This window comes from Schistocerca piceifrons, chromosome X (assembly GCF_021461385.2).
Source record: "Schistocerca piceifrons isolate TAMUIC-IGC-003096 chromosome X, iqSchPice1.1, whole genome shotgun sequence".
NCBI lineage: Eukaryota > Metazoa > Arthropoda > Insecta > Orthoptera > Acrididae > Schistocerca > Schistocerca piceifrons.
The window spans coordinates 624,436,556-624,580,734 of record NC_060149.1 but is presented as its reverse complement, the minus strand read 5'-3'; positions in this window follow the sequence as shown (position 1 = coordinate 624,580,734).

Sequence of the window (144,179 nt, the reverse complement as noted above, 5' to 3'; positions counted from 1 at the left end):
ATTCATGCAAAATAACAAGTAAAAACACTGCATAATATAGTAGAACTTTAGAACCAGAAAATCTATTGAACTGATAGTTTCACGTTCTGTACTGATAAGGAAAAACCATGAATACATAACACCACATTATAATGTATACTACAAAACTTTATACTGTCTATTGATCTGATTAAAATCGGGCATAGGTTACCCTAGAAATAGCACTTTCGAGCCACACACAAAATGTCAATTTCAATAGAGATAAAACACTGATAAATTTTGGCTTTTATATTGACTTTAACTTTTGCTGGTCAAACCAATTTAGAACACTTCAGAATCCCAATGAAAAAAAAGGGGGGGGGGACTCTGAAACTGTTACGATCACTATACTAAAAAAATTGATTACTGAAATTATCATGCGTTCAAGATTTCCAGTATGAGTTACTACTCTTTTTATCTTATTTACTACTCGTTAAAATACCTTTATACATGTCTCGAAATAATTAAGCTTCATTACTATATCAATATTAAAGTTATCTTTCAACTTCATTAGACCTTCGTTATTCACTTACTGGTTCATTGACAGAACAGTTCTTTAAACACCATTATAACATAGTTAGGTCTGCAAGTAATTATTATTAACACAAAATTTAATTTTTCATTTCGGGACACTCGCATTGCACAACATTTGGAAAGGACCCTGTCTAGGTTAGTTGTGAGGATAATTAACTGAGGGGAAAGTTCTAGTAAAATTTAGGTTATCATTGAACAGTTCACTCTATGGTCCATACGAATACAGTACTAAAAGTTTCAACCTGCTTGTATCGATGTGGCGGTTGGCAGGCGGCGAGATGGCGAGGCACAGAGCACACATACAACCACAGCTATGGCTCTTGACGCATCGTCACTTTAATTTTTCTCAGCGTCGCAATACTTTTCCATTTAGTGCCTATGGAATATTGCCATGCTGTGTGGCCGTTGGAACAGCATACCCGAGGCTCAGTGAAACTACGTCTTCCAGGAGAGCCTCCTCGCTCCAGAAGGTGTTGCTCAGACCAATGCCAAACTCCAACTACTACTGCTGAGCCCGTTGTGCCGTGCAGTGCCCGCGTGCATTTTCCCGCGCTCGCCTGCCATCCACCTTTTACCGCTCCCTTACAGACAGGGTATTCACCCGAGGTTTTGCATTCTACATATCCTAACACATTGCTACGTATGGACCAGACGCACAGTTACAATTTCAAACATCTTACAACAGTTTCAACGTTTCTTACATTTCAATTCTGTTACAATATTGCTTGACATTTGACATAAACATTAATATTCACATTGAAACTCGTTTACAGTTTTCCTAACACAGTGACATGAAACAAAAAAGAAATGAAATCAGAACATCAATTACACTAGTTTACCGAAAAATCAGATGGAAAAAAAAAAAATTACTTATATGTACAATAGTACAGCGTCGTTGTTGTTACACATGACCCTGTTTCCAGTAAATTTCACTAAGTGCAAATTTGATGGGAACACTAAACTTTATATTTATACAGGGGTTCTGAATCTTTGCGTGAATGTGCCATCATAAAAGTTTACATCACAAAACTTCCTTTCACTCACTTCATATAGGTCTATACTTTTTAATATATCGAGAACATTTACCTATCATTTACTTAAGTGCCTTTGGCACAGTCCAACCTCCTATCACAACATGATTTAAATAGCAAATTACTTATCATTATTAAATTTCTCAGAGAAATAAAATCAAAATCTAGCACACTAACACTTAACTACAAAGCAGATACAAATACCTATATACACTATCAAACAATTTGTTGCTGCCTGCATTGTATGGCAGTCCATTTCCTTATTTACTAATAAACACACAATACTATTTAGAAAAGTTACTACACATATTTGCTGCCTATTATTCAGATTTGGGCAGTCCATTTCGCATCCTTTTATCACATCACCTGTACCACACTTACAATTCTCCTTTGACTATTTATCTGCCCTCTTTGGTGTTTGACAGTCCTTTATATTATGACTCATATACTACCCACTTTGATTTTTGGCAGTCCCATCTTTTATTTGGCTTTCAGCATTTCCTTTTTCATTTCAGCCCTTTTTTTCCCATACACCTTTACATTTATAGTACATTTGGTAATCTGAAAGTTACATAAGTACATTAGGACACTGACAATGGTATACATACATTTACAAAGATTTGTTACATTTAGAATAAAATAGTTTAAGCATAAGATACAGCACATTTACTGCAGATTGCTTTCTGATTATACTTAGGTCACTCACTCCTAGAAACATACAGTTTCAGGTCCACAACGTTTCTTACACCTAAAGATCTCTTGGATTTTGAGTAGATCAGGTAGTAAACATTATAGTGTGGTCTTACGTACTCATGGTTTTTCCATATCAGTACAGAACGTGAAACTATCAGTTCAATAGATTTTCTGGTTCTAAAGTTCTACTATATTATGCAGTGTTACTACTTGTTATTTTGCATGAATATACACCAACTTGTACAGGGAAGAAACTCAGTTAATGCCTAAGTAGGCTGGCGACCGTATTATTATCAAATTGGTAGCATCTTCAGTGTTGCTTTTGGTACCTACTGATGTGTAATTGCATTTGTAACTTACTTGACGGATCATTGTTATAACAGAGTGGGTGTAAGTCTGATTTGCCACCATTCAGGTACACGCGGTCAATATCTATACGAAAATCCTGTCCCGTAAGGTGAACCCCGCTCACTTACCATAGTACAGGCTTCAACGAGTATTGTGTGCACCACGCGCACGTTACAAACTATAGCGTTCGAAGTATTCACTGTATTTTACATGTGTGTCAGCGCCTTCCAATGCCCACTCAAGGAAGACAAGGACACACAGTCTACCTTCAATATTATAAATACGCCTCAGTTTGTGGATAAACTCAAGACTTAGGTTGATAATCATTCTGAATATTTAGCAGTGCTGTACCCACTGGTGTAAAACTCGTTTTTAACCAATGATTCCCAAAGCTACAGGATCACTACTTGTGATACCTCTTCGACAAAATACTTACGCAGTGCTATCAGACGAAAAGATCAACTTGACACAAACCGTGGGAAGTTTGATTTACAACCTTCATACCTGGATAAAAAGCTTTTCCTATTACAGATGTCTGTGAACGTTGCTGCATAAGACGATTAAGAAGAAACTAAATTCTCTCAGCTACGCCAATGTTTAAAGAAATCGTCTTAACGGCACTAAATCGTGGATTGTGAATCGTTTACCGGCCGTACTCTGCCCCATTTCACTGGTTGGAAGGCCAAAAGCTTACTGACAAATTTCACAGAAGGAAAAGTGGGACGAAATGTCACCCACCGGAATGTCATGTTGTTTCATTTGAATGATTACAAAATCAGGTAAAACGAACAGTGAGGTTGTCAGAATAAGCACATTACTATTGTCAGTCTGATGTTGCACTGCCCAGGGCCTGTAATGATAAAGGGCCCATTTAGGTCAGGCATATTGTATACAGAAGTGGTAGAGAGAGCACCACTAATTCTACAATCTGTATGCATTGCATACACACACAAATTACTGTTACACTGTATTTTTGGAGCCCAATGAGTGAACTGTGTATTTTATGGTGAGAAAGAGCACTGGCAAACAGTCTTCGCTACAGTAGGTTACTTAAACTGGTGTCACTTTGAGCTAGAATTTATGGTCAGCGACAAAGTGTAAGGACAATGAGTCGGATGCGGGTTTTGCAACTGTAAAATAGTATCCTATATTATAGAGGCGAATATTAAATTTGAACTACTATTGCGAAAATTTTGAACTTGGGTATCTTGGAATGAAAGTCTTTCTGTTTATTGCAAAGGAAAAAAATTGATTTTCTAAAACATTCTGTGTCACACACAACTTGAAACAGGTCACGTCGACCAAATCATATGGAAGAACTGACAGCGACGTATATCGGAAGGCAGTTGGCTTTTGGTTTGGCAGTATTCGACAGCCATATCTAGGCGCTAGTAAATGAAGAAAGGCAGCCTGTTTTTGTTATCAAATAACATCTTCATCAATTACTTTACTTTTAATGTAATGTATGAGTAATTGCTGATGTTTGATATTAACATGAAAAGGATTCCGTAGACAGGGAAAGAACCTGTTCTTGGGCAACTACTTCTATAACGACCAAAAGGCCTTAAATGATCTTCAAGCACATGCGTTGCAGCAGCGGTATGAAGAAAATGATAGTAATAATGACGGTAATAATCGAATTACCCGGGAACTTCACACTTCACAGTGGATTTTCTCGAACTAAGAAATTTCCTGAGTTATTGAAAATTTGAAAATGGCTTCACATCGAGGCTGTTATGCTTAGAAGAAACTTTACGTCCAGCTGTCATGAGAATAGCAGAATGTCGGTGTCAGAAGCTTGCTTCTACTTAACCATTTAATAGTCTCTCATTTTTTCCACCGTGACTAATTTTGTGAGCTAAACACATCATCCGTAACAGGACACTGGGAAATGTGGCCACAATGGTCTGGTGGAACGAATTATGACAAGTGCAATGCGTGGGTTCAGGCATTTACTATTAAGAGGCCCAAACAGATATACTTTACCTCTGGAAACTTCAAGAGAAAGACGTTATAATCCAGAATCCGCATTAAACATCACATTCCTTCATTCCCAAATGGGCAGAGCCGGTTTACGTTGGGAAATGACACAGGTGGAGGTCATGGTAAATAGAAAAACTGTCGTCAGTAAACTTACTTTCATTAGAAAATTCTATTTTATTTGATGAATCGATAGCCATTTAAAGGAACAGGGCTCTTATTTAACTTGTACTTGATTGAACTAGAGACGCTGAAAAATTTGGTGCTGGACTGTGATTCGAATTCGTATCTCCTCTTTCGAGGATATGAATCTCTCAGAACAGTATAGTTCAATCATTTCGTTCCTTTTTCCAAGACTGCAATCTTCTCTAGGTCTCCTCCAAAGGTAAGTATGTGGGTCCGAATCCTGATCCAGTACTAAAATATTCACAATTTCATTTCAAGCACTATCACGTGCACACCGGCCTTCTAGTGGAAATTAACGTGCATTTATAATGTCTGTTCATGTGTTGCCAACAATTTCTGGCCAAACACGCACACATCCTACTGTTGTTTAGTAAGCAATTGATACTTAAGCTATATGCGTGGACGATAAAGAAGAACGATAGGAGTGCGGTTGGATTGTCGCTCAGGCACAAAAATTTGTATCCTTATTTTAGATTCAAACACCTAGCTGCTGGTAAGAAAACCCGATACTTAACATTTGATTTTACTTAGTTAACAATCCGATTACAAGTTGGTTCAAAAATGGCTCTGAGCACTATGGGCTTAACATCTTAGGTCATCAGTCCCCTGGCACTTAGAACTACTTAAACCTAAATAACCTAAGGACAATGACATACATCCATGCCCGAGGCAGGATTCAAATCTGCGACCGTAGCAGTCCCGCGGTTCCGGACTGAAGCGCCTAGATACGCACGGCCACCACGGCCGACAATTACGTGTTGGGTTCGAATCTCCGTCACAGAACTTCACATACGCGCTTCATCTTTAACACAATTCGTTGCTTCTGAGTGGAGGTATATAAGACATTTTTCGTGGTTAGTTAACAGGGATGAAAGCGTCTTGATAGAGTAGCAGTTTATTACCAAAACTGTCGTCTTTTATTTTGAAGTTTAGATTTCGTTACTGACATTGGCGAAAATTTCGGTAATTCAACAGTATGGTATGATTAGATTAATACTTAGATCATGAATAGATCATGAATACGACATTTCATAATGATTTGGAACATGTCATTTTAATGAAAGATTTCGTTACATACCAGTATTCAATTACTTTACAACAATTTTCTACCCTCTCTCTCATCCTTTTTTATTTCTCTCTCTCTCTCTCTCTCTCTCTGTTTCTCCCTCTCTCTTTCTCTCTATCTCTCCCTCTTGTCTCTCTTCTCTCTCTCACACACATACATACACACAGCCTTTTTTTATTTTTACTTCTTTGGTGTGCTCGACTATCGGCGAGGCACGTAAACGTCCGAGAATGAGTTTCTTAGTTTTGAGTACAGTTACGAAAGAAATATAAAAACAACTATGAGAGTTACTGATTTATGATGCTTAGTCTACAGTCAGTTCTGAGTATTATTAGTAACTACGCCCCAGTCCCTAGACCTAGTTACAGAAATGCGAATCAGACGCATTACGTATTCCAGGCGGTAGCAGCTGCGTCGTTGAGACGCCAGTCATGGTCACTTCCCAGCCCGCCATAGGATCACATCGGTTCGTCTTCTTCCTGCTGGTACTGTAACTGAGATTTGGCAACAAGGCGAGGTATATTTGGCAACTCTGTGATCGACGATTTACTTCCTGGTGTGCACGGAATTGTGCCACAAGGTTCACTTGATTTTTCCTGTCATTTCCATTGAATAATCTGAGTTATTATCGCTTCAGGTGTAGCAAAAACATTGTAAATTCACGATTTTCAGCCCAGGAAAGCCGTTACACGTGGAAATCGCAAATTATCTCGTCCTTTAGATAGCAGTTTACGAGTTCTAGTCTCTATTGTCCTTGTAAGAGGGAGGCATAACACATATCTCTTCGCTAGCTCTGTGGGGACGTGCTGACCTGTGAAAAGCGTTGTTCTGGTTCGCGGTTCTAGTCTCGCTGAGTGTTACCTTTTTATCCCTTCTGTGAAAGAGTTACAAGCAGTCAGATGAAACGTCGATAAGGAAATCGCAAGAAAATAGTTTCAGCTCATTGTGCAATGGTGAAAATATTACAGTGCAGCACAACAGGTAACGCCTCTTTCGCTGCTGACAAGCTGATTTTGGGTTTCTAGGAATACACAACTTTATTTATGAAATGCCACATTTGCATACCACTTGAGTATGGCACAGTATACCAATTAAACACAGAGCCAGTCGAAATCTAAGTGAGTAGTACTTAACTAATTCATGCCGATGGAGGCACGCTTGTGTACAGATACTCAGTTTTATTAAAACAGAGTTTCGTCGTAAGGTTATCGTGGGTAGTTTTATTGCATTTCTTATAATACAGTGCACAATGTTCGTAAGGTTTCTTTTAGTGTTGTTAAAACAATACTAAACATGAGAGAGAAATTAATCATCAACGATATATGCGAATTCTCTGATGTTATCTATAACAGTCTGACAATGCACATGCAGTTTATTGATTACATGCATGTAGAAAACTTGTTCTGAGTTACAGCTGTCAAACAAGGTTTTAAGAAGAATAAAATGCCACTACAGTTCCGCACTGCCGCCTGATAAACAAAGTAAGAGCCTACGGAATATCAGACCGGCTGTGTGGCTGGATTGAAGAGTTTTTAGCAAACAGAACACAGCACGTTGTTATCAATGGAGAGACGTCTACAGACGTCAAAGTAACCTCTGGCGTGCCACAGGGGAGTGTTATGGGACCATTACATTTCACAATATGTATAAATGACCTAATAGATAGTGTCGTAAGTTCCATGCGGCTTTTCGCGGATGATGCTGTAGTATACAGAGAAGTTGCAGCATTAGAAAATTGTAGCGAAATGCAGGAAGAGCTGCAGCGGATAGGCACTTGGTGAAGGAAATGGCAATTGACCCTTAACATAGACAAATGTAATGTATTGCGAATACATAGAAAGAAGGATCCTTTATTGTATGATTATATGATAGCGGAACAAACACTGGTAGCATTTGCTTCTGTAAAATACCTGGGAGTATGAGTGCGGAACGATTTGAAGTGGAATGATCATATAAAAGTAATTGTTGGTAAGGCGGGTACCAGGTTGAGATTCATTGGGAGAGTCCTCAGAAAATTTAGTCCATCAACAAAGGAGGTGGCTTACAAAACACTGGTTCGACCTATACTTGAGTATTGCTCATCAGTGTGGGATCCGTACCAGATCGGGTTGACGGAGGAGATAGAGAAGATCCAAAGAAGAGTGGTGCGTTTCGTCTCAGGGTTATTTGGTAACCGTGATAGCGTTACGGAGTTGTTTAGCAAACTCAAGTGGCAGACTCTGCAAGAGAGGCGCTCTGCATCGCGGTGTAGCTTGCTCGCCAGGTTTCGAGAGGGTGCGTTTCTGGATGAGGTATCGAATATATTGCTTCCCCATACGTATACCTCCGGAGGAGATCACGAATGTAAAATTAGAGAGATTCGAGCGCGCACGGAGGCTTTCAGACAGTCGTTCTTCTCGCGAACCATACGCGACTGGAACAGGAAACGGAGGTAATGACATTGGCACGTAAAGTGCCCTCTGCCACACACCGTTGGGTGGCTTGCGGAGTATAAATGTATATGTAGATGTACCAGACGACAGCTAATGTAGAAAATACTTTTGACTATTTTGGCTCGATGCGCTCTCCCCACACATAATACTAAAGCTTCGTGATGCATCTGTTGCCTGGCCGTCTATTAAACCTGAAAAGAACAAAATGTTGCAGAACGTTAGCCCTTTATCCACATGCAACTATTTTGGGTTGAGATGTGAAAGAAATTATGTTCAAAGTTCCACTAAATTGATAACTTCAGGACACAGCAGAATTGCATCTTAAAAAATGTAGCAGCAAATGTAATAGAACTCGCGACGTCTTATCTACATTGCGCGACACTTACCATTACGCTACTAGCTGTCATGTAGCAACAACCACTACAGAAGTCAACAGCCGGCCGCGGTGGTCATGCGGTTCTAACGCTGCAGTCCGGAACCGCGGGACTGCTACGGTCGGAGGTTCGAATCCTGTCTCGGGCATGGATGTGTGTGATGTCCTTAGGTTAGTTAGGTTTAAGTAGTTCTAAGTTCTAGTGGACTGATGACCCAAGATGTTAAGTCCCACAGTGTTCAGAGCCATTTCAACCATTTTAAGTCAACAACAGTTCCTCCAGAAATTCCGCATTTCACAGTGCTGTGAGATAATGCATATGGCCGGATCTAGTCTTCTGAGAGACAGACAGCTTTTCTTTTGCACTGCACGACGTTTTCAACAAACAGATAGCGCAATAGAGTAGCTCAAATGGAAAGGAACACTTCCAATATAAATTTCTGCATCCTACACTGTTGGCAGTTCTGTATCGGTGGCAGTTACGTGATTTTATTTCGGTGATTAGAAAATAGAGTCGAATGTATGCACTGGGTAGCCGAGGCAGCTAGTTCATGGCGATTCGGTCAACCAAGTAAATGAATGTACTGAACATGCTGCAAACCACTACAGGGAGTCTGTGTGTCAGAATTCTCATCGCGTATGCCGCAGCGGTGTTATGATAGAAAACTGAGACTCAGAGAAAAGGGTTTGGTAGCCTGTTGGATTAATGAGATTCCTATGAGGATGGTGTGCGTACGATTCCAACTTCTGCCGATGATTTTTAATAGTGAGAGATAGATTCTATTATCTTCTGGCTACGCCAAATGAAGAAGGTATAATGGTATTGTGGTCTGAAATTCACATTAAACATGAGATTCCTTTCTCTTCCAAGTAGACGTTACGCTGAACTACAATAAAGTCAGGAGTGGCGAAAAGTGGGAACTCTATCACAAGTAACCTTTCTTATACAAGCTATTTATTTCTAGCGACGAAACAAACGCTACGTAGGGTCACAGGACACTTATTCCATCTTTTATTTGAGCTTCTATATGTCGACTAAATTGGTTCTGAACTGAGATTGCAACTCAGACTGCCATTAATGCGGAATTTGATACCTTCGTGACAATACAGCTCGACTACTATTTGTTGTTTGTTCAAAACTGCAGATTCCTCAACATCTCCACATATTGCACGTTAATGCGTTCGAATCCTGGACCGACACTAAAGTTTTCATTATGTATTATCAAGCTCTAGCATGAGAACACCTATCTGCTGGTGGATAATAATTTTGATTTTTAAAGCATTTTCATTCTTTGTCAACTCTAACGATATCCGACGTTTTTGACTCCCAGTGAGACACAGAACTATTAGAGGGATCACTGTAAGTTCAAGGATGTTATTCCGAGGTACTGGTAGAGAAAAATTCGGTACCTGACGTCTCTTTGTGTGTAGTCAAAAACGATAAGTGGGGAGTTCAAAATGGTTCAAATGGCTCTGAGCACTATGGGACTTAACATCTATGGTCATCAGTCCCCTAGAACTTAGCACTACTTAAACCTAACTAACCTAAGGACATCACACAACACCCAGCCATCCCGAGGCAGAGAAAATCCCTGACCCCGCCGGGAATCGAACCCGGGAACCCGGGCGTGGGAAGCGAGAACGCTACCGCACGACCACGACATGCGGGCTGTGTGGAGTTCGATTCCCAGTCAGCACTGAACTCTTCGTCATATTATTTTTAGTTCAAAAATGCTCACATGTCGCTGCTGGTGTAACATAACCATATTTAACGTTCGTTTTCTCTAGAATATAACAGCGATAGGTGCTGAGTTGGTGTCCTGGGAAGGAAAAAAGTAATGTTTTGTCTCGTCATTTCAGTTAAAACATCTAGCTACCGCCGAGAAAATCTGATATGTCACAGTTGATTGCGCTTCGATAACAATCCGACTAGGTTCTGGGTTCGAATCCCTGTCCAAAACAAAGCTTTACCTAACGGCATTTCAAGTAAGTTCCTTGTGAAGAAGCATTGTTTAACATCTCTCGCAGTTCGTTAACAGGGACAATAGATGCTGTGTAGGAATTCGTGTCCGTTAAAAATTTTTACGTTATGTAATTTAATGTTGATATTTGCTAACTGATAGTGTCTAAAATCGAGGTATATCACTCTCTGTATGCCTAGTCAGGAATGACTGTTAGTTTCCGTCAGCCAGGAAATCTTATGCTGCATGACCTGGGTTTGAATCCATATGCAGAACGAGACGGTTCGTCGTGTGATTTGAAGATCATACGTATTCTCAACTACCTGCTCGTGAATAACTTAAATTTTTAATGTCATTTTGTGTTAAATAACAAGTATGGTATGTTACTTTGAAGAGGAAATCATGAATACGCCTAACTTACTACGTGCATTACCTATCTGACGTAATAATGAGAGTGGTATCATTTCAGGTATGTCATTTTTTGCGATAAAAGTGAGCTTACAAGCCTTACGGACAATCTTATCAGTGATAAGGTGTTGCCTGAGATTTGTAGTATCGTGGTATTACTTTACATCTTGAGTTACTGCGATACAGAGCAGAGGTTTCTAGTGGTGACTTGTTGGAACCATTTTCAATTGTCAAACGACTATGCCAAGGAGCGATTGGAGGACCTGCTAGTCAGCTGCGTTATGTGGGTTGCATGCGGATCAGGCGAAATGCAAATTCAGGTCGTTCAGATACTTTTGAGCACGACTGTACATGTACAGACAAACAGATGATTCCCATTTCAGAGGAAAAGTGAATGATTTCCTCAAAAGAAAGATCTTCACAAACTGGGAAGTCAATAAAGCGAAAGTCAATAACACTGGTCATTATGCAAGTATTTATTCGGCCTTGCATTGCTTGATAAATTTGTTGGATGCTCGCCTGAGGGCCATCATACCAAATTCTGTACAACTGGCGCTGTACAAATACCGGAGCTGGTTGGAGGACCCTGGCCATAATGCTGTAAACATTCTCAATTGGGAAGATATCCGGTGACCTTGCTCGAGAAGCAGTAGTGCTGAAATGCAAGGCCAGGATGGCTTGCTGTGAAAGGAAACAGAAAGGGGCGTAGAAAATCATCGACGTACCCCTGTGCAGTAATGGTTCTGCAGATAGGAAGCGACAGGGTTCTGCTATGGAACGAAATGGCACCCTAGATCATCACTCATAGTTGTGGAGCCGTATGGCGGGCGACATTTAGGTTAGTACTCCACCGCTGCGTGTGGAGTCTCCACGAACGTCTTCCACTTGGAATCCATTGACTCGGGTAGAATTGCGTTCAGTGATGAGTCTTGCTTGAAACTGAGCCCAGATGATCAACGCCGTATCTGACCTTCGCCCGTCCGTCCATAACACGCTTCTAGAAACAAGTGTATTCCAAAGCTGTCCCCGAGCATGCATTCTAAATCACTAGCGCACTGACTGGACGAAAGCGCCTGGTAGCGGTCAAAGGTGATCATGCTTCCTTCGCAACATCTCAGTGAGAGATAGATCGAATAATATGCATTGTATATATCTCTACTGATTACAGAGCGCAAGCTAAGACCAGTTCTCGAGTTACAGACAGCTGAAGCTGAACCACCAAAAGTAAGAAGGCTTAAGAAGTGTATATGTAGAGATTTGTGCAATTTTTTTAGTGTGCACGGCTTAACGCCGCCTTACAGATAATTTCCTAAAAGGATGCCTAGTTAAACGTAAGAGGTGGGCTAAAGTGCCTAAAATTAAAGGTAAAATAATTATACTGGGTGTTCCATAAAGTGCGAAAATCAAACTGATAGCGGAGTATCCTACGGCAAATACTTGGAAATAAAGTTGTAAATGTCAGAGATGTATGTTAAGTATTTTAACCACATGAAAAACCTAAATTTCATAGTATCAAATTACGCTCGTAGCAATTTTGCAAAATGGCCAACGCTAAATTTACTGATACTCCCACAGAATGTAGCACCATCTTCTCCAATTCTACTGCCTGTACAGTAGTTTGCCGAGAACCCTAGCCAGCTCTCTGCTTTTTTAACGACCCAATATTTCGTACGTTTCCAGCCACGGCTTTAAAGTTCTTACAGTTCGATGATGACTGTTGAGAAACTCTTCTCTGTACATTCGTACGGATTTCCCGGCACTACATTAAGAGCATCTGTGAAAGTTACTCTCGGACACGATACAGCCGGCCGCTGTGGCCTAGCGGTTCTAGGTGCTTCAGTCTGGAACCTCGCTGCTTCTACGGTCGCAGATTCGAATCCTGTCTCGGGCATGGATGTGTGTGATGTCCTTAGGTTAGTTAGATTTAAGTAGTTCTAAGTCTAGGGAACTGATGACCTCAGATGTTAAGTCCCATAGTGCTTACAGCCATTTGAACCATTTGACACGATATTAACGTCAGTGCAATAGGTAGTCGCTTGCTATGGAACATAAGCCTCACACACATTTAGCGAGCGAGGCAGCAGTGAAACACTGGACTCACATTCGGCACGACGGCGCTTCGTCTCTGCCCGGTAATCCAGATTTAGGTTTCTTGTAATTTCCCTACATCACTTTAGGCAAACACCGACGTGGTTCTCTGGGTTCCTTCCCCAACACTCCTCAATCCAAGAGAGTTTTCATGTGTCCCCAGAATATTAAAATCCTATTATACTTAATTTTTCCGAAACACATTACTAATTCAAGACAACATACGGCCTACAATATTCATTTCCGAACACGATTGCTTTCATCAAGATATTGGGTGTATGATCCAGTCTGATCTGTAAAATCTTGTCACTAAAAAAGTTTCGGACAAGTTGTGTATAAGAGAATGCAGATCCTTACCTCAATATAGTTGTAGGGAATTTTTTTGTTTACTGAAGAAATCAGCATTACTCTAATACCTGTTAACATTTAACTCATGAATCAGTTTTTTGGTAGCTACTCGTGAATGACTAAATGTCCTCTTGACTGCATGGATTTACATTTCATACATCGAGCGAGGTGGGCTAACACATGGCCACGTATTCGAGAAGAGGGTGGTCCAATCCGCATCCGGCCATTCGAATTTTTCGGTTTTGCGTGACTTTTGAAAATCGCTTAAGGCAAATACCAGCGTGGTTCCTTTAAAAATACATGGCCGACTACACTCTCTGTCCTTCTCCCAAACCAATCTTTTGCTCCGGCCTAATATCCTCATTGCCGACTAGACGTTAATAATTAATTTTTCGCCGGCCGTTGTGGCCGAGCGGTTCTAGGCGCTTCAGTCCGGTAGCGCGCGACCACTACGGTCGCAGGTTCGAATCGTGCCTCGGGCAATGGATGTGTGTGATGTCCTTGGGTTAGTTACGTTTAAGTAGTTCTAAGATCTAGGGCACTGATGACCTCAGATGTTAAGTCCCATAGTGCTCAGAGCCATCTGTTTTTTGAATTTAATGTTTCTTCCAGAGTACCTATGTTTTGAACTAGCTGTTTTTAAGCGATTTAATTCATATGAAGTGCAGATTCTCTTCTCCCGCTAAAACGTTGTTATTAATATCCTTTATAAATTATTCTATGCCCTGTTTAATACTTACACCGTCCTTTCATTCTGAGAATATACTTATGACACGTAGGCGACGACCGTGTCCCGGTTGTACTGAAAACTCTCCAGCGGGTGTTCGCTTCATGAGGAAGACTTCCGTCCGCGGCAGTTTCACGACGTTGCCTCGTCACGAGGAAAATAGTTGGTCTCTTTACAGCCAGCTGTAACTCCTTTTATGTCACAAGCCCTCCTTCTTTACGAGTCGGGTCGGATTTAAGGAGTGGCCCAGCTTTTTCGTTTGTTTGTTTTAATTAATCTCTCGGTGGCCAGATAGGCCGGCGGTGGCGTACTAATTTTACATGGCGGCTCAGAAAGCCATTGCTAATAATCCACGGAGCCGGTGCGACGGTAATGAAGGAAAGGCAACGGCATCGCCGACGCCGATGCCAGTGCCGGACAAGTCGTAAAGCGCTACGGCCGGAGTAATCAGCAGAGGCATCACGCACTTCCCGTCAAACGCTGAACGTTGCGCCGCGCCGCGCCGCGCCCGGAGTTTGTATTCCCTCGCCGCTGGCGCCGCACGTCCCTTCCTCCATGAATGTTTAATCCAGGTTTACTCAACCTCTGCCGTAACGAAAGCTACCGCCGCGTCTCGCTAAAGGAGCTGCGCCAAAAGCCTTCGCGGTGCACTGTTTTATACCGGCGTTATGTTGCTCAGCTCGACGACGCCGACTTTAGACGCCAGCTGTGACCCAAGAACTTATTATGGTTATTGGTAACCGAACAGTCGCTACTTAGCACGTATATTTCTGAAGCTATTGCGTCTACAGTGGCCGTTTCGTTTCTGTTTAGCAGGGTCCCCTCCATCAGATCGACATTGAGCAGAACGCTACCATTAGTGTACAAACTTTCGTTTTTCTTATCCGTCTGAAACAAGATCCAATATTTTTAACACTTTTATACTTCTTTCCCAGTTGCTCCTACAATCCTGATTATCGTTTAGAACAGAACAACTATTACCAGTAACTGAATTTTCACTATTGCCTTTAACCAAACCTGATTTATCTAATTGCTCTAGGCACAATCAGCGGCCTACAAAGACATAAAGTAAATTATTGTTTGCTGTAACACAAATAAATTCTTTTGAGTTACAGAGTGTTCCTCAGCAATGCGATGTTAATATCAAAGTTTCACTGAAAGTTCTTCTATGAAAAGTTTCTTATATCAAAAGAAGAATTTTGCTTCATACGTCTCTGTAGACCACTGAGGATGCTTAACACAATTACGTGAAACATGTTCGGTTAAAAATAGGAGCAACATTTCCGTTCCAAGAGACGAGTAATATTTTATATTATCAATAAGGTAACATTATAGTCCTCTTGATTAATTTTTTGTGTATTGTACCGTACCTTTTATAAATTTCATTAATCATCATCATCTTCATCATCATAACCGTCAGCATCATAATCTTTAAAGTTTACCGTGCGAGCCTGTTCTTGCTTCAAATGAAATTGTCCTCTTATCCACTTACAGTCTTTCTACATTCCGCTGTCGTATTGGCTTGTACATGTACAAAATTATTGCAGTTCTGTTATTTTGGATTCGATCAAGACGTTCTTTCCATTTGAGTTTCAGAGGGCTACTCGGCAAGTAAGGCCCCATCGGTCCCGAAATGCATGCCACTGTGAAAATCAAAAATGTCTTATTCGCAACAGTTAGTTACATCTTTCAGCTACTTCCACCTATAATCGCCGCTACGACTTATACATTTGGCTTAGCATTATACCAATTTTCCAATATCCTCGTTATAGAAGGAGGCCGCCTGTGCTCTCCACCAATTCTCTACACGGGTCTACAGCTAGTTGTCTGTGACAAAATGTGGTCTTCACAGCCAGCGGTTCATGTGAGCAGAAATGAATCTCAGGGGCAGCCAATTTCACGCTCTACTGTGGGCGATCAAACAGTTGCCATCGAAAACGCTGCAGGAGCATCTCATTGCCCTTGCAGACTGCAGCCGAGAATTGTCATGAAGGAAATGTGTGAAAGTTATGTTCTGTGGGCTGCGTGACATCAGGCGAAATCTCTCACCAGGCCTTCATACTTGGCGGGAGACATTATTTATCCTGGCGTCTTTACGTGCTCACTGTGCGCTCAGATTGATAAAAGCGTCGTGATGCTATCGACGGCCATACTAGAGACACTGCCCAACACTTTTGTGCTAACCTTTATCGGATTTTCAATACTCCTTCCATTTCGCGCCGATCTCATCATAAGTTCCCGGTAGCCCTCGTATTTTCTTAGATTCTATCATTTATACTGAAAATTTCCAATTCCTTCCGTATATTATTACTTCTTTTTCTATCGGGGAAAAAAATGGCTCAAATGGCTCTGAGCACAATGGGACTCAACTGCTGTGGTCATCAGTCCCCTAGAACTTAGAACTACTTATACCTAACTAACCTAAGGACATCACACACATCCATGCCCGAGGCAGGATTAGAACCTGCGACCGTAGCAGCAGCGCGGCTCCGGACTGGAGCGCCTAGAACCGCACGGTCACCGCGGCCGGCTTCTATCGGGGAATATATAGCCTGCCAGAAATGTTAAAAATGTCACCTAGGTAGCTTCTAATTTCCTCGTGTGTCAGCTGTTGACTGTCCAGTTCTTGCTGCCGTGTGAGGACTGCCATCACATTGCAGAACTTTACTCGTATCTATTTCCCGGTTTCCCCACTTAATTTCCTTACAATTATGATACATATTCTGTTATATTTACTTATGTTTTCCGGTAATATCTTTTCTCACAGTAAGAAGATTTCACAACAAGGAGTTGGAACTGCCAACTATAATTTCATCTTTTCTTACTATTATAGTTCTCGAAAGATGTTTCCTTTAGAAGCCCATCGCCTTAGTTTCTGTTACAGATATCGTCAGGTGAAAATCTTTGACTGTGTTTTCCAGCTTGTTCGCTGATCACTTTCTGAATAGCTCAAAGCAACCTCGTCATTTGTAAATAAAAGTGTATTTAAAATGACATTCTTCGTTTTGCAAATTATTTTCCAAGGTTCTCCGCTACTCCTGTGTGACTGAGTGTATGTATATCTATCGATAATATTAATGAAAGTGTACAGCAGTTTTTGTCTGTTTGAACGCGCTAATGTCCAAAACTACTAGATGAAATGTCATAAGGTTTTCACAGATAAACTGAGGGTATCTTGGGACAAGGTTTAGGCTTTATTTCAACAGAAAAAGAAAAATATACATGATTTAAAGTTTGATCTACAACTGTCATATCTGCCTGTTTGTCTGAACATGCTAATCTCCAAAACCACTAGTCGAATTTGCAAGGGGTTTTCACCAGTAACTTGGGGCAAAATATAGGCCTCATTTCATCAAAATCGGAACATACTAAAATGATACTGCGATGTAAAGCTTTATCTAAAATCGTCTTCTCCTGTTACCTTGGCAGTGCACCAAATAACCAATATATGGCGTTGTTACACTTTTTCAAATCAGTGACAAATGTGTTTCCAGAAGTTCCTGCCAGTCCAATCTCTTCGACTAGAAACTAACAGCGAATTTACTTGGTCAGGATATATGGATTTACAGATCTCTATACGTGCATTAAAAACTTAAAGACATGTCTTTCCTCCTTCTGATAAGTTTTATTTATAGCCATTGCTAGAAAAAAGAATTGATTGTGTTTCCTTTAAATATGATTGGCTATTCTCTATGTTTTTATTTTGTTTTGTTTACGAATAAATACCCCTAGAAAATAATCATGTCTTTCTACATACACCACAATGGCGAAAAGACTGAGAACTATGCCTTCTCAAGAATCCAGTGAAGATCTTGAGGCAAAACGTGCTACTGGTTGAGAACATCAGGCTTTAACTCGCTCTTTGGAAACTCCTTCCACAAGCGAGATGTGACATTACTGGGATCATGCACTATCTCGCAACTCAGAACCCCTCACTCACAAAGGCTTAAAGTTACGTCTCTCCAACGTAACACCATAGAAGCGGAAATTCTTGTAAGAAGTGGCGCAGGTGAGCGGGTTTCTATACCCTCAATCCAATTTATTCCTAAGAATTAACTATTTTGCTTTTAACGTGTACAATTCCCTGCGAGGTTATGTTACACAACGCCATAATCAAAGCACAAGGACTGCCCTGCGTTTCGCAGATGTGGCCTTGGCTTAGACCATGGCCTGAATGGAGCAGGGCGGGCCGTGTTGAAGGCTGTTCTCCCCACAGCGTGCAATATGTTCAACTGTTCAAATGTGTGTGAAGTCTTATGGGCCTTAACTTCTGAGATCATCAGCCCCTAAGCTTACACACTACTTAATCAAAATTATCCTAAGGACAAACACACCCACCCATGCCCGAGGGAGGACTCGAATCTCCGCCAGGACCAGCCGCACAGTCCATGACTGCAGCGCATTAGACCGCTCGGCTTATCCCGCGCGGCCAGCGCGCAATAAAAATCTGTTTAGCGCTACGGAAGTATCCTGGCGGTAATCGTTTAGGAAGGGCGTGCAGTTGCCAGTAATAGCGTGCAGCTGGGCGAGCGTGTGCAACGCAAACCAGTTTGTGTTTCACAAGGGTGCAGCGATCAGCGAACTACGTTTTTTTGAAAAAGATATCACAACGGTACAATAAATGCCAGAACTCTGGTCATTCTAAACATAAAAATAGATCAAGTGGGGTGTGGCCGAGCGGTTCTAGGCGCTTAAGTCTGGAACCGCGCGACCGCAACGGTCGCAGGTTCGAATCCTGCCTCGGGCATGGATGTGTGTGACGTCCTTAGGTTAGCTAGGTTTAAGTAGTTCAAAATGGTTCAAATGGCTCTGAGCACTATGGGACTTAACTGCTGTGGTCATCAGTCCCCTAGAACTTAGAACTACTTAAACCTAACCAACCTAAGGACATCACACACATCCATCCCCGAGGCAGGATTCGAACCTGCGACCGTAGCGGTCACGCGGTTCCAGACTGTAGCGCCTAGAACCGCACGGCCACTACGGCCAGCCTTTAAGTAGTTCTAAGTTCTAGGGGACTGATAACCTCAGATGTTAAGTCCCATATTGCTCAGAGCCATTTGAACCTTTTGAACCAGATCGAGTGGAAGGGGGGGATATCGACTGAAATAGCAATGGATCTTAATACTGACAACAAGTACATATTATTATTGTGTTATTCAGCTCAGACCAAATTAATTCAGAAACAGGTCTCGGAAATTTATTGCCACTAGTGCTGCTAGATGCAATTGTTTAAACTGTGTAATGTTGTTTTAGGTTAAAATAAAATTTTAAACAGCAAAAAATTGTTGAGATGGCTTTCACTTACATCAAGGTAACTATAAATTTTTCCTCGATATAGTTGAATGGAGATTGGTGCAGCCTACACTCGAGCATGCATTGATCATTTTCAGAACGTAATAAAATGTAAACACAGACATCCTCATACATTCATGGAATTTATCAGGATATAATCGTAAACTCTCACACAATATAGCAAAAACCCTCAACTGATGTCTCTGTCCCACTAGAATATTTGGGCCTTTCCTTACAATGAATAAAATGCATGCTCCTCTAGTGTCAAATCGGATAGCAGTGCATACCACTCTAATGATTGTCTGCGTGTATAGGACCTAAAGCACAACCTTGTTCTTGCGATTGTAAAGAAAAGATTTACTAAACCGGAAGTCGTCAATGTGTTCACAGCTTCCGAGCTACGAAAGGGTGGTCTTCGGTCACTTCTACCGTGCAGCAAAATTCTATTCTATTGTTCTATTGTGTTCTATTAGGAACACAAATTTAATGCCCGTTTACCTGTGGATAACAAGGTTACTACAACATGATACTCACGGCGTTATGAACCGCTTGACACTACTCTTTAACGTTAAAACAGCTTATAAATATATGTAATCTATGTTTAACACATTAAAGATAATTGTATGTGCTGAAGAGATTCACAACTTGAATCTGAATGGGGATGGAAAGTAAACTATAGTACACTCAAATGTTCAAATGTGTGTGAAATCTTACTGGACTTAACTGCTAAGGTCACCAGTCCCTAAGCTTACACACTATTTAACCTAAATTATCCTAAGGACAAACACACACACACCCATCCCCGAGGGAGGACTCGAACCTCCGCCCAGACCAGCCGCACAGTCCACAACTGCAGCGCCTAAGACCGCTCGGCTAATCCCGCGCGGCAATAGTACACACTTGGCTGCGAATTACACTGAAATTCCGAAGAAACTGGTATAGGCATGCGTATTAAAATACAGAGGCACAGTATCAAAACAGGCGGAAGACAACAACAAATGTCTGCCGCAGTTATTAGATCGGTTACTTCTGCTACAGTGACAGGTTATCAGGATTTAAGTGAGTTTGAACGTGGTGCTGTAGTCGGGGCACGACTGATGGGACACAAAATCTCCGAGGTATCGATGAAGTGGGGATTTTCCCGCACGACCATTCCACGAGTGTACCGCGAATATCAGGAATCCTGTAAAACATGAAATCTACGACATCACTTCTGCCTGAAAAATAGCCTGTGAGTACGGGACCAACGACAACTGAAGAGAGTCGCTCGACGTGACAGAAGTTCAACTCTTCCTCAAATAGCTGCAGATTTCAATGCTCGGCCATCAAAAAGTGTCAGCGTGCGAACCATTCAACAAAATATTATCGATATGGGTTTCGAAGCAGAAGGTCCACTCGTGTACCCTTAATGACTGCACAACAGAAAGCTTTACGCTTCGCCTGGGCCCGTCAACAACGACACTGGATTGTTGATGACAGGAAACATGTTGCCATGTCGCTTCAAATTGTATCGAGCGGATGGAGATGTACGGATATGGAGACAATGTCGTGAATCCATGGACCCTGCATGTCAGCAGGGGACTGTTCAAGCTGGTGGAGGCTCTGTAACGGCGTGGGACTGTGCAGTTGGAGCAATGTGAGACCCCTGGTAAGTATAGACATGACTCTGACAGGTGACACGTACATAAACATCCTATCTGATCGTCTGCATTCATTCATGTCCATTGTGCATTCCGACGGAGTTGACAATTCCAGCATGACAGTGCGACACCTCACACGACCTGAATTGCTACAGAGTGATTCGAGGATCACTCTTCTGAGTATAAACACTTCCACTCGCCACCAAACTCTCCAGACATGAGCCGGCCGCGGTGGCCGAGCGGTTCTAGGCGCTTCAGTCCGGAACCGCACGACTGTCGCAGGTTCGAATCCTGCCTCGGGCATGGATGTGTGTGATGTCCGTAGGTTAGTTAGGTTTAAGTAGTTCTAGGGGAATGATGGCCTCAGATGTTAAGTCCGTAGTGCGCAGAGCCATTTCTCCAGACATGAACATTTTTGAGCATATCTGAGATGCCTTGCAACGAGCTGTTCAGAAGAGATCTCCACCCTTTGCACTCTTAGGGATTTGTCGACAGCCCTGCAGGATTGATGGTGTTAATACCCTCCAACACTACGTAAGTCCATACCACGGCGTGTTCCGACACGTCTGCGCGCTCGCCGGTGCAATACACGATATTAGGCAAGTGTATTAGTTTCTTTGGCTCTTCAGAGTATTTTCATGTTTCTCAGACGAAGGTCAGGGAGAAAATCCTTTGGTAAGTTTCCATTCCAGTGTTTCATTATTAAAAGTACGGTGGGTTACAGGATTTTGTCAAATTTCAACCACTGATTTATAGATACACTTAGGAAAGAAGGATATTGGGGAAGTAATAGGAATTAGCAACAGAAGCTGAGAGGCCTTAATGTAAACACTGGGTATAAGAGGCAGATGATACCATATGCCTGTATGTTAAGGGGTCATTGTACATGATATTCGTTGAAATTTGACATTTTGTTTTCTACTCCATAATGTACTTATGACATTTCTGAACATTTTGGTATGTAATAAATTAAAATCAGACAACTGTGAGACATTCAAATAATATCTTGAATGTTGACATGTGACTCAAATTTCGCTGCTACGCATATACTGCCACAGTTGAGCAGTCACGTCTTGGGGACTACAGAGTATAAAAGGCTTTGCATTGCTTTGTTTTGTGCCTACTGCTGCGTCTCAGAAGTTGGCATTACGAATAAACCTAAAAACCAAGGTCGGTAACACGAAACTGTCTAGTGGCAGGACAATAAAATATGCTGGAAGAGTAGCGGACAAAGAAATTAATGAATTACAGGAATTTTATGGGATGGCCATTAGAGAGAACTGACAATTTAGAAAACATGAAAAGAGCTGTGTGGAGCACTTTCTTTCATCGAATATCAAACGATGAAAAGTCATGTCAAGCCTTGTGTCCACCTCCACCAAACACTTAGTGTAAATATAGGGAAGCTGAATATTCTGGCACCCTGCATGAATTTACACATAAACATTCTCTTCCTATGGCAGTAATGGAGGCAATCAAACCTGTTTACAGAGATTTGGCAAAACCTGGTGTAGTGATGCAAGGGGCACAAAATTTGTCAAAATTCCGTAAACTACGCAACTGATAGTACTTTTCAGTACAGGTATTTCGTTCATTACAAGCAAATATCAATTCGTGACGACATAGTACAGACATGAGTTGACAGTAATCTGACTCCCTTTTTAACAGACTAATAGCTTCTTTTAGGGATAAAACTTTATTGATTATGAAATATAAGTTTTTTAAGTTTATTTAGGATAGGAAATGTTTAGTTAGTAATTGCATACCATAATTTCTCTGTTAAATATGTAGGTGTTTTGATTTTTGTATGCATGTAAAAAGTGTGAATTTATGTGCGGCTTTTACTCTTAGGTGAGTCACCACTAAAAGTGCGCGTGTACAGGTCGATGACCTGAGCGGTGAATTTCACTTTGTGATTTTGAGCCAAATAGAGACAAATCCAGTTTCATTGAGACTTTACGTGAGATAGACACATCACGTTATTACAAAAAGTCGTTTAGCCCATCAGGGAAAATAGAAAAATGCGCGCTCGATATGAAACACGTTTCACGCTTGCGCATGATTGAGCTCTCCATTAAATCATGTATGATAATTGCAAACTTGCTTGGACTAATCCACGAATTCTGAAATTACTTTTCGAGACAAATACTGAGTTTTGATAAAAAGAGAACCGAAAATTTCCTCAAAATATTGAGGTTCTGTTTTAATTAGCGCACATATCACCTTATTGATAACGTTGCTTAGCAACACTGTAATACAAATAAATTCATTCATTAGAACGATTTGCGACGTAATAAGTCTCATTACACATACAAACTGTTACACGGAATTTGCTGATCGAATGAGAGTATAAGAGTTTTCTTTTCCAGAAATGTCAATAAACTAGCGGTTTCAAAAGTTAAATTACCAACTGTTCTGTAACTTCATTGATATTGCATTTCACTGGCGAACAATATTCTTATTGATAAATGAACATTAATTGCAACTAGATTTTGAGTATTCACCAACACTGCCAAGCAGCAATTCATATCACAACCAGTAATAAGTGCCAGTATAACTGAACGGCCATTACTTCATTAAAACAGAGCATTCAGGTTCAAATTCTAGGATAAACTGTACCAGGTGGAATTATTAAAATCTTGTGGAATTGTAATATGGTTTATCTGAACACTTCTATCATACATTATTATTTCACATTAACTGGACACATTAGTCGGAAAGGAATTCACCCACAACAGATTATCCCACGCCACTACTAAACTTTTATCGTGACTCTTCACAAGAGATCTCAAGAAGACGGGATCAAGAAACAAGCAAAGATGAGACATCGGTATACTGGACTACTAAGGAAGTGTTAACATGGGAAGACCCAGAATGTGAATGAGTCCTTCAATAATGTTGTGTTGTACCGTGTGCCTATAAAGCATTTGTTGGCCTTATGACACTAAAGTTAGCAGTGTCTGATGCTGTAGTAACTTTTTATGGTGGGAACTATGAAATATTTAAGGTTCTGGAGAAGTTAGGGGTAAGATTTGGACAGAACACAGCTAAAGGACTGCGGAAACTGGATGAGCTTCGTGTACGGGAAGCAGAGTTAGCTGCTCAGCAAATGACAAAAGACGCAAGAAAGAAAAGGAGGAGGCAATCACTGGGCTGTTTTGACACTGAAGAAGACACAGACTATGGGCCAGTGCAATTCTAGTTTATACAAGTCGCAGAAATGTCAGTCTGCACAAGAATTTGTAATAAAAAAAAAAGTTTTAAACCTCAATATCTCTGAACTACATTCTTTGCAATAAATGACCCGTTTTCTAAAAAGGTACTGATGGTGGTGTTGTTGTTGTGGTCTTCAGTCCTGAGACTGGTTTGATGCTGCTCTCCATGCTACTCTATCCTGTGCAAGCTTCTTCATCTCCCAGTACCTACTGCAGCCTACATCCCTCTGAATCTGCTTAGTGTATTCATCTCTTGGTCTCGCTCTACGATTTTTACCCTCCACGCTACCTTCCAATACTAAATTGGTGATCCCTCGATGTCTCAGAACATGTCCTACCAACCGATACCTTCTTCTAGTGAAGTTGTGCCACAAGCTCCTCTTCTCCCAAATTCTATTCAAAGCTCCTCATTAGTTATGTGATCTACCCATCTAATCCTCAGCATTCTTCTGTAGCACCACTTTCCGAAAGCTTCTATTCTCTTCTTGTCTAAACTATTTATTGTCCCCGTTTCACTCCCATACATGGCCACACTCCATACAAATACTTTCAGAAACGACTTCCTGACATTTAAATCTATACCCGATGTTAACAAATTTTTCTACTTCAGAAACGCTTTCCTTGCCATTGCCAGTCTACATTTTATATCCTCTCTACTTGGACCATCATCAGTTATTTTGCTCCCCAAATAGCAAAACTCCTTTACTACTTTAAGTGTCTCAATTCCTAATCTAATTCCCTCAGCATCACCCGACTTAATTCGACTACATTCCATTATCCTCGTTTTGCTTTTGTTGATGTTCATCTTATATCCTCCTTTCAAGACACTGTCCATTCCGTTCAGCTGCTCTTCCAAGTCCTTTGCTGTCTCTGACAGAATTACAATGTCGTCGGCGAATCTCAAAGTTTTTATTTCTTCTCCATGGATTTTAATACCTACTCCGAACTTCTCTTTTGTTTATTGCTTGCTCTATAAACAGATTGAATAGTATCGGAGAGAGGCTACAACACTGTCTCACTCCCTTCCCAACCAATGCTTCCCTTTCATATCCCTCGACTCGTATGACTGCCATCTGCTTTCTGTACGAATTGTAGATAGCCTTTCGTCTCCTGTATTTTACCGCTGCCACCTTCAGAATTTGAAAGAGAGTATTCCAATCAAAATTGTCAAAAGCTTTCTCTAAGTCTACAAATGGTAGAAACGTAGGTTTACCTTTCCTTAATCTTTCTTCTAAGATACGTCGTAGGGTCAATATTGCCTCACGTGTTCCAACATTCCTACGGAATCCAAACTGATCTTCCCCGAGGTCAGCTTCTATCAGTTTTTTCATTCGTCTGTGAAGAATTCGCGTTAGTATTTTGCAGCTGTAACTTATTAAACTGATAGTTCGGTAAATTTCACATCTGTCAACACCTGCTTTCTTTGGGATTGGAATAATTTTATTCTTCTTGAAGTCTGTGGGTATTTCGCCTGTCTCATTCATCTTGCTCACCAGATGGTAGAGTTTTATCAGGACTGGCTCTCCCAAGGCTGTCAGTAGTTCTGATGGAATGTTGTCTATTCCGGGGGCCTTGTTTCGACTCAGGCCTTTCAGTGCTCTGTCAAACTCTTCACGCAGTATCTACATCCTCTTCCATTTCCATAATATTGTCCTCAAGAACATCGCCCTTTTATAAACCCTCTATATGCTCCTTCCACCTTTCTGCTTTCCCATCTTTGCTTAGAACTGGGTTTCCATGAAAGCTCTTGATATTCATACAAGTGGTTCTCCTTTCTCCAAAGGTCTCTTTAATTTTCCTGTAGGCAGTATCTATCTTACCCCTAGTGAGGTAAGCCTCTACATCCTTACATTTGTCCTCTAGCGCCGGCCGGTGTGGCCGTGCGGTTAAAAGCGCTTCAGTCTGGAACCGTGTGACCGCTACGGTCGCAGGTTCGAATCCTGCCTCGGGCATGGATGTGTGTGATGTCCTTAGGTTAGTTAGGTTTAATTAGTTCTAAGTTCTAGGCGACTGATGACCTCAGAAGTTAAGTCGCATAGTGCTCAGAGCCATAGCCATTTGTCCTCTAGCCATCCTTGCTTAGCCATTTTGCACTTCCTGTCGATATCATTTTTTAGACGTTTCTATTCCTTTTTGCCTGCTTCATTTACTGCATTTTTGTGTTTTCTCCTTTCATCAATTAAATTCAATATTTCTTCTGTTACCCAACGGTTTCTACTAGCCCTCGTTCTTTTACCTATTTGATCCTCTTCTGCCTTAACAATTTCATCCCTCAAAGCTACCCATTCTTTTTCTACTGTATTTATTTCCCCCATTCCTGTCAATTGTTCCCTTATGCTCTCCCTGAAACTCTGTAGAACCTCTGGTTTAGTCAGTTTATCCAGGTCCCATCTCCTTAAATTCCCACCTTTTTGCGGTTTCTTCAGTTTTAATCTACAGTTCATAACCAATAGATTGTGATCAGAGTCCACATCTGCACCTGGAAATGTCTTACAATTTAAAACCTGGTTCCTAAATCTCTGTCTTATCATTATATAATCCGTCCGATACCTTTTAGTATCTCCAGTCTTCCTCCATGTATACAACCTTCTTTCATGATTCTTGAACCATGTTGGTAGACACACAAAATTTTCACAGCATGCCAAGTGTGTGGTTCAAACATATGGAACTGGAATAATTAAAATATACGGAGTTGGTCTTTTTATATTCATTTATTTATAAAATTCTGCCAAAAAATTGAGAGTTTGAAAAAAGAAAGATAACATGCCTCACAATACAGTTTTAGTAATAATTCTAGTGAAGTGTATCTAGAAAGGTGCATTCAATAATTATGGTAAATTGTAAGTTGGTGTCTTAACAATTTTCCAAGATAATGGGTCACAAAACTCGGTAATTTAACGTTGGTGGCATAGGACATACAAACATACAATGTCCCCTTAACGGATGAATGACGAAACATTTTAAGTTGTATATCAAGTTACATAGCGCATGAGTTAAATGAACGGTGGTAATATAATCTGTCACGTAAGACTCCTGGACACAATCATAGAGGGATATGTCGAGGGAAAAAGACCAAGAGGAAGACCACGACTGAGGTACATGGATCAAATCGTGGAAGATGTGGGATGTGACACCTATAAAGAAATGAAGAGAAAAGCTGAAAGACGCACAGAATGGAGACAAGCTGCCATTGTAGCTGTTGCAAACCAATCCTTGGATTGACCACTACTGAAGAAGAAGAGTACAGTACAGTATAAGAGAGAAGATGTCACCAAATATCAGTACTTTAACTGAAGAATGAGCAAATATTCTAGGCTATACATCATATTACATATCGTATGGATTGAGTCATCGTCGGCTGGTGTGGCCGAGCGGTTCTAGGCACTTCAGTCTGCAACAGCGCGACCGCTATGGTCGCAGGTTCGAATCCTACCTCGGGCATGGATTTGTGTGATGTCCTTAAGTTAGTTAGGTTTAAGTAGTTCTAAGTTCTTGGGGAGTGATTACCTCAGATGTTAAGTCCCATAGCGCTCAGAGCCATTTGATTGAGTCATCAATGCGAACACCTGGTGTCAAATCAGATTACACTACAATGCGGGAGGGACATATTATTACATATCTATACCTTAATAAATATATGACAGTAAAAATTACCTTGTCTGCATTTTGTAAGAGTATACAACAGTTCATAACAGAAGCCAACTGTTAAGACTGAAGAATTATTCATTAAAAAATCTTTGTCACTGAGTCAAGCTACAGTAGATATGAATTGATGCCATATTAACTGTTAGTATTGAAGTAAGGGGACACAAATTGATCCAATTTTTTGTTCAGGAACCTGTCCATGTTAACACATTATTGCTACTCCTGCCTCCACGGCATCACTGCCGTTCACCACGGAACAGCCAGCTGTGGACTTAGAGTGTTCATGGCATCTTGGGAGACTTGTCGGCTTGTAAATTCATTTCTGTTTAACTTTCAAATGGCTCCACATCGAACATAAGCATTTTTTTCTAACTACGAGACTTAAACTGTGGTAATTCAGTTTGTACTTTACATCTGTGAGTTCTAAAGGAATTTTACAAAGTGTGTGTTTGATGAAGTTAGAGAGTGTTTGATGAACTTAGTGACAAACTAACTGGCCTTCATTCACCAGAAGTACTATTGCTGTGCTTCAGGAAGTGACTCACTCGAAGTTTAGTTTCAGTCCACATCGGAGTAGACGTGCTCTTAATCTTTTATTAAAAAAACTTGTTCAGTCTTTGCTATCTGAATGCTTTTTGTTCTGCTGTCTGCAGATATGTCAGTTGACGATGAGGTTTTATATTGCCATCAGGCTCACCCGTGTCCTCCGATACAGGTAGCAGTGCTTGCACGTGTATTCTACTTGACAGTATGCTCTCTATAACAATGCTTGCAGCATGACATAACCGATGGATCCCAACGTCCTGGTTTTGAAACTAGTCCAGCAGATGCAGCGCACCCAGGAACTCCTGTTTCAGCATCTAGTGGCCATCTCCATGTCACCTCTGGAAATGTCCTGCTGCCTCTCTGAGATCGAACTGTGGGCAAACTCTGTTTCACGTATGGAGCACCATATCCTGGCATATGGCATCTTAGATGGTGGCCAGCGGCGTGCTCACTTTTTGGCTTATGCACATCTGGATATTCAGCACCTACTGCAACAAGTAAATTACGAAGTGGAGCCCAGTACCTTTTCGTATGAAAAGTTGAAGACCAGTATACGTGAAAACATATACTTTCAGGTGCAAGTGATGGCAGCTTGCCACAAGATTTTTGGTTGTCCTAAACTCCGAGGGAGGTCGTACAGAGAATGGATCACCAGCCTACAGGGTTTATCTCGCAGTGCCGTTTCCACTGCAGTAACACTGAGTGCAAGAATTCGTTTAATGCTTCCTTGGCTAGAAATATAATTTTAGCACATGTCTTAGAGGATGGTCTTACAATTGATCGCTTGAAACACAAGAAACCATTTGCAGAAACTTGTCTTCCCATCATCAGAGTATACAAACAATCTCTTCAGTCCTGAGCTATGCTACAGGACTTGTCACAAGTGTATGTCACTGGGACAACACGTCGTCCTCAAAACAAATTATGGGCACTATTATGATCAGACTTAGAAAGTTTGGGCAAAGTCATGGCTTCCTTCTTGCACTCTATTCTTTATCAGTCATCAGTGATGACAATGCTATCACCAGCATTCAAAGTGCACCACTTGTGGGAAATCCGGACATAGGAGCGAAGTGTGTCAATCAGCTTTGATGATAGCAGTGAATCCCTCAAGCCCTCACACATGGGGGTAGACAACATTGATGAATCGTACCCAGATACGACATACATTCACTCATTGTCCCCACTCTCTACAGAGAGTCTCTCATTATCTGTCAAAATCAATAACATACCGATCTCCCTGCGGGTAGGTACACGGTCTGCAATGACCATTATCGATTTCGAATCGTATTATAGTGTCGGTTCCCCTCCCCTCCAACCCTCTGATATCCCAATGCTAGGAAAAAGTAATGTTTTTGCGAAACCTAATGGGCAATTCATGGCTCAAGTATAGTATTGGTTGCACAATATAATCGGCAAGATTTGAGCTTTCGATTTTTAGGGACGGATTTTTTCGATGCACTTGCGATAGAAATTCAGGACTCCGCCTACAGAGTCCACTTTCTAGGTACAAAACTGTACCTCGAAGAGATTTATTCAAATTCAGCTCCGTATTTTAAAAACCTTCTTCGGGTATTAGATACATAAAGCCACGTGGCCCTCCGTGCATGAGACACACCAAAACCTTTTCAGGCTAGAAATGTTCTTGATATTTTCAGTGATAAGCTTCAGGAGGAATTACATTGCCTGCAGAATGAGGGACTTCTCACTCCAGTCCCTATAACGCAATAGGCCACACCAGTTGTCATTGTTGAAAAACCAAATGGTGTCTTACGCACTTGTTATGATTTCAAGACGATCATCGACGCACAATCAGTAATTCATGCGTAGCAAATACCTATAGTAGAGGACGTTGTGGCCCGTTTAGCAGTCAGAGTAGTGTTCGCAAAAACTGGCCCGTGGGATACATCCCTCCAACTGACAATGGTCGAAGAATCCCGATGTAGCCTAGCCTTCAGCACTCTGTTTGGGTTTCTCCAGTGCAACAAACTTCCGTTTGGTATAACCAGCGCCCCAGCAATATATCATTGATATCTGGAGCACGATGCTTATGATTTACTGGGGACAGCAAATTAGTTAGTACTCTAGTTGCAGGACCTACCCAACAACGTGGATGTTCTCTTCATGTTCCTCCAATATACCAGTCTAAAATGTAATAAGGACAAGTCTTGTTAGTTTATTCGAAAGCTGAATATTTCAGACACACACTGCTAAACCAAAACGTAATGAACACTGCCCACCGCGACGTTGGATGCCAACTGTTGGCGTCGCGGGCTCGTGACGAGCAACAAAAGTATATAAGCGGAGCAGACACGGACGGGCGATTACCCTAGAGAAGATATGGACAGTAAATGGGGAAATCCATTGAGATAAGTGGCTGTGGCAAAGGGAAGATTATTATTACCCAGAGTCTGTGAACGAATTTCTCGAAAAAGGCGAAGCTGGTCGAGTGTTCACGTGCTATTGTTGTGAGCATCAGCGGAAAGAGGTAGAAGGACAGTGAAACTATCACTAGATGAGAAATGGTCGGACGTCCAGAACGCGGGGTTCAGAGACTTGTCTGCTCCGTACAGTAGGACAGATGATGATCTGTGGCATCTCTACTGAAAGGGCACAATGCTGGTGCAAGTAGAATTGTTTCAGAGTACACCGTTCATTTTACATTGTTGACTATGGAGCTACACAGTGGACAAACTCCCCGCGTGTTCACATGTTGACCCAACGACATCGTCAGTTACCATTGCAGTGTGCCCGGTACCATCGGAATTCGACCGTCGATCAATGTAAATATGTCGGCTCTACAGGTAAATCACAGTTTTGCTCGACTAGGTCAATGGTCATCTCCACAAACGCCCTCATCGAGGTGAACGATGGCTCGAAACGTGCAGCGCCCTACGGACGCAGGCTGGTGGGAACAATGTTATTCTATGAGAGACATGACAGGACCTGTAGTAGTAAGCGAAGACACTCTGACGGTAGCGAACAACCTTCATCCCTTTACGTTTGGTGTCTTCCCGAACGGTGATGTTATATTTTCTGAGTATGATTGTTGGTGACTCCTAGCCAGAATCGTGCTACAATGGTTTGAGGAGTATTATAGTGAACTTACGTTGATGTCTCGGCGATCAAATTCACCTGTATTTTCATTGTTCCCGGCATTCACCCCACATCTCAGTATGTCAAGGCAGTTCATAACTTCCAGCTCCTGCCAATACCAGCCACGTGAAGTCAGTGTTGGGGCAATGAAGTTGCTGACGAAAGTTTATTCCCAATGCATCTGCTATTGCTGAACCGCTACGTCAACTGCTGCAGAAAAACGTTCGCTATCAATGGAGCCAAACGTGCGAAAAAGCTTTCAGAGTCTTTAAATGACTCTTTTCTCCACCCTTCGTACGCCACAGAATATGAGCCCGCCAAACCCTTTTCATGGCAGCAAATGTGTCAGACTATGCGATGGTTGCAATCAAGTGCCATGTAACTGATAGGGTAAAAGCCAAATCGCTCTTTTGCTCTAATTGCTAATTTAAAAAAAGTCGGTGATATGTGTATGGTAGATATTTCACGTTATTCAGTGACCATAAACTTTTGCTTCCTAATTTCATGCCTGCAGTAAATATTCCGACCAAAACTATATGCTGCCCTCAGCAGTGAACCCTCAATCTGTCGACTTATAATTATGATGTTCAGTATCGCTCTAGCACAGAACAGGCAAATGTTCGTCTCCCTTCTTGTCTACCTCTGGGTCAGGACCTGGTATGTGACAAGGATCCCAATGTGTGTTTCTACCAGGACATCGCTGCAGAAGAAGCCATGGCTAACCTCCCACTGGATTCCAGGCTCATCACACGCCATACTGCCTAGGACCTAACACTCAGCGAGTTCCTTCACGCCGTGATTGGCCATCAGACCACAAGGTGATTCAGCAGTCAGAGATCCAGGCATACTGACACCACTGGAACGAGTTCTCAACAATGACAGACATCCTTCTACTCCGAGGAGAACACGGCTGCAACATCCTTGAATGTCTCCAGCAGCAAGATTTTTCACTCCTGCACGTTGGGAAATGCAGCATGGTGGTCGCTAAACGTCTGGATCACCACCAAATCTATATTAGTGGCATGGAAATTGCTATTACTCAGATGGTATTTTCTTGCACCACGTGGCAGAGTAGGCAGGCACCCCATCGTACATTATCTTCTCTTGGACACACTCATGCAGTCCTTGGTTTAGACTTTATTCATATTTTGCAGGACTCGTCTTAGGCCACATGTGGCCAATTGCCGTAGACAGAGGCAATGAGTTCCCACATGTTTCCCACATGTCTCCCACATGATCTAGTCAATCTATTCAAACATTGCCTCACATTTTTTACTCTGAAGGACTTCCTGAAACATTGTCACAGATAGTGTTTCATAACTAGCAGCTGTGAAATTCTCCACTTCCTATGGCAATAATGGAATCGCCCTAGGTCACACAGAACCCTTCAGACCTGCCTCAGATTATCTGGTAGAACATTTCATCCACACCTTTAAAAACCAAATGTGTAAACTTAACCATCGCAATCCTCAGGACAAGGTTATTACATTTCTTGTGGCATCCTGCAGGACAACTTCTTAGGATTGATTGTCTCCTGCAGAAAAACTTCATAGCTGGTGTCATCAGTCCGCACTTTTTGTCCTTCACCCCACAGATTACAGCCCCCTACTAAGCAGTCTATGTGCCATCGTTTTGCTCTTAAAGACCCAATTGGAGCCCTTGTTAAATTCTTCGCTTTCTGTGGCAGTAATAGCATCGCCCTAGGTCACACAGCACCTTTCGACCCTGACGGAAACGAACCGGCAGAACAATTCACCCACACCTTTAAAATCACATTGATTAACTCCACCTTCACAATATTCTTCACGAGGCTCTTACACTTTTTCTGGCATCCTGCAGATTATATTCTTAGGAATGTTTGTCTCCTGCAGAAAAAACTTCATGTCTGATCTCATCAGTCTCAACTTTCTATACTTCACTAAGTGACACCAATCACCTGGCTACGACCTTATTGTGGTCCGTCTCCCAACGCCAAGGAACTATCACTTCGTTCTGTTTCAGAGACAGAGCCATTCACTGTCTCCACCCTTGACACTGCCAGGCCATCTCAGCCACTGCCGGTGACCAGCTCAATGGAGAGGCCTTCAACAGCTTTACACGTCAGATCAGGTCTGATACTAATGGATGTAGATATCACCCCCGAACGACCGATCCACCAGCACGGAACTGCACTACCTGAGGGACTTCAATTTGAGTTTCGCTGTCTCTCTCACTTCTGCGACACCTTTGCGACGGGCGAGGAACAGAGACGAATGCTGTACGATGGCTTAACGCGTGCGGTGTTACAAACCAACATCACATCAGTGCTTCATAGCTGCCTAAGATACAGGGACAAATTTTGTGGAACACATACAGCCATGCTACAACCGTTCACCAAATTTGAGCCCAAGCTCTGGGATCCCAGACTGCATGGATCGAGTCTCTTCTGCAAGACACGTGGTCGAAAATAGGCCTCAATGGAACCTTGCTCCCACTGGTATTTAGGGCAGCACTGGCACCAGACCGGACCAGTTTGTTCCCAGTGAGTTTTTCCTGTGTCAGGTGCTGATTTTGCAAGCATTATGTCAATGAGGATTGTCATTCGAGAGCAGCCTTTCAGACGGTTGAGACGATATTACCGTTCACGGCTGAATTAGCGATCCTGGGAACTGCCAACAGTGGACTTAGAGTGTTCGTGGACTCCTCGCCGAAGAAGATAGGGATCTGTCGTCGTGGTAAATTTTTGGACTTGTAAATTTCTTCCTGTTTACCATTCAATTGGCTCAACGTTGGACTTAGACAAGTTTGCTAACTACAGCACTAAGACTTTGATCTTGTAGTTTGTACCTTACCTCTGACCGTCCTACAGATCTTTTACTTTTATAAGGTTTTTGTCTGATGAACTTCGACTCAGTGACAATCTAACCGGCTTTCAGCCACCAGAAGTACTATTATTCTATTTCAGGAAACGAGTTATTTTATGTTTTGTTTCAGTCCAAGGTAGAACAGATATGCTGTTAACCTTCGATAAGTAATCTTGTTCAGTTATTACTGTCTGACTAATTTATGTCTGTATCGGCCAAATACCAGTTATTTCTTCAAAGCGAAACGCAAGTAATTTTTCTGCCACCAGAGCCGTTTCTTTTTAAACACGATATGTGTTTCGAGTGGTAGGCAATCTCCATTTTAGTGTTCACTACCTTGTGTCCATACACTTTTGATCAGATAGTGTATGCCTGTTGTAGATCACACAGCGCACTACAAGCAACTACTAGCGGAGTGCGTTCGCATATGTGCACAACCCAAGAGGCAAAGAGGTATGGGCTACCCCTAGCCATAAAATACTATGAAAGTCAGCTATATTGACCATTGAATTTACATTTAATAAACTCATAGACCAGAAAAAAATTGCCCAGGTGATGTTTCACTTAGAAAAAGATAGTGAGATGTACCTCGTATTTTTTTGTGTTATCTGCTGTCATCGACGTAAATTTTCTCAAATGAAAATGGGATTTAATTGGAATAGATATGAAGGCACCTACCTTAATATATTTTTATTTTACACTGCTTGTCTAGACCATAACTCATTCGTCGGTATATCACAATCATTTTTCAGTCTCTCATGGTCCTTGTGTGTACATGGAACTTGGCATTACAATATTAACGGAAAGGAAAGAAAACACACCATTACATAGGTTTTATTCATTCCACAACTTCACAATATATTAATTTTAAAAATAGCATCCATTCATGCTTATGGTAACTTCATGGAGCTCACTATTCAAATATTTTAATTTATTATGGCTGTACTACATGAGCTCCTTACCAACCTCGTGCCCAGCGTGAGAACTCGTTGAAGAGCCTGTATTGCCGTATGTAGCGATAACACATCCAATTAAGACGCTTGTCCTGCTTTTTTGAATGTCCAGCGGATCATTACAAATGTCGGTGGTTTCAGTGTAATTATTGTATTTGAATAAAAATCTCATTTTTGTTCGTCTCGTTGCATATTTCTACATTTTCACCAGTGATATTATGTACGATATTGTACTCGTTCTTTCTATGTGTGGTCCAAGTTTCATCGAGCTATGTCAGTGACACCACATGGGGAAGTTCCTTCCGTTCTTAAGTTTTGTTCAACGATGTTTATTGCTATACTATAACACGCCTCTCTCCAATATTCCTTGGTCTCTGGAGTTTCTTGTTGTTCTTCTTCTTACATAAAAATGGCTGCTCTGTCGTGTTTCCTGACGACGTCATAAGGATTCGCCTTCGTTTCGAGTATGCCATTTTCTCAGTGGAGATCAACGCGATCCTGAAGACACTGGAGCAGATGCGATGTATTCAGGGCAAACGGTTTCTCATCTGCTCCGATTCCCTTAGTGTCTAATAAGTAGTATAGAATATTTACCCAGCTGATAAGTTGGCCCAGCTGACATATGGCCAAGGACCAACGATTGAGCCGGCCGGTGTAGCCGTGCGGTTCTAGGCGCTTCAGCCTGGAACCGCGTGACCGCTACGGTCGCAGGTTCGAATCCTGCCTCGGGCATGGATGTGTGTGATGTCCTTAGGTTAGTTAGGTTTAAGTAGTTCTAAGTTCTAGGGTACTGATGACCATAGATGTTAAGTCCCATTGTGCTCGGAGCCATTTGAACCATTTTTGAAACCAACGACTGAAGGCGTTTGTTAATTCGTACTTCCAATGTACTGAATATAGTCACGTTTGAAGCTGCAAAATATGGATAAAATTGAAATGACCAATTAAACTTGCTCCAACGGCAGGGAAAGCATGTGCCATTCTGCTGGGTGCCAGGTCATGTAGGGATACGTGGCAGTGAAGAGTTCGAGCGGCTTGTAGAGGACAGGATGTGGCACTGTGTCCTATTCCCCTGCAGGCTGTCGGTTCTGCACTACACAGGAAGTTCATGCAGTTGTGGGACGCGAAGCGGCTGGCAGCAAGAGACAATCAGCTGCTCTTGGTGAAATCAGCTATCCAGCCGTGGCGTTCCTCCTGCCAGTTGCTCAGGCGGGATGAAGTGACCGTCACACGTCTTCGACATTGCCCTCTTACACATGGCTGTTTACTAGGGCGATAGGATGCCTTGTTTTGTGATGCTTGTGGCGTGCCAATTTCAGTACGCCATATTTTAACAGAGTGAATTGCATACCGTGATGCAAGAGTAGAAACAAATATTGTTGGGGATCAGCCTTCTATTTTAGCTATGATGAGACAAGTGTGACTAAAGTTTTAAAATTTTGTGATCAGCCTGGACTCGGGCCTAAGCCTTCAGGCCGGAAGTTTTAGTGTGTTGCAGAGTGGCTGGCTCCTCCTTTTTTATTCTTGCGGTCACCCAGCCACATCCATTTGCTATATTGTTTTAGCTCCTTATACCACATTCTTCCTGTTTAGTTATTGTTTTAATATTGCCGTGTTACGTCCTTCCGTACTTCCGTCTGGGTGCTCACATAGTTTGCCAGCCTTCCTTATTTTTATTTTACGTGCAGTTTTATACACCTGTTTAGTGTCTTTTACTGACACTCTCACAGCAGGAATAGGTTGAGAGCGCTGTCTTGTTTAGCTCAAGATTTTCATAGATATTCTTCGGATGTGAAATGGGGCATCTGACACATGTATGTACATGGTTGTACATATTGAGGTTGGATAAAAAATGGAAACAGCGCGAGAAACGCATGTCTGGACATAGATGCATAGGTAAGTCTTGCTTTCAGGTTGCTCCGTTGTACTTGACCAGGAACGGTACACGTGCAATGTCCTCAATGCTTCGCAGATGTCAGCCGTCGTCAGAACTGTGTTCTGTGTAGTTTTGCTAAGTAAATTCGAACATGAGCGACTTGTTGGTACTCGTACAGTGGGTGTTTCAGTAACAAAGGTACCTAAAATGTTTAGTATTTCAAAATATAACTGATCGAAAATTTATGCCGCATACTGGGAAACTGGATAAGCATCCACCGCTAAGCCATATGCGAACGAAAGAGTGTGTTGAGTGATAGTGACAGACGGTCATTGAAGACGACTGTGAAGAAAAATAATAGAACGACAACACCAAAAGTCACTGCAGAACAGTATGTATCTCTCGCGGACACAGTCAGCGTCAAAACAACACGAAAGGAGCTCCATAATCGGGACACTGCGGGCGAACTGGAATTCCAAGGCCACTTTCTAGTGATGCAAATGCAAGTAACAGGGAAATGTGGGGCCGAAGCCGTAAAACATGGACAACGGAGCGTAGGAAGGGAGGAATTACGTCGGAAGAGTCTTGTTTCACACTGTTTGCAACTACTGGTCGAGTTTACGTCGGGATAGTGAAAGAAGGCGGATGTTCGGTGATGCTTTAGGCCGCCATATCGTGGTCTTCCATGAACCCCATGGTCGCTCTGCAAGGTCACATTACTGCCAAGGATTATGTGTTGAGTTTGGCTGATCATGTCCATCTCACACTATAATGTTTGTTGCTTAATGAGGATGATGTACTTCAAGACGATTGGGCAACTGTTCACACAGCTCGCATTGTCCTGGACTGGTTTTGTGAGAATTAGGATTAATTTCAGCATCGCTTCTGGCCACCACAGTCACCAGTTGTGATTCCTGTTGAGCCTTTGTGGTCTACTTCGGAGAGCAGAGTAAGTGGTCGCTATCCTTCTCCATCATCGACATTTGCCCTTGTCACTATTTTTCATGAAGAATGGCGTAAAATTCCCTTGAAAATCATACGGGATTGTATATATCCATTCTAAGACGAATGGGAACTGTTTTGAAAGAAAGCGGTTCTCCTACACCATACTAGGCATGGTAAGGTGTTTTGTTTTTGGTGTTTTTATTTTTATGCACCTGCTCTACCTGCAAAAACCTTAACATAATATTCCGATACACTCTGTGCTCTCAGGGCCTGTCACGTTGCGTCCATTGCAAACATATTTTGGTGCTATAAAATTAACTAATGGCGTAGGTATAAAAAAAAGAATCGTATGTTTGTGGCTGCGTGAACGGAAGCTGGATAGGAATAGAATATCTGAATGAGAAGAACAGCAGGATTTTGCTGCGGTAAGCGGCGACGACAAAAGACTTGTTCTAAAGCGGCTTGTTGCTTAATGGAGTTTCTCGGCACACTGAGCCCGCTTCAGTATCTGCCTCCAACGAAAAACATTGAATTTACGTACTACCCGGGCGAAATACATCGCTGCGAAACGTAATCTGGATTTTTGCCACAGCTCAGCTGACTCCAGGGTCGTGCTGTCAGTGGGAGAAATTGTTGGTTGTCCCGCGGGCAAGCACTATCTGAGATTGTGCACAGCTACTGCATAATGTACGACCACGTGCGTATCTCAGTGGGGTTTGTGAATGTTTACTATAAGAAAAACTGTTCTGCTTAAAATATGAAGCAGACGAAGATAATTTTCCAGGAAATCTGTAGTGAGTATATTGACGCACAGACACCAAACTACGTTAAAAAATATATTTAGATACACATGAACGAGTCACTGAAGTCGAAACGCTACGGAAATAAGTATCACTGATCTTCATCCTACAGTGATTCGGTGGGAGGGTTATAAACCTACCGGGGAATATTGGCAGAAAATATACAATACCAACTACCAGTTACAAGATCAAAATCATAATCAAATACTTACCTTTCCCTCTGAGAGTACACGTAAGTCCACGTTGAGCTGAAGTGCCTGCCTCAGCTGCTAGTACTTCAGTTTATATGTAGAAAGGTCTAGTACATACTAACATCTTCTAAATAAGTGTGTCCCATATCATAAAATTACAAGTCATAAATGACAGTTTTTGTAGACACATTAATCGAAACTGTGACCCAGAAATTACCAACGGCGCCTGTAACCGCTGTCCCATAGCGGACGACATCTAGCGGCTGACACTGCTTCCTTTCCTTGAAAATCAGCAATGTGCTATTTAGGAGTCGACCTTCGCATCACGGATCTTGATCAAGTCAGTGGCGCTTCGTAAGGCGGCGTTGGTGGAACCGCGCGTTCTGGACGTGTTGTCACATCCTCATGGTCACAGTGACCTTCAGATGGTGTTACTATCGTTGAGGCATGGCAGTAGTTGTACAGCTTATGCTCCTTGTATCAGAATACCTTATCGTCAAACGACGTCTCAGGATTCTTACAGCTCTTCATGCGAAATACATAGACGACGTCTGTGCTTTTGTCTCCTCGGTGTTGTATGATCATCCCCTACTACGTAGTAATGTCTGATAACTGACGTAGAACTCAGTGTACTAATATTTCTGATAGCCAAACGTTTTGCACTCGTACCGAAAACCATACTAGCTCGCCAGAATTAAACCTCTTGGTGTGCAAATTCGTATGCACACAAACTGTCTTGCTTCTTCAGTTCGGGTGATGAGCTATTTGAAGTAGAGTCATCAGGTAAAACCGCAGACAGGGGATGCAGTGTTGTATCAGCCTCCCGACCGAGGATTATAGAAAACGGAGAGAAATCTGTGATGTGTCGATTTTCTGTGCCGTATGCGATGGTTACGACAGGCAGTATCGTACTAGCAGTCTCTCTGTTCGATATCAGCGAATGTAGAGAGAGTATATGTCAATGCCTAATTAAAACGTTGTGCAAGGACGTTCCTCTACAGGTCGTAGTCAGTTGCCATCCTTCAAATGTATATTTGCTACAAGAAACATGGCGAATTATGGAGCTTCGGCAATCGGCACAGTCTTGGTGACATTGTAAGGAGTGAGATAGCTAGTGCACACTACTGTCAATTTATTCCCATCTCTCGACTTGGGAAAACTCCGCAAGTGGTCAATTTTAATCTGATGAAATGGAGAAGCTGCACGAGGAATTGTTAATAAATGTTCTGGGAGTAACTGAGGCTCATACTTTCACCACTGGCGTTCCCTGCAGCGGCTTACCTAATATCAGATCGGCAGTGACCTGTAAAGTGATACCTGCTTCTAATTCCATGACTAACGTCTGCAAATTCCCGATGACCCGATGTCCGTCCTTAGTGGCAATATTTCACTATGGCTGGGTGTAAATCATCTGAGATAAGAAGCAATCATATCCGTTTCTTTGGATCGTCATTATTTTCCGTATGTTAGTTTTACTTCTTCTTTGACAGATTTGTTTCTCTAAGGTCTTCAGTAATGCTGGATCTGCTTTTTGGTCAGCTGAAATATTCGTTAGCGTAGCGATAACTGGGATATCGACAGCTCTGCGATATTCTGTCTGTGGATTTCGCGAAAGGCAACTACAATCCTTTTGCTGTCGTCCATTTTGTGTGCAGTTGTGACGTCGTATTCCCGAAATATTAGTGTCCATCTTGGCCCTGGTGAATGCTCATACTTGCAGCTAGCATAGTGAATGGTGTTCAATCATTACGTTCAATGATCCACCGCATAAGTAGGATCGAACCCCAACTGACTGTCCAAACAAATCCTAGAAACTCCTTGTCAGTCACAGAGTAATTCTTCTGAAATTTGGAGAGGATGTTGATGATGTAAGCAACACACTTTTAGCGCTATCAAATGGTTCAAATGGCTCTAAGCGCTATGGGACTTAACGTCCGAGGTCATCAGTCCCCCAGACTTCGAACTACTTAAACCTAACTAACCTAAGGCCATCACACACGTCCATGCCGGAGTCAGGATTCGAACCTGCAACCGTAGCAGCATCGCGGTTCCGGACTGAAGCTCCTAGAATCGCTTGGTCACAGCAGCCGGCTTAGCGCTATCCTGAATTTGCTCAAGAACACGACCTATTCTGTAACCACTAGTTTCAGTGTATAGTTCCGTGTCAGCATTCACATCAGGAGTATCAACACAGGAGGACAAGTCTGTGGCTACTTGCAGGAGGTGGGCAAAAATATTGGAACACCAAAAACATAACACATTACCACTCCTAACACGGTGCAGGTAAACCGTTGGCATTTAGAACGGCATCTAATAGTTTCTGAATGAGTAAATACAGGTCCTGCATGGTTTTCAAGGAGATCTTCTCCATTATTCCTAGAAAACAGTGGCAAGTGCAGATAATGGTAATGATGGGAAATAACAACCACGCAGCCATCTCTCCAAAGCAGACCACCAAAGCTCAACGATACTGTGATCGGATGACTGTGATGGCAAATAGAGATTTGATAATTCATCCTCATTTCCCACAAAACGAGTCCGGGACCTTCTGAGCTGTGTGAATAGGAGCCACGTCGTCTTGAAACATAGCATCAATTATTGGGGAACAAACATTGTACCACGATATGGATCTGATGAATTAAAAGAGTCATACGATCCTTGGCAATACTGCCACCTTGCAGGATAACAATGAGTGCCATGGAATACCGGAATATGGCTGCCCAAACCATCACTGGACCCCTCTCCCCCACATGTTTCACTCTTGGGGCGTAAACATGCCCAGAAATTAGAAACAGTGTAACATAAGTCTCATCTGACCAAAGGACATTCTCCGTTACTTCATAGCCCAGGTTTTATGGCGTCGACACCACGTTTTGACGTTACTGTCGTTGGTGCACTGATGAGTGGTTATGGAAATCCAGTATGTCCAGAAAATCCCTGCTTATGGAGTTCCCTCCGTGTTGTTTTTTGCGAACTGGTTTCACATGCGTGACATTCAGTTCTGCAGTGAATGTTGCAGCTGTCATGCTCTTATTTTCCGTCACAATCCTCTTTAATAACCGTCTGTACCTATCACTCAACACACACTTTCGGTCGCATGTGAGTTATCGGATGATGTTGCTCCGTTTTTCTTGTTTGCGATACAAATGTTCAGTACGGTACCTATAGAAACACCAAACACTTCTGCTACCTTGGTTACGGAAGCATCCACCATACGAACACCAAAACTTCGTCGCCGCTCTAATTCACATAGGTACAACATAATGCACTGACAACTACACAGAACACTGTTCTGAGCACGATTGACACTTAAAGCCGGCCGGGGTGCCCGAGAGGTTCTAGGCGCTACAGTCTGGAACGCCGTGACCGCTACGGTTGCAAGTTCTAATCCTGCCTCGGGCATGGATGTGTGTGATGTGCTTAGAACTACGTAAACCTAACTAACCTAAGTTTAAGGGGATTGATGACCTCAGAAGCTAAGTCCCATAGTGCTCAGAGCCATTTGAACCATTTTTTGACACTTAAAACGTAATCAGGGCGTTGCACAGGTCCGTCCATGGTCAGTGCGTTTGTCAAGATGCACAGATGTGCTTCAAATATCTACACTCCTGGAAATTGAAATAAGAACACCGTGAATTCATTGTCCCAGGAAGGGGAAACTTTATTGACACATTCCTGGGATCAGATACATCACATGATCACACTGACAGAACCACAGGCACATAGACACAGGCAACAGAGCATGCACAATGTCGGCACTAGTACAGTGTATATCCACCTTTCGCAGCAATGCAGGCTGCTATTCTCCCATGGAGACGATCGTAGAGATGCTGGATGTAGTCCTGTGGAACGGCTTGCCATGCCATTTCCACCTGGCGCCTCAGTTGGACCAGCGTTCGTGCTGGACGTGCACACCGCGTGAGACGACGCTTCATCCAGTCCCAAACATGCTCAATGGGGGACAGATCCGGAGATCTTGCTGGCCAGGGTAGCTGACTTACACCTTCTAGAGTACGTTGGGCGGCACGGGATACATGCGGACGTGCATTGTCCTGTTGGAACAGCAAGTTCCCTTGCCGGTCTAGGAATGGTAGAACGATGGGTTCGATGACGGTTTGGATGTACCGTGCACTATTCAGTGTCCCCTCGACGATCACCAGTGGTGTACGGCCAGTGTAGGAGATCGCTCCCCACACCATGATGCCGGGTGTTGGCCCTGTGTGCCTCGGTCGTATGCAGTCCTGATTGTGGCGCTCACCTGCACGGCGCCAAACACGCATACGACCATCACTGGCACCAAGGCAGAAGCGACTCTCATCGCTGAAGACGACACGTCTCCATTCGTCCCTCCATTCACGCCTGTCGCGACACCACTGGAGGCGGGCTGCACGATGTTGGGGCGTGAGCGGAAGACGGCCTAACGGTGTGCGGGACCGTAGCCCAGCTTCATGGAGACGGTTGCGAACGGTCCTCGCCGATACCCCAGGAGCAACAGTGTCCCTAATTTGCTGGGAAGTGGCGGTGCGGTCCCCTACGGCACTGCGTAGGATCCTACGGTCTTGGCGTGCATCCGTGCGTCGCTTCGGTCCGGTCCCAGGTCGACGGGCACGTGCACCTTCCGCCGACCACTGGCGACAACATCGATGTACTGTGGAGACCTTACGCCCCACGTGTTGAGCAATTCGGCGGTACGTCCACCCGGCCTCCCGCATGCCCACTATACGCCCTCGCTCAAAGTCCGTCAACTGCACATACGGTTCACGTCCACGCTGTCGCGGCATGCTACCAGTGTTAAAGACTGCGATGGAGCTCCGTATGCCACGGCAAACTGGCTGACACTGACGTCGGCGGTGCACAAATGCTGCGCAGCTAGCGCCATTCGACGGCCAACACCGCGGTTCCTGGTTTGTCCGCTGTGCCGTGCGTGTGATCATTGCTTGTACAGCCCTCTCGCAGTGTCCGGAGCAAGTATGGTGGGTCTGACACACCGGTGTCAATGTGTTCTTTTTTCCATTTCCAGGAGTGTATAAATAAATAACTATGTCATTGAAGTAACAACCGCAAGTCGTGCATTTAAAATGTCGAAGAAGGTGGTCTGTCATTAGATCAAAGGTGACTGGCGTGTTTCACAGACCACACGATGTAAATATGAGATATCGAATGCAATTTACAGAATATCAATACCGTAAAATTATTTTCGGTGTGCTGTGCTTTCAAATAATAGAATAGATTATATTTTATAACTTCTTCAGTTGTGTAGGAGACATAAATATCTTCACGTGTTTCGTTTACTGAATGTAAAGTAAACACATTACAGAAATGTAGGGACTCGAGTAACGCCTCTTGGCTTAGTCATCGTGTAAGCACTAGAATCGAGATCACAGAAGTTCGGAACACGTTGGGGGGAGTGGGGATTACAGTGTAGACTTCGTTGTAAATAATAATATTACAGGTATTGAAACGACCTGAGATAGAGTAGCAACGCTTGTTTCACAAATAAATCAAAGACAGACAATGGAAAACATGCAAGTCTATGCACCAAAGTGTTCAGATATTAATTAAATGGTGAATATCTATCTGAAATGTTACAGAAACAGATAAACTGCAGCAAATTTCACTGAAAGATAACAATCTGCGAAATTATGACCAAAAGTGAAAACTCCTTTCTGTTCTGTAGTTGAACTGGACGCCAAGTCTCTCGCATATCGTTATCGGTTTGTACTGTATGCTTATAAGTAAAACCTGTGCGTGTCGTTCGGTTAATTGAAATAAGAGAAAATATAATACCGTCACTCTCTGCCTTCGAGAAACGTATAATTATTTCGTTTTCCACAAGAAATAAGTGAAGAATTATTCAGTGGGAAACAGAGCGTCACACCATGAGTGAAAGGGATCTCATGGTGCTAGCATTTCCCAAGAATAACAGTATACACTGCCTGACAAAAAGAGTGAAACACCCATAATGGGAGGAGGAAACGAACACAAGCAGTGCAAGTTGAGAGGGTATGTGATATTATTTCGGTGATTACAAAATCGATTCAGATTTACAAAGCACTTGACAGTAAAAACCTACTTAACAGTAAGATGTTGCACCTTGTTAGGCCTTGATACATGCGCTAATTCGGTTGGCAAGGTGGTCGTAACGCCGTGATATCCTCTCCTGAGGCACGCAAGCCTACATCAGTTGTAACTGGTACTTGATGCCCTTGGTACTGGCATTGGTACGGAGTTGACATTCGACCTGTTCCCACACGTCTTTTATCGGGGACAGGTCTGGTGGTATTGCTGGCCACGCAGACAGTTCAGACAAGCTCGTGCCTTCTGTGATCGAGCTTTCTCTGTTGAAACATCGCACTGCGACACTGTCGCATGAAAAGTAACGCGTGAGTACACAGGATGTGCTTAACGTCATCAGAGTTCCCTCAGCCACTATCAGCTGTGACCAGAAGTCACTTCCAACGGCTCCCCGCACCATCACGTCAGAGGTAGCACCACCTTGCCTCTCCAAAACATTGGACGATTGGGACCTCTTCCCAGGTCGCAACCAGACTCGCTGGCAATGATCACCCAGGGTGGTAGTAAACCACAATTCATCGCTGGACGCACTGTGGTACCATTCATCAGCAGTCCACGTTTCCCAGTCATGGCACCACGTCAAACGTAGACACTTATTTTGTGGTGTAAAAAGCAATCTGCGCATTTGACGGTAATTCTGTAGTCCGCTGCTGGCAGTCGCCGACCAAGGCTGGGAGATGACACAGAAACTTGCAGGGAGTCCTTTACTTGTTCTCACATGGGAAGTGATGATGTGAAGGGATTACTGTGAGAGCAATACACAAAACGTCGAACCTCCATTTTTGTGGTCAGACGTGATCGATCAGAACATTCACGACGAGTATGTTTGCCCTCATGTTTCCATGCAGTCTAACATCACGCGAGTGACATACTCGAGTAACCCACATTTCTGGATATTACGTCATTCGATCAACCGACCAAACGGAGATCAAAAAGGAGGCACCTTTAATATTCTTTCAGTTGTTGACATGGCGCTGTCATACAAGTGTGTCTGTGTGAATTCCTAAGGTACCAAACAGCTAAAGTCATCGGTCCCTAGCCTTACACACTACTTAAACTAACTTAAGCTGAGAACAACACACACACCCATGTCCGAGGGAAGACTCGAACCTCCGGCGGGAGGGGCCGCGTTATCCGTGACATGGCGCCTCAAACCGCACGGCCACAGTGGGCGGCGCCACACAAGTACGCTGCATCTTCGTGTCCTTTCATCTGACGCTGTCCTCGCCCCTTATACACCCTAAGATATCCGGTAGGGTATATAACACGAACAACACTCAGTCATTTTGATGGTAGTTCTGTCTGTTGCAAAGAACTGAAACTATAATAATTTACATACCCACCGATGGTGAGTACGTGTACCAAGTTACATTAATGTTAGATCACGTATTCTGCAAGCTCACTTTTTTCACATGGTGTGTTTTGTCTTAACACATTCTTCCAGAAGGGAGCAAATAGAAATTTGACTTTCCAAAGAACAAATGGAACCCGGCCGTTCACTGTATTTTATCAATGAACAAAATCATCATAGTGGATCTCTAGATCCTCAACCACTATCGAATTGCAGGTGATCACAGACTCGTAAGATGAAGACCAGAAACGGTTATAAACAAGATAGAAACAGACTAAACGTGCATATGTTTCGCTCAAGACTATTTATGCAATACAAGGTAAATATACTGGGATCAAATTAAGGGTCAAATCGGCATCTTAGAAAATTAAATTATGCAGATTAAAGGGATAGTTATATTCTAAAGGTGTTTATCCACATAGCAAAAGTTGGAGGTACGAATAATTAAACAGAAAAGAATTTCTGAAAGGGATAAGATGGTTGGTTGGTTGGTTTGGGGAAGGAGACCAGAGAGCGTGGTCATCGGTCTCATCGGATTAGGGAAGGATTGGGAAGGAAGTCGGCCGTGCCCTTTCAGAGGAACCATCCCGGCATTTGCCTGGAGTGATTTAGGGAAATCACGGAAAACCTAAATCAGGATGGCCGGACGCGGGATTGAACCGTCGCCCTCCCGAATGCGAGTCCAGTGTCTAACCACTGCGCCACCCCGCTCGGTCAAGGAAGGGATAAGAAATCTATTAAGTAGAAGGCGAGTGATAACCAGCTAACGATAACGCGACCACAATTAAATGTTCTCGACTAAGCAGAAATAAACGGTAACGTATTCCGGAGGAAATGGGAAGGTGCAAAGAAAGTTTTGTAACAGGAAAAATGGAAACAATAAGAATGTGAAGAAAACAAAGCTGAGACTTAGATATCGCAGATTTCAGGAGACATTAATTACGTATTATACCACATGACACAATAATGAACAACTCGGATAAAGTTGTAGAAGTATTCGACGAGTTTCTCAGAAACATATGCGCTTCACAAGATATATCAGGAACTCTGATAGTCATCAACGAAAATAACGGCGATCCGAATGTAGTAGAAAGTAATAGGTAAAAAATTATTCAGGATATGACGAAATGAAAGGATACCTCTAGAAGAAATTCATAAAGCAAGAGGAAGAGTAATTACAAAGTAGCTTGGTAAATGACACGTAGAAAATCAACGTAGGGAGATCATTCCTGAAAACTGGAACAAGAAAAGAGACAACCGAGACATAAAATGCTAGAGACTTGTTTCGCTCCTCACTGTTGTGTAAATGCTATCCATCAAAATTATTACTATATACGATGCAATAATATTAGATTTCAATCAATCAAGAAAACAGATTTAGCGCACCGTTCGATATGCAGCTCGTGAACATAATTAAAGAACAGAGTGAGGGGTATTAACTGCAGCTTCATCTGTCAGTTGCGTAGTTCGTTCATTCAGAATCCTAATTAGAGGCATTGTTTCCGTTAGAATTCACTAGGATAGCGAGAAACATAGAAATAAACGGGGTGTCAGGCAGCAAGACATCATATTATTAAATATATTCCCAACAGTATTAATGGAAGATACAGTTTCCTTAAGAGGGAAACTGAAGAAAGAATAGACCTTGACACGATATATCTGAAACAGTTTCATTTTGCTGACGACACATTACTGATAGCGTATAGCGTATGTAAACGTAAGGAAAGAATTAATGAACTTTTCTGAAAGTAGGGCTGAAAATTAATTATAGTATGATGAATCCACTATTAAATGTACACATGAGAATTAAACTAGCGCAAATTAACAATAATGGTCATAGAACCAGATACTAAGTTACTAATAATTCTGGATGGACAGCAAAAAAAAAAAAAAAAAAAAAAAAAATAATCACAAGAGAGAAAATGGCCTGAAGTGATTTTTCGTTAAATGAATAGATTTCTCAGTACAAAGTCTGAGAAGAATCTGAAGTAGAATACGACATCACAGCTGCATCGGAAATGAATATTGCTCGTACGTGTGGGACCCGTACCAGATAGAACTGGTACGGAAATACACTGATTTGCTAAAGAAACAAGTATAGGCATGCGTACTCAAATACAGACATATATAAACAGGCAGAGTAAGGCGCTGCGGTCGACAGTGCCTATCTAAGACAACAACAAGTGCCTGGCGCAGTTGTTAGATCAAAAATGGTTCAAATGGCTCTGAGTACTATGGGACTTAACATCTGAGGTCATCAGTCCCCTAGACCGTAGAACTACTTAAACCTAACTAACCTAAGGACAACACACACATCCATGCCCGATGCAGGATTAGAACCTGCGACCATAGTGGTCGCGCGGTGCCAGCCGGAGTGACCAAGTGGTTCTAGGCGCTACAGTCTGGAACCGCGCGACCGCTACGGTCGCAGGTTCGAATCCTGCCTCGGGCATAGATGTGTGTGATGTCCTTAGGTTAGTCACGTTTAATTAGTTCTAAGTTCTAGGGGACTGATGACCTCAGCAATTAAGTCTCATAGTGCTCAGAGCCATTTGAACCTTCTTTTTTTTTTGGTCGCCCGGTTCCAGACTGAAGCGTCTAGAACCGCTCGGCCACACCAGCCGGCTGTTTTTAGATCGGTTATTGATGCTACAATGGCAGGTTATCATGATTTAGTGAGCTTGAATGTGGTCTTATAGTCGGCGCTCGTGCCACTCTACGCAGCATTTCCAAGGTAGCGACGAAGTGGGGATTTTTCCGTACTACCATTTCACGAGTGTACCGTGAATATCAGAAATCGGGTAAAACATCAGATCTCCAACATCAATGCGGCTGGAAAAAGATCCTGCAAGAACGGGACCAACGACGACTGAAGAGAATAGTTCAACGTGACAGAAGTACAACGCTTCATCAAATTGCTGCAGATTTCAATGCTGGGCCATACACAAGTGTCAGCGTGCGAACCATTCAATGAAACATCATCGATATGGACTTGAGCAGCCGAAGGCCCACTCGTGTACCCTTGATGACTGAACAACACAAAGCCTTACGCCTCGCCTAGGCCCGTCAGCACCGACAACGCCTCGTCTGGGCCCGTCAGCACCGACACTGGACTGTTTATGACTGGAATTATGTTGCCTGGTCGGACGGGTCTTGTTTTAAATTGTGTAGAACGGATGGACGTGTAAGGGTAGGGAGAAGACCTCATGAACACACAGACCCTGCATGTCAGCGGGGGACTATTCAAGCTGGTGGAGGCTCTGTAGTTGTGTGTGGCAGTGAGTTGGAGTGATATGGGTCCCCTGATACGTCTCCATACGACTCTGACAGGTGACACGTACGTTAACATCCTGTCTGATCACCTGCATCTATTTATGTCCATTGTGCATTCCGACGGACTTGGACAATTCCAGGACAATACGACATCCCACACGTCCAGAGTTCCTGCAGAGTGACTCCAGGAACAGTCTTTTGAGTGTAAACACTTCCACTGGCCACCAAACTCCCTAGGCATGAACATTATTGAGCATATCTGGGATGCCTTGCAACGTGCTGTTCAAAAGAGACCTCCACCCCGCCGTACTCTTACGGATTTATGGACAGCCCTGCAGGAATCATGGTGTCATTTTCCCCCAGCACTACTTCAGACATTAGTCGAATGCATGCCACATCGTGTTGCGTCACTTCTGTGTACTCGCGGAGGCCCTACACGGTATTACGCGGATGTACCAGTTTATTTGGCTCTTCAGTGCATGAATGATCGAAAGAAGAGCAACGTGTTTCGTTACAAGTTAAATTCGTAATGGCGAAAGCGTCAAGACGATACTCAGTCAGCTCCAGTGGGAGACTCTGCAAGACAGATGTTTTCATCACGGTGTAGTTTATTGTAAAATTCCCAGAAGAGTCATTACGTACACCTCAAGAAATGACCATGCCCATATAATTAGAGAAATAGGAGTTCATACGGAGGTTCATCAACAATCAGTCATCTCGGGAACCTGAAGCGATTGTAACAGGATAGTGAAGAAGTGACAGTGGTGCACTGAGTACCCTCCGCCACGTATCGTATGTCGGATTTGGGAGTAAGTGCTAGGGATGTTCAATAAGTAATGCAACACATTTATTTTCAAGGCCAATTTCGATTGGACAAATGCGGAATTTGTTGGGGGACATCGTAGAATATGACCACTTCAGCCCCTATAGCTGAATGAGATTCCGATACGTGGCCTTCAAAACGGCATTTATAGCGAAGGTGTGTTTCAAGCAGACAGCTTCCATTGAGCTTCTTTTGGCGGAAAACCATAGCGTAGCAGATAATCATAGCTGCTTGCAGAGTGGAATGCCTACGAAGATCTGGCACACCAGTACGGTGAGTCTTTGGGAGAGACGTCAGTCACCATAACAACAAGATCGCGCAAACCTGTGTGACCTCCCTTGAGCCAGCCGGCCGTGCACAGCTGTGTTTCCTACAATGTTGGTACGTGCTGACACTCTCATTCGGGGTGATCGACGGATCACAATCAAACACCTCGCTGGTCAGCTGGACGTCTCTGTTGAGGGTGCTTACACACTCGCTCACTAGTTGGGGTACTCAGAGGTGCGTGGCCGCGGGGTTCCTTGCCACCTGACAGAAAATTAAGAAAAAGCAACGGAGAACCATTTGTGCGGCATTGCTTGTTCGTTACAAGGTGGTTGTGACATTTTTTGTACAATTTCGTCACAGGCAATGAATCTTGAGCTCATCACTTCGAACCACAATACACAGAGAGGCACCACAACACCTCTCCTACGTAGAAAACGTTAAAATCCGCGTCCCTAGTCGGTAAAGACATTGCGACTGGCTTCTTGGATTCTGAAGGGGTTATTCTGTTTGATATCCTCCCTCATGGTGGAACAATCAACTCTGCAGTGTATTTTGATAGTTTTGGGACTTGAAGAAACGACGTCACCGTGTGCGTCGCCACATAAATGCAAACGAACTTATATATAAAAAAAAAAAGATTCAAATGGCCCTGAGCACTATGGGACTTAACAACTGAGGCCATCAGTCCCCTAGACTTAGAACTACTTAAACCTATCTAACCTAAGGGCATCACATACATTCATGCCCGAGGCAGGATTCGAACCTGCGAATGTAGCGGTCGCGATGTTCCGGACTGAAGCTCGTAGAACTGCTCGGTCACAGCGGCGGCAAACGAAACGTATCCATCTACATAACATCGCAGGGTGTCACACAAGTCTGTGCAGCCGAGAGAAAGTCATAAAACTTCATTTGACTGTTCTCCCTCATACGACCTAAAGCCCGTATCTCGCACCTTCCGATTTCCACCTGTTTGGCCAAATGAAGGATGCACTCCCCCGGAAGTAGTACGTGGATGATGGAAAGGTTATTGAGGCAGTAAGAGGCATCGACCATTAGATTTTTATACTTCTTTTTTTTTTTTTTGAAATCTTATGGGACTTGACTGCTAAGATCATCAGTCCCTAAGCTTACACACTGCTGAACCTAAATTATCCTAAGGACAAACACACACACACACACACACACACACACACACACACACACACACACACACACACACACACACACCCATGCCCGAGGGAGGACTCGAACCTCCGCCGGGACCAGCCGCACAGTCCATGACTGCAGCGCCTGAGACCGCTCTGCTAATCCCGCGCGGCTCGACTAGTAGAGTGGTACCATGTGTGTATATAGGCCCTTGATGTAAGGGGGCGTAGTGTCGTCGCACTGAACTGAGATTATGTTGAGAGATAGGGTTTTCTAGCCGAAATAGTGAGAAGTAGTATGGTGTACCGGAATTCTCAAAAAACCAAACGGCTTTAAGGAAAAAAAGTGTTACATTGCTTATTGAATGACCGTTGTAGATATAGTTGTAGAGCTGGAGCTGACCAGACCAGGAAGCCAGAAGTTCAGGAAGCCAGAAGTTCAGGAAGCCGTAAGTTCTTTGCTGAGTTGTAAGTAAAAGCGAAAGGTCATTAGAACTTGACTTGTCATTGTCGATAAGCCCAATAGATACGGAGGGCAAGGGGAAGATCGTGCTGGAGGAAGGGAACTGTCATGTGAGTTTCGAAAGAGACATTCCTTTTCTCTTAAGATATTAAGACAAACCTAAATCTAGTTGGGTGACAGAGATTTGAACTGGCATCATCCCGCATGGGAATTCCTTGTCTGACAACATGCATCACCTGGCTGCTGGGACTTCAAGACGGAAGATAAGATCCATACGACGACCTAATGTAAGGCGGGAAGATGGCATTACACAGGAGACACATGTGCGCACGTAACTGATGGCCATCATGCATCGAAAATTCAGTGAGGTCTTTCATTTAGCAACGCATGTCCTGTGGCACTGATGACGGTGATGTTCCGGTCGGAGATGCAATGATCGCTGCATGGTGGTGGGAGCCATGATCGTGTTTGTCAGGAGGCGTTCGTCTTGCATCTGTGATGTCCTGGGTTTGTATGCTGGTGAGGGAGATAGGAGTGCATAATAGTTTTCTGCAAAAAAACAATCGGTCAAAAGACAATTTCTCTTATTCTATTAAACTCGAACAATTATAACGTGACTGCTACGGTCGCAGGTTCGAATCCTGCCTCGGGCATGGATGTGTGTGATGTCCTTAGGTTAGTTAGGTTTAAGTAGTTCTAAGTTCTAGGGGAGTGATGACCACAGCAGTTGAGTCCCATAGTGCTCAGAGCCATTTTTGAATTATAACGTGATAGAGAATCGATGGTCATCCTTACAGTTCACGTACGCTGCAGGGAGGCCGTGTGCACACACGGCACACCGCATGTTAAGACGGCAGCGGTGACTGGTCGTAACACTCGGCTCGGTGGTCGGCAGGCGGCAGCCAAGTGACGTCTTTTAGCGTTGTGGTGGGGCGCCAGTGATTCGGCAGACGGCGCTGTTAAACAGAGTGAAACCCTGGGCCAGTGGCTGGGGAGCAACGGGAGTGGCTGGCGGATCCCGGCGGCGCAGAGCTTGGAGGGCTTTAGTGTGAGCCACGGAACATGTCAAGGCCGCTGGTTCCCAACGAGCAGACTGGTTGTGGTTTGCAAAGTGAGGGGCTGTCGAGTGCCTGGGCCGTCAGGCAGCAATCAACGATTCGAGGCCCGGCGACAGCGGTGGCGGCTTCATCGTAAGTACGTGACAGTCTTTCACGGCAGCGTCCGACACAGGTTAGGAGTCATTACACAGACCCAGCGGTCCGTTGTTCATTAGCTGGCCTCATGTGGTACATATGCTGTGGCGAGAGTGATCGTGTGGAAGAGGTACTACTGCCACATCCCTCTGTGTCGCCAAACTATCTTGCCAATACGGAGGATTCACGAACGGTGGTCAGTGCATGACGTCCCAGTCATTGCTTCGCGATAGTAGGCTGGCATAGGTCGTCGACTCACGGAGGTCACGGATCAGCACACTGCATAGTACTACCAACGTCGCTCGGTTCATTACGCAAAGAATTCTGTACGAACCTATGTCCGAAAGTCTTTCATTTTTTTACATACTTTTCATGTGTTATTGTGAACTCCAAAAACTTACATATTAGTAAGTTTTACACTCTGTATACTAGCGAAAGGACTAAGAACGTTTACTTCAAAACGTACGGAACATGTAACCTCCCCCCTCTCTTATCGACCTTAATGACAGTGAGAAATTAAACCGCGTGTACCTAATGGAAATTTGGGAAAAGCAATCGTCACCGAAGTTAATCTATCGGTAAAGAGGGAGGAAAGGGTTACATCTTAATGAAAGGAAAAATGCAAATGAAACTGGTGGAAATCAATTTTGAAAAGGGGTAAAGTTAATAAAGAAAGTAAATGTGCGGCCGTTACGTTAACAATTAACTAGCGGTAATTAGATATTTGAGATTTGGGGGAAATCACGGTCGCCAGTCCTAAGGACAATTACTATAGTAACTGAAAAAGAAAGGTTATTACACATATAATTAGCACTAGAAGCGTGGCAACTGAAGGTTGACACGTGTAGTGTGAAAACTGAAAGTTTGTCAGAAGTAATAAATTTCGCTACACTCTGACTTAATTTAGCAAAAGAATTAATAAAACCGGAAAATCGAAAATTAATTTAGTGACTGAAGTTAATAGTGAGCTTTCTTTCTGAAGCACAACGAAATCCAGTAAAATACGGTTAGTCTTGGACTACCTCAACAATCATTTCAAAAGCAACTTGACTCTACGCAATTTAGAAACAAGATATTTAACTTTGAACTTGAATTAAATGATTCTGAACTATTAACAATAGTAAAATTTAGTACGTACCAAGCTGAGCTGCAGTCACAGGTAAGCTAAAATATGCTAACAAAACTCGCACTCTAAATTTGTGCTCGTGTAACCTAAATATTGTAGCCAGCTACTGAACTTTGAAATTAAAGCAGTGAAATCTAATCATATTATTTTAATGCTGGCGTTTGAATTTCAACGACACTCGGGTTCATTTCGGAAAAGGAAGGGACCCTGCTTGGCGATGCAATTGGGACAATGAGCAACAAAGGTTCATGCTAAGTTGCTGTAATTTTGCGAGGCAAATGGAACAATTTGAAAAGCTGAGGTCTGCCATACAGTTCTGAAACTTTACGTGCTTTTAGTCTTCCTTGTTGGTTGATTGAAGGTTTGAAGCCGTCGATCGAAGAGGCGGCGACAGTCACTCATTGTCGGCCGTCGCTGTTGCAGAAGCTGGATGTTGGCGCGCCTTCTTCTCGACACGGTCACCAGGCGAAACGGGCTCTTGCTGTGCGCCAGCTAATGCTTCCCGTCCGCGACACCATGTCAGAAACTATCATCGCGAGTCGAGCGCAATTACTTGCTGCCAAACCCCGAAAGCCCGGCAACTCGCGGGAGCGTCACACAACACACCTGCTCCACTCGCTACTCCCGCCAGACTCTCACCGTTCTGCCCGCGCTCCACGCGGCAGAGTTAACACTACCAAAGATCCTACACACTTTGATTCGTCACACGACCTATCGACGTAATCGTTCGATAGCAGTTTTCCCTAGGCAAGACCCAGCGTAAAAATACAAATAATATTTACGAAACAAACCAATTATACATCGACATGAGTGCATAAATATATATATACAAACAGTAAAACAATTACAATATATAAAGAGACAGAAATGTCATATCTTGAGGTAACAAAACAAGGAAAAAAAATAATAGTACAATAGATGGAAATAGGAGTATATGCACTTCCGGCGTTACACGTGCCCCACATTGTCTGAGGATGTTCGTGTAACGTAAACAGACTCAGAAAATGTCCCAAAAAAGAAACAGCGGAAATGCATATGCTCAAAACATCAACAAAATTTAGCATTCGTCTAATTAATCATAAATCAATTTTTAGACCATAATAATTGAGTGGGGACACTCCTAATCTTATTCCACTCTGTCATCTTGCACAAAATAAAACAGGTTGACAACATATTAAAATTCATAGAAGATATAGAAAATGGTTTAGCTATTCCAAAATCATTAAAATTCGTAACACTATGAGAAATGGAATACTATTTGCAAAGTTAATCAGAGTACATGGTCATAAAAACAGGTAGATCAAAATACGCAAGTTAATAATTAATTACATAGAATACACATTTTTACATAACCTTTTCATAATTAATATCTCGTCATGAGATTCCACTTAACGCTAAACAAGAAAATAATATTCAGTAGATCGAAAAAACATAAATATTGACAGCAGAATTCTTTCACATCAGCTGTCCGGGAAGAAAAACTATTCCGCCTTTCGTACTCGCAAGTACAAAGAATGCCGACAGCGGCACAAGAGCTAACAGCGGCACAAGAGCCGACAGCGGCTCGCCTCGCCAGTATTGTTGCGCCCGCGTGTGCGGCACGCTTGATCTCACTCGCCCTTGTGACGGCGTTTCCAGAACGTCCGTTTCACTGAATTCTTTAGGAAAAACTCACTCCCGAGTAATCTCAAGGAGTCCCTTAATACTATCACAGTGGATAACTCAACACTGTCCATCATCACACGCATGTACTAGCCTGAAACTTAAAACAGCGTCTAAGTACATCGGCAATGACTAGTAAAACACATATTCATGAAATCTTACAGCTAGTTACAAAATCATATTTACGTTGCTTAATCTACTGTGACTCAGCTGAAAACTTAAATTAGCAGCTTGGATTTTTCAATTGATAAATAATCACTCTCTCTTAAATCATTTAGTCAAAATTAATTACTTATTAATTACAACTTCTTTAATGTCCTCTTGGTCAGTCAAAATCATGGCAATCTAGCAAACCTTAAATCTTACACTCTATATTTACATATTGTACAAATTACCCATTGTGTGGTATTAATCGATCCTAGGTTGGTACAGTTTCAAATCTATTATATTTCGTATACCTAACAGCTTTCCAGAGCTTGGATACTCTAAGCAATAAGCATTTGTGTGAGGTATACCAATGACTTTATATGGTCCATTATAAACAAACTTAAATTTAGAGATTTCATTGTCTATCTCGCTCGATTTCTCATGAGCTTTTACAAGTACTAAGTCTCCGATCGCAAACTTAGCAAAACGCGCTTTAGCGTCATGACGACGTATGCGAGCATCGGCTTTAAGCTTCATTACTTCTCGCAAACGATCTTTTTTCACACCAATACTAATGTCAATCCGTGGAGGGAATTTGATTATCTCTTCCAATTCACTTTCTACACTTTTGTCAATGCCGAAATTCCTCATGTTATGGCAGTTCAAACTCATTCCTACGTCAATGTCATCCGGCCAGTTAACAATGTGTATAGGCTGGTATTGCCTATGCACACCGTCTCCTGCCTCGTCAAAACCAACTACCATTGTTTTACCTAGTGACATACATGTCAAAGTTTTGCTTTCGCAGTTAATCACTGCACGGTACTTTAATAGCCAATCTAACCCGATAATTACTTCCGTAGTTAAGTCTGGCACGACGACAAACTCTTGTTCAAATCGTGCCCCACATATCTCGAAGTTGACAAAAATCTGTTTTGTGACCGGTTTACTGGCCTTCCCAGTAGCACCGATAATTTTCACTCCTGTTACTGGCATAACTACGATGCCAGGTCTGTCTTTCAGTAACTCAAATATTTTCCCAGATACAGCACTCAATTCTGCACCGGTGTCAATCAACACGTTTAGTTGTAGGTCGTGCATATTAACAGACACTACTATCTGTCTACACTTGTCCTCGACAGTTTCTTTATTTTCCCACAGTAAATCCTCGTCTATATCCAGGTCATTCCAGAAAAAACCATCCGGCTTTGATCCTAAATCCGGTTTATCTGGCGGCTTTTTCAGCCTCTGTTCACATACAGTTTTAATTTCAACACGTTTGTCCTGAGGCTTAGTCTCTAGCTTCGCCTCCAATACCGAAACCTTTTCCTGTAACTCGTCAACTAGTGAGTGTTGCTTTGCTATCAATTCACTAATTGTCACCTTCGTTGATTCCTCTTTAATCAGATTGATCTCATCTGCCAAGCTACCTGGAGGAATGTGCCCAGTCGCATCTGAAATTACTTCCTCTGGATCTGCGCAACCCACACTGCTACCGTCTGACCGCATAACGTCAGCTCTAACCTCATACACGCTGAAATCTATGTGCTTTTCTACCAATTGTGTCCGGCTATCACTAAAATTTTCGTAATCTTTCCCCTTAATACTCTCGCAATGTTTAAACTGGAGGTTTGCGTCGGATGGGTCGGCTACTTCTACCACTATAACTTTCGGTAAAGTCTGCCGGTTAGGGCCAGAACTTTCCGTTACTCCTTCAACATCTAACTCCTGCGGGACGAAACACGACGAATCTTGCTCGTGCTCCCCATTAACATCAACTATTTCTGGTAAAGTCTGCCGGTTAGGGCCAGAACTTTCAATCACTTCACAAATACTATCTTCCTGTGGGACGAGACGCGGCAAATACTGCACGCGCTCCCCATAAACACTTCTCCCATACAGACCCCTATAATCTCTTAGTTCGTCGTATAAGCGACCGAACTGCCTTAACCAGACCTCATCCTTCTCTGCATCCCCTCGCTCGATGACGGACGTTTTATCCGACATCTGATCTTCTCTCAACAATTGCGAATCATTCTTAAACTCAATCTCCAGTTCCGCTGTGGGTATTACAGCTGGCACCTTATAATCGATTTCCGGAACACTACTTAAATTGTTCTCACTGACAGTGAATGTACCTTCTACTGCCGTGTATACAGCTGATCTACTACTTGTGGGCGGACTCCTTTCTCTTAACACTGGCACACTCTCCCGCCGTTGATTATTCCACACGGAATTTTCATACCGACGACACCTGGGTTTTCCCCTGCTATTGGGCCGCCAAAATTTCTCCACGCCCGGTCGGCCCCTCACCGGCGCGGCTAATGGTTTCCCTGTCTCGTCCCAGCAGATACGCTCCCCGGATGCTGCTGAGGCGGCTGATCACACCCTCTGGCGTTATTACTATTCTGTGAAGCCCGTATCACGTTAGTATGATACTGGTTTCTGTCATTCCTGTTATTATCTGCATTGTACCGATTGTTATTACGGTCCGAACCATTATTGTTATTGCTGCGGTATGCATTATTCCCTTGGTTATCGTTGTTATGGTTGGGGTGGTACCCGTTGTTGTTACCACGGCCTCTACCACTGTCGCGATTATTGCGCCAATTGTCCTCGTCCTCCACTCTTTCCAGGAAATCATTTATTGTTCTGTAATTGCTTCCTACGTAGCGTTTTGTATCATCTGGAAGCTTTTTGTAGAGTTCCCAGACTATTTCGGATTCCGTGCGGCGATCACGCAAGTATTCCAACTTGCGGATCCAGCCCTCACAAAACTCCTTCATCGAACCGCGCGAATTCGCATCGAAAGGCCTCGATACGACAAATTCGCGCCAGACACTTTGTTGTTTTTGCTCTGACCAGTATTCAGCCAGAAACAAATTTTTAAACTCGTCAAAAGTCAGGTTCGTAATGTTGAGGTTTAGGCCCCAACGCTTGGCACCACCAGCCAACACATCAATAACCGCATTAATTTTTCTCTCATTAGTCCATGATCTGGGTAAAACTCTTTCACAATTTTTAATGAAATCCGTCGGGTGTATACCGCCTTTTTTCAAGGGGTCGAACCGCTCCTCTTTCGTCAACAACTCCGAACTATGTGCACAGATTGGCACATAGCTCTGTTTTTCGTCAAGTTTCCTTTCTAACTCCGACACCCTCGTAATCACTTGGCAAGTGGTTGTCGCAAGCGTTTCCACTTCCCTCTTTTTCTCTTCGCAGGTGTTAGCCTGCTTCGTCACTTTGGTATCTACTTCGTATACTAAAGCCTTTAAAGTTTCCACCTTCTGTTGATCCTCTTTTCTCACTAATTGAATTTGTTCCGTCACCTTATTCTCGATGATCGGAGCAACTGCGTCTCCTACACTTTTCTCGATTCTGCTAATTTCGGAATCAAAACGAGTATTTATGCTCGCAATTTCCGCCTGAACGCCTATCATTTCCTGTTTAAGGTTACCGATTTCGGTATTAATCACGACAATATCGTCTTTGATTTTATCAACTTTTGTGTTAACAACTTCAACATTGTTGTTAACAACATTAATAGCTTTGTTCTGATTGTCTAGCATTCGTTCAATTTTTTCAGACTGAGCTACTTGCTTGGCAGCCTGAGCTGCTTGCTCGGCAGCCTGAGCTTCTTGCTTGGCAGCCTGATCTTTAATTTCTGCCGATTGACTCTTGATTTCATTAATCAAAACATTCAATAAATCAGTTAAATTCCCGGAAACTACCGGTTTTACTTCCGTAGCGGCTTCCTCTTTAATTGTCCCCCCGTATTCGTCATCAAGGGATTCAGATTCGATTTTCACTTCCGATTCCGAAACAATTTCTAAAGTTTGGAATTCCATTTCTGCTCTTTGTTGCGTTTCGGCGGTCGCGTCTTTCATGCTAGCCGCCTGCCCCTGAACAATGGTTACCGTGGTGCGCGTTTCCCACTGTTCGACAGATTGTTCCGTATCCAAGTCTACCAAATTTTGGTAATTGTTGCCTTCACTCATTTTAATAATTTTCAATATAAATGCAAAATCTCAATTCTAATTAGGATTCCTCACACGAATATTCTCGCTGACGTATCGACCATTTCGTAACCAGTACTTTGTTACGAGATTTGCACAATGCAAAATTCGTGTCCAGAACAACCTCAAATTTGAAGATTGTCCTGTCACCAGGTCGCCACGTGTAACCTCCCCCCTCTCTTATCGACCTTAATGACAGTGAGAAATTAAACCGCGTGTACCTAATGGAAATTTGGGAAAAGCAATCGTCACCGAAGTTAATCTATCGGTAAAGAGGGAGGAAAGGGTTACATCTTAATGAAAGGAAAAATGCAAATGAAACTGGTGGAAATCAATTTTGAAAAGGGGTAAAGTTAATAAAGAAAGTAAATGTGCGGCCGTTACGTTAACAATTAACTAGCGGTAATTAGATATTTGAGATTTGGGGGAAATCACGGTCGCCAGTCCTAAGGACAATTACTATAGTAACTGAAAAAGAAAGGTTATTACACATATAATTAGCACTAGAAGCGTGGCAACTGAAGGTTGACACGTGTAGTGTGAAAACTGAAAGTTTGTCAGAAGTAATAAATTTCGCTACACTCTGACTTAATTTAGCAAAAGAATTAATAAAACCGGAAAATCGAAAATTAATTTAGTGACTGAAGTTAATAGTGAGCTTTCTTTCTGAAGCACAACGAAATCCAGTAAAATACGGTTAGTCTTGGACTACCTCAACAATCATTTCAAAAGCAACTTGACTCTACGCAATTTAGAAACAAGATATTTAACTTTGAACTTGAATTAAATGATTCTGAACTATTAACAATAGTAAAATTTAGTACGTACCAAGCTGAGCTGCAGTCACAGGTAAGCTAAAATATGCTAACAAAACTCGCACTCTAAATTTGTGCTCGTGTAACCTAAATATTGTAGCCAGCTACTGAACTTTGAAATTAAAGCAGTGAAATCTAATCATATTATTTTAATGCTGGCGTTTGAATTTCAACGACACTCGGGTTCATTTCGGAAAAGGAAGGGACCCTGCTTGGCGATGCAATTGGGACAATGAGCAACAAAGGTTCATGCTAAGTTGCTGTAATTTTGCGAGGCAAATGGAACAATTTGAAAAGCTGAGGTCTGCCATACAGTTCTGAAACTTTACGTGCTTTTAGTCTTCCTTGTTGGTTGATTGAAGGTTTGAAGCCGTCGATCGAAGAGGCGGCGACAGTCACTCATTGTCGCCCGTCGCTGTTGCAGAAGCTGGATGTTGGCGCGCCTTCTTCTCGACACGGTCACCAGGCGAAACGGGCTCTTGCTGTGCGCCAGCTAATGCTTCCCGTCCGCGACACCATGTCAGAAACTATCATCGCGAGTCGAGCGCAATTACTTGCTGCCAAACCCCGAAAGCCCGGCAACTCGCGGGAGCGTCACACAACACACCTGCTCCACTCGCTACTCCCGCCAGACTCTCACCGTTCTGCCCGCGCTCCACGCGGCAGAGTTAACACTACCAAAGATCCTACACACTTTGATTCGTCACACGACCTATCGACGTAATCGTTCGATAGCAGTTTTCCCTAGGCAAGACCCAGCGTAAAAATACAAATAATATTTACGAAACAAACCAATTATACATCGACATGAGTGCATAAATATATATATATACAAACAGTAAAACAATTACAATATATAAAGAGACAGAAATGTCATATCTTGAGGTAACAAAACAAGGAAAAAAAATAATAGTACAATAGATGGAAATAGGAGTATATGCACTTCCGGCGTTACAAACACCATATTGCATTATAGTCATTCCAGTACCTCCCCCTATTGAGCTCACGTTTAGTGTTATGGAGTATGGAAATGACAACTCGTAGATACGTTATAAACGTACTTACAAGTGTTTTGATGGTTAGACTGTGTTAGAATAAGAAATACATTTCAAGGGTTTTTGCCCATAGCTGTTGTATGAGTTCTGCCTTGTTATTATTATTATTGAAGGTCGCATCAATCGCGAAGTGGAAACCATAGTGAAAATTACAAATAATTTATTTGCAACTTTGGCTACACAATCCAGCTACTTCTCCCGCTGAGACATTCATGGTGGCGTCGTACGAACTTTCCAGTACCATCGTCGTAGAAAGCAGCCTCCTGTGCTTTCCGCCAGTTCTCTATGCTGGTCTGTTGCTCGTTGTTTGTGCCAAAATTCAGTCCTCATAGCCAGCAGCTCATGTAAGCAAAGAGTTGAAAATCACAGGGAGGAAATTCTGGGATGTATGGTGGGTGATCAAAAACTTAGCATCACAAATGCGTGTTTGTTGGCACTGGCGTGTGTTGCCGAGCATTCTCATTCCTGCTGATAACATTCCTCTTTAATATCACTGATTGCCCTTTGCAGACAGTTTTCTCAAATCGCCTGAGCCATTCGCCGAATAAGGTCATTGATTGTCACCACTTCCTTTCCTGACTGCGTGCTTCATGAACGTCTAGTACGTCCTGTTACAAAGGTTCGTGCACCATTGCCACACTTTGTTTTCACGCATGGTACCTACATTACGTGGTGTGCATGAAATCTAGCTGAACGTTTCAGCATGAAAAAATCGAATAAAAGCACGCACTCCAAACTTGGTGGGAGATTACATTGTTCTAGTCATCTTTATGTCCTTATTTTGTGCTCGGAACTGAAATCTGCGGCTTGACTCGATAGCAGGGCATCGTAGAAACACTAAATAACACATCCCCGCCAAGCTTCATCAGATTTTCGCTGCGGTTTTAATTTCACGACCGATCCGAACTTGAAAGAAAAAGTAGTCCCAATATGATCAGTAGAACATGCAATTCTGTACTTTCTGTGCCTGTCGTAAATATCAGAGAGCTAAATAATCCACTGATGTTCTCTGTAGTACGGGATACCTGTGTTTTCGAATGAAATCACCAGTAATATATGGCTTTTGCCTCGTTAATGAAACAACTGATGTTTACCAAATGCATGGATCAAATATTCCTCCCATTTCCTTTAGTGTCACACTATTTTGTTTGTGATCCGTAGACAAATAATGGTTTGGTACTAGCAAAAAATTACCCATCGACGAACGTTTGCTAAAGATCTTTCCGTGTGGGAATGGCAGTCAGCTGGCGTCACCAATTACTGCGTGTGCTCACTTAATCGCGAGCCAATCAATTCTGGACGAGCTCTCTTGCAAAAAAAGTAGCCGGCGACATTAAACACACGAACGTACCTGCAGCAGCTCGCGACCTAATGCGATAAATATGCCTATGGCTAGTTACACGCAGCCTCATAGTGCTCCATGGCATCACGGAAATACCTGTGGATGCCTCTCCTCGCACTGCTCAGTTGCGGTTGTAGGTTTCCAGCTTCATAACCTTCCTAGCGGTATGTTGCTTCCCCTTCCACCTTCCTTGCGTCTGAATTTTCGCTTTAAATACAGTGTTAATGCATTATCTACGCATATGAATAACAAACGTAAGCGATGAGACTACATTTTTATTGAACCTGGCTTATTCTTGTGCGTCTAGTGAGCTGAATTCCAATATCAAAACAATATGTGGTACAACATATATCTTTAATTTTCGTAATTAATATACAACATTTAAAAATGAATAGCAAGACATCGTAATTACTATGACGATATATTCAGTCAGGCCCAATAAAACAATTTATTAATATCATACCCAAAGAAGAATACGGGTTCAACGATATCTGGGAGTAGTTTCCTTATCTGGCAGAAGCGAAATTGATATAAAGCGGGTTGTTTGAACGTAACATTAAAAAATGAGCTCTGTTTTGAACCGTGAATTTATAAATGATCACGAGTGCGACGAAAGCTTACGTATGACTCAAGGAAGTTGTTACTAAGTTTCTATGTAACGAAAATTTTAATTTTTTATTATAGCCCACAAGCTGGAAAAGTTCAAGAGGTTAGGCTGTTTGATGAGAGCCGCTTGGGGTTGCCGCGTGGTATAGGGTGCCTCTCCATGGTTCACGCGGCTACCCCCGTCGTAGGTTCGAATCCTCCCTCGAGCATGGCTGTGTGTTGTCCTTGCGTAAGTTAGTTTAAGCTAGATTGGGTGGTGTGTAAGCCTAGGGCCGATGACCTCAGCACTTTGGTCCTCTAGGAACTTATCACAAATATCCGAATTTCCTGTTTGGTGAGCCTCAAGATTCAGTTTGTCAACAGTCACCTTGATTTTTGGAGTGAACAAAAGATGAACGCTTTTATCGATACATCGAAGCAATGGGAAGACGGTTTCAATGCCACTGGAACACTAGTATAATGGGAGACTACTGTTGTTCATGCCACCGTAACGCACAACACGCAATTCGTCGGAGAAAAAGAAATCGGGCAAGTGCGAGTAGGATTGGCGCTCTGGTGATTCCGTAAAAAATTGTAAATACAGATAATAATAATAGTAATAGTAATAATAACAATTACTTGTGGCTGAATGCCTAGTGCAAGCCTTTCTACTGGACGCCCCTTCGGTTCCTTGCGTGTCTCTAGGATCTACACTATCATGTGGAATACGACCCACGTGTTGTTTCTGGAGACTCTTCACATTCTTCACGTTCTTTGAAAAAAGGACAAAATAATCTGTAGCAAGACCGCTATGACTTTCCGCGATCTCTCGTTTTCCAGACACGCGCTTTTTACTTTTTCTGTTCTCTGGGTCGGGTCCTCTTCCTCTTCTAACCATCTTTACGCTCGCCATATTTGCCATCGCGGTCTGACTTCGATGCCATTTTCATTCAGATTTATTTAATTTACATTTACGTTTTTTATATTTTCTTCTCAATTCCATTCTTTATCCATTTTTTATTTCGTAGGATAGAGCCATCGGTGAATGGGAACAGTTGCAGCTCATTCATGGCTTCAAGCTTTCTTCCTCGAAATTTAGTTTCCGGCTTTCTCCACAGTCATTTCCTGATATATTCTGCGCGACAGTTTCCTAATCTTTTTTCTTCGACTTCCTCTCCGCGGAAGCTCCCGATGACGATGAAGGTACTCTCTTGAGGCTTATTTTTTTATTTTCTGCCCACGTGACCTCTTGATTACTAAGTGAAACGCACTAATACTACAACAAATAAAAAATGGATTGGGCATTCCTATTGTCAGAGAACTGAAATGTGTCCATATTTTCCTCAGAAAATAAAACATGCTCTTAAGAAACTGACAGTGTGTGATAAACTCATAAACAAACAGACTTAAAAATAGTTCTTATGCAGAAATGAAATGATATTCATGGTCTAAACAGTACTTTGAAGGTAAGGATGCATCCAAAATAGAAGTTCGTTCGTACTGATGGTGTTGCATAAAGCGCAGTACAACATAGCTGTTGCATTTGACGGTAATACTTTGGCATGAATATTTTTTCATATATCACTCCAAGCGATTGTGGGCAGTTCTTCTCTAATCTGCTTGTACACTTACCTTTCAAGGAGAAAATACTTGCGAGGTAGTATTATTTAGAAAATGTGGCAAGATTTTTCAAAGTGATTTTTTTGTATTGCAGATAGGTATCGATTGGAATTGTCTCTTAATACCACCATGAGGCTGTTCAGCTTCATTTTCCAATTCCAGGCGCCGGCCGGGGTGGCCGAGCGGTTCTAGGCGCTTCAGACTGGAACCGCGTGACCACTACGGTCGCAGGTTCGAATCCCGCCTCGGGCATGGATGTGTGTCATGTCCTTATGTTAGTTAGGTTTAAGTAGTTCTAAGTTCTAGGGGACTGATGACCACAGATGTTAAGTCCCATAGTGCTCAGAGCCATTTGAACCATCCATTTTGAACCAATTCCAGGCTGCTGTCGTTATAGAAAATTCTCTATAACGTACCCCCGGAACTTTTATGTTATCTGCTTGTTCTACTGGACCAGCATCGATGAATCCCCGTGTCTTTAACTGCTTAATGCTATATTTATCTACATTGATTTCAGCTCCAGAACAGATCTGTATGTCTGAATCATGCCCTGTATTTTCATAACATCGGACGGATCAGTCATGTACACTGCTGGATCATCATGGTATCCTTTTCATACACAATTTTTTCCTCCCATTTCAATATCAGGAAACTTGAAAAATTGTGATACTAGAAGAGGCTCGACTGATATCGAAAATAGCACCCTCGAGAAGGGGAAACCTTGTCGCATCAGCATTTTGATAAGCATGATTGCCGTGAATTAAAGTTACTTCACTCTATAATCAAATGATAATATTTAGAACGAAGGACATTATATCCATTTTCGACAGGGCATGCAATAGGTACTTAATGACGCTCCGTGTCAAATACTTTGTCCATGTGTAACGACACGATGGCGGTTGTGTAGTTGGATGCCGAAGCGACAGCCTTAACAATCCGTATTTTTCAAGCTTTAGCTGTATTGTTCTCCACGGTTTGGCGCACGTCTGCTAAGGAAGATGAAGGAATCAGCTATGGTGTTCATCCGTTGAGGCAATATTATGCAGTAGCAAGTAGCTCATAATGAGCGTTTAGAAGTTACTTGGGGTCCATATTCTGCAACGTCTATAAGCTCGTTTCGAACAATTCCTCTTCAGCGATCTGTGGTTCAAGTTTTGCATTTCCTTCGCCTGTCACAGTCGGTTCCAAGCAATTTAAAAATCCTCACGTGGGTCGTTGTCGTTAGTGTCCCCTTCAGCATACAGATCGAGGAATTATCGTGTGCAAGCTCTATTATGTCCTACTGGTGGGTAAGCTGTCTTCCATCATCATTTCAGAGGGAAATTATGTATACGCTGAAATTTCGTTTGGTTTGTCCCATGAAGAATTTATCGGCTGTGGTACATGAAATTTTATAAGCACATACCAATAATTCTACATATGGAAAACCGGCGGAAGCTTCAACATTAGATACAAACAGCACCCCAGAGACGACCAGAACAGGCCATCTATATTCTTTAAACATCTGCAAACAGTGAAACACAATGTTAAATCTATAAACGAAGCACAGGAAATCTACCACATAACGCGAAAGGGATCTAGGACTGACATCCTTGAAGAAACAGAGATATACTCACATGCACACAATAACCTCTAGAGTTACTGAGCGAACAAACCGAACTAAAGCACAGAAATAAGTATAATGAAAACTTTATTGATATTACAAAGCAGGATATCGAGTAAAATAAACAGACCACAGATACTAAGTAACACTCACCCTTATTAAGAGTATAAACACCGTCAAAAAAAGATATAACACCACGAAAACATCACAAATCACACACCATAACGAAATTATTACGTAAAAGTAAAAATAAAATTAAATTCAAAATAATAATCTCAACACACCCCAGACGAATTTCGGCTGAAAAACATAATCAAAGCCAAACCTAAGAAAATAATCAAAATGTAACCGAATTTCCACACATTACCCACTTCTAGTCACGTAAACATGTAATATAACTAATCCACTGTCATCCAAGACGCCAGTAGGGAAATTGCGCACGAAAACTGACTAATCTATAAAAAAATTACAGAGAAGAGTACGTTTAGAACCACCGCAAGAGTAATGTCTCAACGTAGATTACAACAAAGACAGCATATGGCAGCGTCAATATTACACACAAGGCAAAATCACGACTCCAATGTATAATACTTTTACGACCATAAATACAGTTTACAATGTCAAGACTATCACCAATTAATGCATTTACAGAACACCTGGCGATAGCCATATGCCTAAATTGACTCATTGTGATTTAAGCAATCAAACTCATATAACGAGGGGTGTACTGGTATATCATTATCGTATTTCATGAAGAGGATAAAATCACGACGGAGATGAGTGTGCCGTCCTCAACCATTTACACCGATAATCGGAGTAATATAGTTTAAATAAGAGTACTTAAATGTATTTTCATTGTTCGTTCAACTCGTTTTGAGTTGCTTGCTTCTAATGCAGTAAGTACAAAAATATTTTTAGGGGGATGTGTCATCCAATTTCATGCTGCTACAAATATGAAGCTACCTCCGAAACCGAGATTACCAATGCAAGCAAATGCGCTGGTGATAGAAGCAGCAGTAACCGGTTGGAACCTGGTGCTTTTAATCATCAGTATCTTGATTGTCAATGGAGGATACTTTGCGAGGATACTTTTTATCAGTTTCCATGCTAATTCTTAAACGTTTACCGGATCTTACAGAGTGGATATATGTTATACTGTTTATAATCCGCCCGTCAGAAACGTGCAGGAAGGCAGGCGAGTCTATTTAAAAGAATTATTATAATTATATTATATTGTATTACATTATATATATATATATATATATATATATATATATGTATATAAAAGAATTATTATATTGAAAAGAAGTAGGTTATGTACCTGGATCGGGTTTCATCCTCTCTTTTCTTCATATCTTCGAGACCTATAGAAACACAAAACTACACTATACGCATCCTCATCAATGTCGTTCAGACGAAACAGTTATGCCAGTCCTGTAACTGAATGCCCATCAAAGTGATTCACTTACTCATTCACACATCCCTATGGTCTTCAACTGAAGTCTTAAGCAGTGGGATTTTTAAACAGACAAGCAAATATTTCCTAGGCTAGCAAATACGATTCACGCCTATAGATTACCGTTAATCTTTTATATTCTTTTCATTTCCTGAGATATAATTGTTATGGATTGGCGCTAACCTTTATGCCGTTGGTTTAAACGTTGCCAATTACTTCAAGTGCAATACCATTTCGCATTAAGCAAATTATCCGTGTCCGGTATGCTAGTCTGAGAGTTTAACTGCAGCTCACCGCGGAGTTAATTATTCGGATGCACTACCGCGGTGTCTGCAAAGTGCAGGCCCATATAGAGGACTTTATAGCCGGTAGTGAAGTGCTTGTACTACTCGGACAGTGTCATGGACCTCGTACCGACGACTTGCCGTTTTCGTAATGTTCTGTTGCTTCTAATCTTAATGCATATACATAAGTTTCTTCCTTGGCTGTAGAAGCGAAATAATTTCACTTGCTTAAGCACACATTAGATCGTATATTTTGACGCCAGTTTTTACGTTGTAGTAGAGAATACTATATTCTGTTTGACTTATTTATGTATTCCTACACTTCCGAAAGCTGATACTTTTTTACATACATAATTAAAGTAAATATTTTTATCCGACATGCATCGATAATCCGTTGAGGATGAATGCTACAGGATAGTTCCGAGAAATTTGTTTTCAAGCATAAGAATTAATATGCACTTATTATTTTTCTCTTATAGTCAGAAGGGAAAGTATTAGGATAATTGGTTAGAAACCGCTTACTTCTGCACGTGAGAATTGTCAGTAAGGTAATTAACTTATATATGTATTTCAGTGGTGTAAAGCATTAACCCAAAATCTAAAACAAATTTCATAGGAGTTAAAGGAATATATTCACATAAAAGGATCATACTTCTGGTATTTAAGTTTTGGGTTTTAGATAGAAATTTCAACCCGTATCCTATAGGAATCTTTGAATAATATTGATCAGGTTGAAGCTTACCACCCATATTTACACGTATTCCACGTATGCGCACGTCATATTTACTTGTAATGCGTATTTCAAATTTAGAGGGGAATGTTGTTTTACTTGTTAGGAACTCAAATTACAATTCTGGCTGTTAACAATGCAACAGCATGGAGGATGCAGAAGACAAGCTGCTGAGTATGTATCAGCATAATTAACAATATAACACAGGAATTTGCTTAGCATTTTCTTTGAAGTCACCGGCAGAATAGTGAGTGGGACCCATGACGGAATTCTGTAATTTAGACTTGAAAGTGTGAGGATTACTGCTAAGAGATTTTAATTGTTGTGGTAATTTACTGAAAATGGGTGCCTCAGAATAATGTATAGCTTTCTGCACAAGAGTCAAGGAGGTACTATCCAAAAACAAACTGTATATATATATATATATATATATATATATATATATATATATATATATATATATACCATTAACTGAGTGAAAACATCTAAGTCTGGGAAAGTAGCTCATATGATGGAGTGTGTAGAATGGATGAGTTTGGGCAGTGATTCTCTACCGAAGGTTGGTGCAGATACGACAGAGAAGGCAGCTCGTAGATACAAGAACCCATTTATGCCTGTTCTCTACGTTGGTTAAACATTGGTGGTGCTCGTGTCGATGGCAAGTGTGGCAAATACTCCGTCACGGCGTCTCTCGGTTCGCTAACCTCAGGCTCGACCTTGAAGGTGGTCGTTCTGATCATGCCCCACAGTTTATTTATTTCACTTGCCTTGATTGATGCTGATTTATAAATAGCTTATAGTAAATATATCGTAATTATTGCTAAGCTATTTACAGATATGAAATGTTAATGGTTGCGCAATGTAGATGAATCTCGCCTTACCACCGGCCCACAAGGTGGTCGGCTCAGCGAAGGCGGCTGTTTCTGTGAATACGTCTCGCTCTCTCGCCCCCCCCCCCCCCCCCCCCCCCAACGCCGAAAGGCGAGAAAATCTCCGGCAGTGTCTCGACAGAGGATGGGATGGCTCGATCCTACGTTTCAGTTCCGAGAAGGGGTAGAGTGCTGAGCTGGCCGGCTGATGGAGATTCGAGGCCCAGCAACGGTGGAGACGACAGCATCATCGGCATGGCTCTCACCAGCACGGGCTGGATGTTACATACTGCCTAGCTGCTCCACCACGACGTGCTGGTCTGGGAATGTTTGGATGCTACTGCTCTGGGCTGACTGTGCGAAGAGGACACGTTTGTGTGTCATGCGGAAATATCTGGAACAGATTCCGATGACAGAGGTCTTGCAGTTGTCACACGGCAAGAGTTATGCCAGAATATAATATCATATGTCATAGTGGAACGAACATGGGTAAACCAGACTAATTTTCGTGTTGGACTATCGTATATTGCAGGAACTATTGTAATGGTAAATAGAGCAGCATTCAGGTTTTAAACAAGATCTTGAAAAGGGACTTCTCTTGGCTCCTTACCATCTGCCCGAACACTTAAGGATTTGGACTGTTCAGACTAACTGATCATATGCCAATACTTTCTACTCAGAATGGAGGTTAAGTTAAATTGTGTGGTAGAAACAATAAACACTGAGTCTTAATGTGATTGAGCATCAATTTGTTTTCCACAGCCGATGAAATTACGCCTGGAACTGCGTAATTTGATTTTGCCTTCATTGCACTCAACATCCTCCACTACCAAGCTAGTGCCATTAGCTATATCGCAAGTATTTTAGACTAATCTCTCATATTAGAAGTCACATCACCTAGACATATATAAAAGACCGTCTGTATGGGAACAGAAACCTATTACGTTCCGGTCGTTTCTCTTGGGTCACGCTAAACACAGTTTCTACCCAGGAATTGAAACGCTAACCGTATTACACTGTACAGTCAAATTTGCAATACTTAATTAAATTTCGAACATATAGATCATCCGTTGGAACACAAAGGCTTAAATTTATGTAGTAAATGAAATGTCGAAGCAAATGTGTCCGATGTTAATTGCAAAAACAGGAACACTTTATATTTGTCGAGTACAGTGCCGTTTGCCACGAATGGAAAACAATGGTTTGAGTAAACCGTACGAATTTTTTGGCGTAGAATCCGAATACGCAATAAAAATGCGGAGTTCTTAATTGAAAATACAAAGTTTACCACGCCCACGCAGGAGAGGTGGTTATGAGGTGGCCAGTTCTAGCACAGCAGATGTCCCCTTTACTAACATTAACTCTTTCCTTAGAAAAATTTTTTCGTGGGAGGCGTCGTTTTCGAGATGTTTAGCTGTCGCATATTAAAATAACAACCCGTTTACACGTAAATAGGAAGAGGTGCCTAATTTTTTATACCTCACAACATCAGTGACTCTTTATAGATACATATTACCCATTTTTACCTGGATGAACAGTGATCAGGTGCTTATGAAGCACTTAGCAATGCGTTGTTGCAACTTCATTAACACCTGTGATACAAATATTAACATTGTTGTTTTACATACAACATTATTATTTTGACACCAGAATGTCATATCTTGACGAGACACCTATGGTTATACAAGATTTAATAAGCATTCCCGGAATAAAATTACACTCAATATACGGTTTTTTGATGTAATTGCTGCCATTGAATGGCTCACCTCCTGGAGGTTTAAGTCAGTCTCCGAGGAAACTTGCTCCGCAGAGCTACAACGTTGTGTCATGCTCGTGCTTTAGACTTTACAAAGACTTAAGATATTTGCCACCAAACATAACCTTATATCGCTATTAAAGTCATCAAGAAAAGACAATTAACTTCTTTTACATTCACAACGTTTACAAATGGCCAGATATCCATAATAACATCTGGTACTCGCGAAGGAATATTTGTTCGTCGCAAAATTATTAGAATTTGTAGCATAAAATTTATTATTTTAAACGAGAGTCAAATTGCTTCATTCGTTTGTTTTACATCTGCTGCATCATTTACGCAATGATAAAAAATCACACAGAGCGTATGTTCTAAGTGAGGATCATTTACAACACAACACTATATTATACGTTACAAAACTGATAAACTCACTGCAAATAAAATATCCAGATTAGTCACTACCATGTAACTGGAAGTAGCTCTTTCCTTTCTCCATAGTCGTTTTGACATTCTTAGAGACTCCATGCTGTACATGACATCAGAGGATGAAGTCTAACGGCGTCAGGTAAGATGGTCATGCTGCGCACTTCTGCCCCTTCTCACTTGACGGTCTGTAAACAAGCGTTTTATTAATGCATGTATTATTACTGATTAATTATGGGCACGACATCCACCATATTTTAGTCACATTACTTGAAAAATTTTCAAGAATATTCACTCTTGTAACAACCGAGTGCTTAATAAAAGATTGTGTGTACTCTCCTCTGTTCAAAGTGCCATCAACGAAATATGGAGCCACCACGTGCTGCGCGATTGTGCTCCACAACCTCATACCCAATTGTCTTTCGTCGAACCCTTGACGAAGCCAGTGTGGGTTTTCCGTTGAACAACTGTGCATGTTTCTGAAATTTACATCCAGTAATTTGTGAATGTCACCCCATCAGAAAAAATGCATTTTTCACAAAATTGTCTCGTTGCAGAAACCACAGGCATAATTCAAAAACATACCGAAAATCTCTTCCATCTAGCTCTTGATGTAGAGAAATAATGGGCTGGGTGACATATTTATATCTATAATGAAAACGTAATATAGTATCAAACAACACTATTGACGAAAACTGTCATCCTAATTTATTGTAGCAGCTGCAAGAACCGCAACTTACACAGCTTCGGTGGTAGCAGTGTTCCCTTGTGTTCGCTTTATTGGGAAGAAACGTCCAGCCTCGCTAAATATTTGGGTGGTATTAAAGAAGGTAGGACGAGCTGGGCAGCGTCTGCCTCTGGTCCGTTCTGCGTTTTGGTGACATCTGCCATAATTTAAAAGCATGTCGATCAATTCTTCATTAGTAAATGGCATTTTACTAGAGAAAATGATTTAAATATTGTTAACAATTCGACTATATGAACGTTTTACGAAGAATACTTTGTGAATCAATTGCAGCATTTCTCATAATAATTCGGAACTACGTAGATAGTGGTTTGACTGCATTTTAGTTACCTCCTCCGAAGGTCAAAACGTAACTCTCAATGGGTCTTCTATCTCGGAGACACATGTTTCCGTCGAGCTTAATGCAAATATCACGTACCTATTGTAGTCGACGGCGACAACAACAACAACACAAATATTCCTATAATGTATGTATTTTCACTCTAAGTTTTGTTTTAAACTATACAAAACAGTTATATCACTTAATTTGTGTCATGGATATCAGAAATCATAGCGGCAAAAAGAAGAAAAATTCTTCAGTTAAAAAAAAAAAAAAGAAGGTTGACGTCTGGATCTCTGTTATTAAGTTATGTGAACGCATTTCTGTTCGTTCCATAGTCCCCTGACCAATGTTTGTCCAGTTGAAAACAGGCTATAAATGTCTATTATAGATGAGAGGCAGCATCCTAAACTAATGTAAAATAATGAACGGCTCTCTTACAGCACAACTGTTTTCTAATGTTTCACAGGTTGGCAAAAGGTCAGTAACTTTGGCTTACCAAGAACATGAGATATAGTGCCATGCTTACATCTTGTTTACAAAAAAGCACATAACATGTCAAGTAAGTTTCTTTTAATTACCGACTGGTCACCAAATAGTGGACGACTTGGATAGATGATGGAATAACGAGAATTACGCCGTTTTTCGATATACTGAACCATGCCAGTAGTAGTAGGTCAAAGTGGTTTCAGATGAATTTTGTCTGTGTAGGTTGCATACATTAAGGGGCAAGTATATATTCACGGGTAAACCTACTGTTATGCTAATTGGCCGGCCACGGTGGCCGTGCGGTTCTGACGCTGCAGTCCGGAACCGCGGGACTGCTACAGTCGCAGGTTCGAATCCTGCCTCGGGCATGGGTGTGTGTGATGTCCTTAGGTTAGTTAGGTTTAAGTAGTTCTAAGTTCTAGGGGACTTATGACCTAAGATGTTGAGTCCCATAGTGCTCAGAGCCATTTGAACCATTTGAAGCTAATTGATTTACGGTACTATGGGCGATGATTTATGACCCCTGAGGATAATATGTCCTTGTAGAAACTCCCACCCCACCCTATTCACTCTGCAAACCCGACCTCTCTGGAAAATCCCCAAACCTACCCCTCCCCATCACTGATACATGCACATTTTTGACCCGAAATTAACTGGCTAATTAATGAAATTGTTCAGTTAATTCCCCTCCATCGAAAAGATGTAACTAAGTAGGTCGCTATTTTGCAATTGCACTAGGAATACTGTGAGGAAATCAATGTTAACATAACTCACCACTTGTGACTACACTGTTAAAAATCTTCTGATCGTGCCTTCGCACAGACCACGGGGCAGACATACCAGCCCCCTCATGTATTCCCACATGCACATGTTGGTAGAGAGGCCCCTGCAGACAGGGTCAGCTCATGTGTCATAGAGACCCAAAGTTGTGATAATCCCTGAACAAAGCATCAGGTGACACCAACCATTTCGACAGTTGTTCCAATAGTTAATAGGTGACAGGAAGCTCTAGCTTTCTGCTGTCACAAACATCAGACACGATGTCCTGAACAGATTACAGTGCTACAAATTGGCAGTGGGAGTTACATATTTAACAAAAAACCATTACTAATAAAGATATAAACACAACACAAAGATAGTGAGAAAGCCTTCTGACACATACACCACAAATCGATGCTAAAAAACGTTCACCAACTAACATCTCCAAACAAATGCATCATGCTAGATAAATAACTGCTGTACTGCACTTCGGTAGCACCACTGAGACTACACATCTGCTTGCCATGGTGTCCAGAAGCCTTGCACTCAGAAACTCAGACAACTAGTGAGTGAACCCAGTGCCCCCAGGAGACAGTGGTGGGAACTACTGACTGATGTTCACATCACAAAGAGTAATGTGGTCCACCCCCATGTGTATACAGACGATAGCAAATCAAATAACTAAATTTCAAGAACACTCGCCATCTGGAGTCTGCTCGCAATACCACTATCAGAAATTTTAAGTTGATCAACTGGGAACTTGACGTTGCTATTGACCTTTAAATGGCTGTGTAATCCCTAAGTTGATTCTGTCAGCTACACCGGCATAAGACACTGAGGAGGAGGGGGAGGAGGAGGAGGAGGAGGAGGAGGAGGAAGTGGGAGAGGGGGAAGAGTCTACCATGTGGTAGGATAGTAACAACAATGAATATCATCCCCCCATTTCGTCTGCAAGACAGGGACCACAGGACTGTAGTGAGAATCAGTAAACGTCATTCACTTAAACAATGTTGTATTCCATAGTAGAAGTTATCGTGATTAGATGTCATAGACCGCTGGAACATTCGTCCATATACTGCAAAGACTCACAGATCCCGAAAACATAAGCAATGCACCATATATAGTTGAAGTACTAGATATTCTCTGCAAGGTTGGTTGGTCATGCACCACAGGCAATAATCACAAGGCACCTGCCTCCACACACACTGGCCTGATGTGCGATCAGAGAGCCCTCCATGGACAGTGGCCACTCTCTGAACTGATGCATAAAGGCTCTGCCAGTTTCCCCAGCACCAACGTGTCAGTTAACAGTACTGTTGCAGGTCTGGCCTGCTTACTGCCATAGTTTTTGCAACGAGATTCGATCATTTCCAAACTGTGGGATTACAAGAACATCTACTTTGTGAGCTCTGTCAATGAGTAATGCTTCATCAATCACAAATTAACTTAATGATCTCAAAACCAATATCAGCTGCAATATCCGACTTTACCCATGAAACCAACGGTATTTCTTATACTTTTATGCTGATATCATCGAGTAGCATACGAAAATTCCCAGAATTTCATCTATTTTCACATTATTTGCCAGAGTATCACACCATTTACATGACTGTTCTCTGTATCAACCACATAACAGTATGCCACTGATCACTTGCACTGTGTAATTCAGGAGATGAAAAGTTAAAATTATATCTCTAGACAGTCAAAACTTCAGTGAGGTCATTATGTGGGATATGCTGCAAACAACTAAGTAACTAGAAACTTCTCTCATCTGTGAAGATTTCTACATGAAAACTCGAAAACAGAGCGAACTTTTAGTTCCATTCGTAATTTTAGCGAATACCGATGTCAATGACATAACAGATTCCGGATCATCTCTGAACTTTTTAAATCAACAAAGGCTTCAAATGTTGTGGCGTAAAGTGAAGCACCGACACGCCGGTCGGGAACGTTAGAGCAGAGAGGGCTGTGAAGAAGGCGTCAGCCAATTGCATGCAAACCAACCCCTTTCTAGGACGACAACCCAATGGCAGCGCCCTCGACATAAGCGCCGCGCCACCTGTCCACGGCCCAATTGAAGACTAACCAGGTCTACGAATTCTACAGCAGCGAGTTGAAGAATAACATCAAGATTAGTCATTTCGCTTCAGCTGAAAAGATTTATTATTTTGTTTGTCGCCCTTTGCCTTGACATCTGTATTTCACAAAGTTAAGTACTGCAATTATTTCCTTTTTTAATGAACTTCAGTAACACGATTTGCTTGAATTGTTGTCTAGCGATTCCAGAAGCATGTTTCCTAGGCACCCCATATTTGACGAGTAGACAGGATACGACATTAAAACTCATACTTGTATGTGTTTCTCATCTCTAGAGAACCAGCAAACGTCTCTTCAAACAACACATCACAGTCGACGTTCCCTCAACCAAAGAAAATTGGGGAAAATGATAGAATGGCAGTACAAGCAATCAACTGGTCAGTTTACATAGAAGGGTGGGGGTGTGCTGTGGGGAATAATTGTCCTAGCACCAACACTAGTCACACTGAATCTTCTCAAATTTCCACATAAAAATCGGAGAATACTCGCAACACGCATGACCGCCAAGGCTGCCCAACACATACTGAGAATTAGTCCGCTATTCACCACCCCAGAGGGCGACTCGGTTGTAAGCTACATGCCCGTCTCCTGCCTGTCATTGAGGAGGAAGGCATCCATGTGGTGGGTGGCAAGAGTGTGCAGGAAGAGATTCTTGTTTGCAGGAAGGGAGCGCATGTTGTTGAAAAAGATACGGTGCTGTCGCGCCATGACAGGGAATTAGACAATGGTGTCAAGACGGGAGAAGGTGAAATGGGCCTGGTTGTTGGAGTAGGTGGCATACATTTTTAAGTGGAAAATGGAACGGGCGGCGAGGGAGACCTGTTGGAGGGTATGAGGGCGCTGGAAAGGGTGGACGGTTTGTAGGACAATGGTGAGGAACCTGATGATGTCCTCAGCTGTGGGGCGGGGGGACGAAGGGAATTGCCAGGAGGGGTGAGGTGTCCAGAGGACGGACAGGGATGGTGAGTTCAGGAGTGGTCAGAGGTGGTCGGGCTTTACACTTTTGGGCGTAGGTGGGATGGGGGAGATTGCAGGTATTGCAGGAGGGAGGGGATTGAAGGTTAGGACACTGCCGGAGAAAGTGCGCTTGCCTACAGTGCGGGCGGGTGGGGGCCTCGCAGCACTCGGCTGTTGGGTGTGCATTATAGCGCAGACACCTCTGGCAGCGCAGGGATTGAGGAGGGGAATGGGAGGGGTCGACCTTATAGCGCTGGTTGAAGAGGAGGGCATCCTCCTTCAGGAGACAGTCAATGGAGGGAGTGTCCTCGGAGAAAACCCGCATAAGGCGGGTGGGGCCGGCCGAGTTGAAAATGCGGCGGACCACCCGCACCTCCAGCGTGGGATGCGCATTGAGCTCTGCCAACACCTCCTCCTCCGAGATCGACAGACTGAGCCGAGTGATCACGGTGGTGAGGGTCAGCGGGCGATGCGGGGGTTGGGGTTGGCGGGTAGGAGATGGAGAAGGAGCAGGGTTGAGGGAGGTGTTGGGGCCAATACGGGTGATGGGGAGGCGGGAGAGGATGTCAGTTTGGAGGGTTGGGCTGGGGGAGGAGATGAGAACAGAATCCCATCTGGGAGTGAGGAGAGAGATGAGGGCACCATGGAAGTGTTGGCGGAGGAGGAGGGAGAGATTCCGTGCCTCGAGAAGGGAAGGATCGGGATGGGAGAGGAGGTATTTGTATAAAGAGGGGGGGAGGAGGAGGAGGAGGAGGAGGATGGTTGGTTGGTTGGTTGAGGTTTAAGGGACCAAACAGCAAGGTCATCAGTCCCTTAGGAGGAGGAGGAGGAGGAGGAGGAGGAGGAGGCAGAGGGAGCAGGGCCAGGTGGGGAGACATCCATGGCATCCTGTGGGGGGGGGAAGGATGATGGGGTGGGGCCTTTTTGGGAGTGGAGGAGGTGGTGGTGCCACTAGGGCGTTTAATGGCGGCAGAACGGGGTGTGGTGACATGAGGGACGGGAGCTATAGGGAGGTGGCGGGAACGGGTAGGTCCCGGCGTGGACGCAGCAGTCGGCGCCGGAGATGGTGACGGTGCAGGCGACGGCGACGTCGATGTTGGTGGAGGTGATGGCGAAGGCGATGGGGAGAGTTGGGCATGGGCAGTGGCCCGACGGGCCACCATCCTAGCTGGAGCTGCAGTGACAGGCTGGGGGAGTGTGGGGAAAGGTTCAGAGGGAGAGAAGAGGGAGGAAGAAGCTGGAGAGGGGGCGACAAAGAGCGAGAGCGAAGGGAGAGTGAGAAGAGGAGGGATGGGAAGAGGGGGGTGTGACTGGACACACCATGGGATGGTGGTGGTGGCGGCGGAGGGGGAAGTATAAACTATGGCTGTGGTGGTAGTGGAGGTGGGGGCTGACATGACGACAGGGAGAAACAAAAATGCACAGGACGAAAGGAAAGGAAAAACTGAGGACAGACGAAGACAAAGACGAAGGAAGACGAAGACGAAGACGGATGAAGACGAAGACGGATGAAGACCAGAGTCCAACGCTGCTGGCGCTGGCGCTGACGCTGACGCCGACGACGGATGGCAGGAATGCCGCACCTGCTGCTGCTGCCGCGGACGGGACCGGGGCCGGGGCCGGGGCCGCCGCCGCCGCTGCTGCTGGAGGGCTGGCTGTCTGGACTACTCCTGCTGCTGCTGCTGGAGGACGGGCTGGCAGGACCGCTGCTGCTGGAGGGCTGGCTGGCTGCTGCCGGCTGGACTGCTGCTGCCGGCCGCGACCGCGGCGGCTGCTGCTGCTGCACGGTTGGACCGCTGCTGCTCGGCGGGCTGGCTGGCTGGCTGGCTGGCTGGCTGGCTGACTGGCACCTGATAACCTAGCGCTTCGATTAGTGCTGGAACGGCACAATCGAAGGGCGGTATCCTTGCGGAGTACCGCCGGAGATGCGTTGTACATCCTTCCACATATGTATATTAAGCCCGTTACATTATTTGACCTTTCACGTCAACAGGTATTGGAACATAAAGGTAGTATGTCTGTTCCAAGCTATACGGGTTCACAGACCTCACTTGATTAAGCTTCATGGTTCAGTACCTCAAGTACCTGTTTTTAAGAAACTAGTTTAGCTTTCGGTCTTTTTTACAATAATTTTGGTTCATATCCGATAGCACTATTCAAATTGACCTCTGTGGGTCATTAGATATTAAGGGCGATGAAGGCGACGTTGTACGTCCTTTCATACAGTTACATTAAGCCTGTCATATTAATTTGACCCTTTTTGGTCAATAGCTCTTAGAATTTAATATAGTAACTTTACACGCTTATCCAAGCGTAGTCATCAAATACTATCATCGACCGCAAGTAACTGAAAAATGGGTTACTCATGCCCAATATTTTTAGCATGCTTCTAGCTGATGGTATTTATTTTGTCCTGCGTGCATGCGTTTCGACCATCCGCGGAATTTGCAACCCCCCGTATATCCACGTTCTATAATTGCCGGCGGGTGTGGCCGTGCGTTTCTAGGCGCTTCAGTCTGGAACCGCGTGACCGCTACAGTCGCAGGTTCGAAACCTGCCTCGGGCATGGATGTTTGTGATGTCCTTAGGTTAATTAGGTTTAAGTTGTTCTAAGTTCTAGGGGATTGATAACCACAGATGTTAAGTCCCATAGTGCTCAGAGCCATTTGAACCATTTTTGAACGTTCTATAATTCTATAAAATCGTCCTCGAGCTAGGACATTATAACTACACACGCATTAACTTCCTGCGCCTTTGACCCGGTTATCGGATCACTTTCGTAACACATTTTATGCCAATTACATGGAAGAAGACGATTTCTCAATTTGCGCATGCGTGTTCCTTTCTGACATTCTCACAGCCTAGCTGCCGGCGCTACCTCAGTTTTCCTGAGCGCCAGTGGCCCACCGAACGTTGGCTGGGGTGAGGAAGAACGCTTCTGACGTTTGAGCTAAGTACAGCTATTGACATGGTACACACGTACCGTTTATTTTACATTTTATGCCAGTTTTTTGCACTTTTGAGCGTTCTAAATTAATGTTGAACCATGCCTCTTTTGGCAGTTTGTAGTATTAGTGTGTTCCGAAGAAGCTGTTCAAATGGTTCAAATGGCTCTGAGCACTATGGGACTCAACTGCTGAGGTCATTAGTCCCCTTGAACTTATAACTAGTTAAACCTAACCAACCTAAGGACATCACAAACATCCATGCCCGTGGCAGGATTCGAACCTGCGACCGTAGCGGTCTTGCAGTTCCAGACTGCAGCGCCTTTAACCGCACGGCCACTTCGTCCGGCGAAGAAGCTGTGGTTATCCGCGTCGAAACCTAGGTCGACATCCGGTTTCTATTTGCAATCGAGGCGGATTCTTTATAATCATTGTTTTATGATTCTACTATGTGAACGATTTCTTCAACGTGAAATTTAAAACTTCGGCTTTCATTTTGCTGTCCTCAACTGCCACACCAGACTAGCCAAGAAGAGACTGAATGGAAGCCTTAGTACGCAGTACTACTATTACGTTGTTCCACAGTTCTTTACCGTTCGTGATTGATGTCGATATAAGTGCTACTTCACAACAGTTCGTACGGAGTGCGTTGTCAAGGTGGCAAGGGTACTGGTTCACTATCTGGAAATGTCTGGTTGAAAATGGTTTAAGCTTGTCTTAAATGTCATACTTCTAAAAATGTACAAATGTTTTACAAATGAAATTACGTTTTCAAGAGTTATCTCTTGAGAATGAATCACTCGAACACATTTACCATCTTGGAAAGTGTCTCCAACCTGACACGTTCATTTTCTCTTAAAAATCTGGTTTCTGAACGTCTTTCACTTTCCAGTTTTTAATGCCAACTTAACGAAATGGAATTCTACGCTGCGTAATGGTTGATGTTCTGAAATCGGTCACCAGCGGAAATTCGTCACAGAGCCGTGCTATGGATTTTGCTATCGGGTACACCTATATTTGGAGAGTATGCCAGTATGAACCAGTTTTGGACTGAAAATTTTATTCATTCTGCTTTTGGTGTAAGTTGACACAATGGTCCTCCTTACCAGAGTAAGTCTGAAACAACTTTCATAACTGCAATGTAACTTCCTCCGCACGTGTTTCTCTGTGTCTACCAAAGATAAACTTCTGATGTGCTTGTTTTCACACAATTTCTTCAGAATTAAATGCGCATGTATCTCATAAGAACTTTCACTAGATACGTTGTCGCTATCCTCCGCGAATAATTAGGTGGATCGAATTCTGATGAGAACCACCCACCAATCCCCAGTCCCCTCTGACCTCCCCAATTCTCTTTGAAATCTCCAACCCCCCCCCCATCCCCCTCGCCGATACAAGAACTCTTTTGATACCAAATTAATTGGCTTATTAATTAAATTGATCCATTGATCACCTGTTCCCCCTTCCTGAAAAATACCACAGCCTTCCCCACCACTCCCCCACTCCCCACCCCTTACCCACCTCTACATTGGCAAGAAAAAGATTTTGTATGTCTGTGCTGAGCTGCTTAAGGGGAAGGATGTAGGATGGTTTATTTCCTTTATTGTGGGTGCTACCCTGTTGGAAATCAGCAGAAATAGCTCAGCCCATCCCCTCTCATTACCCAATTCGGTAAATGGTGAGAAATGCTCTGTCTGTGCTGAGCTATTCGACTGGAAGTCGCAAGTATCACCCTGTCCAGCAACTGCATTACATCATTACATAATTACGCCGATGCAGATTTGATGTGTTGCCTTGTTGGAAAATTTTTGTAAGTGCATTCACCTGAATGCATGGGTCTCAACGGAGCTAGTGCACAATCCCACTACCAGATGTCATTACAGCCCATCGCCGGCCGCTGTGGCCAAACGGTTCTGGGCGCTTCAGTCTGGAACCGCATGACCGCTACAGTCGCAGGTTCGAATCCTGCCTTGGGCATGGATGTGTGTGATGTCCTTAGGTTAGTTAGGTTTAAGTAGTTCCAAGTTCTAGGGGACTGATGACCTCAGATGTTAAGTCCCATAGTGCTCAGAGCCATTTGAACCATTCCAGCCCATCACTCACCCCTCTGAAATTTTTTTTTGGGAAAATCACTGTCTGCACTGAGCTAGTGGGCTGGAAGGATCCAACGACATACGAAAATTTCCATAATTTCATGTATTTTCACATGATTTGCCAGGATATCGTATCATTTATACGACAGTTCTAGATATCAACCCCGTAAAAGTATGCTACTGATGGCTTGCTCACTATAATTCTGAAGATAAAAAGTGGAGATTGTAGCTCTAGAAAGCCGAAACCTTAGCGACGTCATTATGTGGGACATGCTGCAAACCATTCCATAACTATACACTTATCTCGTCTGGAAAGAGTTTTACTTAAAAACTCGAAAACCGTGGAAACATAGTTCCACTCACACTTTTTAACAAATACCGATATCAATGATATAACAGATTCAAGGTCATCATTGAAATTTTCAAAGTTAACCAAGGCTTTAAAACTCATTAGTATATTTGTTTCTCATGTCTAGAGAACCAGTAAATATCTGTTTCAACTGTTTTTTGCCACCTAGATGCAAACAATACATGGCAGTCGATGTTCTTTCGACCATATAAAGATGGAGAAATGTGTAGAATGGCAGAGCAAGCAGTCAGCTGGTCAGTTTGCATATTGAATATTGTTAAATTTCGATACAAAAATGAAAGAATACTCGCTACGCACTTGACCGCAAAGGCTGCCCAACACATACTCAGTATTATTTCGCTATTCACCAGGCCAGAGGGCGACACGATTATGTCAGCTACACGTTCGTCCCCTCCTATCCAGTTCGGAACGCCCAGCAGTAATTCTTGCCTGAAGCTGGAAATGTCCATTCATTACAGTCACTGGCTACCATGGCCAAGGGGCAGCGCGCCAGGCACAGTCGTCCTAGAAAACCAGCCACATATTGGCCAATGCAATTACTATTTAATATTCTAATCGTAGTGCCAAACGAGACACACTCCACAGTAAGTGAAGTATCGGAAATACTTCCTTCTGACGACTGTGGCTCTGGAAATATCAATTTCCCACGTAAATCTATATTCTCCGAATAACTGGACACAATGTTCCTTACCCCTTACATCCATCGACACAATGAATCGCAGTTTCCCATGTCAAATCTATACCTTTCTTACGAACGGATATAGTCAATTTCTTTGAACATGCCAGGACAATGAACACAGTAACATTACTTTCCAGCAGCATATCATTCCAGACATAGTTATCATTAAAGGTGTATAGCTTCCGAAAATTGTGGTATGTCCATACTCACACCAGCTGGTCGTCGTTTTGCAAGGCCTACCATTACTTCCCAGTAGCAAAACCCTTCTGCTATATCGTCATTAACATACATCAATTGTACGTAAGTACAATTGAAAAGGCCATACATATTTTATTTATGTTACGTAAATTCTTGCACTAGAGCCAGCGTTTGCAAGAGCAGGGGGAATTGATACCCCTTGCCAGGTGTCAGACCCCTGCTAGTTCTCTCGAAATCCCATAATCTTATAACAGCAACGTTCCATTAGTATGAAGGCTGTCTAGTTATTCATCCATCACTGACTAGCTAGAGAGCTATTACAATGATAAAACTAGGACACTAACATACAGAAGTAAATTCACAAGCATGCAGAGTATACATGGGCTGCAGAAAGAAACTCAGGAGCAAAACACTTACAGTTCATCAGTATCGGATGACTGTCTACAAATATCCCTCTGTACATGATACACTCTCCTTTATCGTATTCCTCTGATTACCATGCTATAAATACTGACAGAGCAGTGTATCTCTCTCTCTCCTCGTTATGTCAGTAACATCCAACAGATTATAACTATGAACTACAAAAACTTCGCTTATTTCCCCTAGTAAAGGGTTGTGTGTTTTAACTACATTCTACCTGTTACCTGTTGGTAGGACACGTTGGTAGGACATGTTCTGAGGCATCAAGGGATCACCAATTTAGTATTGGAGGGCAGCGTGGAGGGTAAAAATCGTAGAGGGAGACCAAGAGACGAATACACTAAGCAGATTCAGAAGGATGTAGGTTGCAGTAGGTACTGGGAGATGAAAAAGCTTGCACAGGATAGAGTAGCATGGAGAGCTGCATCAAACCAGTCTCAGGACTGAAGACCACAACAACAACAACAACCTGTTATCGTTAACAGCAAGACTCTCCATACCTCAGTCAGCAGAGGACTCCCAACGCATGTGTGATGAATCACGACCATCACACCGATGGGAAACCTATGTCAGGAACCTCCTCTAGATGAAAGAAGATGTATGTGATGTACTACATTCCCCTGCCTCATCTTGGATATAAATCGAGTCTTCAGTTTCATAATTGCAGTGATTCTAAGTTAGTGACAGGGGTTTGTAAGGTACTGTAATCCCTGTGTATACATTTGCTTGACAGATGTCATATGTGGAAGAGACTGTGTTCTGCTCACACAGTTACAGCAAAATGTCATGCTTTTTCATATGTCAAACACCAGTGCTATGAGTTTCTCCATTTCTTTATAAGACGTAGTTGTTTCATAGAGTTTCCGTAGCTGACGACCATTTGATGGGACTGATGTGAGCACAGGATAATTGGAAGACCGTAATCGGATGTGAACTGTGGGTGCTATATGCCTCCAGAATGGTATATATACAGGGTGTATCATAATTAATGACGTAAACGCATACAGTTGAAAGCACACGACACTAGAAGAAAAAAGTCTTAGTAAACATAGGGCCGAAAACGCATACCTTAAGAGCTACGAGCAATTTTTAATCTTAGATACTGTGAAACAAATCTCTTCTACTGCAACCTCTTTGCTTTCCATATTTTGGGAAGTGGCAGTATAGACCAAAACAAGAAAAATATGTCCAGTAAACATGTGGTCCAAAATGCATACGTTAAGAGGTATGAGCACTTTTTCCTCTTCGGTACTTTCAAACATAATTCTTGTAATGAATAAACGCTCGTAACTCTTACATGTTAGAGCACATGTTTACTGGACATATTTTTCTTATTTTGGTCCATACTGTCACTTCCCAAATTACTGAAAGCAAAGAGCTTGCAGTAGAAGAGATTTGTGTCACAGTATCAAAGACGTAAAATTGCTCGTAGCTCTTAAGGTACGCATTTTCGACCCTGTGTTTACACAGACTTTTTTGCTTTTAGTATCGTGTACTTTCAACTGAATACGTTTACGCCATTAATTATGATACACCCTGTATAGTGCATGGATCACAAAAAATCTACGCTTTTTTACTTCTGTGTAGAATGTAGTAGTTTTATTATCTTAAAGCTTCTCACCATAGTGAATGGGATAAAAAAATATATCAGGGTGACTGTGTCATGTGTTGGGAATGTATTTCCTGCATCGGCGTATTAACAGTGTTTCATTCCACATGACTAATGTATCACAAACCACACAGCTTTAACATTATGCCATATACATGTGCTACGATCATTTCTCCCTTCCAAGTACGCGGTTGATGTTCCTTAAACCTGGCAAACCGCCGTCCGCCGTCTCCTCCTACCGTCCCATCAGCCTTACCTCGGTCTTCAGCAAGGTCCTGGAATCTATCCTCACCTGACGCATCCACCAGCATCTCCGCCAGCACCGCCTCCTTCCCGTTACCCAGTGTGGCTTTCGGCCGTCCTTCTCTTCCGACGACCTTCTCCTTCACCTCACTCATCTCCTTTCCGACCAGCTTAATTCCCGTCGCTCCGCAATCTTCCTCTCCCTGGACCTCGAACGTGCTTATGACCACGTATGGCATTCCAGTCTCCTCTTCAAGCTCCAAACCTTCGCCCTTCCCATTAACTACGTCTGTCTGGTCAGCTCCTTTCTCTCCCACCGTAATTCCTACGCCACCATCCATAACACGAATTCCTATACTTTTTCCCCCTCCGCCGGTGTGCCCCAAGGCTCCGTCCTCTCCCCCCTTCTGAACGTTTTGTACAAGGCGGACATGCCGCCGCCGTCACCCCCTGTCTACCTTCTCCAGTCTGCCGATGACACCCCCTTCCTTGCCCTTGCCCCCACCCTGCAGCGCTCCCAACACCTTCTCCAATCCTTTCTTGACCGGTTCACCGCTTGGTGCAACCAGTGGTTGCTCAAGGTCAATTCCTCCAAAACCCAGGTGATCATTGTAGGCAAAACCACCCCTTCCTTCCGCCTCCTTGATTTCTATCTCACCATCTGTGGCCGTCCTATTGCCCTCACTCCCACCCTTAAGTATCTTGGCGTCACCCTCGACCGTCACCTTTCCTGGACTCCCCATCTCCGGACAATCCAAGCCAAGGCATGCTCCCGACTCCGTCTCCTCAAGGTCCTTTCCAGCCGTACGTGGGGTCTGGACCCCTCCACCATCCTCCACACCTATAAATCCCTCATCCGCCCTATCCTTTGTTACGCTCATCTGGCCTGGATCTCTGCCCTCCCTACCTTTTATAAATCCCTCCAAATCCTTGAACGCCATGCTCTCCACCTCGCCTATCGCATCCGTCTTCCCTCCCCCACGCGGATCCTGTATGATCTCATCCCCTTACCCCACCTCCTCCTTTTCCTTGAAAGGATATGGATCCTGTACACCTCCCACAACTCGATCCTCATCACCCACTTGTCTCACCCATCCTCTCCAACCCCCACCCACTGCCGCGCCTGTATTCCCATGTCCCACCCGGTCTCCATCTCTCCACCCTCAAATGGTTCAAATGGCTCTGAGCACTATGGGACTCAACATCTTAGGTCATAAGTCCCCTAGAACTTAGAACTACTTAAACCTAACTAACCTAAGGACATCACACACTCCCATGCCCGAGGCAGGATTCGAACCTGCAACCGTAGCAGTCCTGCAGTTCCGGACTGCAGCGCGTCTCCACCCTCCTTACCCTCTCCCAAGGTGGCTTCCGCCAGCTCCCCCTCCCTGATGATGTCCTCCTCCCCTCCATCTACCCCTCTTATCAACTTTGATCCTCCCCCCACTTCCTGTGTCCTTTCCTTTAGGCACCCTCCCCCCTTCTCTTTCCTTTTCCCCCGTCCCCTTCCTCCACCCCTCTTCCCCCGGGGTTCCCCTTCCCCTTCCTCCCTTCCCCCTATCTCCCCTGCCCATGGGGCATCAGCTCTCCCCTCTCCCTCTCCCACCCCCCTCCTCCTTTCTTGGCAGGCCCCCGGACTCGTACACGGTTAGTGAACTTTCGCCCGCCGGAGATCAACGCCTCGTGTTTCTGTGTGTGCCGTCGTTTTGTGCAGTGGTTCAGTGCTATTCGTTTTGTGCACCTCCGTTCACGTGTGACACTCTTCGTCTATGTATGTGTCCAGACGTCTGACCAAATTTTATCTTGGACTCTACGCCCGTGAACGGCTCCATGTATTTTAAAAAGTGTTTGCTTCCGTTTCTATGTCCACCATGTTTTTTTCTCTAAATGTCTTCATTTGTATCTTTTGTGTTTCTCTGAGGCCAAAGAGCGGCGTAGTATACTGCTGCTGTCCTGCCTGTAAACACGTTTAAAAATTATAATAAACAAGAAAAAAGATGTACAACGTCGCTTTCATCGCCCTTATTATCTATTGACCGACAGAGATCAAAGTCATTAGTGCTATCAGGTGCGGCCGTTGTGGCCAAGCAGTTCTAGGCGCTTCAGTCCGGAACCGCGCTGCTGCTACGGTCGCAGGTTCGAATCCTGCCTCTGGCATGGATGTGTGTGATGTCCTTAGGTTAGTTAAGTTTAAGTAGTTCTAAGTTCTAGCGGACTGATGACATCAGATGTTACATCCCATCGTGATCAGAGCCATTTTTTTGCTATCAGGTGTTACCAAGGTGGTTTGCAATTTTATGTGTACATGCGTGAAGAAACGTACGACGTACTTCAACGTTTTCTAAAAAGGTTAAGGATTTATTTCCTAATCTTAGGCCAGAGCTCAGATTTAGAATGAATATGACTAAAAACAACCTTGCATCACCATATTCAACTTTGATAATTATAACTAAGTGGGAATGGCTATTTGGACCATATTAGAAATGTTGGACTTGTAAGAAGTATGAGTACTGTGAACATGTACAAGAATCACTCATTATACGGCGTTAAATGATAGAAAAAGCATGTATATTGTATTAGTGTGCCTACGTTTGTAAGGGCAGCCGTCATAAACAAAATTAAGGGAACGTAGAGCGTGACTGAACGAATTGACCATCCGTGACACCAAGCGGCCGCATGAACGTATCGTCTATCTCCTATGTCGTATGATAGAATGTGAAGCACTGAGCAAGGGATAAAACCTTCCAAAAAATTTGTGTTTTTTATCTGGAGTTGGTCGTTAAGGATGCAGTCGTAGTCATACCATAGATGTTTAAAAATCTTCATTTCTTCTCGTATGTCTAATTTCATACCCTTAACTTCAGAATGAAGCAGCTTGGTACTGGCGGGGGCCGGCCGGTGTGGCCGTGCTGTTCTAGGCGCTTCAGTCTGGAACCGCGTAACCGCTACGGTCGCAGGTTCGAATCCTGCCTCGGGCATGGATGTGTGTGATGTCCTTAGGTTAGTTAGGTTTAAGTAGTTCTAAGTTCTAGGGCACTAATGACCACATCTGTTAAGTCCCATAGTGCTCAGAGCCATTTGAACCATTTGAACTGGCCGGGGGATTAGGCGCGTGAGCCATTTGTACAACATGTTCAGCGAAGGTGGAACCTCGCGTACCGTCACCACTTCTGGTGGGAATGTCTAGTACCTAGAGCTCGATCTGTTTGACCGATATAATACATTGGGACAGTCACCACAGGTAATTTTAGTGTGTTCCGAAGAAGGCGTGGTTATCCGCGGCGAATCCTAGGTCAACATCCGGTTTCTGTTTGCAGTCGTGGCGGATTCTTTATAATCATTAAATTATTCACGATTGCTGACGCGCTGCAATGTTAAAAGTTCTCGAATCATAAAACCATGCCGTCATTTGACCATCGGACAGACTCCCGTGTGGGCGACGTAGTAATAAGCATCCCTGGCGTAGAGAAAGAACTGAAGGATTTGAAAGCAGATAAGTCACCAGGTCAGAACGGAATCACATTTCGGTTCTACAAAGAGTACACTAAGGCACTGGCCCCTTACCGAGGTTGCATTTCTCGGGAATCTCTCGATCAGTGCGAAGTCCCAAGCTACTGTTAAAAAGCGGAGGTCACTCCTGCATATAACAACGATGAAAGAACGGATTCAAAAACTTACACGCCAATATCCGTAACTCCTGTTTGCTGCACAATCCTTGAACTTATTCTCAGTTCGAAAATAATATGTTTTCTTCACACTAAGAAGCTTATTTCTGCAAATCAGCACAGTTTTAGAAAGCATCGCTTGTGCGAAACTCAGCTTTCCCTTTTCTCATACAATATAATGCGAGCTATGGATGAAGGGCAACAGGCAGATTCCGTGTTTCTAGATTTTCAATGAACATTTGACACGGTGCTCCACTGCAAGCTGCTAACGAAGGTACGAGCATATGGAATCAGTTCACAGATATGAGAGTGTCAAAGATATCTTAAGTAGTATAACCACATATGTTGTCCTCGACTGTCAGTGCTCATGAGAGACAAGGATATCGTCAGGTGTGCCCTAGTAAGATGTGATATGACCGGTGTTGTTCTCTATATACATAAATGATTTGGCGGACGGGGTGGGCAGCAATCTGCGATTGCTTACTAATATTGGTGTGGTGTATGGTAAGACATCGAATTTCATGTAGAAAGATACTAGGTGACTTAGAGAAAATACCTAGTTGGTGTGATGAATGGCAGCTAGCTATGAATGTGAAAAAATGTAAGTTAATGCGAATGAGTTTGAAAAACAAACATCTAATGTTGGGATACAGTAATAGTAGTGTCATGCTTGACACAGTGAAGTCGTTTAAATATATGGGCGTAACGTAGCAAAGCGATATGAAATTGAACGAGCATACGAGGACTGTGGTAGGGAAGGCGAATGGTCGATTTCGGTGTATTAGGAGAAATTTTGGAAAGTGTGTTGAATCGTAAAGGTGACCACATATAGGACTCTGGTACAAACTATTTTGAATATTGCTCGAGCGTTTGGGATTCGTACCAGGTCGGACTGAAGGAGGACATCGAAGCAATTCAGAAGCGGGCTGCTAGATTTGTTACCGGTTAGGTTCAGACAGCACGTCAGTGTTAGGCGGATGCCTCGGGAACTTGAATGCGAAACCTCGAGCGAAGGCGACATTCTTTTCAAGGAATGATATTGAGAAAATTTAGAGTACCGGCGTTCGAAGCTGACTGCCGAATGAGTCTACTGCCGCCAACATACATTATGTGATCGAAAGTATCCAGACACCCACAAAAACATACATTTTTCATATTAGGTGCATTCTGCTGCCACCTACTGCCAGGTACTCCATTTCAGCGATCTCAGCATTCATTAGACATCGGGAGAGAGCAGAATGGGGCGCTCCGCGGAACTCACGGACTTCGAACGTAGTCAGGTGATTAGGTGTCACTTGTGCGACACGTCTGCACGTGAGATTTTCACACTCCTAAACTTCCCTAGGTCCACTGTTCCCGGTGTGATGGTGAAGTGGAAACGTGAAGGGACACGTCCAGCACAAAAGCGTACAGGTCGACTTAGTCTGTTGACTGACAGAGACCTCCGACAGTTGAAGAGGATCGTAAAGTATAATAAGCAGACATCTATCCAGACCATCACACAGGAATTCCAAACTGCATCAGAATTCACTGCAAGTTCTATGACAGTTAGGCGGGAGGTGAGAAAACTTAGATTTCATGGTCGAGCGGCTGCTCATAAGCAACACATCACGTCTCGCTTGGTGTAAGGCGACTAAACATTGACGATTGAACAGCGGAAAAAAGTGTGGAGAGACGAACCACGGTGCACAATGTAGCGATCCGATGGTGTGGGTATGGCGAAAGCCCGGTGAACGTCATCTGCTAGCGTGTTTAGTGCCAACAGTAAAATTCGGAGGCGGTGGTGTTATGGTGTGGTCGTGTTCTTCATGGAGGGGGCTTGCACCCCTCGTTTGGCGTGGAAATATCACATCACAGGCCTACATTGATGTTTTAAGCACCTTCTTGATTGTCATGTTGAAGAGTAATTCGGGGATGGTGATTGCATCTCTCAACATGATAGAGCATAATACACGGCCTGTGGCGGAGTTGTTACACGACAACAACATCTCTGTAATGGACTGGCCTGCACAGAGTCCTTACCTGAGTCCTAAGGAACACACCTTCGGCATGTTTCGGAACGCCGACTTAATGCCAGGCCTAACCGACCGACATCGATACCTCTCCTCAGTGTAGCACTCCGTGAAGAATGGGTTGCCTTTCCCTACGAAACCTTCCAGCACCTAATTGCACATATGCCTGCGAGAATGGAAGCAGTCATAAAGGCTAAGGGTGGGCCAACACCTTATTGAATTTCGGTATTACCGATGGAGGGCGCCACAAACTTGTAAGTCATTTTCAGCCAGCTCCAAACTTTAGCATGTAACGTGGCAGTGTATAACATAACTATCTCTGTCCGTGAGAAACAAAGTGCTGTAATCAAATTTCGAATTCGAAGAGTTCGTCCGCACATGGAACTCCCTACCCTTCAGCCAGAAAATGCCACCACAAACGAACACTGCTATTCGACACCTCGGCTTCACTGTCGTCCATCCTCCTCGATACAGTCCCGACGTGCCGGTATCTGATTTCCATCTGTTCCCAAATCTTAAAGAACGCCGTCGAGGTGTTCACCTTGATAGTAATGAAGTGGTGCAAGCAGAAGTGAGGTTGTGGTCCGTTAACGACGTCAAACATTTTACAGTGACAAAATCAACTAAATAGTTTCTCATTCGAAGACAAGTGTTCATCACTAGGCTGACTATGTTGAGAAATACTGTATATGTATAGACAAGATGAAGAAAGATTTATAATGTCAGTAACGTTTGTTTTATTTAAAAATATTTAAGAGATTTCAAATATTAATGTCAGAGCCCTTATATTTCTGAGGCCATTGTATTTCTCACTGGCTACCAAGACTGTCATTTCAAGAAGTCTAAAAGAAAAAGTTGTAAAAATTTAAGTTTTTATAATGTCTGCTTTGTCAGTACCACCTGAAATTGATTTGTCCGGTACAACCCAAGTGTAATATTTTAACATTCCCATTAGTACTACCTGGGCTACACATTGTCACAACCTACAACATGCAGAACACAATATCTAAGGTTTCAGTAAAAATGTATTATACCATAATTGCCAAATAAGGAAAAAAAAATAACTTTCAGGTAATGTTGGTGTACCGAAAACTACTCACTAATAACGAATAACACGTTACCACTCTGAAATGGAATATTGTTTTGATTGAAAGTCACGTGTGTGATCATTTCATTCTGTAGTTCACACTTCAATGTCGCGGCAGCTGCCGTCAGTAGTGTCAGGCTTTACAAACATTTCTTACCCGATGTAATCCGCTGTCCAATATTAGCCGACCTCCCCCCGCACAGTCAAAGAAACTGAGACGGTGGAGAGGCACTAGAAACATGAGAGAAACTAACAAATAGCGATTTCGGGTTCCCTGGACGCATTTTCGCTGGAGCTGAGGGCGCTGTATATCAGACGCAGACACGGTCGCCATGTTCTGGATAAGCGCGACCATACGGATGGGCGCGTCACTTCAATCCGATCTGTGCACGCTGCAGTACGGATAATTTATTGCGGCGCGCGCCGTTCTTTACGAGGGAGTGTTCCTGCTGGCCGCGATAAGCCGCACAGCGCAGGATTACCGGAGCGCGAAGCGGCGTGCGGCGTGCACTGCTACAGCCGCCGAACAAGTGTCACTTATCGCGGCTCGCAACACTCAAGAACTGTAAATCTCGCAGCCAAACGGTTTTCTACAGGGACGGCCCTCGCGCTGCGAGGCCCTTGCAGGTCACGTATTATGGCACGTTCCCTTCGTCCTCTGCACTCATGGAGGTCGTTGTTTCAGCCAGACATTCAATCGGATCTGGGAAATACACTTGTACAGCCGTTTCCTAGCCACCCAAATACGTTTTTCCTTAAAACAATTACCGAATACTACTTCCAGCTGACTACGTAAGCTCTCCAGCATTTGATTTTGGACATGGGGATTTGACGACATGAATCAGCTTCTGAAATCTGATTTCGGTCCGTGCAGTCAATCACACCATTCTAGTTGATATGTCACGTTGTAGTCTGCTTTTAAAACGTTTGTTAAGGTTAATTGAATGATTGAGCGTGTATTAAAAGAAACTGAAGGAAGTGCTGGGCTAATTAGAAAATTAGACATTTATTTTATTATATATGTTGGAAACAACCCTTCATCCTGCATAGCTGTCTAACTTATGAACTGCACATTGCAAAGACTCCGTACACAGCTAATGGCAGGTGACATAACATTAACCGATTTTGTGTACATTAACTGGACTCCATTTTTACAGTAGGTTATAAAACTTACTCAAAGATGATCTTGACCTGGAGTATAAGGTTACTTTGATAAGAACATCCACTATAAGCTTACACAACTGGGCTCGTTGTAAAACCCACTTCCCCCTCCCTGGGAAACCATCATGAAGTGATCAATTTCGCCCAGGGAAACCCCAACCCCTAACCCTCCTTCACCTCATTCCCACCTGTCCCCTCCTCTCCCCTCCCCCTTCACCAATGAGGATCTAGCACACTCTCCACTTTTTCATTATCGTCATCTTTATAACTGGGAAACGAGAGACGGAGCGATTCACTCTGGAGCTTCATGGCATAGGGAGATTACCAGACTGTGACTATTCGCTATATGTTAATAACAAATTACGTTAATTCATATTTTTGGGTACTATTTGTTAATAACAACTGCACATTACGTCATTCAAGGCACCAGCAGAGACCAAACCTTCACAGATATGTAAGTACTCTCTTTCTTCCACAATTTTGCTTGTTTATCCATACTTCCGAAATTTTTTCGTATTTTTCCCAATTTTACGTATTTTTCAACTACTTTTGTCTCTTCTCTGTATTTTTAGACGATTTTCATCTCTTACAACTGGAATACACTGGAGCTTGTTAATAACAAATTACGTTCAATCACATCACTTCAGGGCTAGGCTATAACTGCTTGTTAATAACAATTTAATGTTTCGCCGTTAGAAGCACCAGCAGAGGCCACAGCCAGACAGAAATGTGAAATCTATCATTTATCTCCAGTTATGTAAATTTCACACATTTTCTTATTTTTACCATATTTTCAATAAATTACATATTTTTCAACTTATTCAAGATCCACACCACTGTTTCAGACTTGCGTCTACGTTATGATGCTCTCAGCCAATCAGAATGCAGCATGAGATCTATTAATTTATCATTGCTAAACCACCACTTCAGTTCTAGTGTGCCTCACGTCATAGTGTTAGAAACCAACACGTTGGTAGAAATAATGACGTCATGTCATATTAACGACGTAATAGTACTACCGATTTCTAACCAAAGATACTGTACGTATAAGATATCCACGCTATGGTAGATAAATCCCCGCTAAACCACTACCACATTACTAGAGTGTGTAACGTTGTAGTATAATTCTGATGAGTCCTGCCAAAGATCTGTGTGTGTGTGTGTGTGTGTGTGTGTGTGTGTGTGTGTGCGTGTGTGTGTGTACAGCACAGTGCCACAAAATACTCACCTGGGATATAGATAACTGGTATCTGCAATTGAAAGTACACTGTGCAAATAAGTGAAGGATCACATTTTGGAAACGCCATAATTGTCTCCCATTGCGACGCAGACGTTTGAAAAGTAGTTCAGAGGTGCCTAAAGCCTTCCTCTGTAATGCTGCAAAAGCATGCCACCCTGCGACGCTATCTTGGTCTCGCCAACACTTCAAGCAGCAAGGTGTCGACACTTGCGAAATATAGCCCCATCTCCGAAGTTCATAAGGTCGGTTAATAATATCATATTGGCACCAAATTTCAACACAGTCAGCCCAATGGCACGGTGGACTCGTAACACGATCGTAAGGCCACCACATCCCCTCTTACCCACATTTCATACTTTCTTTTGACGCCTCTGCGGTGGAGTTCACAACGGCAACATTCAGCCTTGAACGACTTCTTATGGGTGGCAGAGGAGAACATTTCAGTTACACCACCGCTCAGAACCTACACGCTAGGGCCTCAGGAGCTGGCATAAATGGCACCAAAGAAATCATCCCTGTTCTACAGGCATTGATTCACAAACACTTCGTGGTCTAAAGCTACAGTTTTCAGTGCGATGAGCGAGAGGATGACGATCTTGACAACCTTTGACACCTCTCGGACGATTCAAACCATGTCGATGGACGTCACGAGCTGAACCCCATTCAACGTTATCTCACCGCTTTAGAGTGGAGCTGTTCAAAACCTTTCGACGAAATTGGAACGTGATGCAAACCAGCAGAGGGTGTTTATACTTCTTCAGAACTCTTGTCTCGCGTCCTCCTGTGGCATGATCACGACGGGCTTTACATTGATACATTCGTGAATAAAACGTCAAAGGGTCTGCCTAAGATCCCTCCTCACCACGTCCTATTTCGGCAAAACTATCGTTGGCATCCGCTACCTTTTTGAGTCACCTACTTGATAAGTAGTTTTTTTGCTGCACTGTGACCATTGGTCAGTTTTATTTGTGTGGCAGGGACGTGTATATATTACGAGAATTACATATTATTTTTATTATGCCTGGTATGCCTGATAGATCTCTCGCCCACCGTCAGTGTCCTTCGATGCTTGTATTTTGTCACTTAACATTTCCCACTGCACCCAGTAATGTTCACCAGTAAAGAGGAGAGAGGAGGAGAATATAGCAGAATCATCCCACTGCAACTCTTGCTAGTTCTAGTACTCGATTCTCTTTCCTTGTCTTCACACACACTATCTAATGATTATGCAGTAGTTGACGTCGTGTTACATATCTTAATTCCATCTGGAATTGTAGTCTGGCTGAAAATGGTATTACCCATGCATAACTGTAGGTTTTAAGAGGATGATGCTTGAGGCGGAGGAGGAGGGGGATTTCATTTCATATTTTTAAAGAGAGAAATGACGGTGGTGAGGAGGGTGGGGCCGAAGTGCTTGGCCCTTAAACTGTTACCAACATTTCTGTGCAAAGGCGTCAGTGATTTACTACTGGTTAGCTGTAACGGGAAGTCCACTTCCTGATCCTGAATGACTGAGTGTCTTTTGAGCCTGCCGCCTGGTCGAAAATGCTTACATTTATAATCAAGCAACTTTCTCTACAACGCCCTGAGAGATGGTCTGGCTTAGCGATGGGCGGACATGTGGAGCTATCCCCGTGTTCACGGCCGTGCATTCAGTGGCAGCCGCAGTTACTCGAGGAGCTGCATCATCGTAGGCGGTAGCTCACTCAATCAGAAATGATGTAGCGGTATTGTCTTTTGCCCTAACAACCAGGTCAGAGAGGATTGCACCTATTATAACACAACTTTCTGGCCATTGTTGGTTTGTGGGGCAGTGACTGCAGCTATACACCACACGTCGGAATTCGATGGTCAGGCTCTCTGTCAGCAACTTTTTTCGTTCAGGTGGTTGCCGATACTAGTCAGCTCTATCTATAGGTGCGTAGTTTGTAGTGTTTTTCTACAGAAACTAGTACCCACGCGCACACAAACACAAACACACACACACACACACACACACACACACACACACACACACACACACACACACACACACACAGATCTTTGGTTGGAAACATCAGAATTTTCCTGTGACGTCACACAATCTAGTAATGTGGTGGTTTAAGAGCTGTTTATCTATCGCGATGTGATATTTATTATACTTACATCACCTTTCGTTAGAAACCAGTAACGGCATGACGTCATTTATATGATGTGACCTCATTATTTCTACCAACGTGTTCATTTATAACATATAGAATATCATGTGACGCACTGTAGCAATGAAGTGTCTTCGCAACGATAAATAAATCAGGTTCATGCTTCATTTTTCGGGTTGAAAGCATCATGACGTCGAAGCAACGTCAGGAACAGTGGGGTGAACCTTGCGTAGCTGGATAAAACGTAATCCGTCGAAAAAACTAAAAAAAATACGAAATTATGTGAAAAATACGTAAACTTGGGGATGCATGAGAGTATTTGCATATGTGCCTGGCTGTGGTTTCTGCTGGTGCCTCAAATGACAGAATACTAAATTGTTGTTAACAAATAGCCTTAACCTGGACCTCAGGTGGTGTAACAACGTAATTTGTTATTAACAAATAGACACAGCCTACAATCTCCCCTACGCTGCCTAGCTGCAGAGCGCCCAGTTACAAAAGAGGAAAATTGTGAAAAATAAGGGAAAATTACTGAAATGGTTATAAAATACGAAAAATTGGGAAAATATCAAAAAATGTGGAAAATATGGACAAACGAGTGCTTCCATGTCAACATTGGTATGGTATTTTGGTTCCTCGAGTAATATAATAGTCAGTTGTTATTAACAGTCAGAACTCAATTGGTGTGACTTAATGTAATTCCTCGTTACCAGACAGACACAGACAGCCAGATCCTCTCGCTATGCTGTTCAGCTCCAGAGTGAATTTCTGCCACTCAGGTGTCGAGTTATAAGAGACGATAAGTGGGAGGAGGAGGAGGAGGAGGGGCTGCTTGATCCTCACTGGTCTAGGAGGAAGTAAAGAATTAAGGGATAGATCATTAGTGACTGTGGTTCCCCTGGGTGACTTCGATCAGTTCCCTGTGTTTCCTCAGGGGGACAGGAGTGGGGTCTCCCTGGAGCCCAAGTGTGTAACCTGTACTTATCAATGTATCCTGACAGTCAACGTAAAAGTCATCTCGAACTGGCGTTGATAATCTAAATGTTACTCATTCGAAAGTTTCCTAGCCTCCCCAAACCTTCAGTATAATGTAATGGGATCATCTTCTACCACCAAATACAAGGCACTTTTTACTACAGTGTGCACGATCAAGGGTCGTGTAATAAATCAGTTTCTTACATATTAACTGGTGTGATAAAGATACGCAATTGTCTTTTCTTGAAATATCTCCTACTGAAGAAGTCAAGAATTCACTAACATCCATACGATAATAGTACTCTTTTTCTATATAAAAAATATTACCGTACCAAAACACTGATAAAATTCTTTCACTGTACTCCGGAAATCGGAAGAGGTACCACTTGTAAAACAACTGAATTTCGGTCTTTTTTAGTTCACCTAATACGTAATAGTGAGCGAGCGAGCGAGCGAGAGAGAGAGAATACAAGAACTTAACGAATATCAGGTGATCTTGTAATTAGTGTCACTGAACTGAAGACTCCCCAGCAAACATAAATCAGCGCATTGTTTTTAACGGAAAGGAATGGTCACATGTGAGTCAGACAAGTGTGTACCACACGGAGGTGACGGGGATTACACCGTTCATGGTAAGCTGACATGCAAGTCGAAAGATCCCAGAAGTAGTGTGCAAATGATGTTGTTGCATACAGTGACCCCGCGACGACATAAAACTGAAGCCAAATGCCGGAAGACTTACAGAGGATCAGTACTTGGTACCGTGAATGGCGATTGATCCTTAGCCTGATCTAGTGCAGTGTACTGAGCATCGATGCATGGGAATATGCATTCTGTTTCTTTAAGCGACAGACATTCGGACGCTAGAAACCATCGTTAGATGCCTAGGTGTATAAGTACGGAGTCATTTAAAGCGGAAAGACAGCGTAAAACTAGTTACAGGACAAACAGGTGCCACGCTGAGACTGACTTGGAGAGCCTTGAGAAAATAAAATACATCCACTATGAAGGTAGCTCACAGATTCCTCGTTCGACTGAACCTAAAGTACTTTTCGCAGAGCCGAAGAAGCGTCATAGGAATGTTCGTACAACTCGATTGACAGACGCTTCAAAGAGATGAAGGAAACTGGTTACCGCGTGACAACTGATGTCAGTGACTGTATGCTTACACATGGTAAGATCAACATGTAAGGTACATAAAGCTTGTCATTTCTATACGACATATAATGGTAGGTTATTGTAGAACCGTAGAGCCACTAGGGAAATAATAACTCTCAGATCGATAGCGTAATGGGGACTGGAATCTTATGGGTCGCTTATTGCGCCGGACTAACGCAAGGCACCGAGCTTAAACTGAGACTGTAGTCGCATGGTTCTCGGGAGAATGTATCTGTAGCAATGAAATGTGTTTTCAGGGCGGTAAGACAATGGACTTGGTTTTGGAACTACCATCCGACAATTCAGATTTAAGTATTTCGTGGTTTCCGTAAATCCCGTAAGGCAAATTTTTGAGAGTTTCCAATGAAAAGAACGCAACCGATTTACATCCCTGACATTATCTGTTCCGAGTTAGTGCTTCATCTCTAATGAACTCATTGCCGGAACGTTCATTCCTAATCTTCTTTCTTTGCAGACGCAGTAAAGGAAAAGAAACAGCATATTGGTTGCTTTCACTGGGACTAAACGCCATTTGGCAGTGAAAAGTGCAGAGGCAGGCAAAGATTTGTCTGAGCATGCAAAAGGGTCGATAATGATGGTTGTTGTACAGTTTCTTTAACGACAGCGGCTATTTCATATGCCCCTGTTTTTGGTAAAGGGAATTTATTTTCACATAACATCATCACCCACATAGTACCATCACCTACATATTACCATCACCTACATATTATACATATTACGTAAGGGCGAAAACTGATTTACTATTCCATTTTGCATGAAATTCGTTAATTTAAAAGTTAGTAGCACTAGAATAATACTTGTTTTATGTACGTAATTTTATTGTTTATTCGCTTATTTAGTCGCCTACTTCTTTCTATTTGTTTCCTTTCTTTTGAACGTACTACAGAACATACAGGTTGTATTTGGTTTTGAACTTCTGAATAAATGTCACGGGTCTTAGATGAAGTTTTGGTGCGAGACTTCGCTTTTATATGTGTTCAATTCCAGTAAGTCATTACCCATATTATATCACGATGTAATAAGTAACATTATTTGTTTCAAGGCACACTTCTACAACGAGTCAAATGCATAGACTGTTATATCTTTTTACAATGTAGAACATTGGGGTGTTGCATTTGACAAGCGTTGCTAGCAGTATTTAGGTACTTCCTATATAAAGATATAAATATAAATTAACAATGGTTAGAAATCAATGTGGTGGTTGGCAAGAACTCTGTCACCCTAAGAAATGATACTGTGTTGTTTGAGTCGATGCATCAAGGAGACTATTCAGCTGACTGTTATATGTATTTAGAAATACAGGTAAGTGCTGTACCAAGAGAATAGTGCACGTATTAAAAAGCGGTCACTTTTAGATCGGTTCTTCAGTCAAGTGACTGTTTATCATCCACGTGAAAGAATACGCATTAGAGACCGCCTTAAGCAGTTGCCACTATTTTGTACAGTTTTTGGTCGTTGTTAAACATAAGGTTGTGTTTTCCACAGAATTTGTAAATGTATATTGAATTGTTTGGGAATATATTGTTTATTCTTTAGGTACATAATTTCATGGCTAGCAAAATGTTATATATTTTTAGACCTATTTATATAACATGTGGACAGTTAAGCCATGCTTCGTCGCACGCGTACCATCATGTACCTTGAAATAGGCGTAGTTCTTTTACCATTGAACATGTGATACATGATAATTAACTGAGTTTTTTAATGTGTTAACAATTTTATCTGCCATGAAAATTTCAATTAGATATACTTCGTAAAAGCCTTTGTCTAAAAAAGTGTTACAATTGTAACTGGTTTTAATAGTACTTCTGCTTGGTTTTATTTCACTTACTGATTACTTTTGTGTAGTAGAGTAATAATATAACAGACTCTTAAATACAGCATTGCTAAGATTTTGTCAATTGCAACGCTTTTAAATTGTAATAGAAATTTGTTCCTACGTACATGATTTTATTGTACATTGGCACATATTTTCACATTTGAAAGAACCTAAATTATAGTGAGCAGTATCTGTAATTTTAGAAAAAGATTGAAGCAGATAAAATCGAATACCATAATTTAAAACTGAATAGAAAAACTTCTGTTACAAGAGTGGCTGGAGATGTAAGTCAGAAAAGTGTTCCATGGTAAAACACTGTCCCCTAACAGTACATTGCCTTCTGTTTATCAGTCAGTGGGGAACAGATTTTTGCTTATTAAACTGCTTTTATTTAAAGCGGTAAACGCTGTTTTCGTTAATTATTAGGTCTTGCGAATTCAATCTCAGAAGCAGTCAAAATTTTGTGCCAGCAGCTATCGCTCTTATGCTTATTAACAGTCGATTCTACCGAGCTCCGTTCTCGGGTTTCTTTCCATCCTGAAGACGATAAATTTTTTGTTGGTTGTTTCTTTATTGCTATTCGATTGCTATAATATGTAATAATCTCTGTATATATTTAGGTTATATGTATCTACACACCGGGCACATTGAATTATTCCAGTAAACAAACTATTAAGATTATATTACCCAATATGAGGTTATGCATGTGTGCAACTGAATAAATGAAATAAATGTTTTTCCGGACGAGTTTCTCCTCGATTCACTGATCAATCTGCAGTGACCTGGAATAGATACACAGATTCAATTACACTGATCAGCCAGAACACTATGACCACCTACCTACTATCGACATAAACCGTTCCAGACGACAGCAGCGTCACATGGCGAGAAATGACTGCTAGGCAAGCACACTCACGGTGCATGTAGAATCTGTGAGCGTGCTCTCCGTGTGTAGAAGGGGGAAGGCGCGCGATTTATCTGAGTTTGACCGAGGGCAGATTTTAATGGCCCGGAGGCTCGGCACGAGTATTTCCGAAACTGCACGACTTGTCGGTTGTCGGAGGAGTGCCGTGGTGAGTGTCTTCAACAGTTGGCGAAACCGAGGTGAAATCAAGTCCAGTCGTCGTCGGGTTGGGGTCCCTCATTACCGATGTCGTGGGCTGGGCACACTGGTAAAACAGGACAGGCAGCGAACTGTGGCGGAATTAACATCGGACTTTAATGCTGGGCGGAATGCAATTGTGTCTGCACACACAGTACACCGAACACTCCTGACTGAGGACCTCCGCAGCCGACACCAACGCATGTGCCAATGTTAACACCACGACACCGAGAACTAAGACTGAAATGGGTACATGACAATCGGCACCGGACATTGGAGCACTGAGAGAGCGTGGAATAGTCTGATGACGATGAGGAGGCGCTAATTAAGCTGGCGGTGGCTCCATTATGTTCTGGAGAACAATCATGTGGTCATCCATAGGTCCAGTGGAGCCCGCACATGGCACCATGATGGCCAAAGAGTATCGTACACTGGTTGCAGACAATGTACATCCCTTCATGACGATTGTGTTTGCCGACAACAGAGACATTTTTCAATAGCATAATGCGCCTCTTCACAAGGCGAGAAGTATAATGGAGTGGTTCAAGGAACACAGTAGTGATTTCCAGTAGATGTCCTGACCCGCCACTCACCAGATCAGAACCTGATCAAACACATCTGGGATGCGTGGCATCCACATCATTACCCTGTCCCCCGAAAGTTACGGAAATTAGGTGATTTTTGTGAGCAGATTTGGTGGAATCTCCCTCCAGTGACTTACCAAGGCCTCATTGCTTCCATGCAACCACGCGTCGCCGCTGTTACCTGTGCCAAAGGTGGACATACAGGCTATTAGGTAGATGGTAATAGTGTCCTGGCTGGTCAGTATATAGTGTGTTTGGTCCTTTTAACTTACATATTCTAAATCAGTCCTTATGAATTTGTGATACACTACGTGTTTGCTATCATTTCTGTTGATGAAGGTGTTCTTATGACTCCACCACTTCTAACACACAAACTGTACTCTCACGTTCCCACAACGACACTGTTTCTATTTTTCTGTTGTGATTTCAACATTAGAAAATATCTGCATGTCGTTTATGGTCACATGTTATATTTTTGGGGGTGTGCTTCTATGAGTTTGTAGGTACTTCATGTTGCTTGCTCTCTGCTGCGGGTTTTTGGATATAATTGTTCTTTTGTACTGGAGTGAAGCGCATAATAGCATTATTTATTCTGTTAATTTCTACATCTTTCTCTATATGTAAGTGTATAAAGTCTGTGTTGTTCTAACTTTTCTTCCAATATGAAGTGATTGATGCTATAATTCAAACATATGATATGTTCATTATATCCACAACCCTCAAAACTGACGACATTAATCAAGTGGACGTTAACGAACAGTAGAGTCATATTCTGGTGGCAATACCGTATAGAATACAGTATGGACATTGCAAGTTATTTCGCGTGTGCTAGTAAACTGAAGTAATAAATACAACGTAAGTGCGATCCTCCTTTAAACATCTACTATAACTTCAATTATTGTTCCGATTCTTCACAAGAATAATAAATACCAGAAAAATCTGGCCCGGTCTTACCTCGCCGAGAAATGTTGCCGAGAACTTGAGAAAATTCTGGTCATACTTAAAATCACTGAGTGGGTCGAAGGCTTCTATCAACTCAGTCGTCGACTAGTCTGCGTTGGCAACAGAACACAGCAAAACGAAAGCTGAAATTTCCAATTTCGCGTTGATGAAATCATTTATACGGAAGGACCGTACAAACACACCGTCATTTAACTGTCACAGACTCCCGCGTTGATGGCATAGAAATGGGCATCCTTTGACGTAAAGAAGCAACCGAAAAAGTTGAAAACAAGTATGTCGCCAAGTCCAGATGAAATCCCTGGAATTTACAAAGAGTACTGTGGGGCATTGGCCCCATACTTAGCCTGCATTTATCGCGAATCTCTCACCCAGGGCAAACTCCAAAGTGACTGGAAAAAAGCTTAGGTGTCTCTCGTGTATAAGAAAAATAAAAGAACGGCCCCGCGTAATTACAGACCAATATACTTAACATCTGTTTGATGCAGAATTCTTAAACTCTATCTGAGTTCGAATATAATATATTTTCTTGAAATAAAAACTTCAGTCCACAAATCAGTACGAATTAGAAAGCATCGCTCGTGTGAAACTCAGCTCGTCCTTTTCTCAAATAGTGTCCAACAAACACTGGATGGAGGGCAACCGACAGATTCCGTATCTCTACATTTGCAGAATACATTTGACACGGTGCCCGACTGCATACTGCCGACGAGTGTCCGAGCTTATGGGTTAAGTTGGCAGATATATTTGATGCTCGAATACTTTTTGAATAATAGAACCCAGTACGTTGTCGGCGACGGCGAGTGTTCATCTGACACAAGGGTATCGTCAGGAGTGCCCCAGCGAAATGTGATAGCTCTTATTCCCTAAGTACATTTGACCTGTCGGACAGGGTGAAAAGAAATTTAGGGCTGTTTGCTCATGACGCTGAGGCGTAACTGAAGTTTTCATCCTTTAGAGGCCGGGGGGGGGGGGGGCACAAGATGACTTAGACAGAGTTTCTAATAAGTTTGATGAATATCAGCTTCCTCTAAATGTAGAAAAATATAAGTTAACGTTGATAAGTAGGAGAAACAATACTGCAACGTCAGAGTAGAGCATGAGTAATGTGCTAGTAGACACTGCCATATTGATCAATTATCTAGTGGTAACGCTGTATTGCGACATGAAATGGAATGAGCACGTCGCGTAGGCGAATTTTCGACCTCGTTTTATTGGGGAATGTTTGGAAAGTGAAGCGCATCTATAAAGACAACGGCGTATAGAACGGTTGTGCGGCCAATTCTTGAATATTGCTTGAGTGTATGGGATCCCCACCAGGACTGATCGAAGGAGGGTACTGAGGCAATTCACAGGTATGCTGCTAGATTTGTTACCGATGGGTGAAATTTCGAGAACCGTTGTCTGAGGCCGACTACAGATCGATTCCACTGCAGTCAACGTATGCGTAAGGACCACGAACATAAGATGAGAGGAATTATACCTCTTACAGAGGCTTATAGACACTCGTTTCTCCCTATTTGTGAGTGGAACATGAAAAGAAATAACTAGTAGTGGTACGTGGTACCCTCTTTCGTGGATCATACGGCGGCTTAGGGAGTATGTATGTAGACGTAGGTAAAAACACTTTTCTCCTGACGGATTGCGTTCTTTCACGTGGAACAACACCCCACACGTTTACACAGTCGTGTCTGGCTGTTTTGAAGAAAATATTAGGTTTATGAACTTACCTACTGGACTTTGATATGAGTCTCCACACGCTCAACGTTCGACCAGGTGCATGAGACTAATCTGTCTCAGCCTGTTGTGTTCGACACAATGTAATGCTTTTCTACATCTCTCTCGATGGACTCACTGCAGTCATAAAAGTAACAATAAAATAATAATAATGTTGATTTAGCATGCTGTGGATATGGTCAAGAGCAAACCACAAGCACATATCTCAGTGTCTTCTGTACCCACAGAGCGAGATTGCATCGTGGTTGCGATATTCAGGTAATCTGTGACACGTGCTATGAAGAAATAAGTTGGCTAAGTTCGTTGTATTTGTCTTGTCTAATCACTCTTTTTCTTGTTTGATTGTCAGTTTGTGTATTTGCGTGTTTCTGACGCGAGAGTAATAATAATAGGCCTAATAATAATAATAATATTAATAGTAGTAGTAGTAATTGTCATACATCTCTCATATTGTATATAGCAGCACTTTATTCACACCACGTCGCTGACATAGTCTTTGTTAGGCTCGCATTGACAGCTTACTGTGTACGCAACTGTATCGAATAAAATAAAATAGGAAACAGTAAGAAAAATACTTTTCATTTACATGAAAATATTATGTTTTCACGTTTTTTATTTATGCCAGTTATGTACTACAGATAATGTAAGGTTAGTAGTGTATACTTTCCTGATATGGGTTATTTATATTCTCTTCTCTTCTATTATCGTTCGTAAGTCTAATATGATACATGTGAGCTTGGTTGTCTAAAGGCATGCATTCCCTGTGTGATTTCAAGTAATACACACCTTTATACAGAATCTTAGAACATCCATAACTGTATGTTCTATAGAAATGTCGCCGCATGATGTTGGTAAGGCTTTTCGTAAATTTTATTGCTGTTTTTAAGCGATAGTACTGCGTTTCGAATCAGAATTTTCATAGCAGTCAAATAACACCCTCTCAGTGTGAAAGTGTTCATTGAGCTTTGTGAAGACATAACAGTATGTACTCACCTTGTTTAGTAGTTCAACAAATTTCAACTATCTTAAGTTATCATTTAAACATTTTCCTAGGAAGTTGTGTGCGATGTGTTTCCAATACTGATGCCCCCTAATGTTAGTAGTACATCGTTCATGTCATTTGTCCTTAAATCTTAAACAAATGAGGCCGTTTAAACATCGTTCCGTAATGGAACTTCATTTATCAAATATTTCAGAGACGGATTGTGGAAGTATTTTGTAACTAAGAAAGTTGTCCGAACATACTATACTGTTAAGGCAAATGCGAACCTCCGTGTGACTCCTATTACTCGCCTTGGTGACTCTCATTTTGTTCTTAAATTATGTTACATAAACATGGCGTCATCTTATCTTACCGTTAAGGGGAAGTTTAAGCAGTCACCTGTGCCTGCAACTTGAAAATCTTTAACTACATAACATGTAAGTGAATGTATCCGCCTTTCATTTGCTTTTGTGAATATTGTTATTGTAGTGATTTTTTCGAGTGTTTGATAGGAATACTTTATGTGATCCCAGACATGTGAAATTTATGAAAAATTATTGCATCACAATCCCGGTGTCCTCACTTATTGGTACCGAATCCATAACATAATGTGCTTTATCCTTAGCGCAATAACAAAGACTTATAGGAAAAAAAAAAATAAGAAAAGTCTCCTAACGAGAGATAAGTAGCATCTTCAGGTTCGCACCAGAATAAGGCTCTAAAATCAAAATCTTTGAACTGCCATAGTTATTTGGATGCATTTGTTTTAGGTATCGTCCATTGCACTTTGACATTTGGTGTATTTCTTCTGTCCCGCAAACCGTTAAAATAATACACAGTAGCGATATAAATTCGAGTCTCTGTGTGCTGAGAAGCGAAACCTCTTAGAGCACTCAGCTGAATAAACAAGGCTGTCCGGGAAACTCAAATCGGTGAGTCTTTCTGATCTAGAAATACTCACATCTTTTTAAGTGAAAGGAATCGGCAGTTCACAACGTCTATATCGAAAATATAAAATTAGCGTCTTTTCATTATTTTCTTCTAAAGTATTTGAAGACTTGACTTGATTTGTTCTTTTATTTCCGATTATTTAATCTTAACCATCAGTTCACAAACTCTAATGAAGTTCTCGATTACGCGTACAGCGAAATCAACAAATGTGAATGCTGTGCTATAAGCACACCTGCTTTCAACGTGGAAATCGTAAAATCGTAACTGTTTAGGTCATTGCAGTCTTCATTTGGAAGATTGGTTTCGTGCAAATCTGTATCGTAATCCATTCCGTGCAGGTCTACTCATCTTTTCATAACTACTGCAACAGACATACATTTGAACCTGCTTATAATACATAACCAACAGAATAATAATCTTAACCATGTCACTTTCGAAAAACTCGATTTCTGAATTACATATTAAATCACAGGTATCCCAAGGCCCACAATTTAAACACAAATTTGTTTTCTTCCTGGAAAGTTGTACAGCGTGTGCCAGCCTGTTATATTCCTTTCAGCGTAATTGTTACAACACGATGTGCCAATAATTTGAAAATACGGATTCTTGTGTTCTCGCAGACAGATAGTCTGGAATAATAACAGTTGCGGCAAACTTAGTGAATCATAGCGTACCACAGATTTTGGTCTAAGAGTATATCACAAGCAATCGTGGAACATACATTTCCACGACGTTGAATAAGCTTAATGCGGGTTCGCCTACGACTGGAACTTAGAACTTTTTCCCACAGCCAGCAACAACGAGTCGTAGGATCGTGTTTGACTTGGTTGATTATATTCCTCAGTGTGATACTGTTCCAAATCTGGAGGCAACTTAAATCAGATCGGAACATGTTTTTCACTGGAAACTGAGCCTACAATGTAAAACATGATGTTAAATCGGGATGCACATGTAAACCTCTAGTTCAGCGAATGTAATGACATCTGCTATGATCATGTGCTATATCGTTGGAATCGGATGTAAATAAAAAAATACTACATTAAACGACTAATGTTTAAAGTAAGTAGGCTGGTGTCTCCTCGTGATTTTTCTGTACTTTCTCGAAGTCTAATACGTACGGCGATGCAATTCAATCTGAAGAACAGAGTGGTCACTGAAATAGATTGGAGAGTGCGTTTAGAAAAAGGGAACATAAAAATTTCTTTAAGTTTATATCACTAAAAGCGGTTCAAGTATAAAAGTTTACATTACTCATTTATTAAAGGACTAATTAATAGAGCAAAGTAGTTTGAGAAATCTTCTGTAACAGAAAGCATATGCAGGAAGGGAAATTTCTATGGTATCATGAGTAATCTTTATATCAAATAACACTTTTCTAAAGCTCTTAACCTTCGCGCTAGCAAGGGGGGGGGGAGTGGGGGTACTTCGTATCCATCTTTTGAAAATATTGTAATCTACTCATGTACTTTCTGTTATAAAATTATGAAGAAGATATTTATTGTTTCAATGGATTTTTTCTATCAGACTGCATAAATATGTTATACTTTTCAGTGAAACTCAACTCAAAATTTTAAGTCTTAACAGTAGATGTTACTTTCCCTAGTGAATGTCATATTCTAAATTTTCACTTTCGGAACATTACTTACGCATCACCATTTGAAACGAATTTTTTGAGCGAAACTCAACACCGGTCACTGACTCCGGCATTTTTTATATTTTTTATTGTGGGCTTAAAGTACCCCACATTCCTTCATTTGCACACATTATTGAAAGTGCGCTGATATTGCTAAGAGCCTGCTAAAAGGCATTTTCATATTCTCGTCTCTAGTTATACATTAGTTTACATTAGTATTTTTTAAAAAAGTATTTTCTTAATATAAGCCAACAACAGATAATGCATTTGGTTTATTTTTTCAATTTTTATTGTGGTTGGCATAAAGTATCCCCTTCCCTTGGTAATGCGCCTTATTAAAAATAAAGCTGTTCAAAACAAAGCCCTAGAATAAAGGTATGAGACCAGCAAGCCTAATAATAAGTTATAATCCAGATGAAATAGAAATAGTAGAAGGAAGAATTACATATTATGTGCCTGAGCAACTATTATCGACAATGTGTAGGAAACTGAGTAGTAATACTGGAGTATATCACAACACAAATGATATAACTAAACAGTAAGAAAGAATAGTCTGGTGGTCTTTGTTTACTGACATAAAACAAATGACACACAATCAGCTAAACGGATGATAAACCCTAAAGAAGTAAAGAGTTAAAATAATATTTAGAAACAACATAAGGGTTACAACTAAAATGGTCCCAGGTCAGGAAGGGAAATAAAACAAGATCGGAATAAACCGAGGCGAAGAAATAAGCACTGAACAAATGAAGGATTACTGCAAGGAAAAAGAGAGAAAATAACTGCATCTGAAGAACCGAAATTGGAAACTTGTCCTAAGAAGGCATCAATGGTGGAAAAGGAGTAAGTAATAGAAAAAGAAAAGTGACATCGTTTCAGAAATTGATATGCAACTAGGATGTTGGTGTACACGATGAGCCAGCCGCGGTGGTCTAGCGGTTCTAGGCGCTCAGTCCGGAACCGCGCGACTGCTACGATCGCAGGTTCGAATCCTGCCTCGGGCATGGATGTGTGTGATGTCCTTATGTTAGTTAGGTTTAAGCAGTACTAACATCTACGGGACTGATGACCACAGATGTTAAGTCCCATAGTGCTCAGAGCCATTTGAACCATTTTCTACACGATGAGAATAGTCAAATGTCACATATGACAGTTTATGTTGTGTTTTCTGATGAAAGCTGGTTCCGCTTCGGTGCCAGTCATGACCGTGTGTTGGTTTGAAGGAGGCTAACTGAGAGCCTGCAAGCAACCTATCAGCGTGCGAGACACACTGGCCCTACACCAAGAGATACAGTGTGGGGTGTAATTTTATATGACAGTATGAGCACTCTCTTGGTTAATCCACGCATCCTGACTGAAAATTTGTACCTGAATCTGGTGATTGGACCTTTTGTGCGGCCATTCATGAACAGCATTCCAGGGGGTGTTTTCCAACAGGAGAACGCTCGCCCACATACCGCTACTGTGGCCCAACATGCTCTACTGAATGTCGATAAGTTGCCATGGCCTGTGCGATCACCAGATCTGTCTTCCATTGAGCCATATGAGACATCATCACACGACAACTCCAGTGACATCCACAACGAATGTTAAAAGCCCTTGTACTGACCAATCAAGTGCATCAGGCATGGATCTGACAATGTTAATCACTTAAGTATGTTACCTAGGCAAATGTTTTCCCGAAATTTCATTACGCTTCGTTAATTATTATATGGTGTTGTGATTTCTTTTTTCATCAGTGCCGGCCGGAGTGACTGAGCAGTTCTAGGCGCTACAGTCTGGAACTGCGCAACCTCTACGGTCGCAGGTTTGTATCCTGCCTCGGGCATGGATGTGTGTGATGTCCTTAAGTTAGTTAGGTTTAAGTAGTTCTAAGTTCTAGGAGACTGATGACCAAAGTAGTTAAATTCCATCGTGCTCAGAGCCATTTTTCATCAGTGCATATCGAACGCGCGACTCTCGAGGGAGTATATATGGATGCTGTTTAGAGCGCTGACAGGAGCGACGACAAATGATGAACGTCTTATAACAAAGTTATTTACGAAGGGCACCAAAAATTTCACTTACTTCACTCGTCAGTCACATTTTCAACGTGGAGAGTTCTGGAGGTAGTGTAGGCAGCCAGGAGCAGTCCTTTTCTCCCATAGCCGGCATACATTCTTGAAACGTCTCTCAGAAATCAGAAATGTTAACAGTGTCTCACATACAATATTTTCGCGAGACATCCGCAAATTGTGGAATTACAGACTGGAAAATGTAAAGTAAATCTCGGTCTCATGGTCGGCCTGTCTCTCTCTCTCTCTCTCTCTCTCTCTCTCTCTCTCTCTCTCTCCCTCTCTCTCTCTGTCTCTCAATAGATGATTTCAGAGGTTTCCACAATCTATCAGTATTGTGGACATGGACCGAGGGATCATTGGAAAAATACGAATTCAATGCAATGATTCACAGATTTGTGATCCATGCTTTCTTTTTGTAAAGTTTTTCAAGACTTGCAGCCGGCAGTTATAGGTTTGGTGCCTGTCAAAATGAGGACCTTTTAAGGGTTCCTGATGTTCTTCTACCCCTAGATGGTACTCGATGTATAAAGCACTTCCTAAACTCCCATACAATACCTCCAAAAACCTTTATATGTTCCATGTCGTTTTTTAGCAGACATCGTCTCCCGAACTTTCGAGTGGCGATAAGCGACTATTTATTTTCTTCAATCTAGCTTTCATCACCGAAATGGACACTTTTAACAGTCACAATAAGGTAGCACATCTCACAAAAAAACCCGCAAAAGTCGCAAACAGTAATCGCTGGTGATTTAGTTACAACACTGTAGCTTGTAAGGTGTCTTCATTTACCCAGCACGAAAATGTAACGATACTCTTCTCAATGGTCAATTTGGAGCTATCAAACCATGTGTTTTTCCTGATGGAAGCCCTTTTCTAGTATTTTGTCCAGTGCAACTGAAAAGCGATGTCAATATCGGCGGTCTTCTTAGGGTGTGACAAACCTGTCTCCCAATGATAGTCAACAGATTTCCTTAGATCAGGATTTGTCAATGACCTATACTCCTAACAAAACCTAAATCACACAGTCATGGAATCAACTTCCGCTACGTCATACCCTTCGTACGTGATACTGTACCGCATTCAGTCACGCCATAAACAACCTTAAATGATGTTCCGTTGTCGACGCAGGGAACGAAATCCATATTGCGCGTTCGATGCATATCGGTCGGAGGCAAGCCGCAACTTCGATATGCAACGCTTCTTGGAAATTACCGAGAAGACTTCAGCCAGCCGGCTGTAGTGGAATTAATTTTCCACTGCTATTTGGCCACCGCTGTGTTTGAAGAAGATGCTGACGAGCTTGAGCCTTTCGCTAGTGAAGGGCCGTACCAAGTGACTGCAAGCTACCACCTGAATTTCTTTGGAAATTTGTGGTAAGTTCCTATAGGACCAAACTGCTGAGGTCATCGATTCATAGGCTTACACACTACATAATCTAATTTAAACTAACTTACGATAAAGAAAACACACACACTCATGCCCGAGGGAGCACTCGAACCTCCGACGGGGTGTACCACCTGCAACTTGTTGGACGAGACACCTTAGTACCGCCGCTCTGTACGGTGTGTCGCCGTTTTGCTTCTTGGACTTCGGTCTTCCCGACACCCACGATTCACGATATGCTGTTCGCATCTGCTTCGAGAGCGCTTGGGCGGGCCGCACTACAGTCGCTGTAGGCTTGCGGCTACGGACTCTTGTCCCGACCGCCTGCCGGACACCACCGGTGTGTTCCGGCCAGCACAATAGCCGCAGCCAACGAAGCGCTTGTCGCACACGAGTGTGAGAATAATCATGCTTTCCAACGCATTGGAAAACCCAGTCCGTACTGTAAATTACTCATAATAAAAATGATGGCAACGCTATTTCACTGATGCCTTGGGACGTATGATGGCCAGCCACACCAGCGCCAGAGTTCGTCTTCTTGCAGTACTAGCATTACCAACTTACCTACTCAGGTTCCTGGATCAATAAAAATACCGACCCAAGGGGTGACCGATACCGTTCCAATGAGTAGATGAGCTATTGACCAGAGCGTATCTGAGTGGTGAACCTGAAGAATGTATAGTGACAGAAAGGCAGGATCTTCTAATGCGTTTATTGCCTTATGCAGAGGTGTACGACAAGTGTACTATCTGGTTAGGACCTAGAAAATCGTTCACCGGGTGTTTTGGCTTATAGCCGAGCGAAGAATGATTGCGCAGAGGCGTAGCTGTTGCGACATATGTATAGTCATATGTCACTTCAGTACCTCGAAAAGCCTGTTTCTGAATATATTGTTCAACTCGAGATGCACCAAGTGAATACCACTTGCTGCTGCCAATCCCCGAACTTCACCATCGCCATCTACGTCATCAGCGTCATCATCAGCCATTTGACACCAAATTTTGGTAAAAGGTCGCGTCTAGTCTTTTCCATACATCACAATCTTCAGTTATATGCATCTATGCTGTGCTAGCTGTTTTCTAATTTCATCCCCCCACATTCCAACCGGCTGTCACCTAGGACTTTCCTTAGGTGCTTGAATCACGGAAAGGATTTCCTTAGTCAATTTACTATCAATTCGTATGGTTACACGTTCCATTCATCTCCAATTAGTTTACATTATCGTCGTTACACCTTCCACTACAGTATCTTCTCTGACATTTTGTTGCTTTTCCTTCTTTTCTTTTTTACATTGAAGAGGTATTATGCAGTTGTCGGTCAAGTAACCTTTGCCCTTGAACACCTTTCACATGAGATACCCATGAATTAATGTCATAACTAAAATTTGGTAATACACACCGGCTGTAAATTTTCCGTTTCAAAAACATTTGAAGCCTAGAATTGAAAGCCTCATTCATTTGGCAGGTAGTAGTAGAGGACACTTTTTTCATTTCTATTCTTTCTCTTTCACTGTCTATCCATTTGTTGTCTCCAGCTGTTCTAAACACAAACACCCATCAGTTGGTTCCGTCTTCATTGTTAATTTATACCATTTTTATGTCTTCCTTGCACTTGATATTAATGTTATTAATTATTATTATTAAGTTTCATCGGTTCTATCAAATTTATCTGTTAATTGAGCCAATTCTTCATTGAAATTTATCGTAATTAGAGGCAAATTGTGCAGCGCTATCCAGTAAACGAAGATTCTACAGAAATCAACAAGATATTAACAAGTATTTCTCCTCTATTGTTTCAGATTAAGAGACTTTAAGGTTCTTGTAGCCCTGCTGAGAATATTTTTAGCGATAATGGTAATTTAGAATAAATGTGTGGCTGCTCAAGAGCTATCAGGGAAGATTTAATTGAAGCCTATCCACGTTCTTTTTCTGAATCAATGTAATGCTTGTAGTCGATACGCATATCTCCGAATGGCAAAAGGTTCATTGTGATGTGTCCACTTTCCTTTCTACTTATTTATTTCTAGTTGGTCTCCCACTCGCAACACAAATCAAAGGGAAACGGAGAAATCTGCCTAGGGAACTGGCAGCAGTATAGTTTGAAAAAGACGAGTCATCATATTGGGATTCCATTATAAACGAGGCCACTGAAAGAAAATTATATTGTTGGCACCGGGAGTAAACAGAGAGGAATGCTTGGTGTTTCAGGGACGCCGCGGTCTCCATATCAAATGTAACGCTGGCTGTCGCGCGGATCGAAACTGCCGGATACAAACCTATCAGATTATGATTTTTCTCTGTTAACTTTAATTCTTTTTCGGAATTGTTCTTTACTATCCTTTACTGTTTACTCTCTACACAAGTTGCATAACGTGGAGGGCAGCATCCAATATTGTCTCCATCCCTCTCCCTTACGGGCTTCCTTCCTCGTCTTTTAACTACTTGCAACGGCGGTTACATTTCTTTACAAGTTTTTAATAACGCTTTACCACCTCTATCTTATCACTGAAAACTTCAGTCAATAGTGTGAAAAGTCCTCTCTTAATGTGTGAAAGATATATGTGTAGGTTTGTCTTTCTTCAACCTATCTCGAAGATAGGTCAGTGTTGGCTCACGTCTTCCTACATTTCACCACAACCCAAAGTGACCCTCCACTAGGTCAGCTTCTATTGGTCGTTCAATTTATCTGAAGATAATTTGTGTAACTACTTTTAAACCTTGACTTATTAAACTGATGATTACGCAACATTAACATCTTACAGCTTCTGCCTTCTTTGGTGTGACATATCCTGCATATCAGATGGAACAACTTTGTGATGGTTGGGTCTCCAAAGGATCTTGGTTCAAATGACTCTGAGCACTATCGGACTTAACATCTATGGTCATCAGTCCCCTAGAACTACGTAAACCTAACTAACCTAAGGACATCACACAACACCCAGTCATCACGAGGCAGAGAAAATCCCTCACCCCGCCGGGAATCGAACCCGGGAACCAAAGGATCTTTGTAATTCTGAGCTAATATCTTGAGCTCCGAGTGAATTTTATCTACTTAATTTTTTTTTCAGTGATCTGTCACATTCCTTTGGAGGTACCGCATCGCACGTGTCATCTTTATGCGACTCCTCATCCCCTTCTACAGCACTGCCTTCAAAATTATTTACTTTATATAGGAAATATTTATTCACCCTTTCACTCTTCTCTTCTTTGCTTAGTATGGTTTACAATCTGCGTTCTTGACGGCCGTACCGATGTTTCTGTTGTCTACATAGGTTTCTTTAATTTTCGTATAAGCAGCACCTATATTCCTTATAGCCATGGACCTGTATGCCTCTAATAATTTGCTTTCCTCTGCTTACCGTTTCTGGTTTTTGGTTTTGGATTTCGGGCCAGTATCATTTCTGCCAGCTTAGTTTTGTGTATTGTTGAACTTATTGTTTAATCAACTTAATATCTACTGTGTTAGCAAAGGATTTCTGCAGAGCCTTGTCTTTTTCCCTAGTATATCTTTACCGTTTCATTTCTAGTAGCTATCTACACGTCCTTTTATGTTCCTCGTAGTACTTACTTAATGCTCGCTCTGATTCTCTAAATAGTCTATTGATTTAACATGTACAGACCTTGTCTACTTGTTTTCCTCCTTTCTTCAAATTTGCTCCACTTTAATCTCTAAATTTCCTGCTAGGTTTTACCTGAAAATAAGTTTGAATATTTTTTACTTTATGGCTTCTTCGTTACTTCTCAGTAGAAGAATTCTATTCAACCTTAATTACTTCGCCGAACGGTTTTCGATGGAAATAGCAAAAACGCAAAATAAAATAGAAACCGCTGAATTTACGTGAATCTGAGTAATCGTAGCAAACATCTCACCAAGCATGAAAGTGTGCAATGAGACATCGCTTATAGCTCCGTCGAGTCTGTGGGCAAGGGCATGTCGAAGCGGCCTTTTATAAAAAAATCACAAATACAAGGCACTGAATAAATTCACTTTATGAAGAAAGCTGCTGTGTCTGCTGCGCCAACAAAGACACTTACGTTTCACACTGAAAAATCATGCACAAAACGTGAAGTGTACTATTCACTGTAATTGCTGCTAGTATTATTGTTAATTGCAGTGAGAGATCCATAAAATTTTACCAGTTGCTGAAGGCAAGAAATACATTTCGCAAATATCGATCGTATGCTAACTCCAGAGTGCAATTCGCCACAAACTCGTCTGAATAGGAACGAGATTGGCAAAGAAAAATTTATCTGAAAGGATACTTCACTTCAGAACAGTAATTAAATGATAATAACGCCTGTAATATTACTGCTAAGAAAACTCGTGGAACACAGAGTTTCAACAGGTAAGAAAATTAAAGAAAACAATATCAACATGACTCACACGTCACTGACAAATGTTCACTTACAATGAGCGTGACGAATTTAGCTGTTCTACCGTTGGAATGAATAAATAGCAGGCTCATTTTGTACCGAGGCTCGAAACATGTTCTCCTCACAAAAACACAGAGACCAGATTAGACATGAGTCGATATTATGGAAGCTGAAATAATTTCGGGGTGCGAAACGAGAAAATAATTACGAATGAGCCGTAATCTCGCTGTGAACGATTAACAAAATAATAGTGCAAGTTTGCTCTCCCAGTTCACAGCGAAACTACGTGTTACCACAACACCATGTAGCCCAATAAGACTCCAAAACAAAACTAATTCTAATCACACCACACAAAGTGCTTATTCCAACTTGCGACCGAGCATTTAAGGCGAGACGGACCGTGACCTGATTAGTCGGCTCAGATGGAACAAAATGAACACTTCCCGAACATCTGGCGACTGACCTAAATGTGACCAAGTGGTCAGGAATCGATAAACTAGGTACATAAGTGTCTCTTTGCAAAGAATCTCCGGTAACTAAAACGTGAATGTAATGAACAGTGAACCTAACGAATTATAAAGATTGAAAGCTGCAAATGTAATGCGTAACTGTCATGTCTACACTTTGTAGCTATAATTTACAGTCTAAATCGACACCTGCTCATGCAAACGGTTTGTAGCTGAAAGCATATTATTAAATTTTGATCTTACCATTACTTAATCTATCAGAAAATTATCTGTTTTTTCATGTCTCTTCCACATATACGATCTGCTTTCATGGTTCTGAAACCTAGTATTTGAAGTAGTTGAATTATGATCTGTGCAAAATACTTGTTGGTGCCTTTATGTTTCAAACTTCATCCCGGATAATTTTTTTTTCTACTGTCCAGCTCGCTTAGTTTTTCCTGCATCGAATTGTAGTCTCCAGCTGCAAAGAATTTTCTAATTCCATCAAGTACTAAATACTTTTTCATCTCATCAAACAATTTTTCAATCACTTAATCATCTGTGCTTCCCCCATGAACCATGGACCTTGCCGTTGGTGGGAAGGCTTGCGTGCCTCAGCGATACAGATGGCCGTACTGTAGGTGCAACCACAACGGAGGGGTATCTGTTGAGAGGCCAGACAAACATGTGGTTCCTGAAGAGGGGCAGCAGCCTTTTCAGTAGTTGCAGGGGCAACAGTCTGGATGATTGACTGATCTGGCCTTGTAACATTAACCAAAACGGCCTTGCTGTGCTGGTACTGCGAACGGCTGAAAGCAAGGGGAAACTACAGCCGTAATTTTTCCCGAGGACATGCAGCTTTACTGTATGATTAAATGATGATGGCGTCCTCTTGGGTAAAATATTCCGGAGGTAAAATAGTCCCCCATTCGGATCTCCGGGCGGGGACTACTCAAGAGGACGTCGTTATCAGGAGAAAGAAAACTGTCATTCTACGGATCGGGGCGTGGAATGTCAGATCCCTTAATCGGACAGGTAGGTTAGAAAATTTAAAAAGGGAAATGGATAGGTTAAAGTCAGATATAGTGGGAATTAGTGAAGTTCGGTGGCAGGAGGAGCAAGACTTTTGGTCAGGTGATTACAGGGTTATAAATACAAAATCAAATAGGGGTAATGCAGGAGTAGGTTTAATAATGAATAAAAAAATAGGAGTGCGGGTTAGCTACTACAAACAGCATAGTGAACGCATTATTGTGGCCAAGATAGACACGAGGCCCACGCCTACGACAGTAGTACAAGTTTATATGCCAACTAGCTCTGCAGATGATGAAGAAAATGATGAAATGTATGACGAGATAAAAGAAATTATTCAGGTAGTGAAGGGAGACGAAAATTTAATAGTCATGGGTGACTGGAATTCGTCAGTAGGAAAAGGGAGAGAAGGAAACATAGTAGGTGAATATGGATTGGGGGGAAGAAATGAAAGAGGAAGCCGCCTTGTAGAATTTTGCACAGAGCATAACTTAATCATAGCTAACACTTGGTTCAAGAATCATGAAAGAAGGTTGTATACCTGGAAGAATCCTGGAGATGCTAAAAGGTATCAGATAGATTACATAATGGTAAGACAGAGATTTAGGAACCAGGTTTTAAATTGTAAGACATTTCCAGGGGCAGATGTGGATTCTGACCACAATCTATTGGTTATGAACTGCAGATTGAAACTGAAGAAACTGCAAAAAGGTGGGAATTTAAGGAGATGGGACCTGGATAAACTGAAAGAACCAGAGGTTGTAGAGAGTTTCAGGGAGAGCATAAGGGAACAATTGACAGGAATGGGGGAAAGAAATACAGTAGAAGAAGAATGGGTAGCTCTGGGGGATGAAGTAGTGAAGGCAGCAGAGGATCAAGTAGGTAAAAAGACGAGGGCTAATAGAAATCCTTGGGTAACAGAAGAAATATTGAATTTAATTGATGAAAGGAGAAAATATAAAAATGCAGTAAATGAAGCAGGCAAAAGGGAATACAAACGTCTCAAAAATGAGATCGACAGAAAGTGAAAAATGGCTAAGCAGGGATGGCTAGAGGACAAATGTAAGGATGTAGAGGCTTGTCTCACTAGGGGTAAGATAGATACTGCCTACAGGAAAATTAGAGACCTTTGGAGAGAAGAGAACCACTTGTATGAATATCAAGCGCTCAGATGGCAACCCAGTTCTAAGTAAAGAAGGGAAGGCAGAAAGGTGGAAGGAGTATATAGAGGGTTTATACAAGGGCGATGTGCTTGAGGACAGTATTATGGAAATGGAAGAGGAAGTAGACGAAGATGAAATGGGAGATAAGATACTGCGTGAAGAGTTTGACAGAGCACTGAAAGACCTGAGTCGAAACAAGGCCCCGGGAGTAGACAACATTCCATTAGAACTACTGATGGCCTTGGGAGAGCCAGTCATGACAAAACTCTACCATCTGGTGAGCAAGATGTATGAGACAGGCGAAATACCCTCAGACTTCAAGAAGAATATAATAATTCCAATACCAAAGAAAGCAGGTGTTGACAGATGTGAAAATTACCGAACTATCAGTTTAATAAGTCACAGCTGCAAAATACTAACGCGAATTCATTACAGACGAATGGAAAAACTGGTAGAAGCGGACCTCGGGGAAGATCAGTTTGGATTCCGTAGAAATGTTGGAACACGTGAGGCAATACTAACCTTACGACTTATCTTAGAAGAAAGATTAAGAAAAGGCAAACCTACGTTTCTAGCATTTGTAGAATTAGAGAAAGCTTTTGACAACGTTAACTGGAATACTCTCTTTCAAATTCTGAAGGTGGCAGGGGTAAAATACAGGGAGCGAAAGGCTATTTACAATTTGTACAGAAACCAGATGGCAGTTATAAGAGTCGAGGGGCATGAAAGGGAAGCAGTGGTTGGGAAAGGAGTGAGACAGGGTTATAACCTCTCCCCGATGTTATTCAATATGTATATTGAGCAAGCAGTAAAGGAAACAAATGAAAAATTCGAAGTAGGTATTAAAATTCATGGAGAAGAAGTAAAAACTTTGAGGTTCGCCGATGACATTGTAATTCTGTCAGAGACAGCAAAGGACTTGGAAGAGCAGTTGAACGGAATGGACAGTGTCTTGAAAGGAGGATATAAGATGAACATCAACAAAAGCAAAACGGGGATAATGGAATGTAGTCAAATTAAATCGGGCGATGCTGAGGGGATTAGATTAGGAAATGAGACACTTAAAGTAGTAAAGGAGTTTTGCTATTTAGGGAGTAAAATAACTGATGATGGTCGAAGTAGAGAGGATATAAAATGTAGACTGGCAATGGCATGGAATTCGTTTCTGAAGAAGAGAAATTTGTTAACATAGAGTATAGATTTAAGTGTCAGGAAGTCGTTTCTGAAAGTATTTGTATGGAGTGTAGCCATGTATGGAAGTGAAACATGGACGATAACCAGTTTGGACAAGAAGAGAATAGAAGCTTTCGAAATGTGGTGCTTCAGAAGAATGCTGAAGATAAGGTGGGTAGATCACGTAACTAATGAGGAGGTATTGAACAGGATTGGGGAGAAGAGAAGTTTGTGGCACAACTTGACTAGAAGAAGGGATCGGTTGGTAGGACATGTTTGAGGCATCAAGGGATCACAAATTTAGCATTGGAGGGCAGTGTGGAGGGTAAAAATCGTAGAGGGAGACCAAGAGATCAGTACACTAAGCAGATTCAGAAGGATGTAGGTTCCAGTAGGTACTGGGAGATGAAGAAGCTTGCACAGGATAGAGTAGCATGGAGAGCTGCATCAAACCAGTCTCAGGACTGAAGACCACAACAACAACAACAATCATCTGTGTAGCTCTTAAGCATGTTTACATGTAATAGTGTAGTGGGTCGTGGTTTGTGTATGTCTTGGCTATGATAATACGCTCTGTATGCTGTCCGTAGTCATTAATCCTTGGTCTTTTCTTCATATTTATTATTAGACCTATTCCTACACTACCCTTATCTGATTTTATGTTGAGAAAACTGTACTCTCTGGTCAGAAACCCTATTCTTCCATCCATCGCAATTCACTGCGTCCTTGTAACTTAAACCTATCGAGTTCTATATTTATATTCTCCAACCTGACTACACAATTAATGGCTCTGACATTTCACATTCGTGTTGTGTACGATTTCATACACAACAGTAAGGAGAGTTGGGCTACAGTGTGTTGTGTCAACTGTCGTCGTAGGAATTCTGGACAGGAGCAGAGATGATTACTAAACAGGGTTTACTTAATTTGTATTTCTCCAAACGTACGAAGACTAATTACAAACAATACAGCAAAGAATAAGTCCATCTATTACAACAGCAACAACTGTGAGGCTCTCTGAACTAATCACGAACATTGGTAGCAGAGAGGCAGAAGTGCGAGTGGGCAGAGTGGCTGCCACTGGCAGTCCTATACTGTGGTGGCAGAGGGTGCTCATGGTACGGAGCTGCTGGAGGTTTGGGTCACTGGGCACTCACCATTGGGTCCGCCACATCCCGCTTGATTGCTATCGGCGTCTGACGGAAACTTGAAATTCCGTTGCTGACTTAAAGACACCGGTAGAGTGATATCAAAACGTGATACCACATCACTTACCCCCATACGCCTCACCAGTATTAAGTAGTGTAGGTGAGCGAACGATGACGGATTTAGGGCTGGATGCAGGTGATAATCAAGAGACGGGAGCCGAAACTGTGGCCAGTGCCGAGCTCCCGCCCACTCCCCGGCATACACCCTGAGCCCGCCCTGGAACACCAGCCGACCAACGAGGCAGAGGGCGCTCATCCATATCCAGAGGCGGAGCAGCAAATAAAGATGGAGGCATCTCGACGACTGCCGAGGGACGCTAGGCGGCACGTGGGATAGCCGCCAGGAAGAGGGGCCCACACCCAGGCGACAGTGGTTGTCGAGACAGCGACGAACTTGGGAGAACGTAGACTTCCATCGGCTCCGCGACTGGCACCGACCGTGTGGGGCCCGCGGGGGACGAATGCAATGAAGGCTGCTGCGTCGAGGCACGCACGAAATCTGAAAGCACAAAGCCTACAGCAGGATCACGCAACTTACATGGACTTATTATTCTGGTGGCGGCTCTGCAATCCCCTCGATCCCTGCAGTAAAAAGAAAGAAGAACGAAGAGAACGTATAACAGTCCCTCACTCCCAGCGCATCTGTACGCGGTACAGTCTGTAAAAGAGCGAACCATTTGTCTCAAACTTCGGCTGCCTGGTTTGAATGGACTCTGCCCGCAGTGTCGGGCGCAGCAACTGAAGCAAGGTCCGCTGGCAATGGACTGTCACATGGCTGGGCGCTGTAGTAAGACAAGAATAGCAACACAGCTTGATCCTTAGTGTGGGAGGCACAAAGATTGTCCATCTGTTGCTTAAATATCCGTACAAAGCGTTCAGTTTCGCCGTAGGACTGCGAATGGAATGGTGCACTCGTGATGTGGTTGATGTCAGAGGCAGTGAAAAATTGTTCGAAGTCCGTGGCAACATATATAGGTCCAGGACCTATATAATGCCACTTCGGTTGCACAAACTTTTGTCAATTGGCCACGGTTCCGATTGCTCTTCGTTACCAAAGCATCCTTTTCTACAAGCCTTTACTGTCGGAGCTAACATTGTTATGAGAATTAATTTTTTTCTCACAATATTACAGACGTCTTGTGCTACTCTAGTCTGACGAGCTAGACAAACTCTTGGACATACACACATGAAATTTTTTTTTTTTTTTTGTGTCAGCCCGGTTCCCAGAACTCCTGAACATAGACGTTGACTGTGGATATTGTATCACAGACACAGCCCCTTTGACTGTTCAGAGATGTCACTAAACCCGCTCTAAGACGTAAACAACCAAGCATGAGCAGCGTCTTCAAGATGGAGGTGGTTCGACAGCCGATCAGTTATAATCATTCCACCAGGTAGGAGGTACACGGCTCATGTCGTCTGTAGTTCAACTATGCCTAGACGGTCATTACCGCTGTTCGATCGTGTCCGCATTGTTACTTTGTGCCAGGAACCACATTCAACAAGGGCAGTGTCCAGGCGTCTCGGAGTGAACCAAAGCGATGTTGTTCGGACATGGAGGAGATACAGAGAGACAGAAACAGTTGATGATATGCCTCGCTCAGGCCGCCCAACGGCTACTACTGCATTGGGTGACCGCTACCTACGGACTATGGCTCAGAGGGACCCTGACAGCAACGCTACCATGTTGAGTAATGCTTTTCGTGCAGCCATAGGACGTCGTGTTACGACTCAAACTGTGCGCAATGGGCTGCATGATGCGCAACTTCACTCCCGACGTCCATGGCAAGGTACTTCTTTAACCACGACGCCATGTAGTGCGGTACAGATGGGCCCAACAACATGCCGAATGAACCTTTCAGGATTGGCCCCACATTCTTTTCACCCATGAGTGTTGCATATGCCTTCAATCAGAACATCGTCGGAGACGTGTTTGGAGGCAACCCGGTCAGGCTGAACGCCTTAGACACGCTGTACAGCGAGTGAAGCAATGTGGAGGTTCCCTGATGTTTTGGGGTGGGATTATCGGAGGCAGACGTACGACGCTGGTGATCACTGAAGGCGCGCTAACGGCTGTATGATACGTAAATGCCATCTTCCGACCAATAGTGCAACTATTTCGGCAGCATATTGGCGAGGCATTCGTCTTCATGGACGACAATTCGCGCCCCCATTGTGTGCATCTTGTGAGTGACTTCGTTCAGGATAACGACATCGTTCGACTAGAGTGGCCAGCATGTTCTCCAGACATGAACCCTTTCTAACATGCGTGGGATAGATTGAAAAGGGCTGTTTATGGACGACGTGACCCACCAACGACTCTGAGGGATCTACGCCGAATCGCCGTTGAGGTGTGGGACAATCTGGACCAACAGTGCCTTGATGAACATGTGGATACTATGCCACGACGAATACAGGCATGCACAATGCAAGAGGACTTGCTGCTGGGTATTAGAGGTACCGGTGTGTATAGCAATCTGGACCACCACCTCCGAAGGTCTCGCTGTATGGTTGTACAACATACAATGTGTGGTTTTCATGAGCAATAAAAACGGTGGAACTGATGTTTATGTTGATCTATAATCCAATTTTCTGCAGAGGTTCCGGAACTCTCGGAACGGATGTGACAGAAACCTTCTTTGATGTGTGTAGAATATGTTAAACACTAAACGTATTTCCGGTTAACAAAAATAATTGAGAATTCATCAGAGGGACACAATAAGAAAGCATACATCGCTGGGAGAAGTTCCTAAACCGTTAAAAATAAAAACACGTGTAGAATAATGGGATGGCTTATATCCATGAATCTTCAAAAATGGTTCAAATGGCTCTGAGCACTATGGGACTTAGCATCTGAGGCCATCAGTCCCCTATAACTTAGAACTACTTAAACCTAACTAACCGAAGGACGTCACACACATCCATGCCCGAGGCAGGATTCGAACCTGTGACCTCAGCGGTCGCGCGGTTCCAGACTGTAGCGCCTAGAACCGCTCGGCTAGCACGGCCGGCCAAGATTCTTCAATTTAGTTCTTGTATAAGATATTATGGTATGTAAAGTTGCAGTTAATGGCAGAATGTTTCAAATATTAAAGCTAAATATATCGATATTGCTAGCTAAACGTCGACAGCCAAGTATCAAACACGTTGCTTGAGAACATCACCCGCTTGCTCAGATTCGTTTATACATCTGACCCCGTGATTAGTAGCAGATCTGAAATAATAAACTATTTTCTGACCTTACTTTACTTAACGCAATCAGGCCTAGAGGACTGCACAACGACACAGTTAGGGCTCTGCATCTGCAATAGCCGTCTCCCATCTGTCTGCAGTTCTCCAAAACCCCCAGCTGACGCAACTGATGCCTTTTCCTTCCATCCATCTCTTCCCAGGTCTTTTCACTGGTCTTCTCCCAGATGTGTTCCACTCCACTGCAATTTTTTGCCGTCTAGTTTTATCTATTGCCACTACATGCCCTAATCATTGAAGTATGTTGCTTTTCATGGTTGCAACGACGTTGGGCTCCTTGTATAGCTCTTCCAGTTCTGTATTTTCTCCAGTAGTTCGGTCACAGACAGGTCCATATATTTCCCTGAGGACCGTTCTCTCTAATGTAAGCAGAAGATCCACGTGCTGTTTTCGAGTGGTCCACATGGTACCACAGGCATTATTAACGTGTCATATACACTATGTGATCAAAAGTATCAGGACGCCCCCAAAACATACTTTTTTCATATTGAATTGTGCTGCCCCCTACTGCCAGGTACTCCATATCAGCGACTTCTGTAGTCATTAGACATCCTGAGAGAGCAGAGTGGGGCGGTCCGCGGAACTCATGGACTTCGAACGTGGCCAGGTGATTGGGTGTCACTTGTGTCATAAGTTTGTAAGCGGGATTTCCACACACGTAAACATCCCTAGGTCCACTGGTTCCGATGTGATAGTGAAGTGGAAAATTGAAGGGACACGCACAGCACAGAAGCGTACAGGCCGACCTCGTCTGTTGACTCACAGGGACCGCCAACAGTTGAAGAGGATCGTAATGTGTAATAGGCAGACATCTATCCAGACCATCACACAGGAATTCCAAACTGCATCAGGATCCACTGCAAGTACTATGACAGTTAGGCGGGAGGTGAGAAAAATTGGATTTCATGGTCGAGCGGCTGCTCATAAGCAACACATCACGCCGGTAAATGCCAAACGTCTCGCTTGTTGTAAGGAACGTAAACACTGGACGATTCAACAGTGGAAAAACGTTGTGTGGAGTGATGAATCACGGTACACGATATGGCGATCCGATGGCAGGTTGTGGGTATGGCGAATGCCCGGTGAACGTCATCAGCCAGCGTGTGTGGTGCGAACAGTAAAATTCTCAGACATTGGTGTTATGGTGTGGTCGTGTTTTTCATGAATGAGCTTGCACACCTTGTTGTTTTGCGTGGCACTATCACAGCACAGGCCTACATTGATGTTTTAAGCACTAACCTGCTTCCCACTGTTGAAGAGCAATTCGGGGATGGCGTTTTCATCTTTCAACACGATCAAACATCTGTTCATAACGCACGGTCTGTAGTGTAGTGGCTACACGAAAATAGCATCCCTGTAATGGACTGGCCTGCACCGAGTCCTGACCTGAATCCTATAGAACACGTTTGGGATGTTTTGGAACGCCGACTTCATGCCAGACCTAAACGACCGACGTCGATGCCTCTCCTCAGTGCAGTACTCCGTGAAGAATGGGCTGCCATTCCTCAAGAAACCTTCCAGCAAGGGCCTGGGATAGTCCATATCCTTATCTTAATACTGCTTCAGCTTGAAAAGTTTCTGTTATTTATTGACTATCTTGACCTTAGCTTTCCTGTTACTTAAGCATATATTTACAAGTCTGTCAACGACAGTGGAAGTTGTCATCAAGGCTAAGGGTGGGCCAACACTATATTTAATTCCAGCATTACCGGGGTGCCATGGACTTGTAAGTCATTTTCAGCCATGTTTCCGGATACTTTTGATCACGTAGTGTAGCTTCAGTTTTAGTTGTTGACATATGTTCATAGATTTTTAGAGGGATTTTGAGAGTAACAGCGTATGTTCCAACTTGCTGTGTGGCCCTAATATCTGCTTCAGCCGATGTGACCTAATTAAAAATTAAAAAAAAACCTGGACCTCTTTACATTAATATACCTATAACAAATCACTTTGAGATTTTGGGAGTCATGGAGCTTTCTTTGTATGATCAGTCCTTTCATCACTATAGTCCACTTCTTGATGCCATTAGTTATTTAAGACTATTTATTTACTATGATCACATAACATCCGTAGTTTTTGTGATGTTTGAGATATTATTGCCTAAATACGTGCACCTAAGTACCGTGAGCACGCTGATATGAGTGGAGTTGCGCTACTTTTAAACATTGACTTATTACACAATTGATAACTATTTCAGCGTAGACATTTTTCATACAATGGCAAAATCCGCCATTGCATGTATCTCATATAACGGACCATGCTTGCATCCAGCAGAGGCTCGCCCAGGCCTTCAGTTTCCATGGGAAAATCTGTTCTCTGCTCGCCGAGCGAGTGGTTGAACCGGAAGCGCCTGCATCGACTTGTTTCAGTCGAGCCAATTCTTACGTTCTGCATATCAAACTTATATATGGCCGACTTCTCGCCAATATGTTGGTTATGTTACAACGCTATTAAGACAGTGTCACCTGGATTCACCAACTGGTTTGAACACTGTGAAATTTCTCTTCTATGAACTCCGGATTTACCTTATCGAGTGTCACATTGAAAGGGGCTTGGGATAGTCTATATCCTTATCTTAATACTGCTTCAGCTTGAAAAGTTTCTGTTGTTTATTGACTATCTTGACCTTAGCTTTCTAAGTCTAAACAGTTTGTGTGAGATACCCAATTCTTTCATGGTTTTCATAATACTCGGTCTGTGGATATTATCGTAAATGTTCTTGAAGTCTACGAAGAGGAGATGGAATTCTTACCCTTATTCGTAAATTTTCTCACAGATCTGTTTGAAGACAAAAATCTACTCCATGATTGATAGCGCTGTTTAGAAATCTCCTTGGTACTCTCCATTTATTTCTGTTGCTAGAAGTTTGATTCGTTCTACTAGGCAGTTGGCGAGGATCTTGTAGCAGATTTTAGGCAGCTCTATGCCTCTACATGTGTAATGTACTAATTTGTCTTAATTTTTATGTATAAGGTAAACCACAGCTAACTTCCAATCCTTTGATTCTACCTGGTCTTTCCAGATTAACTCAAGTAGCTTGTGGGTTCCGGAGCAGAGAGCTTCGTCTAAAACCTTGAGATGTTCGGTGGGAATTCCATCCTCTCCTGGACGCTTCCCATTCTTAAGCTTTTTAATCTGATTTCTTACCTCCTCGATGGCAGCTGAGGGATATTCTGGCTCCACGGCTACGAGGTAATGAAAATGAGTAACTCACTTGCTCTTCGCCGTTTAGTATAGGCACCTGAAGTATTCCATCCATCTTCTACCACTTCTTTAATATTCCGTTACGCCGCTTCCATTGGCTTCTTATATGATTCGGTGTTGGTGACTTGATCTTCCCATTACCCTCTTCATTTACCCTCATTACTATATCCCTGTATCCCATATTCCTGTATCATTTTCAGTTCCACGAAGTCCTTGCTGAGCTTCCTCCATGATGTTTCTTATCTATCTCCTCTTTGGTTTCGTTAGTGTGGTTTGTGATCACCGTCGTACGTCTTCGACCTTTGATTTTCCTTCTTTCAGCGTATTATTTCGATTCCGTGGTAACTTGACACTCTGTCTCACTCTGATAGCTTCCTCACACATTTAATGAAATAATCCTCAGTTTTCTTAAACTCCATTTGGAGTTACTCCATAGGCTGTTACTTCAGCTACATCGGGAGTTACCTTCCAATTCTGATCTGTCTTGATGTATCCGTCCTGTTCATCGTCCGTTACATCAAAAGGGTTGGGCAGTTCGATCTTAAAAGTGAGTATTATATTATCTTTGGTCAAGCTTTCCTTGTCATACCTAGTGATATTCTTGAACTTTATATGTGATCCCAGATCGCCTTCATCACTACTCTGACAAGGAAGTGGTCGCGTCCATCTTCATCACCTCTTGCCATCCAGCGAGTTATACACACTTTTGTATCATCTTCATACCGAAGTCAGTACTGCTAGTGAATATCCCTTTTACTGTTGCGAAAAAGCCAACCAAACACCATTATCGTTACATTACATCGTGTAAGCTGCACGTTTTGACGGTTCCCTTGAAGGTAGCACATTTCATTGCTTTTGAATTAAGATCTCCCAAAATGATTTTGTAATGCTTGCCATTAAGACTGTCTGCAGTTTCTCGGGGAATATAACGTTCTTGAAAACTGTACTCCCTTCTGTTGGGACATGACAATTTATACATGTTAGTTCGCGTGGCTTGGTGTCTATTTTTACGAGTGAGACTCTGGGGTTGATTGATTTAAATTCTACAGCATTCACGCACAGTGATTTCTTCACCACAAGACCAGTACCTAGTGAACGGTTTGCTTCTGAGGCTTTATAGAATGCCACAAAGTTTTCCATTTCTATAGACATAGTTTCTGTCCACCTTGTCTCATGCAGGGCCAGCATACTATTCCGTGTTTATCCGCACCCTTACATTGAATTTTGTTGCCCCAGGCTGGTGCAGGTTTCTGAAGTTACAGGTTGTATTTCAATTATTAGTGCATGTTCTTGTGTAGGTCGATTTTGGAGGGAAGAGTTGTATCTAATGCTCTTGTGTGACGTTCATAACGATAACGCTTTTGAAATTTGAACTAAATTTAGAAACTAAATGTAATAATTATAAACAGGAGAGTTACTGCTAGAAAAGAAAGAAACGTGTTAAATAATTTCAAATGTATATCTCCTTTGGGGAAACTTTAACACTAAAAAAAAGACTCTGTAGCTTAACCATCAAAATGTGGTGACGACTTACATGAAATTTATGAGAAACTCTTCATGAACATAAAGATGAAATGGAGTCATTTAGTAATAACTGGAAACATAGGCCTTAGAAAAGTTTAGTCCATAGTTAAAATCTACGTCTACCACTACGTCGACACTCCATGAGCCACTTTAAGATATGCGGTGGGGAATGCGTTGTCTACCACTACCTTTTCCCTTTTTGCGGTTCCATTCCTCTTTCCTGCGGTTTCTAATGCACCCGGGAAGAGACGACGTTTGTGATCGTCTTATAATCTGCAATTTGTCAGATTATCCCGACATATTGATTTATGTGGCCTGTAATTAATCCCCTATTGACTTTGATATTTTGTAATGGTACGTATACGTTAACAGTAAACCCCTTCCTGTGACGAAATGCCAGTCTTGTGATGAGTATACTGGGAGGTGAATGAAAATCTCAAGAATGTATTTTATCCATAATGGATGAGTTGAACTCCGTGACTGTTACTTTACGGAGTGTAGAATAATAACTGCTAGAAGCCGCAATAGAAGATGAATTTATTTAACACACGACTGGTTTCGTCGGATGGTATACATTCACGTACATGTTTCCATAACCAGAATTGGAGATCACTGTTTAAATCAAAAACATATAATCTGGCCATGACTAAATATACGCAAATGCAACATTTGAAAGTGGCTAAGCTACATGTGCTACAAATTTTACAGTACTTATGTGAAGCTGGTGTATCCATGTCGTTTTCACATTACATTTATCACATTTTGGTAGAAAAATATTTCTTTTATGGCACTTTAAGCGTATATTAGTCTCCGTGCTAATTATTGGTGCTTGCTTTGGCAAAGTAGTGGCACTTTAGATGAGTTTAGACACGCATGCACTAACAACGTGTTTATATTTGAAAAACAGAGACTATTACACGATTGCGGAACCACACTGTCACTTATAATATGCAGAATGGTGGATGATGAATTATAAAATGTTAAATAGACATTGGACTATTCTACAAAAATTGCTAGTTGTGAAGGGACCATGAGATGCAGTTTTTGATGTTTCATTTTGTCATTTAAGATGTGTAGAAACGACTTGTTGTAAAGGCCTACTTATTCAGTGAGAATCTGTGTGGTGATTTGGAGCTAGGAATGTAAATTTCGAGCTCTTTAAGAAAACTCATTTTCTTTCCTTTGCTGACAGCGTGTAGTATCTATACGTTATCTTTAATGACTGAATGGTAATGTTTTTTTAGATGTGTTGCAAAAGTGGATTCATAAAAATTGTTTAGCAAGAGGGCATACATGTGTTCCCAGGATCTTGCAATGAAACTCCTTCCTGTCTGGCCTACGTAGAAATGTGGGCAATTGTCACACCTCGTCCCACAACTCCACCGTTTCTCAGCAATAACAGTATCAAGGATTTAACTGTCTACTTTAAAATTGCGTGCGACTTAGATGAAACGAACAGAAATGAACAGGTTAGTATCGGGTTTCAACTTCAGAATATCATACAAAAAGACCTATAAAATCAAAAGACACGCAGTTTTGCAAGTACTGTGCTCAGGAATGTGCTATGGTAGAGAAATTTGACACAGGGTACTCAGCTGTTGCTGTGTATTAATCTGAATACATCATCAAACACGAAATACAGTGTGACTCCACCGCCCCCCCCCCCCCCAAAATATCAAGCCGAGCAAAGGAAACTACTGAAATCTTCTGATTTCCTGATAACTCCTGTTGTAAAATGCCTTATCATGAGCCCATCATCACCAAAGGTACGTTCACAATCAAAGATTTATAAACCTGGTTCTCCTATACGTCCTGTAATCAACTCAAGAAACCGTCCAACAAATTTTATCAGCAGAAAGTTAAAAGATACTCTCAGAAATTTTTGTGCTTATGGAAACAGTTTGTCAATTAAAACAGCTATGATCTTATGGCAGATACAGCCGATGTACCAATACCAGAAGTTGTCAAACTTGCGTCAGTGGACATTGTACATAAACCTTTACACCAACGTCCCTGTTCACGACACAATCCGGATATTTAAGAGCAACCTACTAAATCCCTAAAGGTTCTCCAAGGCTAGACACAGGGTGCTTATAATTAAACTTTCCCTATTTAACACGTTATACCATGGAAATTAATTACTGTACGATTACGAAAAATTGTATCATTAATGTCCAGAGAATGAGGTGCATTATTTCCATGTGCCACAGCGTAACCGTCAAGTTCCAACTATGGCCACCACGTACCGTGATCAGTCATCGTGATTCATGGTCTCACCTACATAATCAGTCGCATTGCATTTGTTGACGTGTCAGCATGAGTTTGAAGGAGCGGGACAATATTGGTGAAGCTCCGTTATCGAAACAACAGTAATGCTGCAACTGCACTTCGAGAATATCGCCGACTGAAAGGATTTCGGAAGGGTTCTCTTTCGCCACCTGCTGTGCGGAGCATGGTGAAGAATGTCGAATCAACTGGAGAACTGGGATCGGGGAAGAGGTCGACGATCGCACCATTTCCGAACGTCAGGCAGTGTGCGTGCTGTGTCACGACAGCTGAACATCCCGTGGTCAACTGTACAGAAGGTGCTTTGGACCATTCTCAAATGGAATCCATACAAGGTCGATATCGTACAGCAGCATGCGCCACAGGACACACAACGACGCGTTGACTTCGATCTCCACTATCTCGCAAGGATTAAAGTTGACGAAGGCTGGCCCTGGACCATCCTATGGACAGATGAAGCTTATTTTTCTCTGACGGGTGAGGTGAACTCACAGAATGGCAGTGTGTGAGGATCTTCACCTCCAGTTACTGTGCGTGAAGTCCTCTGCATGGTGATGTGTCACCGTATAGTGTGGCTTCACGATTACGTCCATCATTGGCCCATCCTTTTTTGGACAGGTTGCCGCTCACGTGTTTGGACGTGCAGTGTGACTATCCAGCGTTACTGCGATATGCTTCGCCAGCATGTCATACCCGCCCTACAGGAGAGAGACGCACTGAACTCTACAGTTTTCATGCTAGTCGATCATCGCACATTGCTCCTGAAGTTCACCTGCTTCTCCGAAACACATTTAGAAACAATCTAATTATCAGCCGATCGTTTCCAAATGCTTGGCCGGCACGATCACCTGATCTCACTCCCTGTGAATTCTTGTTGTGGGCATATCAAGAGAGGTAGCCAGAACACCTATGGAGATGTTTCGTTCCGCTGTGCAGAATGCAGTCCTGCGCTTTCAGGCTCTTCTGCACACTAATGGGTGGCCTATTCAGCCATTTGTAGCAGTAATGGTACCGATATGTAATGGTATGATTTACCGTAGTAGCACATTCAGAGTGTTTCAGTTAAATTGATTCTGCAATATTTCTCTTCCCCATGTCCTTGACATTAATGCTACCAATTTTGGTCCTGGTACGGTCAGTCTTATAACGTGTTAAATAGGGAAAGATTAACTGCAGCCACCTGATGTATGACCTCACTGAATTGATGGCGCTAATCCTGTCACGCAATTATGTCTCTTTTATCAACAAAATTTACGAGGACGATGGTCTTGCAGTGAGCAACAGCTTAGCAGGAATCTTTGCAGATATTTGCATTAATCACTTCCAAAACGTATTCTTCAGGTAAGGATGTTTATTTAAAGATAAAAAATTATCACGAAAGCTATGTTGATGATGACATTATCATGTGCAGTGGTAAAACTGAGGAGATTGAAAACCTTGCAAATGCTCTAAGTAGCATGAACAACCCCATGAATTTCACAGTAGAGCATCAAGTAGATAGAGCAATCAGTTTTCTTGATCTTATAGTCTCCGATGTAAACAGCAAACATGCCTTTCAGATTTATCGAAAACACGCCATCAGTGATGTTGCCACAAACAACTACTTCTGTCACTCAATACAACACAAAAGAAATAATTCAGACGTACACTTACCCACGTACACAATGGCCCATGAGCGCCTCTTGACGAACAAAAGAAATTAATATTACAGAAGGAATTGCACACAGGAGTGAATACAACCATGGTATAATTGATAAAACTTCACAACAAAATGAAAACTAGACAATGCACCCCTCCCCCTCCATCCCAAATCAGATTCACAACAACGAACACACACATTTGTTTGCATCCCATTTACAGGAAAAATTCATACCAAGTTCCTAACATTTTTGGTACTGCAACAAGACAAGCAGCCAGTGTCACAGCCAACCAGGTATTTACAAACTTTTGTGCTAGAACTGCCCACAATTCTACATAGGCCAGAGAGCAAGGCGTTTCACTACAAGATACCAGAACCCGATGGATGCCCTCTTGCTAAATAATTTTGATAAATCCACTTTCGCAACACATATAAAATAACATTATAATTCAACCATAGCCATTAAAGACAACCTACAGATACTACACAACGTAAGCAAAAGAAAGAAAACGAGTCGTCTTAAAGAACTCGAAATTTACATTCGTAGCTCCAAATCACTACACAAATTCCCAGTGAACAAGTAGACCTTCCCAACAAGTTGTTTCTACACATCTTGAATGACATATTTAAACATCAAGAACTATATCACATGGCCCGTCCACAACTAGCAATTTTCTTGTAAAATAGTACGATGTCTGTTTAACCTTTTATAATTCACCAGCAACCATTCCGCATATTATAAATGACGGTGTCTTTCAACGATCATGTATGACATTCATTGTCATAATTGTAATATCGGTTATGTGTCTGTATGTGTAATATCTCAACAGTTCTTTTATTTAGGCTCTTTGGCCATAACATCTGTTTTTCTAATGTAAACACAATTTGAGAGCATGCCTGTCTGAACTTTTCACCATCTAAAGTGCCACTACTTTACCAAAGACATAATATGGTAGCACATATAATTAGCGTGGTGGCTAATATATGGTTAACGTGGAAAGAAATATATAATTTTCTACAATAATGTGATGAATGTAATGTGAAAACGATATGGATACACCAGCTTTATGTAAGTACTGTGATATTTTGCTACACATGTCGCTTAGCCTCTTACAACTGTTGCATTTGTTTGTATTTAGTCAAGCCCGAAACCTGTCGGGTGTTAAAAAAAATCACCTTCTGTAGTGACTGGTAGTCGGTATTATTCTGAATCGTATCTCAAGAATGTGCTCGTGCATAGTAAACAAACCCGTAACGCCAGCCGGTGTGGCCGTGCGGTTCTAGGCGTTTCAGTCTGGAACCGCGTGACCGCTACGGTCGCAGGTGCGAATCCTGCCTCGGGCATGGCTGTGTGTGATGTCCTTAGGTTAGTTAGGTTTAAGTAGTTCTAAGTTCTAGGGGACTGATGACCACAGATGTTAAGTCCCCTAGTGCTCAGAGCCAAACCCGTAACGAAAAGAAAAAAGTGTTACTAGAACAGTTTTATATCCAGAAGAAAACTACATATAAAATTAACCCTGTAAAATAACGGAGAGTCTTATAAAAATTGAATAAGTGTATGAGTATTACACTGCAACTACGTCTCGTTCTAATGCTGTATACACTCAAGGGAACGGAAAACAAGTAGAGAAGATTCTAGACTTTAAGCTCTTTCATTTATGTGTACGTTATGTGTTATTGGTCTGTGCGTATTTGGAAACGCGCATTTAATATTTTCTCTCAAACGGTTACAGGAAATCAGCATTTTACGCAGGTGCATGGTGCGAGACCTCTAGGGGACGATTCCTTGTAAAATGTGATCCCCTTTTCTTAGATAACAAGGAAAGCAGTTCACAAAATTTATTATTATATGGTATTTCAAAATAAAACTGTTTCTGCCAAAATCACAACTCCAAGGTAACTGAAAATTAATGCCAAATGTAATTGTGAAGAAAACTGGTGTAATATTTCAATTAAACAGCAAACTGTACTTGTATGAAATGGAATGAGAGCACAAAGTGTTCATAAGGTGACTATTCGATTAACAATATACCACTTTAAGTAATTTAGAGCTTCCTAATATCTGGAAGTTTACTATAAAACTTTAGATTCCAAAATCAAAACATTGAAGTAACTGCAGATTAGAATCACATCAAGTTCTGCAGGAGACACATGTAATATTTCTGGGAACCATCAGAGCGTACTTGTATTTGCCAGTATGTTTAAAGTTCATTTACATGTCGTTGTAGTAACTGGACTTCTCTACAGAACTGAAACTCCCTAATTAAATTACGCACTTTCCCCTACCATTCCCCAACAAATTTTCCACTACGGAATCGAAAGCGACAGTGCTTCTTTTCACTAATAGCGAGGTGAGAAGTGTTCAGTATGTGACAAATTTATTTCCTACTTACACGCAACGTAATTGGCAAATAATAATTACATATCTTGAAGTTCATGTTATGATATTGTAAATGATGAGACAGTATATTATACACTGTAAATGGCTGTAGATACCTTTCAAATCATCACTGGAATAGCCTTTAAGGACAGTGGTACTCTAAAATATCCCCATGAAAGTTGACCGCTTTTGCATGAAATACGATATCTCATAATTAGTACTAAACCGTACGCCGCAAAACTTCTTGATAGCGTCTGAAATAAATCGCTTCGCTGTAATTAGTTCCATTTCGCTAATGAACAAGAACATCTGGTGCAATCTTAAAGAATACAGAGCAGAATTAAAGGAATAAATCTCTCTTTATAAGAGACCACTGCGCCTGTAATGCTGTAATTAAGCTGTTGGCGATCGATTAATGTGTGAGTGAGACGGACAAATCTTGGTGCCTCGCAAGAAAGATCCCCTCCTCGAGATAAATGAAGTCCGTTCAAGTTAACAGTTTGAGCAAATAATTCTCTTTAAAGAAAAGGACGCGTGATAAGTTTTTCTTGACTGTTTTAATTCCTCCGAAATGGTTTGTTAGCTTATGTGTTCGTCATTATCACATTTCGTAGCGCGCCCCATCTTATGAACTCAAGAAATGTAAACAGAATGTGAATTGTACGACTCTTGAATCATTTGTGAAAAATTTTTATTCTCAAGCTTCACTTCACACGAAACAACATTCGTAGAGTCTTTAACGCCCTGAAAATTATACCTTATGTCTTATTTTACTGAATGAAGGTAAATATACTTTCTACTTTTAGAGAAAAGTTAAAGTAAATCGTTAAAAATGCATCAACTTTGGAGCCCCAGTAGAAATAGTTTTCAAACTACGATTAATGATATGATTATGTTTAGAACACTCTAAATCTTATGTAGAACTCCACCCCTTCTATTCGTAAGTCATGTTTTGGCGCAGCATATAATTTAGAAATTTTAAGCTAAGTAGAGGTATTATCAGATTCTGGAAAATAATATCCGATTGGTTGCCTGTGACTTCAAGAGCTTTTACGAACGTGTCCTCGAAAGAAGATCTGTTTCAATATCTTGTGAAAGGATTCTTATTGCCTTAGGAGAAGGAAAAGAGAACACCCTATCTTCCTCAAAAATTACGTAGTTAATTAAAATACACTTTGAGGGAAGGGTACAGAGTTCATACATTCCATTAATAGTTGGTATAAGAATGTAACCTAAGCAACATCTATTCACATAAACCCATGTCCTCGGCATGTTGGTAGCTGCTGCATCTAGACATTTGTCGTCACGATACATTCCAAGTAGTTATGTTGCACACTCCCCTGTCAGTTCTTTCGATTCCTCTAAAACTGTGTAATCTTCTTCTTCTCTTTTTCTGCTGTTTGTTCATTGCATTCTAGATCTGCAACCACAGCAACAACAAGCACTTTTTTTGAGTGAAAGACAGCATATTGTAAAAATGACATCTAATTTTTATCACATGCGTCCTCTATTTTTTCTGAAACAGTTATGTTGACAATTTTGGTTCAAAGAAGTTGTGGAAAAATATTAGTCGATTCAGTGATAGAAGTTATAAAAATTTCTTGCAGTCTCATGAAGGTTTGATTGAAATATTTAGAATATAGCGTTTTCCTCTCCTTGTTTGAAGCTTACTAAATAGTACCTCTTGTGGTCTATTCTTCTTCAGATCAAAACTCCATTATAATTAGCAACATTGTGTAATATAACGGTATGCTAGAGGTAGAGGCATGTCTGCAAAGTGCTTCATTTAGATACGAGTTGTACCTGATCCACTTAAGTGGAAATCTGAAGTAAAACAGGTATTTTGACTACCTGTAATGTACATAAACCCTCGGGAAGGTTTCAAGATCGATGGTTTTTTGTTTTTTAACACGAAAATTGTCATAGCATAAATTATTTTTATTCAGAATTATTTTACAAATGATGAATTGTGATGCATAATGGACACCAAATATAAAATGGAATATTATAAATGCAGAAATAATTTGGGTCAATTATATTTCCGTACCTCAGGTCTTCAATGTAAATTAAATTTATCATGCTCTGTCTCGGATCCGAAGCACATTGACGTGCTTGTTGACATTCATAACAGAATTGTTGTAAGATGACGAAATAGTGATATGTGAGCAATGTTTACAAATTTTAACCTCCTTCTTTGGATTTAACAACTGCCTAACTGTTCCACATACGTACACAGGTTTCATTCTTCTGAGGATGTATGAGTGTAAATTCCGACCATTTGATGATTATTGGTAGTCGTAAACTCTATTTCCAAATGTTGATACACGTGGTATAGGAATGCAAGGTGCTTACTACCTGCCGGTAAAAAAAAGGAAGATTAGAGTTTAACATTTTGCATGAAATTAGTCTCGTTTTAGAACCTTTTATACGTTTCCTTCCCTAGAAACATTATTAATAAGAAAAGAACATTATGGTTTAGCGTTCCGTCGACAACGAGGTGATTCGAGAGGGAGCGCAAGATCAGACTTGGAAAGGAAGAGAAAGGAAGTCGGCTGCGTCCGTTTCTGAGGAAACACTCTGCACTTTTATTAAGCGATTTAGAGGTACCTAAATCTGTATTGTGGAATGGGGATATGAAGCGCCATCCTTCCGAATGCGACTTCAGTGTCTTATCACCGCGTCAGCTTGGTCGCTGGAGACATTGGTGTATTTCCTGTAGTGTCACGGGTATACGTGTCTATACTTAGAGCCCATTTGTATGAATCATGCACGTAATGTAAAGTGTAGCGTATTACAGCAGGTCCAATTCAGCAGGAGGTCCAACACACACATAAATTATTAGTAATTTATTAACACTTCATCATGGCAAAAACTTAACTTTGGAAACAAGTAGTGTTCACATAGATGACATTAAACTGATGCCGCCACTGACACTTATAATAGTTAGCACTTCATTACAGAGTAACAGTTTAGCATCAGAGTTCAATTATTTAACTGTTCTAGTCGTACGCAGCTGGATCTGTACTACGACGTTATCTTCGTCGTAAGCAATGATTACAGTTGATCGCTAGTTACGTAGGGAGTGGGTGAGCGGTACTGCTCTCGGACATGAATAACATTCCGGTTGCAGCAGCTTAAGGAAACACTTGGGAGCTTGTCTACGCCAGAGGCTCCGATTCGTTGTTGCGTTTGGTAGCGACTGTCTCTACTAGTGGTCCCGACTCGAGGCATAAACATATGTATGAGTCGTCGTTCTGTGGACGACGCCACACGAACCAGTCATCTTATCGTGAATGAAACTTTCTATCTGCAGTGAAATATATACTTTTATGTAAGTACTTGGAGACTAAAATTCGGTGACATGGTCAAGACCAATTTGTCACACGATTTTAAACAATCGAAGTAATGAAACTAACAGTCATACCATATTTTGTGGCCGGCCATGGTGACCGAGCGGTTCTAGTCGCTTCAGTCCGGAACCGCGCGACTGCTACGGTCGCAGGTTCGAAGCCTGCCTCGGGCATGGATGTGTGTGATGTCCTTAGGTTAGTTAGGTTTCAGTAGTTCTGAGTTCTAGGGGACTGATGACCTCAAATGTTAAGTCCCATAGTGCCCAGAGCCATTTTGAACCATATTTTGCGAATCCTTGTAGCAAAAAAATGGTTCAAATGGCTCTGAGCACTATGGGACTCAACTGCTGAGGCCATTAGTCCCCTAGAACTTAGAACTAGTTAAACCTAACTAACCCAAGGACATCACAAACATCCATGCCCGAGGCAGGATTCGAACCTGCGACCGTAGCGGTCTTGCGGTTCCAGACTGCAGCGCCTTTAACCGCACGGCCACTTCGGCCGGCTCCTTGTAGCAGCCTGACAGTTTCGTCGTTTTACTCCTGCAGGAGCGACTAATTCACAGACAATCGCCGCCCTTCGATAGTGTATGCTGTTGCTATTGTTGTGGTTTTACGTCAAAAGACTGGATTGATTCAGATATCCACGCTATTCTATCCTGTGCAGACCTTATCATGTCCGTATAAGTGCTGCTACCCACATCCATTTGAACTGGCTTCATGTCTGTATTCATCTCTTGGCCTCCCTACATTTCTTTCCAGCACCAGATTGATGATTTCTTCACGTATCAGGATATGTCCTTTCAGACGATCAATTATTTTAAGCAAGTAGTGTAACAACTATTTTCTCCGCAATTCTATTTAGTACATATTCATTAGTTACGCGATATACACATCAAATCTTCAGCATTCTTTTGTGACACCACATCTCAAACGCTTCTGTTCACTTCCGGTCTGAGCTGTTTATTGTCCATGTTCTATTTCCGTACAAGACTACATTCTAGACAAATACTTTTTCACACGATGTCCTAACACGTAAATTTGTATTCGATATTAAAATATTTTTGTTGTTCACTAACACCTTTCTTGTTACTGCCAGCCTACAGTTTTTATTTTCTCTGTTGCGACCATCGTCAGTTACTTTTACTGTCTAAATAGCCAAATTCATCTTCTACCTTGAGCGTCTCTTTTCCTAGCATGATTCCCACAGGATCACTTGATTTAATTCGACTTCATTCCGTTACTCTCATTTTGCTTTTGTTGATATACTTCTTATATCCTCCTATCAAAACAGTGTCCATTACGATCAATTGCTCATCCCAGTCCTTTGCTGTCTGTGACAAAATTATACTGACAGTGGCAAACATATAGCTTTTTCTTTCTTTTCCCTAAACTTATTACAGGCGTATGGGTTTATGAGGGCTATAGGGAATGTTCATGTTGGCAGTAGGTAAACATCTACGACACCTTTTTGAGCAAAACTATTTCACCTGGTTTGCAAGGTAAATGATACAAGCAAGATAGCTCCAGAATGAGAGAAATATGTAATAATTCTAATTATTAAGAAGGCAGGATCGGGCGTTGGTGAATAGTAATGAGCCATTAGTTTAGTAACTGATGGTTGTTAAAATACTGACACCAATTATTTGCAGATGAGTGGAAAATGCTAATAGAATCCAACCCCGGGGAAGATCAGTTTCTCATTTGGAGAAGTGTGGGAACACACAATGCAATAATGACCTTATGAATTATCTCAGTAGTTTGTTTGCCCACGTTTAAAGCAATTGTAGAGTCACAGAGGGCTTTTGATAATTTTGACGTATACACGCTCTTTGAAATTGTGAAAGTAGTGGGGACCGAAAAGTCATCTCGAACTTGTACAGAATACAGACTGCACTTACAAAAGTCGAAGGATATGAAAGGGAAGCAGTAACCGAGGAATACGTGAGGCAGGGTTATAACCTATTCGCAATATTACAGTGAGTAATCTGAAAAGGAAACCATAATAATCGCGTATAGAAAATGGAATTATAGTTCAAGAAGAAGAAATAAAAGATTTGCGGTGTAGCGATGACATTGACTTGGAAGCCCAGTTGAACAGAGTAGATAATGTCTTGAAAGGGATTATACGATCAACATCAGCAAATATGGAACAAGGGTGATGGAATTAGTCAAATTAAGCCAGACGATACTCAGAGATATAGATTGTGGGATTACACACTAAAAGTAGTAGGCCAATTTTGATATTTGAGTGGTAAAGTAAATGATAATGGCCCAAATATGATTATAAAAGTACATTGGCAATTGCAAGTAAAGCATATCTCAAAAAGAGAAATAAGCTAACATCGTATACTAAAGTAAGTGACTGAAAGTCACTTCTGAATGTATTTGTATAGGGTATAGTCCTTTGCGGAAGCCTTAGTATCCCCACTAGCAGACGTCGATATGGACGCAGATTAGCTGCCGTGAGTCTCGCAACAGAGTTCTGCGGAAACTGTCACAGATAGCACACATGAAGCATGGTATCGGCAGAACCGCTGACCCAGGTGTTTACTTGCCTGTGGCGATAGGCTAGGCTCATCATTTCTTACACTGACATCGATCAAATTGTTGTGTACATAGTTTCGCGTAGTCAGCACGTACACAACTTTTCCACTAGAGCGCGCCCCGCTAAGCACAACAGCGCAGGCGCAGCGCTCGTCCGTCTCCGCACTACGAGATGGCGCTGCCGTAGAGGCGGACCAAATTCTGCTTCCGCCGATCCGCGTATTAATATGTAACGCAGCCAGTGAGATTGCTGCTAACGTAGAACCTTTCTCCTCGCGGATCTCACTCGCGCAGTGATACAGGAACGCGCGAGGTATTATAACGAGTGTAAAGACCTCCGATTAGTGAGTCTGCATTTGTCTGCACCAGTCTGTACCAGTGTGCATTTGTCTGCACCAGTCTATAGTCAAGTTTCAGTCTGCGCCTAATAAGATTACCATATTGCTGTACATAGCCATGAAGATAAATGTATAGACACTTTTGTCAAGTATCAGAGATATATGTGAGAATAAGATACGTACCAGTACCAAAGGAACTTCAGACTGTCAATTGTGAATAGCATCCAGAACCAAGTTAAGTAATTTTTATGCTTGTTATTATTTTAATAAATGTGTGTGAAAATTAATCAAGTTCTGTTTAAAGTTGGTCACCGTCAATCTGCTACTCTAAGCATGCAAGTGGCATTTCTGTCGTCTGACCTA